The 133,989-nt window shown below is 43.4% G+C and overlaps 1 protein-coding gene across 1 annotated transcript; it reads right to left on the minus strand.

Moving 5' to 3' along the window:
• Positions 1-6,548: 6,548 nt before the first annotated feature.
• SUSD4 (sushi domain containing 4) lies at positions 6,549-86,243 on the minus strand. Its single transcript, XM_054170326.1, has 9 exons — positions 86,088-86,243; positions 85,626-85,781; positions 37,897-38,109; positions 28,632-28,811; positions 24,827-25,015; positions 11,686-11,877; positions 10,643-10,787; positions 8,034-8,416; positions 6,549-6,651 (listed from the first exon to the last, which is right to left on the minus strand). Exons 2-9 carry the CDS (start codon positions 85,744-85,746, stop codon positions 6,623-6,625), a joined length of 1,452 nt encoding a protein of 483 aa, XP_054026301.1. The 5' UTR covers positions 85,747-85,781; positions 86,088-86,243; the 3' UTR covers positions 6,549-6,622.
• Between the last annotated feature and the right edge of the window lie 47,746 nt (positions 86,244-133,989).

The raw sequence follows: 133,989 nt of genomic DNA on the forward strand, positions 1-133,989 counted from the left end.
CAGGGTGCTGTGGTTCTGGGGGTGCTGAGAGAGAGCTGCTGAAAGACTCCTGCTTTGGCAGGAGCAGCATGTGCTCAGCAGTAGATAGATGGAAGTCAGAAACAGATGGAAATAAGGAGTGTTAAAAATAAATCTAGCCTAATTAGGTTAAAAAATAAAAGGATGTGAAGCCAACAGCTCAGCAACTGGTAACTGTTTAGTTCAAGCAGTTATCCTGGGGACAAGCAGTGCATACTGGAGTGCCAGGAAGTGGACAAAGTCATTTGCTGTGCACCCCATGCTCCCTAACTGGATTGTATCAGTACCCATTTTCTGGATGTGTGAGCTCGCCAGTGTCAGAAAGAAGGATCTCTTTAAAACCTCTTCCCTTCAAACACCCTAAAACATTCACTAATTCTTAAAAGTCTGGGCTCCTAGTTTTGTATAGGAGCATTCAGGTGCTCCTGTGAATTCTGGGCCAGTGAAAGATCATGAGCTGACAGGCTCAGAACCAAGGTGTATAGCTACATCGTGCAGGTAGCAATGTGGGCTCCCCTCAGTGCCCTTCTCCAACCATTTTCATGGACCATTTGTCAGCAGAGTGAGGAGCTCCATGTCCCTTCTCATCCTCTCTGCTGAGAATGTAAATTAGGCAAACAAATAAGAGAAGCTTCTTGTGAGGGAGGGGATGTGTCCTGCTGGGCACTGCACTGCAATTAAGCAACTTGTTTTGCTTCCCAGCATGACTGAGGTGGCAGGAGGCAACTGGTACAGCAATATCAGTTACCAAAAATTAAAAGAAAGAAAAAAGACAGTAGAAGGATAAGCAGAGGGGAAACAAAAGGCAGACACAGTACAATGGAAAAAGTGGATCCAAACCCAAGGTCCTAATTGGAAGCAGAAGCAACCTGACCACTGAAAGGCAGACTTGATGGAAAAGAGCCACTGGACCCCCAGAACAGTAAACTTGTCTTCCCTCCCTGCCCTGATCTTTTGGATCCATTGTATAAAGAAAACAGCTGCTTCTGTGCTTACTGGAGAACATGGGGAACTTGCCCATGTCCCTGTGACTTTATTAGAATGTGTCTTTTCTTCCTTCTCCAAGTTTCTGATTAATATATTTTATCAGTGAATCCTGTTTTGCTGGGTGACAAAGCATCCCCATGTAACAGTACTCCCTGCCTCTGCCTTGCTGAGGAAAGCTGCCATAAGAATCCCACTCAGCCTTTTATGCCCAATTGCTGTGTGAGTTATTAGAAATCTGCTTGTGACACCTGGACAGTCAATAGCTTAGTTTAAGACTAAGGTCCTTCCTATTGAATAATGTATCTTTCTGCCCTGGAAATGGTAGGGCTGGAAGAGTTGTAGAATCATAGAATTGTTAGGGTTGGAAGGGACCTCAAGGATCATCTAGTTCCAACCCCCCTGCCATGGGCAGGGACACCTCACACTAGAGCAGGTTGCTCAGAGCCACATTCAGCTTGGCCTTAAAAACCTACAGGGATGAGGCTTCTACCACCTCCCTGGGCAACCTGTCCCAGTGTCTCACCACCCTCATAGTGAAGAACTTCCTCCTAACATCCAATCTGAATCTACCCATTTCTAGTTCAACTCCATTCCCCCCTAGTCCTATCACTACCCAACACCCTAAAATGTCCCTCCCCAGCTTTCTTGTAGCCCCCTTGAGATACTGGGAGGCCACAATAAGGTCTCCTCAGAGCCTTCTCTTCTCCAGACTGAACAGCCCCAACTGTCTCAGTCTGCCCTCATAGGAGAATAGCTCCAGCCCTCTGATCATCCTTGTGGCCCTTCTCTGGACACCTTCCAGTACCTCCAGATCTTTCCTCTAGTAGGGGCTCCAGAACTGGAAGCAGGATGCCAGGTGGGGTCTTACCAGAGTGGAGCAGAAGGGGAGAATCGCCTCCCTCCACCTGCTGGCTACACTTCTCTTGATGCAGCCCAGGATGTGATTGGCTTTCTGGGCTACAAGGATGGGCTTTATGCTGCTATATAATGGTAATGACAAGAGAAGCTTGAGATGTGCTCCTCTCATCTGTGCCAGTCCTCTTCTGCCAGCTGATGTGGTAAGCTGTGCTACGATCTGCAGCACAGCACAGAGGAGCAAACAGCTTTTGGGGCACGGGAAGCACGTTTTGCATAACCATGACAATGGTCTCTGCACTCCAGTGCCTGAGCTGCTGGTTTTGCTTCAAACTTAATAGGTGTCTTCAGATAATTGCTGAGAGAGGATTTATGTCACCTAGTGTGCAGAGAGCGTTAGAAGGGCTGCATTCATTTCACTGCCTAAGACAGACACAAAGAGCACAAAATCCCAAATTTGAATTTGTCACAGAAAACAAATATTCTGAACTCAACACCACCTTAATGCAACAGGGTTTAATTCATAGGATTGAACTGGAGTGCAGCCCACACTACATGAAAAGCTTCTGTAGGTGGGGTAGAGTATTCCTGCCTGTGACTTTGGTGACTGCTGACCAATGTGCCTAGTTTGGCATTAGTCTACGTGGGTGAGCCATGCATTGGCCAAGTTTAGTTCTCAGAAGGCAGGAATTGCACAGAAACGTAATGAGCATGGGGCCCAGAGCTCATTTAGTACCTCTTGCTCCTGTGTTTTCCTGGCTTCTATTTACTTAGAGTGGTCTGTAAAAATCTCTCATGATAGAAGTTTGACAACTCTCTCCTTGCTTATAACCATCCCTGTGCTGAGGGAGTTCCTTCTAATATCTAACCTAATCCTCTCAAGCTACAATTAAGCCTATTATTCTTGTCCTACTTACAGGGACAAATTCCTTTCTTGCAAAATATGCTTCTCAGAGAAAACCAAACTTCTGTGTCCCCTTTGGTCCTCTGTTGTTCCAGCTGAACACTACATGATATTTAATGTCACCTTTGAGGACTGACACTTTCAAATTTCCACTAATTCTCTCTGCCTGGCTTCCCTTCAGCTACTTCACTCTTTTCCTTGAGGTGGAAAAAAAAATTGCTCAACATTTGACACACTGCTCTGAGCTGAGCCCTTACTATTGCTGAGTAGAGCTTGAAGGATTGCTTCATGCATTTTATAAATTCCAGTTCTGTGTAAACATCTTTGTATTGACATTTAACATGTTGACAACAGCCAGGTCCTGTTGACTCAGGTTGTGATTCACTCCCTGCAGAGCTGCTGAGAGAACTTGGATGCCCACTCTTCCCCCCAGCACTCTGCAGGTCAAGCCCTCACTCATAAGTCAGTGTTGAAGGCTGAGACATTGCTCATTTCTCCTCCTTTCTAATTTTTAGAAATATTGGCAGGGTGAAGCCAGTTCTTGGTTTGTTTTGTGTTGTCTTTCCCCCCCACACCCCAGAATTCACAGTATCTACCCTTTCTTCCCACTGCCAAAGGCACAGGGCTTATTCATTTTCACTAATATGCTGCTGCTCCCTCTCCAACAATGTTTTTTTTTTCTGGGCTTGTTTTTATTCACATCCAGTTAGCTCAAATGAAAACATGATGTGCACAAGATGTGCTCATCTTCCCATCTGGTTTCATCTGCACAGTGAACATCCCATCATGATCTTACCAGCTCTCTAGTCTCTTGTGGCCCTAAGTGCATCCACCCTCCTGATGGTGTGGCTCAGGGAGTGCTCGAGGTTGGCCTGAGGTCTTAGGTCAGGGAGCTTACAGGGTTCTCCAGGGTGGCCAGGGCAGGCTGAGGGGGAAGCCCTCAGCCCAGAGCATCAGCTTGAAGGTCGGGGTACAGTTGCCAATTTGGGAGCAGGCAGATCTCTCATGAGAATTCAAGCCCCATGTGGAAAGTAAACAAAAAGCAGCAGTCTTGTCTTTCCCCCCAAATATTCAAGCATGCAAAACCCCCAAACCCCCTTTCAGGAAGCCTTCTATGTCATAAGCAAAAAAGTGGTAAAAACCTCTCTCTTACCTTTGCAAGTTACACTTACTGTGGTGCTATCAAAGGGCTATTGAGCAATGGTAATGCATCAACATTTCCTAGCATTTGCAGTTTTCCCTAGTATTTGCAGTTCTGCACTTTTAAAAATAAAAAGGGCCTAATAAGCCATAAATTTACATTCCTTAACTTACCCTGTCTGGCTCTGTTAGCCAAAATTGACTGCAGTGCCATAAGTCCAGCAGTGTAAATCTGTAAAACAGTAGAGCTCCAAATATTAATCAGGAGCTTTCATAACAGAAATTAATAAATGGAAGTCCAGGAATTTAATAAGGAATGAAATTTCACAAGCTGTTAGCAGATCAGCAAAGACAGATTTCCTGGTGTTTTATAGGGCATCTAAAGTAAATTCAATACTTTTCAATGGCATTATGAAACAAAAATCACTTAGCTGGCTGTAGGGCTTGGGATGTGCTTCAGTTCCAGGCTGCTAGTACAGCACTCTTGTTTGCTAGCATGGCAATCCCCAACTTCAGCTGGTAGTGCAAGCACCTCTGGAAAGGATGGGGGCCTAAAAAGGAAGGGGTAGCAAAGCAAGTACAAGTACACAATAGATTTGGGATAAAGCTGAAGATCTGATTACAGTTGAGACCACTTCAGCAGAAACCAATGTAAATCTTATGTGAGCAGGAATGGTGGATGAGGTTTTCTTTCAATATCAATTGCTGTGTTCTCATCAATCTCACCACAGAGTGAGATTATTTCAATAGTTGCCTCTCTTGCACAGGTTATTGTCCCCATTTGCCTCTTGCTATCCTGTACAGGTGCTGACAGGATGCTACTAAACATTTTCCTGGCTGGTTGTGGCACATCTACCCTTCTACCAGCATGACTCATGAGTGGGACCACTAGATGCTGCCACAGTGCAAACAAATAATCATGGAAAAAAAAACAAAACCAGAAGTTGTAGCAATCCTCTGTTTAGGGTAATAGAGATATTAATGGTTTACTTTGCACATACAATCAGAGCTGAGTCTCTTCACCTTTGGTCTGGATTAGCCCACGTGATGGACTTTAACTTGCAGAATCATAGAATGGTCTGGGCCAGAAGGGACCTCCAAAGGTCATCTAGTCCAACCTTCCTGCAGCCAGCAGGGACATCCCCAACTAGATCAAGTTGCCCAGGGCCTCATCAAATCTCACCTTGAATATCTCCAGAGAAAGGGCCTCAGCCACCTCCCTGGGCAACCTGGTCTAGCTGGTGAGTTTTTCCTTCAAACTCCACCAGTTTTACATCCGCATCATTTACTCAATGGCAAAAATAAGATGAGAAAAATCTACTTGGCCTTCAGTAAGTACATGGAACAGCCAGATTGTTCCTGACTAATAACAGCGAGCCTGTGAACTCCACAGAGGTGACACAGAGGCTTTAGCACAGTGCTCGTGGAGAGGAGGGAAAAGCCTCTACAGAGGCTGTGTACATCTACAGAAGCTGCGCCACCGCTGCACCCATTTCCCGTGCCAACACCACTCTCTCCATTTGTAGCTGGATAAGGAACATAAAGCTGAAAATGTCACAGATCAGGTGTTCTGCTGCCATCTCAGCCTTCAGAAGGGGGCTGGTGAAAGAAGCAAGGAAGGCAAGAACCAGGCCAACTACACACAATCAGATAAGTCAAAAGAACCAAAACTGAACTTTATTATTATTACTTTTTAAAGTATTCTACAATAATGGCTCAGAATACTACCACAAGGTACAGGGACAAGGCAGTGCTCTGGGCTATGACTGTAGATTACTCTAGTAGGTAGATATAGTTGTAAGAGCCTAAGAAAGGTTGAAACAGGGCAGTTCAACCTTTCTTAAGCACCTCTCTCATCATTTTAACATTTTCTAGACCTCTCATATTCTAGCAGGATTTATCAAATGCAATGGAGTCACAGGAGTCTTGCATAAATACAAATATCAATACTTTACCTTGAATATTGTGTATAGGATATAAATTCTGCTTCACCTTTTAAAAAAAAATTCTCCAGATCACTATGTGACCTGGGAGTCTTTCCTTTTCTTTCTCTTTAAGAGTTTTTTTAAATATATATATATATTTATATATATTTGCTATCATACATCAAAGTATATACGAATCCCATCATTTCTGTTGTATTTCCTGCAGACATGGTCTGAAACAAAATCACCAACAACTCAATCAGAAGCTTCCTAGGTACCATAGGAAAGCCAAAGAACCACCCTAGGGTTCTTTCCTCTCTTTTGTGTGTGTGTGTTTCAGTACTAGTATTTTCCCCCCCTCTCCCAACCTTGTAAGGATTCTTCATAAACTAGAGGTCATTTAAAGCAGTCTTTATAAGCCAATTTACATACTTTGACATGCTTTAGTGAGGCAGTTGGTATCAAAATCCAATAGCATTTCTTACAGAACACACAGGACTTTCTGCGATGCAGAGATACATTTCATGTCTAAAAAGCCACAGTTCTCTTTTTCTACATCTGCTCTCATCAAATCCCCAGGATTCATCCATAAAGCCGCTGCCCTTCCCAGTGCTGTCACCGGCATCCCCGCCCTGCATTGAGTTTTCACCCAGTCTGCTGCCGTCGTGGCGGGGAAGATTGCTAAGTAGGAAAACACGCTCCCCAGATCCACAGAGAGTCTTTTCTATCTCTAAATCCTCATGAGGTGTGTCACCCAACAGTGCAATGCGACAAAGGCAGGTCTCTGTGCAGGCTAAGGGTCTTCTTCCATCAAAGGAATCTCTAGGGGAAAAGAGGAAATAACGTTGATTGACTGCAACTTCCCTTTCTATTTTTGCAGAGTATGAGCAGTAGCAGTTCTACAAAACCAGAAATGGGCCTTGCAGAGATCTGAACAAGTATCACCACTTCTGCACCCCCTTACACTCTAATGCCTATGTGAAAATCAACCTTCTAAACCAAGTTAGGCCCACACAACCGAAATGCAAACATCCCTTTCTACTACACTAATCACTGAAACAGGGATGTTTACAGAATCAACAAGGTTGGAAAAGACCTCAGATCATCAAGTCCAACCTGTCACCCAACACCTCATGACAACTAAACCATGGCTCCAAGTGCCACATCCAATCTTTTTTTGAACATCTCCAGGGACGGTGACTCCACCACCTCCCTGGGCAGCACCTTTCAATGGCCAATTACTCTCTCTGGAAAGAACTTTCTTCTCACCTCAAGCCTAATCTTGAGACTCTGCTTGAGACTCTGTCCTCTTGTTCTGTTTGCCTGGGAGAAGAGACCAACCCCCACCTGCCTCCAACATCCTTTCAGGTAGTTGTAAATGGCAATAAGGCCTCCTCTTCTCCAGTCTAAACAACCCCAGCTCCCTCAGCCTCTTTAGTGACATTATCAGAATTTCTTCCTCCTCTCTTTATCTGTGCTGTGAGGTAGAAAGACCTTCTCTACTTCCTCTTATACTGAATTTAGGCCACTGGGCTTCAGCTGTTTGCCTAGTACCTCTTAGAGGCTGTGGAGAGCAGAAGCAGAGCCACTCCTAAATGCCTCCAAGGAGAGCTATCTAGTTTCCTTAACATGCTGAGCAGCACACCATGCAGTTCCATTAGAACTCAGTGAAATCACATCAACGTGTGCTCGTGTTTGATTCAAATGCACACAATCATCTACAGCAATCTCCATCCTCAGATGTGGTCCCACGAGTATATTCCCCTTATGCTCTGACTCCCATGGCTTAATGTCTACGTACCACAGACTGAGCAGTTAGCTGCACAGACAGACATGATGAGTTTGGTAATAAAGGCTGCTAATTTTGGCTGAGTATGCAAACAGCATTGGAGCTCTGTTTCAAGGGGAAAATCCAGTTCTTTGCTGTGAAGGCCATGTGAGGGAGTTGTGAGCATAGGAGTTGAGGAGCAGATGAACAAACTCACACAGGCAAGATGATAGCTGGCTCTGCTGCTGTATGCAGCAGCTGCCACACAGCTTTGTGATCACGGAGTAGTGTGGTTTAAAGAAATGCCCGAATCGAAATATGGATAAAACACTGGGGAAAGTACAAGCAAGTCCTCTGGGTTTGTTCTTGCTCTGACAGTGCAAACAAATGATGGCTTCTGTTCAGGACTCATCTGTTGCCCCCATGCAAGACTCACCATCTGCAATATCGATCTGTGGACTCGTGGATGCAGCCTCTGTGGCAGTGCTCTGGGATATGTCAGTTCGATCTGAACCAGGAAGTGCTGCTGCTTGGCTTGCTGGGGGCGAGTACAAACTTTGGAGCAGTTCAGAGGAGCCTAACCTGCTGTCACAGGTCTCATATTCATTAGGCAGCATGTCTGCAATCCTGGGGCCAGGGTAAGCAGGAGGGTTCTGATCTTCTGTCTGCAAAATATGCCCCTGATCTGTGGTAGCTGAGTATCCAGGTGCCAAGGCGTTCAAGCCGCTGCTTACCGCTTCATCGTAGGAAGGCAGCATGACAGGAACACCATCCACCACCACAAAGTCGGGGTCACCCATGGAGCCCTCCTGGTTGCCTCTACATCAAACACAGAGGAGTTACCACAGAGTAGGAGCATGTCAGAAGTACATCAGAGCAACTGCTGCACTTAAGTAAACATGGCAGCTTCTAGTCATGCAAAATGAAGCTACAGGGTCATTCCCAGTCACAGAAATGTTTGCTTTGTGGGTTTGCAAAACTCTGTTCAGGTCAACAAACTCAGTCTGTTACAAGCAAAAGAGATAAACCAGTAATCATAGAGTCATCAAATTATTTTGGTTGGAGAAGACCTCTCAGATCATTAAGGCCAGCCAGCAACCTAAGACCATGATGGTCATTAAACCATGTCCTGAGATGCCATGTCCACACAATCCTTGAACATCTCCAGGGTCAGTGACTGCACCACCTCCCTGGACAGCCTGTTCCAATGCTGACCACTCTTGCAGTGAGCAATTTTTTCCCAGCATCCAACCTAAGCCTCCTTCAGCATAAATTTAGGCCATTTCCTCTCATTGTCACCTGATACTAGGGAGAACAGACTGAACCCCACCTCACTACAACCTCCTGTCAGGGAGGGCAATTTTGAGAGGGGAAGTCCCATTTGCTGTGCTGTGCAAGGTATGTATTGTGGAGATAAGAGCACAGATGTACTTCACCAATGTAGTGTCTGAACCCCTGGGAAGAGATGTGCTAGAGCACAGAAATGTTTACAGCCCATGAAAACAGGCACTGAGATGACTGCTATTGAATGACAGGGCTTTGGCTGCCAGATTTTTAGCCTCTTTCAGGTCTTGCTTAAAAAGGATGAAGGCTTGCTTAGCCAGTACTAAACTGGTTTCTTTTCTAAGCTAAACATTTCTATTCATCCAGAAGTTCTGTTAAACCCTTAACTAATGGATTTCCAGCCAATTAAATCACAGTATAGTCCTGGCAGGAGGGAAGTGATCCCAGATACCTTTGGGACCTGAAAACATTTGAAAAGGAGAGGACAGAAAGCAATTTCATAGATTCATAGAATGGTTTGGGTAGGAAGGGACCTTAAAGATCTAGTTCCAACATCCCCCTGCCATGGACAGGGGCACTTTCCACTAGAACTGGTTGCTCAAGGCTGCCTCCAGCCTGGCCTTGAATACCTCTAGGGAGGGGGCATCCACAACCTCCCTGTTCCAGTGTCTCACCACCCTCACTCCAAAGAATTTCTTCTTATCCAGTCTAAATCTCTTCTCTTCCAGCTTAAAGCCATTCCCTCTCATCACATCACTACAAGTCCTTGTAAAATGGCTTTCAATAAGCTAGATAAAGACAGGCTATAAAGCTATGCATAGTGCAACACACTACCCCAGAGATCTTCCTAGTTTTATATGTGTATGTATACTAGTCCTCACCTGCTGTATATATGTATACATTACTTATATAATCTGAATAGTTTCACCTACATGTATTTATTTAACAAGTCCTTTTCTGGAGCATTGGAATGGGGGCATGTTAGCTGGCATACAGCTTTTTCACCTCTCCTTTCTGTATGTGGTAGTATAAAGACGTAGGAAAGACCAGGCACAGGAGAGGAGAAATCGCAGTGTCAAGGTCCACAGCAAACTTAGCAGACTGAAAACTAGAAACAAGTCTAAGCCCCAATACAGTACTAGCTTTGCCTAAAACCCAGCATGTCTGCCTTGTTTTTCCAGTTGGAAGGTGATAATAGTAGTAATATGAAGAGTAAGAATAGTAATACCCACCTAATTGTCTTGTGAGGAGTGCTGTGAGAATTAATGACAAATGCCCAGAGCTCATATTAATGGAAGTAAGGGAAGATGTAGGAGATGTTTACAAATTGTGGTGAAAATAATACTCATAGAGGGAAATAATAAACTTTTAATACAAATATGTCCATAGAGGAAAAACCCCAAAACTTTCTTTGCATTACTGAGTCTACAGTATTAAAAAAATTAATTCCCCCCCAGCACCTGAAAATGAGTACTTAAAAATATTGCTAATTGTTTTTACATGCAGAAGCAGCAATTCTCACTAGCAGGGATAGAACTCTTCCCAAAGATCATCTGGGAAATGTTGCCTGTTATCCTACTTGCACAAAAGGCTACTGGGGAGTGCCCTTCCCACACCCGTGGTTCAGAGACTTCCACTCGGAGCAGAAGGAGGTTATCTGCAAGGCTCATGAGCTGCTCCATCTCCTCAGCAAGGATTGCTGAATGTGAAAACTGACTCAAGGCCCTTAATCCTCAATCTTCAAAAGATAACAGTACAAACCTGGGAAGGAAATGTGTCTTAAATTTGGTCTGGAACATCCTGGCTAAGATAACCAGTAGCAGTACTAATAAAACACTGGTAGCAGTGAACGCCACTATTTTCCATGTAGTCAGGAGGGTCTCCTGGGTGTTTGGCCAGGTCTGTTCTGTAACAAAAAGGCAATACAAGAGTTGTGGTTTTATTATTACCATTGTTGTTTGGGATTAATGCTTTAAGACTCGGAAGTGATAGTTAGGGCAAGACATCTTTTGTACATCCATTGTAAAATCACACAATGCCAAAAGCAACCTTAATGTAAAGCTCTGCCATGAGGGCTGGATAGGGATTTTTTTCCCCCCTTCTGTTTTACATGCAATCATGACCTTAGCCTATATACACATAAAAATACCCAGAAGAGCTAACAGTTGAATCATAGAATGATAGAATGTCAGGTTAGAAGGAACCTCAAGGATCATCTGGTCCACCCTTCCTCAGTAAGAGTAGAGTTTAAATGAGATGGCCCAGCACTCAAGCTGAGTCTTAGAACTGTCCAGTGTTGGGGAGTCCCCTAATTGACTTATTTGAGAGATTATTCAAATGCCTAACTGTTCTTGTGGTGAAACTGAAATGGTTTAGGATCGTTTAGGATCTTGAAAGGGTGCTATAATTAATAGCATCTTAAAAGGTATATTCATCACTTAACCATGAAACAGATGAAGTTCACCAGTGATAGGATGAGGGGCAATGGTTTCAAACTAGAGAAGAGTAGATTGAGATTGGATGTTAGGAAGAAGTTCTTTACCATGAGGGTGGTGGAACACTGGCACAGGTTGCCCAGGGAAGTGTTTGAGGCCCCATCCCTGGAGATATGCAAGGTGAAGCTCAACAGGGCAACCTGATCTAGTGGAGGATGCCCCTGCTGACTGCAGAGGGGGTGGGACTAGATGACCATTGGAGTTCTCTTCCAACCCAAACCCTTTTATGATTCATAGACCACTGAATTTGGTCTAAAAATGAGGGCCTCAGAATAAGAGGATCAGACTAATACATTGCTTCTCCCTTACCTGTTTTGACACAGTATACTTGGTAGGAGGGAAACCACTCTCCATACTGGCAGGTGATGTACTTGTAGTCATTGGTGAGGGTGTAACCAGGATCACAGTAGAACTCCACCACCGTCCCATGGTTGTAACGCTCGCAAGGACGTGGGTGGCAGATGTAGTCTCCATGACTCACCATTGGAGGTAGTGGACAAACTTGGGCAAATAAACAAAGAGAAAAGGATAAAGACATTAATTCTAGCAACCCACCACTGGGTAGCTTCATTGTCAAAATACACAGGGCACCCTTCAGACTCCCGTTCAGTTTTGGGTTATACTCAGAGGTATCAGAGCACTGCTGCTGGGAAGTGGTTTTTGGTTCTCATCAACACCAGCAAGTTCTGCTTATTTAAAGGCCTGAGGGACAGGATGTGGCGAGCTTTCCATTCTCTTGGGCAAGGGGAGGTCAAGAGGAAGACAAAAGGGGACTATAAGCTAGAAGATGGTTATATGGGGTTGGAGTGGGACAGTCAAAATAAGAACTGCTCTCCTTATGAAGCATCTCAAATTCAGCTGTAACATCCTATTATTTTTTTTCCTGTTTCATTTACATAATTAAATGATTGTATGCACTCATTAAATTCCTAAATACTCACTTAAAATAATAAGTTGCCATCAACCATGCTGCTAGAAATGCACAGCACACTGTGTTGCTTAAGCACTTAACAATCTGCAGCACTGTAATATTATTAAGTTGAGCTTATAAACTCTACCAGTGTTATTTGTGTTCTGTTATCTCTGAACAGCCCAACTGATCTCAGTGGGACTACTGGTAGAGTGAGGTCTTAAATATAACAGAGGCTGAGCCTGTGTTAATTGAGTGCAGTGGTTTACATAAGGTTAGGTAAATAAGGGAGAATTGCTATGTAAACAGGTGGAACTTTTATTGTGGGCCCTGAAATGAAAGAAAGTCCTCTCACATGGCTGGGCAGATGAACTCAATGGAGAACTGAAGGTGCACTCTCCAGGAAACAGCAGTGGGGAATGCAGCTCACAAGCAGTATTTTTATAACAGAGGAAACCTTTCCACTGAGTAAGCATTAGGCGATTGCTATTTTCTTAAGTGCTTCTTACATAGAGGGAAAAGACACCTACAAAAAGTAATGATGTTTCAAATAGCTACATACTGACCCAAAAAGGGCTTAAATTTCTGGATGGCTTGTTTTATTTCCCTTCAGAGGCAGTAACTAGCTGGCTCAGTGCCCCATCTGCAGGCTGTTGCCTTCACTTCATGCCTCCCCCACGCAGGCAAGACCTGCTGCATTGATTTAAATAATGAAAATGCCATCTCTCGGAAGAAGAATCTTCACAGAAATTACAATTCAGCTGCTTCTCTCTGTGAGTTTTGTTACATGAATAATGCATTTGATGGAAAAAAAAATACACAAGATATTAAATGAATCTTCAAGAGAGACTGATTACGACGTGCAGCAATGTCTATTCCCCAGTCCCTGGAGACAGGGTTTTGTTTGCATTTTCACTGGCAAGGCTTAATAATAACTTGAAATCAGAGCAAGTAATTCACATCAAAATTCACACCCTCAATACTCTCCAAAGTCTCTGGGCCCACAAGAAAGAGGGATGCTTTACTCAAGGTTCAAAATAATTTTCTTAAGACTAGGGCAAAGGTGTCAGAAAGCATCTTCTGTCCATATCCACTGACAGCAGCAATTTTGGCCTGCCATAAGGAAACTTGGTATATTTTTATTAGCTACACTATGAGCATGAGAACAAAGGAAGAGAACAACTTAAGCTTCTTTGCATCAGAGTTTTGCCAAGCTATGGCAGGCTGCAAGAGATGCTGGTTGCTAGAAAGGCTCTGAGCATCTACACAAGTAGAGCACACCCTATCACAAAGAGCAACACTGAGAGAAACAAATTTTTCCTCTCCAACAATATACCTGCTACCTCATCTGTAACCTCTTAATGTCATTAAGAACCAAAGCAGCCTACTGAATTCAAAAGAGCCACAAGGTTCATGGCCCAGCAACATGGGTCATCTCAGGAATGACACATTACCAGGCAGACTGAAAACTGTACACTGTGGGAACAACCCAGACCTGGAGCTGTCAGTCTGCTTACAGATGGTATAAAACCTGAAAACAAAGCATCACTCTGCATGTGGGATATGTCCCCAGTGCTGAAACAGAGTTCCACCTCTTCCACTGACACCCTTGTTACAGTCTAGGCTAACCTAAGCCCACAGAAGTTTTCTAGGAAAGTTTAAATCCTGGCATTCCCAGCCTTACTCATATTTGGAAATGACAGGCCAGGGGCTTCAGGCAAATGCATAAAACTCAGAGAATTGAAAGAACCACAAACTGATTAAAAGAAGTGTGTCTGACAAGTGCATTTTCACTGTCAAAGTCAACAGCAATATGACCACTATGTAATCATAGAAACAAAGGAATTCTCCTTCAGGAAGTTCTCACAGCTTGGGAAAAAAAAAAAAAGCCCTAGGTGTTATTCTTAAGTATGACACCAAACCTTTCCTACCAGCTTTCAGCATCTTTGCTTTATAAGGCTTTTGAGACTTGAATGCACTAATTACAGCATGCAGTAGTGCTTTCTGACAACCAGCATTAAAAGACCACATGTGTGTGTCCTTAAGTTTGGAGCTTGTCAGATGGCTGGGCATAATTGAGGCAGTGTCTGCTGGTGGTTCTGCAGTACATGATCCTGGGTCTCCAGATCTGTCTTTGTAGAGCAACTGGCTGCAGACTGTTACAGTCTCTGGGGAGTTACAGGAATGTTACAGCTCAGCATTCTCGGCTGAAAAGCTGAATCATTCATCATAAAGAAAGAACAAATGTGTTTATATGGTGATCAAATCCCTTCCAGGATGCTCAAGAAGCCTATTACTCAAGGAAGCTGTAAGGGAGGAATTCTTGATTTGAGCTGATGGATTCCCTGCCTGCTTGTAGGAGCTGCTGGACCTAAGGGCTCTCCTCTGAGATCAGCTATGGGCTTTCTGCTCTAACTGATTGTAATGAAAGATTAACACTTTCAGGAAGAGCTTAAAAACTGGGGAACCAAGCCTTTTGTTACAAACCCTGTCACATAATGGCTTGGAGCAAAAGCAATGGCAGGTCTGCTCCACAGTGTGTCCCCTCCAACACTGCCTCTGCAGTGCAACAACTGCATCTCTTGGACTGCTCAGACACTGGAGGAATAAATGTGGTTCACCCAGTAATTTTTCCTACCAATTATGGTCAAGAAGCTTTTTAAACTCTGCCCAGAGGATGCTGCAGTAATTCTGCACTGTTGACACAGGAACTCTAGGAGGGAGAAACAGGGTTTTTTTTGGCATTAGCATATTCACAATTAACCATGGTGGCACAGCATAGAGATGTCACATCCCTTCTTAATACCCACTGACTGAGAGAGAACAGTGGAGTTACAGCTATTTATAATGCTCAAAATTTTCTTGTTAGTCAATCAGTACAGTGGCTAGTCAGTTTAGACTTTGGTTAGAGTAGGTGGGAGGTAATTTATTCAGGTTTTACCCAGCTTTTGTGCATGAGCCAAAAAAACAAAAGCAAAAATGTCTTGAAATTCAGGGCACTTACTTTAAAAACGGGGTAGAAATAAGCAAGAAGCTGATTTTCTGTCTTTGATTTTTTGAATAGTATGTTTTGGGGTTTGATTTGGTTTTGTGGGGGTTTTTTTTGTGTTTTCTTTTCTCTAGCTACTAGCCTGCCTTTCAGTCAGGATATCAGTTGCTCATTTAGGTGGGTCAGCAGAAAGACCCAGTGGAAGGCCAGCCATTTTCTGTTTGACACAGGGGTGGACAGAGCTAGGCCTGATCAAAAATGATGCTTCTTCCAAACACACCACGAATGTCTGTTCATTATGCAAAAGATGTGAAAAGATTGAGATGAAACTTCATGCTGAGAAAGACACAGATAAAAAAAATGCTAATGTACCTCATGAGATAGTGATCAGAGGTGGACTTACTGTCTGCGTTGAGCACAAACAGAAGAGAATAAGAGCTTCTCATACCCTCGCTTGTCAGTCTTCTACATCTATCTTTGAGGTCTCTTCCAACCTTATTGATTCTATGGTATCAGGACACGAATTAACACCAGAAATCTGGACACCTGTCTTCTGGCTACTGCATTCCACCCAAATGTTACAATGTGAGCCATGATTCACTCCATGAGACTGCACCAATATACATCCCCACAGATCTGACTCTCTCCGTCTAGGGCAGCCTGGTCCTAACCTGACTTTACTGCTTGGCTTCTGGGGCCTCAGTAAGGATCTTTCTCCATATATTGCCTTCATACAAACACATGCTTGGGTACAGAGCTTTCAAAGGAAGAAGAAGAGGCATAGGAAATTACTTCTACACTTCAAATGTTTATATATACAAATATATATATATAATTTTCTACTCTCTACTTAGTTGTCAATGTATAGTAATGCTAAAAATTAGTATTGCAATTCAAAACAAAAATTGTCATTACATTTTCAGTACTGTAAGCAGGATAGAAAACCCACCTGTTGGACTCAACCACTCCTATCCACCTTCAAGAAGGAATTAAGAAGTTTGTAAAAGGAAGGAAGTATCAAACCAATTTGCTTTAAAGTAAGTCCTGTTAAAACATCTCACCTAGAACAGCTGCTTAATGAGAATTTCATCCTAATGACACCCTTCAAAAATGTGAGCAGAACAGGAAGCATTACCACAGTAACTTTTCATTTATCCTGACTTAACAATATCCCAATGATACTTTCCTATAACAAATGCTGCTGCTATTATGAAGAAAGATGTAGTGCATATTGTAAGTGCACTGGAACAAGCAAGAATGCCTTTGAGGCCATTGAATTTGTGTTTTGAAAGCGCAGGCATGCTTTGAGGAACTCTTCTGATTCCACATTCGAACAGCAAAACAACTGCACCAATACTAATACCAGAATAGAAAGTTTAGTGGAAACAACTCTTTGAGCAGTAATATATGAAGTAATTCCTAATAAGCCTGAAAGCAGACATAATTTAATGAAGTTACAGGATGATTACTTTGAACTCTGAATTTGCCTGCAAATTTATTTCTTCAAAGCCTACAGCAAGAATTACTAAAGATACTGATTTCTTAAGCCAATCATCTCCAGTTTCTTTTCAGTCTTAGTCTTTCCCAGTTACTTAGCCTTCACAATGCCACTTACATGTTTTCTTCTGAAGGCAGCCAACAGCTAACCAACTTCTGGACCATTCAGCAAGTCTGAACTCACACAGCTAGGAACATACATTGCAGGTCTCACACCTCCGTGCCCTTTGCTCTACCCCTAGACAATCACCTGTGGGTAATTCTCTTATCAGCTACAATAGCCAGGTAAGCCATTCCATGTGCACACAGTGAGAAGTACTTTTCACCTCCTGTGATGTGTGAAATGAATGAAAAATTAAGTTTTTAATGAAAAGCTACTTTCCTGGGCTACCTTTGACAAACACTGCCCTGATGAAAATTTCTATCACTGACACCAGCTGTTTGAGGCTGAATGAAACACTATGAAACTAGTTTCAGCCTGTTTTAGTACTGGTTTAACATTAGCTGACTCCAAAATGGAAAGAGAAGGTGATTTACAATCATTGCTTGTGCACCGAGTTTCCCTGATACTGGAGTTACAAATTACAGAGCCTGGTTTGCAGTTCCAGTCTGCTGAGCTCCTACAGGAGCATCACACCACATTTCACACTCATCCTCAACAACCCTGCTGTTACCAGCACAGCAACCTGTGAAACATTGATCTTAATGCCAAGATCTTTAGTTTCACAAGAGATATGGGATGAAGCAAACCCTGAGTGACCTTTCTCCTGTAAATTGTAACTTCAAAAGCGTGATTTTCATTTAAACTGCAAGAACCTGATGGTGAGTTTGCAGCAACAGAGAGCTAGGAGTTCTTTTAGCAAGAGGCCCATAATTCTCTTTAAGGAGATATTTATAATCATTATTCACATGGGAGTGCTTAGAGCACTGTGGTTTCATTTCAGGTAGATCATTTTAGCTTTCTTCATTTCTTCCTTCTAATTTTGCTGCTTCTGTTTCTCATGAGTGGTTGACTTCATGATCAAAGTGAGAAGCAGATGCTGAGGACTGCAGACACCAAACAAGAAGGAATCAAAGAGGTTCAAAATAAGTCAAGGCCTGGGTATTTGACAGGTGTCACAGGATAACCTAAGACCTGGAAAAGGTCAAGTACAAGTAGAATGCTTACAAGTAGTGATTACAGGTGGAGGAGCTGGTTGAGAAAAACAGATATATAAAAGCACCTGACAGGGATGCCTGAAGAAGGCAGTGCTCACTGTGAGCTGGACATATCAGTGCTTTTACATTATTTCAATCCTCCTTTCTTTAATAGCTTTTCCCTCTTTGTTTATATGCAAGGTTTCAACACCAGCCATCAGGGGGTGATAGGAGAGAAGGAATGCTGGAATAGACAAGCTGTATTCCAGGGCCTAGGTGAATGATGAGGAAGTTGAGCTGTACTATCTGGGAAAAGGAAATGCACAAGGTTCCATTCCCACTGGAGCTGAGGAAAGCCAGCACATGATCTTAGCACTGTCATACTGCAAATCAGCTTACAAGACCAGGAAAGTGTGGAAGAGCGCTGGTTATTTGTTTAGCTAGCAGGTGCCTGCCTAACTGGTGAAACTGCCACCAGTTAAATATTGGGGTTTAGCCCTGGCAGGGAACAAACCTACATTGTGAGTAGACTTCCTCATGCATAGAGTCTGTAGCTACAGTTCCTTCCATTTGTGTGAATGTGCTGTGTAGCCAAATTTAATGAGCATGTCCATAAAGCACAGAGATAGCTGATTTCAAGGTAGACAAAGTAGTGTGCATTTCCTTTTTGAGGAGCCCTTGCCAGATAAAGCTAAAGATTAATATTATAAGACAGCCTTTAGAGAGAAGTTTTGTCTGCTCTCCTCCACCTAATCCTTGGCATCTTTAAAGCACCCTGGATAAAACACTGCATGCATCTGCCAGGTAACATAGAAGTTCAGAGCAGAAATCACAGCTCCATGAAGAAGCTGGGATGTCTGGCTGATTCTGGAAACACTAAGGAGTTCCTGAAAGGCACCGAGGTGATAGAGCAGGTGTAAAACAATGATTTACTGTGACAGGCCTGTGCATCAAGCAGAAACAGAAGACACAAAAGAAACAGATTACAAGTTGTTGTTCTGTTGCTTTCTGGGAAAATTATGAGCAGTGGAGAAGGCATCTATTTCAGTCACAGCCAAGATCAAAGAAGATTTCTGCAATGTAAGAAAGGAGCAGGCTCTCAGAAATACAACAGTATTTATCTTCTTCAAACAGTGTCTTCATCTTGGAGAGTGTTCTCTAAATCCCCCATCTCTCATAACAAGAGCTGTAGAAAGCCACTTTTGGGTATCATTCTGTCTCAAAAAAGTGGTCTCTTCTTTATTCTCCCCCTCTGTTTCACTTTGCAATACACCTGCTGGAGTTAAGAGGCTGGATGATTATTAGGCAGAATGTCCACTGAAGAACATGATCTGCCTGCCTCGTTACTTCATGTCACTGTGCTCTTTCTGAATTCAGTTCTTTTGCATGTCTCCTCAGCCGTGTGGGCAAAGGGATGCAGATGAATTTCAGCATTCTCCAACGGCACAAAAATCCAGATATTCCAAATCACTACGAGCAGCTCCTTCAACTGTTCAGTTCCACACTCCTACAAGGTGGCAGGATTCATAATAATTTCTGCACTCCTGAGTGGTGAACAGATTAGCTGTGTGCAGTGCAGAAACACATAGAATTACTGAATGACTGTGTTTTAACAAGAAAGTTATCCTTCTAAACTTCTTCATCTGACTTGCTTTCTATGACTTAATCACCTCCAGGGCAAAGTGCTGTCAGCTGTTTCATCCTTTGGTCATCAGGCTAAAGGTGTCACAGCCCAAGTAAAGGTGCTTGAAGCATTGCTGGCTGCTGCAGTTTGAGTATTTACTGCTGGCTGTTGTTCTTGAGTTGCAGAAAGCATTGCTGTAGGCAGTGAATATACCCTGAAATGCCACTCTAAGTCAGAGCTGTTAAAACCAAGGCTATCAATATGTCCTGAGTTTTTAACTCAGTTAACTTGGATGACCTCTTTGACAGTCGAGCAGTATTTCATTTATTCTCTCCCCTTCCTGCAAGCAGAGTAGGTGTAAACATAGACCAGTGCCCTGGTATCTGCCTCTCTTAATTTCTTAATACCACAGGGTTTCACAACCACCTTGTATTGCTGCCCTTGGTTCCCTCTACAGGATTTGTATCTGTTGGAGATCTGCTGCATCAACACTAACTTCCCTGAGGATACAAATCAGTCTGTCATGGTGGAATTTATGTAAAGCCTTCTCAATGTCAACAGAGACACACAGGGAGAAATCCATTTGTACCAGTGTACAATATCTCAGGCTTAGGGTTGCTTACTTTATTTTGACACCTGAACATAAACTGATTACAGGCTGACTTGTACCTTTTTTTTTTTTCTCAGTATGTGGCTCTATGCTCCATCAGGAATTAAAAATGTTTTAAGGACATAGGTTATAAAATGTCTCAGTGTCAATCCCTGTCTCTGGCACTGGCAATTGTTATATAAGAATGAAGATTTTTGAAGCTTTCCTTCAAAATATCCTAAGTGATGTTGGTTAGAAAGTTAAAGCTACTTTGTTTGGGAATGTTAAGCAGCTGTGGCATTTCATGTGCAGTATTACCCTCCTCCAGTGCTCCTTCATGCTCTTTACTTTCTGGGTTCCATGTCAGAATTACCAGACCCTGAGGGCCTGTTCTCAGGTTTATGAGAATGATTTTCAAGCTCTGTCCTGTATTCTTTTTGGAGGGGGTTCCTTTGCACTTCTTGTGGCTTTGTGGTGCAATTCGTTTAACTCCTTCATTTTCCTACCTTAATTCCATCATTTCTATAATTTTCATGATCTTTTTTGCTTATTATTTTATTTTTTTCACCTATTCTCACAGTGAGGTAGGTTTATATACCAGAGTCTGGAAATGCCTTCAGTTTTCTTCTTTTTTTCCCCGCTCCTTTCTACTCATTGATTCTCCCCTTTGAAGTCTATTCCTCATGTTTGCTTCATTTCATTTTGAGTCTACCTACAAAAATGTGAAGTATTTTCTCTTTTACATTCCTCCAGGCTTCACCTCGAGCTTCACCTCGGCGAGAGGCATGCAGAAATGAGGTTTTGATATTGCAATACATCTGATTTCCTCAGGGACCAGCTTTTCTGTTCAGCTGGGCTGACGCTGCAAACAGATATTCCAGGTAAGAGGACCAAGTCTGTTGTTTGTAAATTCAATCAACCTGCTTTCCCTTTTACTCTTAAACACAAAATTGGGAATTCCTAATTACACTCTCCATACAACTGCTTTTACTTGAGCATTAACACCATAATCAAATTCCTCTCTTTGCCTGCTTTCCCCCCAGTCCTTCATAAGAGCTATTCCTTACATCTTCTTGGAAGTCTTCCAAAAGGACATGAAAGATTAAACCACAAAGTCCAGATGGCAAAGTGTGTAATCATATGCAGATGACATTCCCAAAGTACAGGCTTTTTTGTTGTTTGGTTGGGCTTAATTTCTCCAGATCCTGTGTCTTTATTCACCTTAAAGTATCATATCATAAACATTTCCTAGTTCTATACATTTCATTTCACAGAGTTTCCTCACCAGTAGGTTTTCAAGTGTTTGTTCTCCTCCAGCCTTCTTGGAAGCCTTCTGATTTTACAATTAATGTTTATCACTCATGTGGTAATCTTCATTTTAAGGGGTTTCCACCCATCATTTGCATATCTAATTTTGCAGAAGGCAGTCACTCACTCCCATTAATTTCTACAGATGGATGGTTAACCCCAAACCAATAATTTAAAAATCATATTATTATTACTACAAATAGCAATAAAAATAACATTCCTTAAACCTTTGTATATCCTTGGAAGCATCTAGTGAGTTTCAGTACAAAACAAAGTGTGTAAAGTTTCTGCATAATTATGGAATTCCCCTAGGAAAAAACCCAAGGACATTAAGGAAGTCAGAGATTCAATTTTAGGACTCAAAAGAGAAGAAAATTCAGTGTTAAGATGCTTCATCTTGTCCCCTAAGTGAGTGTAAAATTTTCTAGCACTGGTAAAACAACACAATTTCCTCTAACGTGATTCCCAGATATAGCTGAACCACTTCAGCTGAAGCTTCCCAAGCGATTCAGCTTGAGGCAGGCACTCAAAAATAAATCCAAATGTTTTAAATTTGGCAAAGGTACAGGCATTTAAGAAGATCTCATACCAGTAAATACTCAGTGATCTAAGCTAGAAGCACCCTCATTTGTCCAAGCTCTAACAACTTTCCTGATCAGATGCGAACAGCTGTTTCTGAGAAGCCACGGCGTAACTGCAGTGTTGGCTGCACTTCAGTACCAGATAACACAGTTTTTATGCAGTGCTGTGATAAAGCAGCAACAGTGATTATAATTATCAGAAAAATCTTCTTCCCTCTCAGCAAAAATTAGCCTCTTAGCAGAGCTGGTTAAAGCGCTGTGCTTGGGGCTGTTGGGAATAAGACTGGACTGAGCATTACAAAGCATTCTGTAATGGTGGGGACTGAGTGGTCCCCAGTGTAGCTCTTTACTTAGATGGAGCTACAAACCCTTCATTTAGAATTTATTTGGCCTAACAAAAAGGGAAGAATTCATGAGATTGACATGTAGCAGTTGGGCCAGGTGATCCTTGGGGTCCCTTCCAACCTGGCATTCTGTGATTCATTTGTGTGATCCCACACACAGTTAAGACTCCTTCTGTGATGGCTTCAACACCATGTATGAAACCAAGAAAGCTGTAAGCAGCGTTGTTTATTGCAGAAGAAAAGCTCTGAAATGGTTTATGATAGCTTCCTAAGAAACCATTTGCTTTTAATCATTACCACACCTAAAATACTGAGCAGGAAATGCCATCAGAATAAATTTTGAACCAATCATGGAAATAAATAAATGGACTGAGTTTGTAAGTGACAGATTTCCTCTGTGAAGAAAATACTGCTTGGTGAGATTATACCTCGCACCTAGAAGGAATGCTGAAAAATGAGCTTGACATTGGTATGCAAGGTGCAGAATGAAAAATATGCAGGGAGGGAGTTTTGTCTGCTAATTAAGAGTAGTGGATTGTAACAAGATTCCTGGAGATTAACACGCCTTGCATAAATCACTTGAACAAACACCTTCAAAGAAGGACATCTCAGGTTGGTTTACCCTGTCTGGATTTAATTTTGAAGTTCACTGAATACCAGCTGAAGCAACACTACAAGAGAGTTGTTGGAGTGACTTTTTTAGGGATGCTGCTCTCTCTTCTGCCCCAGCAGAAGCAGGGGCAGCCACAAAGCTGAGGAGAATCTGCTCTTTCAAGGGTTATGCTCTTAGACTTCAGTCTCCATTGGTTCACTCAACATATGCATGGATGTCCACCAACATGAAATTACCACTTAAGGAGAGTAATCAGAAAGCAATTAAAATGGTGGATGGATCTAAATCAAAACTCAGGCCTCCTAGATAGCCTTGGCCCAGCATCTGGTAGATCACAGATCATCATTGTTGACCAGGGATGATACATTTTGGCATGTTATTTGACATGTAGAACTGTCAGGGCAGCAGTTCTTCTCTCATGTTCTACATTACCAAAGGTGGGGAAAAAACCAGAAGAGCCTCTCCATGGCTTTGTAATACAAGCAATACACAATGAGCACTTGTTTTTGGGGGGGAATTGTGATTGGAGCTGGAATGCTCACCTGTGTTAAGTGAGGGTAAACCACAATTTCTCCTGCTGGGGTTTCTGTATGTTAATGTTTTTATCTTCCTAAATGGAGACCTGACATTTTTTATCAAAGCAGTTATACTTAGGTTACTCCTAACATAGCTCTTCTGATTTTTAATGTATTTGATGTACTTGCCACACTACAAACAACACACAAAACCCTTCCAAAAATGACTTCAAGAGCAACAGAGTTGGTTTGGGATTAAACTTTTATGTGTATTAACTGATAAAACAAATTATATATATATAAAAAAATAATCTTGTTATGTCATTCTGAACTTGCAGAGGCACTTTTTAATGTTGGAATTTAAATTGTCAGTTACAAATAAGGATAATTTTCTTAGTTTTGTGCAGTATATCGCTTTGTTGGTGCTGTTGGCAAATTCTTGCACTTCCAGAATGCTTAGCATTTAGCTCAGTGACGTAAGTCTCACATATGAATTCCTATAATTGCTTTTAGCTAAATTCTACAGATAGATAGCTTCCTCACAGGCTTGAAATAGAGCAAAAATATACTCCTTGTAAGGGAATGGAATGCAGAGGCTGTAGTTGGATTCTGATGACTTCCAAGATGCAGTATGAAGATGGAGGAAGGCAATTCGTAAGGTTTTGACAGTACATGGAGCAATCTACTCAGTCTGTTTTATATATGTGGGATGCAACTATAAATGCACTACAATGTCCTCCATTCCAGTACTGCAGCTACAGTCACAGATTATCCCTTTCAGCTCGGTGTGATTTACCTGCTTCACACTGAATGGTTTTTATGTTCCTCATCAATAAATTAGCTCAGTCATTGTAGCTGCAAATCTTTCTTTAAGGTGAACTACTACAAGAGACAACAAATATTCAAGCATGCAGCATTGTGTGGCACTGAATAATGTCTGCAGCTGGCACAGCCCAAGTTAAGAGTTTTACAGAGCATCTTTCAGTTTATCATAGCAATCTGTCCATATCTACAGAAAGCTATCCATATCTATAGAAACTCTGGCCATCAGCACACAAATAGGAATTCCATAACTTCCTCAGCATTCTTATTGGAAAGTCTGCATAGAATTTACATTTTAAGGGCAAAGCAATCATTGTTAAGATCTTCCCTACTTGCACTCTGGGTGTTGAGAGAGCAAACATTAGTTAGGGAGCACCATGTGCAGCCACACATGGATAGGCTCTGTGTGGCCTACAGAAACATTACCAATAGTGGAACCATGGTCGTGGCCCTGAGTTAAAATCATATATAGCATGCTGATTTTGCAACATTAAAAGATAAATAAACAATGAGACATTTACCTTCCACATCAAGGCACCTAGGTGGGCTATCTGACCAGATAAGGTTATACATGCACTCAAGGAACTCTGCCCCTTCTAGTTTATATCCAGGAAAGCATTGATAATACACCACTGTTCCTACAGGGAAGGAGGACTCGAACTCAGATATGTTAATGTAACTATGAGGAAGAACCAATGGCCTCAGGCAACCTGCAAATTAAGCAGAGGAAGGTATCTTTTATTACAAAGTGCTTATCTCAGCCATCTTCACACATCTCAGTTATCATTCCTAACTTGAGGAGTACAATGGTTTTTATCTTCTCTACTATGAACGGCATGTCTGCGTGATCTCCCTCAGATATGTAATGCCTCATTATCCTGCTTCAAACCCTGCTATTGTTTAGCCCACACACTTTGCCAGCGTGGGATTCACTCTCAGCAAATGCAGGCAAGGTTTACTGCAAATGACAGTATTTTGTTTCACAAACATTGCCTGGCTTAGCAGATGGCAATTTATTTTGAGGTGGAATCTCCAATAAATACAGATTATCATTTATACAAACCATGAGTTTTGTTCTTAACATTGACAGGCATATAAGCCACCTTTTAATATTCAATGTCCTCTGGTGACCAGGTGCACATAACTGTAAAAGATTTGCAGGCAAAATTAATGATTTTGAGATTTCAGTTTGAGAACGTCTAAAGGGACATGACTTCCTATAAGCAGTCCCATGATAAACACTGAACGAGGTTTCAGATTAGGTTAGCAAAAAGTTACTGTTCCTTTTATCATCAGAAATTGTACATGTAGTCAAGAGACTCTGTTCTGTGCCTGGAATTACTTCTGAGGGATTTGTACCATGGAAGGTACTGAGTGGTGACAGTTAAATGGTCACCAACCATATCTGTTCATGAAAGAACAGTGAATTAGGTAGATGATACGACTCTATAACATGTCAGTCACATCCATTCACAGGCTGTTTTGAGCTGGCATTTAGGCAGGAGTTTATGCCAGAGAAAAAACCCAAATCCTCATGGCTTTAGAAATGACTCTCTGGGTAATAATACTGTTGATTTTTAAATCTGCAGTCATGTGGAGGAAAGATGATTAGTATCAGGGAATTAAAAATAATGTTTTTAAGTTATGAGTCTAATAGGAGCTGCATCGTGGCAATCCATGAATAGGTCTCTTGCCACTACTAGGAATTTGTGAAGGATGTTCATCAAAGTCTTATAATTTTAAGCCTAAGGGGGAAACTAATACCAGTTTGAGAACTTCTTGTAAGATACTGGCATCTAGAAGAAAAAGTCTCACAGCTCTTCAGGTGGTTATTTCCTTGCAGTGGCCTTTTGGAGGAGAGGGCCAAAACCAAAAGAAAACAACAGAAAAAGCTTTTTCCAGCACACTGTGCTGCCTATCAAATCAATGGTGTGGATAGCTGTTTGGCTAACTGGTTACCCCCCTGCTCAAATAAGGCTCCAAGCAGCCTATCTGCCCATACAAGGGGTACCCCTGGTCACGTATACCCCACACATAACACACCAGTTCCTGCAAACTAAGCAGCCTGCTGAGCAGCACAAAATAAGCACCCTCCAGTGGGACAGAAAGAGCACAAACTGCCCAAACAAGACCAAGCTTATACTTCCCTGAACTGTATCAGGGAAAATTTTGTCTGCTGGCTCAAACTTTTAACACTCATTGGGTTCCTTATAATGCAGGATAGAGATTCACTTGTATTTGCATGACAGCCCAGTGTCTGTGAAAACCCCTAGACCTCCAAACATCTCAAGCTTCTCCAACACTTCATTTTGATGATTTTTTTGCCAAGTAATTCAGATAATTTCAGATCAGTAATTATCATTATTATCTCATGGCAAAAATAGTCTGAGGTTAGATTCTTCTACATTCTACAATCCTTTCCCACTGTTCTGACAGGCAAAAAGGCATCTTAGTGTCATAAGACTCCTCTGCCTGTTGTAATCAAAGGGCCATAGAAATGTAATTGACAGCCAGCCTAATGCAAGTAGACAAGTGCCTTTGATGTTATTAGTCCTTGGCACAGCAAAATAAAATTCTGAAGGAAATTTTGGAATAGGTTTATAGAATTGGGCAAAATGTGGCAGATACTTGAATCCGAATTGCCTGTTCTCTACCTGTGTGATAGTTGCAGCACTTGGCTCTTGTGCAATTGATTTCTTATCTTTTATTAGCCCTGCTTTTCTCTTGGAAAGCAGTTAAACATTGAGCTGCAGCTATAGATTGTGTTTCCTAGTATAAATACAACAAGAGAAGAAAGTAACAAACCAAGGGGTACTTGGGGTACTTCTGCTTCCCCAGTTAATACTGGCTGTCATAAAATGTCCATCCAGATCTTTAGCCTGCAAGTTAATCTTTTAAGTGTTCCTCTCACCTAGCTGCAAAAGTCTTAGATCAAACTTGATGGGGCCCTGAGCAACCTGCTCTAGTTGGAGATGTCCCTGTTTGCTGCAAGGGGTTTGAATACGATGACCTTTGAGGGTCCCTTCCAACCCCATGCACTGATACCTTAATTACTTGTGAGGTGCACCCACTCTCAAAAATGTGCTGTATACTTCAAACTGCCATCCATGATGCCATTGCTGATAAACTACCTAGTGCCCACTGTTTAATGGGCTTCTGAGAATTCCCCTCTTCTGTTTGGCCTACTCTGGTACAATGCCTGTGTCTAAAACACTGAGCTAGCCCTTCTAGTGTGCCTAAATTTCTGCATGTCTGTTCCATAGTCTAAGACAAGACCTTGAGGGATAGTTTGATGTGCTCCAGACTGAGGGTCTTAACTATGAGGGCCCATACAAACTAAGCTCCAGTCATTTCTGGGGCTGGTGCCTATCAATCTCATCAGTGTGCAGCGGAAACACCCTGACGTACACATCTAACCCTGCCACTGTCACTCCCAAGAGTGTCCTAGCTCCCCTGACAGCCTGCCCCAATGCTGACAGCGTAGTTAAGTGCCTATAGAGAACTTCCAGCTTTAGGAGATGACAGATGCATTTGAGGGAAGTTGATACTAATCCAGTCTTCTCCTTAGCACAGACAGTTAAAACCTCTCGATGCTGTTCAGCTGGTCAAGTTTGTTACCAAGACATGAACTGGTTAAAACCAATCCAGTGGTACTAACACAGGCATGTTAGAAATTCAAAGGGTTATTGAGTTTCACTTCACTAAAGCTAGCTTACCCTCAAGACATTTCTCACAGTCTGAGTGAAACATGCTGCTACTACTATTAGCTCTACAACTAGTGGCTTTTCTGGCTGAAATCATTCCTGTGCACACCCTGAATGTTCAGTCAATAACTATGGGTTTAATGGACTGTGAACCTGATCAACAGCTCTGCTGGAAACTCTGAGAGAGAGACTACCTTCTCTCCTCTCCCACTGCCCACTGCACAAGGCAAAGAAAGGTAAATTGCAGTTAGAAGTTTAAATCCTTCCAGAAATTAACTGGTGCAAAGATGCCAGTTGCTTATCAGGTCTTTTGCTGAACTTCTGACCGATTTAACCCTGATTTTTTCTGCAAGATTTAATTAATTTGAGTCAGTTTTTAGACTAGCAAACAAGAAAAAGGCAATATTCAATGTTTAAAGTAGCATTTTAAGTATGGGTATGTTCAGAAAAGTGGGATCTTCTCTCCTGCAGTGAGCAACTGGGAAGAGAAATCACAGACAATCTTAGCAGCACTACTCAAATACGGTACAGATGACTAACATCCTCACAATGCTGGAAAAAGATTGGCAAGCTACCACGAGGTGCATGAGCTATAAAAACAGGACGTGCTGGTGTACTAAACCTTGACAAATGGGCAGATTATCCCATGTTCCATCGTCTTGACATATTGAAACCATGTTGTCTAAGTCAGGGTAACGGATCTGGAATCCTTCATGACAGCTGATTATTAATTTATCGCCAGTCCTGTATGTCTTGTTATGAATCTCTGCATCTTCAACATGTGGAACAAGGCAATCTGTGACTTCATGAAAACAAGACAACAAAAGTAACTTAATTAAAAAACCAACCCAAAACATGGCTAGATGCTCAATAATCAAGCTCTTAAGCAAAAATTATCAGCTAATGGACGTGCTCTCCTTTAAACCATTTGGACAATACATGCATTTCAGTAAGCATGCCCTTCCTGTAGCTAACCATCAGTAACAAAGTTTATAGCACTTCAGTAGAAGCTGATGTCCTACAACAATGGAGCATTCCCCCAGACTTTTATAAACAAACAAAATGAAGGGTGTTTAGGAAGACCAGGTTTAATTTTGTCCTTCCAGTCAAATTACACCATGCGGTCTGGCTCTCCCAAAGTCCCTTCTGAAGGCAGACTCTTTGACAGCACTAAGGACAGGACAAAAGAAAAGATAAAGTACAGATATGACACGAGGAATACAGAAATAACCCTGCAGTTTTAGCAGAGAGACAGATGAAAATCAGGTACATTTACAAGGGTTTATCCAGCTCTTTCCCACAGAGTTTGTCATGATAACATCTTTACTTTAATTGAGAATTTCTTCACTTTAATCTCATTGATTCTGTTTTAAATCAGAGAAAATTATGTGCCTGAATCCACATGCCTTTAGAGGGTGTGATTTTTAAGGCCCTGAATGCTTGTAGAAGACTCTCAGCAAGGGAAATGACTGCAAACCTCTGGTGATATTCAGGCATAGTCTCTGTTACCTGTCTGCGATAGATGTATTAGACAGGCTTATATTTCACTGCATAAACCAGTGCCAAAGACACCAAAATGTAAAACAAACCCCAGAAGACTGAAAAATGAAAGATGTGGAAAGTGAGAGGAAAGGGTGAGGCAGGGTAAAAATCCCTCTGCTAATACTGAATAATTAAGAGACCAGCCAAGACTATATGAAGGAATAGTTCAGGTGACTCTAAAGTTCATCCTCCTCATAATGCACAGTGAGATTTAACAGAAGAGAGGAAAAGATTAAATATTGGGAAAATATAATCAAAAAAATATCTCTTTGTCTGCCAGCAGTCAATCCAAGACAGAGATGATAATAAAAGTTTCCAGGCATCAAAACCTACAAAGTATTAAAACCAAAACCCAAAAGCCAATACAGTAAAAATGCAAGGCTGTTTTATGTTGTTTGTTGCTTGTTTGGGGTTTTTTTTCCCCAACACAAGAGACAATTATCTGCATTTTAAAATGCAATATTTATCAAAAAAAAAAAGAGAGAAGCTTCAGAAGTCCCTGGAGACTTCTGCCATTTTCATGGGTAATTCTCTCTAAAGAGGAAGCAGCAGCTCCGAATTTGTGTTTAGCAATTAACTGACAGCATGCACAGAGTAAAGTGGTAGCAACAGCTTGCTTGTTTGCATAGAAGTCCAACTAGGAGGAAGATAAACTGCCATTCAGCATAGCACACACTAACTACTAAGAGCAAGTGCATTTCATAATGTATTTATTTATTTAGGCAAACTAGAGGATCTATTACTCCAAGACTCCATCACTAAATCTTATTAATATGGAGAGTGTTGCTTCCCCAGTGGAAATGTACTTTCCTTTGTACTTTGCTATTATAGAGATGTTTTCTAAAAGACATGGTGCTTGGCTGTGGTACTTTTAGTATGGGTTCTGAACACATTATTAGTCAGGCACTCAGAACCTGCAGCAAGACATTCTACCAGAATGTATTCATTTATAAATGCCTGACTCTGCGAGGGTGTGTACTCTAACAGAAGGCTGTAAAATGCTCTGGGCTGAGGCTGCAGACATCACCTTCAAAGACTGCAGTTTTCTCTCGTTGGCAAGTTAATCAGCACAGGAGACAGAAGAGGATACCCCATAAGAAATGTCTGACATTAAGCCTTGAATGCTGTCATGAAGAGATTGCCCTGGGCATCCTGGAGGATGGGATGAGATAGATGGGGATCCTGCTCCGGGGCCATACACGAGGAGGTCAGAGATGGATGTCGGAAGATAATGTCAATGAACAGCTCACTCTCTCGGCATAGCAGCTGTCTGTTGCTATACAAATGAAAGAGGTGTGTGTACATACACAGCAGTGAAAGATGAAATTTCACTTTCAAAGCAAGGGAGATTGATTCTGTAACAATGACCTATTTCAGCAACTTCATCCCCCTTATTCCAAGTAATAGCTACAGATCGAATCATTCTAATCGTCTAGATGGTGGCAGAGAACGGTGATAAGTTGCTCACTGTATCATCCTTTGCCTGAGACATCCTAGCTGACTTTGATAACAGGGTCTATTACAAGCCCCAGATAAATGTGAGACCAATAGACCACAATATTACATCTCTTTTTTCCAGATGCCTTGAAAGGAAACGCTTCCCCACCAGCTGAATTTGTATTGTTTAGCACTTAGGCATAAATTGCAGCAGCCACCTTGCTGCAGACAACTGTATTAGCTGGCATGAATTCCACTTGGAAAAGCTGTAAGTGACTGGATTTAAAATGTCCTGTCCTAGAACATAAACTGCTTTATTCTAAGTATTTTGCAGCAAATCCACGGAAGCTGCTAAACTGTTTAAGGGAATACAGGATCTTTAACAAGCCAGGAACAGCAGTGGGTATGACTTACACTCCCTCCTGGCAGTTTTATGTGATCTCCTTATGTCCACCCTGTGAAGGTTAAAATGGGACAGCCAAAAGAATGCTCTCATTAGGAATACATTTCTTATCTTACAAAGACACAAAGAGATGGGATGCAGCCAGCAGGCCCAACAGCCTCCCACGTGCAAGGGCTCATCTTGACCTGTACAACTCTTGCTCTCTACAAGTAGCTGAAAGGAGGTGTTTGCCTCTTCCCTCAAGTAACTAATGACAGGACAAGAAGCAATGGCCTCAAGCTGTACCCAGGGAAGCTTAGGTTGGATAACAGTGAAAAGAGTGGTCAGGCATTGGAACAGGCTGCCCAGGGAGGTGGTGAAGTCACTGTCCCTGGAGGTGTTCAAGAAAGGATTGGATGTGGCACTTGGAGCCATGGTTTAGTTGTCAGGAGGTATTAGATATTAGGTAATAGGTTGGACTTGATGATCTCTGAGGTCTTTTCCAACTTTGTTGATTCTATGATTCTATGAATGAAAGGACAGCTCACCTAGACCTTGCCCTCTTAAAAGCAAACATTTAAGATCAGTATTGTCTGGGTTCTTTTACTAGAGCTAAATCCACAGCACTGTGTTAGTAGGATAGTTCTGTGGATGACAAACACTATTTCAGTGCATATTAAATAACTCTTTCTTTATTGTCCTTGCTTGTATTACAACTTTGCCCAAGATCTGTGGCCATTGTGCTGAGCACAGATTAAAAACATCTTTGGTGATGTGCTTGTACCCAAGCTTAAGAAGCAGCAAACAATGGGCAAGGGATGTAACAGATGAAGAAATAAAAATATTTCAGTCACTTCAGATCCAGGGACAAAGGCAAAGAGAAATGAGGGCTAAATATCCTCAGGAAACCTGTAGCCAAACTTTGTACTAGTCCACTACTTTCACTGTAGGTTCATCATCCCTCTCAGTGGCAGAATGAGGCACTAAAGACATCAAGAAGTTGTCTGTCTGTAGAAGCACTGGGAGAGAAGGGCACAGTTCTTCACTTGGTTGCCATCTCCATGCAGGCTGTAAATTTAGATTCAATCTCATAGGAAAGAGGTAGCATTTGTTCCAAGTAGGGCAACAGACTCAGCAGCCACATTATCACAGTAGGAGAAGATTAAATTAAAGTGTGAACAACATGACATATTGCTCTTAAAGAGTAAATACAAGATTCAGCCTTAGAGCTTTGGTATTTATGTGCTTAACTGTATTAAAATTGATGTAAGTTCCAGTCACAACATGCTGTAGATCAACCTGAGACTGCAACTCCAAGCACACAGACTTTTGACAGGGCATTCATTGGGCACCTAGTCATGCAACTTCGTTCTCATACCGACACTTAACATCTCCTGCCTCTTAACAAGAAATGACAGACCTATAAAATCAAATTGATTGGATGAAGAGCTCCAGGCCAACGTATTAGTGTGGAGATCAATTACATTCTGAAGCAGGTTGCTTTACTTCCTTAGGTAAATGGCATTCGTTTGTAATTAGAGATCATTCTAGTAAACACATGATGACAATTAAACATGCAGAACACACAGACATGAAATTGTATTTCATCATCCTTAGTTGAATCCAAGCTCCTGAGATTAACTTAAAATGATCTTCAAAGTGCTGAGTGTTTTCACTGTTCAAGCTGGCTCTACCTGACACCTGCACAGCCCGGGATGAGAGGTGTGTACGGCACACATAGCACACTTGGCAGTCTGCCCCTGCCTTCAATGGGGAAAAGCAATATAACTTTTATTTGGCCATGTGATGGCTAATGATGGATGGCTAAACATAACTTGGCACTCCTCCAGTAGCTGCTACAAATTTAAAATGTCTTTTTATGTATAATTACAGAATTTCTGCAATGAGGAGTTTTATGTCTGTCATTAGACAGCTGAGAATGGCAAATTCTGTTATAATTCCTCCTTAGCTGTTCTCCAGATGGGCCAGGTTCCTACACAGCCCACCTCCCTGTCATGTTGCTCTCAATGAAGGCCACAAAGATGACCAGAGGACTGGAGCACCTGCCCTATGGTGCCAGATTTGGGGCTGTTCAGCCTGGAGATGAGAAGGCTCCAGGGAGACCTTTCAGCGGCCTTCCAGTACTTGAAGGGGAACTTCAGGAAAGCTGGGGAGGGACCTTTTACAAGGGCTTGTAGTGATAGGGTAAAGGGAATGGATTGAAGCTGGAAGAGGGCAAATTTAGACCAGATATTAGGAAAAAATTATTTACAGTAAGGGTCCTGAGACACTGGAACAGGGAGATTGTGGATGCCCCCTCCCTAGAGGTGTTCAAGGCCAGGCTAGACAAGGCCTTGAGCAACCTGATCTAGTGGAAGGTGTCTCTGGCCATGGCAGGGGTGGGTGGGACTAGATGATCTTTAGGGTCCTTTCCAACCCAAACCATTCTATGATTCCACTCCCAATACACAAAATGGTGCCTCTAAAAAGCACCTGGACAAATAGTTCTCATGGATTGCCACTGAACCTTTGCTTAGTGTTTCTTCAGAATCAGTGGCTGTATTGTATATTTGAAAGAAGGTTCTGTCAGGTTTGGGGGTTTTTTTGGTTACCCATTGCTAAGCCCTAGGAGGGTTTTAATAATACCTGAGGTTCTATTACACAGTTAGCCAGGAAAAGACTTAAGCACTTGCTTCACTAAATCAGAGCCCTACCCTTCAGTCCTAATAATAAAAAGCATTTTTTGGTGAATGCCTGATTTTGAGAACAGAACTTTAACAAGACTAATCACATAATTACAGTTATGCTGGAGCTTAAGTGCTTTACTTGATCAGAGCACTGGCCAGCAATCCTTTTTAAGTGTTCTGTGCTGTAAAGTAATGATTATCTCTTAAGCCACTGTTATCACACCATCCATCACACTCTCATCTTCCAATTTCTTTCTCTTTTGAAAACACCTGGCTCGAGAGTTGATGACACTGACATCAGCAGCAGGTTGGCTGTTGATGGCTTTGTGACCTACTGATTTCCACTGGAGTGGGGGGCCTGGGAAAAGGTTTGTATTATTTGGCAAAACATGGCAATGCTTGTTTTGACAGCTACAGTGGATGATATAGGCACTCTTTCAAAGATGCTCATCAAAATTCCTAGAAGCTACCTGCAGCAGTCAAGTGTTGTAGGTTAGGGATTAATTGTAAAACCACAGAGATAAAAGTCCTCCAGAGGACTAGAAAATCCCAAGAGGGAGGCGCACACAGGTAATTTGTTATTCTATTCCCTTTTCCTGTAGCTCCCTATATAAGGAGCAGACTTTCCAGTCAGCTCTCTCTCTCACACACACAGAATCACAGAATTTTAGGGGCTGGAAGGCACCTTGAAAGATCATCCAGTCCAAACCCCCTGCCAGAGCAGGGTCACCTACACCAGATTACACAGGAACACATCCAGGCAAGTTTTGAATATCTCCTGAGAGGGAGACTCCACAACCTCCCTGGGCAGCCTGTTCCAGGGCCCTGTCACCCTCACAGGGAAAAAAAATTGCCACATATTTATGTGAAACCTCCTATGCCTCAACTTCTACCCATTGCCCCTTGTCCTGTCATTGGGCATCACCCAGCAGAGCCTGGCTCCATCCTCTCAGGACTCACCCTTCACATATTTATAAACATTGATGGGGTCACAATCACAGAGTTATTGAGGCTGGAAAAGACCTCTGAGATGATCAAGTCCAGCCTATGAGCTAAGACGAGGACATCAGCTAAACCATGCCACCAAGTGCCACATCTAACATGTTCTTAAAGACCTCCAGTGATGGCAACCCCACCACCTCCCTGGGCAGTCTGTTCCAGCTGTCTCTCCAGACATGTGGCTTTGGCTTTGGCCTGGAGCATGAGGGAGGTGTGGCTGGCTGGAGAATATTTATTTCTGCACCATTGAGGCCTATCTCAGGGCTTCATTGAGGCAAACCTGAGACCTAGCAGAGGCTTGGCAGAAGCCTAACTGGGGCCTAGCATGGGGAAGGCTAAGCCGGGGCCGATTCTGAATGTACATATGTCCCTTGACTTTGGTGCCCTTTGTATTTTGTTTGCTTTTGTAAAGAGTATTTCTGTGTGAGTGGTTTTATTTACTCCTTTGGGGTAAAATAAATTCATAGAATCATAGAATCAACAAGGTTGGAAAAGACCTCAAAGATCATCAAGTCCAACCTGTCACCCAACACCTCATGACTACTAAACCTTGGCTTCAAGTTCCACATCCAATCCCCTCTTGAACACCTCCAAGGACGGTGACTCCACCACCTCCCTGGGCAGCACATTCCAATGGGCATCACTCTCTCTGTATAGAACTTCTTCCTAACCTCCAGCCTAAACCTCTCCTGGCACAGCTTGAGAATGTGTCCTCTTGTTCTGGTGCTGGTTGCCTGGGAGAAGAGACCAAGCCCTACCTGGCTACTACCTCCCTTCAGGTAGTTGTAGAGAGCCACAAGGTCTCCCCTGAGCCTCTTCTTCTCCAGGCTAAACAATCCCAGTTCCCTCAGCCCCTCCTCATAGGGCTTGTGCTCGAGGCCTCTCCCCAGCCTCATTGCCCTTCTCTGTCCTCAGTCCAGAGCTGTTTTAGCTCAAACCAAGAAAACAGTTTTCCCAAGCATGATAGCTTTTTCTGGCAGTGCAAATGCCCAGGTCAGACACATGCTGCTGTCACTCTGCAAGTGTTTTTCTCTTAAATAACCATGAGATGAGAGACAGGGGCATTTATTAAAGGTGGCTGGAACAGGAGAGGGCAGGATTTGCAAACATTCTTTATTTTTAAAGGCATCGGGTTGCTTCTTCAAGGCTGACCCATGCCAATTATGGCCAGGTGTCATTGGCCCCCATTGCCTTTACATTGTATGCATCAGCTGTCATTTCAGTGCATACCATGAGACAGCTCACAACTGTGCCCCTCACAGCTCTGTGTCCTGTGGCCTCTTGTGTCCAGGAGTCCACATTTTACAAGGACCAGCTCACAACTGTGCCCCTCACAGCTCTGTGTCCTGTGGCCTCACGTGTCCAGGAGTCCACATTTTACAAAGACCTCTCCTGCCAACAGGGCAGCTACCTGGAAGACTACAGACTATTTACCAGTTGCTTCTGGCTATTCTCTCCAATATTTCATGCAATGCTTTTACACAGACCACTGTTTAGGGTTCTTCCCTCACATGTATGTCCTGAGTGTGGTCCTCCCAGTCCTTGCTTGCTCTTGTTAACTTCACACCCCCTGTCTTCAGTATTCAGTATTCAGTATCACTAAGGTTGGAAGAGACCTCAAAGATCATCGAGTCCAACCTGTCACCACAGACCTCATGGCACAGGATTCTAATGCCCACCCACTCATCAGCTCAAACAAGTACCTGCAGTTTTCACACATGCTGAGTGATGCATGATCCTATGTGGTAAGTGGTTAAGACCCAAATAAGTCTTCAGCTACTTTTGAATGAAGATCATATATTTATCTGATGTTAAATGATGGAAGGTGTCCTGAAAGAATTTATATTGCTCTACCTTGAAGACAATAATGCAGTGGTGAATGACTTCAGTGGAGAAATGACAAGACTAAAATGTACATGCTTGGTTTAGCTCACACCTTTCTTGTCTGTTGATTTTAGTAGCTCTCTTGACCAAAAATAAATCAACAAAAAGAACAAGGGATGTCTTTAACGTGCTTCATGAAATAAATTGTGCTGCCTGGATGTATTTTGACCAAAATTTGCACTTAGGGTATGGGCAACATGATCTAGGTGAAACTTGCTTTAGCAGGGGGGTTGAACTGGATGAACTCCAGAGGTCTCTTCCAACACATGCCATTCTGTGATTCCATCTGATTCTATGCCATTCAGATTAACCTTGCCTTTATCTAACTCCTAGAAGATGAGAGTAATTTAATGTCCTGATTATTTAAAACCCAATCCAATGTTTAAATATAAAAGCAAGAAACTGATTTGTGCCATTACAGACTGAATTATCTCAAAGCAAACTTCTGCTGTGACTTTACACTCGTGCAGTCCATGCATATTTGATTTTCCTACTTGAACCATGCACATGGCATCAAATATAATTATTTTAAACTACCATTTAACAGAAACAGAAGCCTTGGAGTTTCATTATATTTTTCCTAGTAAAATACTGTAGAAAGGAGCATTAAGAAGGCAATATTAATACATAGTTACAAATGGTTTACATATGCTAGGAGTTGGGGGGTTTTCTCTCTCCATCAGTTTGTAACTAGTTGAAAGGAGAAATGCATTATCTTTTTTTCTTCAGATTTATGTCCCTTCCAACACAAGCTTCCATGCATACACACAACCTCTCACAATATACATGTAACTGACAAATGGGAGTTATGGATGGGAAAGTAAAGCACATGTCGAAAAAGACACAGTGAAACGGGCTCCAGTCTTTTGTGTTTTGTGCTGAGAAACACAGATTATGGTACACAGACAAGTGAGAAAAGCTGACACTGGTGAAGTGCTTTAAGAAAACTGACTTACCTTCTTGTAGGCACACAGGTTTATCACTTGGTTTCCAGCTCAGGGAGCCATTAAAGTGTCTCACACAAAGTTTTTTTGAAGTACCGTTAAGCCTGTATCCTTCTTGGCAGTGAAAGCGGACTACCACACTTTCAAAGAAAACACCTGCACTGGGTGTCTTGTATCCATGTTCAGGAGCTCCAGGATCAGCACAAGCATGTAAGTCATCAAACCCTGTACCAGACAAAGATACAATCAAACTTTGTTCACTTACGCTCATGCAGCTGCATTTGTACTTCTTCGAGTTGTTTAACCTCCATGGGGGCCTCTTACCTTCCATTAATATACCACTAGCAACACTACTTGGGTACCAGGTATGCCAGAGATGGGACAGGACCAACCCTCAGATACAGCAGAGGTACTCAAGTGACAGAAGTACTCCTATCTTGCTGTGCAGCTGCTGAGGAAGTCAACCACACTCCTCAGCAGCTGACCTGGATAAAAATAAAGCACTTGACCCAACCTACCAGTGGGGATTGTGCAGTAATGTATCTGTAATTACTCTTGGGGACTATGGGATTTTGGAGGTCTGGTGCAGTCACTGGAAAAAATAATGTGTGAGAAGCAGAGAGGAAGAGGAAATAAAAGGGCATGAAACCTATCTGCCATCCAAAGACATAATAACTAAACCAGAAGTTGAGATTCTGCAGTTGTATTAGGTGCTAGGAGATTTCAAGCTGGGAAGGATCCATACCATAGGGAAGAGGGGCACAGTGATGTTGGATGTATGTGAATCCCCTCCCACACTGCCTTGGTAGCTCTACCAAATTCTTAAAGAACTGATATGAGAGTGCTGTATGACTGCAGTGATGCCAGAAGGGACTTTGTGGAGCCTTTTACTTCCACAAAATAAAACTGTAAAACAACAAACGAAACCCCAACAGTTGCAATCATAAAATGGAACTGTTTATCACTTCATCAGGATAATTTCAATGGCATTTGCATAAACTGAAGCTTTTCCCTTTTTTTTTTTTCCCCTGCAAAGCAACAGAGGTTTAGTGCAGCACTGAACAAGTACTGCATACTGAAAAAGCAAACAGCTTTGCAACAGGAACAGCAGGGGGGCAATTAATGCCAGTGGGAGGGATGCCTGGAAAAGTTGCAAATCATCCTATTGTAGCTTTAATGTTTGCTTTTTAAAGACTGGTATCAGGGAGACCCAGCTACTTTCTGCCTCAGAAGGATGGAGTGCTTCCGTGGTACAGTCAGAGAGAAGGAAAATACTACAGGAGAAGACTTCTCAAAACAAATCTCCATTTCCTGAGGCCAAATCGTTCCCTCCACCAAAGGGCTCAAAGTGACGCTGTGGCAGCCAAATGGGGAGAACTGAGGGTGGTAAAAGGCTCTTGCATTTGAACAATGAATTTCTCCCTTCAGTGCCCTGTCTGAAGGCTTGCCAGTGAAGAAAAGCAGCACACACCAAACCACTGTGCTGCATGCCCAATTGCCTGCCCCTGCTAGCAGAATAGGAAACACCGTGGGGGTCACCAGAGAGGACTGCATTTTCCTGACTCCACACAGAGCTGATTTTATGTTGAGTCCAGGTCACTGCTCTGGACTGCTCCTCCAAGCTACAACTTCCAGAAGCTGACCTGATGGCCAGAACCCAGCCAAATAGCTATGTGCTGTGCATGCCAGAGAGAGCCATCACCTGCACCCAGCCTCTGCCTCTCTGCAGTGCTCCAATTCCCAGGCCACTGACCTAAAGCAATTGCACTAGTGTCCCCTCTCTTTGCACTGCTGAGTGTCCTCTCTTGGCACAAGAGCAGCAGGGCATCTACTCTTATCATCTACTCCTCCACCCAAGGAAGTCTGTTTTGAGAACTGAAGTGTCAGTGCTTCAAGTCAAACAGATCTCTGCATTTCACCCCTGCTCATCTCTGCTCACTCATCTCAAGATGTCCAGTGCAAATTGGCCAAGATGCTCCAGCAACTGCCAACATGATGAACAAGGAGTAGTACAATCATCATGTTCATTGGATTACATATTGTAGGCCATACTTAGTAATAAAGAAGGGCTGACCATTTTTACTGGAGATTCAAAAGAAGCTTTGTTATGCTTCAGGCAGCAAATCCATATCCTTCAGTGAAGCCAGTGATGATCTTATTTGTTTTCCATTAAGCCAAGGGATAACATGACATTTAGTTCAATTGTGCTACTTTGATAATCTCAGAATTTGCAGTCAGGCAAGGAATATTATAACCCACCTTGGAATATGTGTCCTTTCTTACTAGCTGCATCAGGGAAAAGTACACAACTGCCTACTACTGTGCCTCTGCAACAACAGGAAAAAAATGGAAAGGTGCTGAGGTCACAAACAATTTGCCTGGTGAGAAAAAGAACAACAACAAAACAAGTAAGCCAAGCTCATTTCTCAGTTTTCATTATGTCAAGTATGCAAAGTTAAGAGATTTTGGGGTTGTCAGCACAAAACCCAACACAGAAGGCAAAACATTCTTCTTGTTTTTTTCCACTGGTGACCCTACTGCCACTTTTCTGGTGACCTTTCACAAAGAAAGATTTTCATTCCTCCTAGGGTTTGTGTTTTTTTGCAGTAAGTTGGTCTCTTAGGTTCTTCTTCTTGAGCACAGTTTGTGAGCAGACCAATCTGTCCTCAAGGGAAATTCCCAAGAAGGAACTGGAACACAAATGGAAAAATTTAATTATGTATCCTCTAGTTTCTACAAAGCCAGCAGCCAGCTGTTATTCAGCTACTGAGCAAGAGATGACACAAGGAATCAGCACAGGATCACTGCTTGTTCCTGAAGCTAGGAAGGAGGAAAAGCCCCAGGGAATAGCCAGTTAGGAGGATTACATGTGCAGTATGGTAGCTTCTCATGGTATGATCATGAAGGCAAAGCAAACAAAATCTCAGCTCCATCTTTTCTCCACAGATATCAACAGTACCTACGGCCCAAATTATAGTCCTACTAAGATTAGTAGAAGCCACTTGTACAGCAAGCTCCTTTTAGAAGATGTGTATGGTCCAGGCACAAAGCAGTGAGGCCAGTGCTCTGCCATCTCTTCCTGTGAGAAAGAGGCAAGGACACTTTCAAGGGGGGTATAGTGAAGGTGGCCACGCACTCAGAGGGCATTGCAGGTGTTTCTACGTGGTCTTTACTGTCTAGAGAAGCCAGGAATTGCTCTGATTTTCTTCACAACAGTTGCTTCTCTCTTGCACAAGAGGTGTGCTGAGTATTTCAACAGCTTATGTAGTCCAGAGCTAAGTCTACCAGCATAAAATGTCTGGTAACAGTATTCAAGAAGAAACACCTCTAAGAACTGGCATTCTCCTCTTGTCCTTAATGATAGCAGGCCAGGTCCATTTGCATAATAAGCTTTTTCCATGTGATCTCATCTAGTTAAGCTTCACCCTATCAGAAATGAGTAAATGCAGCTTGGTAAATTAGGTATTTATTTTTTCTCATGCAATCTTTAGTTTCTTTCCTTTTTTGAAGCCAAGCATTTAAAAGCAGCTCCTCAAAGCATTTTTATAATGGCAGGAGTAGTCTCACATTAGAGATAGGACATCTTTTGCTTTGGTCCCTTTAGAACTAGATGGAACCAATCAAAACATTTCTCAGTCAAAGCCATAAGATAAGACCCTGGAAAGGGCCACAGAAGTTACATAAATAGGAAAGCAAATAACAGAAAGGTTCTAACAGAAAGGTGTTATCCTGCAAGAAAAGAGTGTGTCAGATAAGATTAAAAAAAATAGTAACTTAGAACTAAACCAGATTCTGTTTCTGTGTAAAACTATCAAGGAGTCTTTGGGGGAAAAGAAAGAAACCTTACTTTGACTACTGGAGTTTCTCTCTTACAAAGAGGGATGGGGGAATCATCAGCTAGTAAAACCTACACAACACACTTGTGAAAGCAGTAAATTTTCATGTTGTCTACATAATAAAAAAATCAGCAGAGCCACCAGCCATCATCATAATCAATACTGCAGCACTAGCAACAACTTTATGGGATGCTACTGTGTGGCTTTAAATCTCTCAAATAAAGACCACACAATTACTGTTGAAACTGACAGTTCAATAACTGAAGGACTTTAATGCTTAGTCTTTGGTTGCAGGCTTTCTGCATCATGGCACCTTTAAGGGATGTTGTTTATAAATAGAGTGAACAATAAGACCTTCTGTTAAGGTTGGTGAGGCCGTCCTCAGCAGTAAAACATGCAGCTGATAAAGCATATCTTTTGGTTGTGGTAGTTAAGATATTTCTTCTGTAGAAACAACAGCAGATTATGAGAAAATATAAATGCTCTTAACCTGGATAAAATCTAAACAGTTTATATGGGTTCCTATTTTACCTAAACTACTTGGGATTGTCAGTCAGATAAACATGATGACAGTTCATCAGAAGACTGAAAAATAAGCAATGGCCTCTCTGGGGTGGAAAATAAAGCACTGTATTTCTTTGAACTGGACTGTAGTTCTAGAATCCTGTGTTATATGTACTCTAATATATAGTGATTCATCTCATCCCCAATGAAAAGCTTGAAATACTGGAAGCCAGGGGGAAATGACATTGGTGATGACAAGAAGTCATGATAGCCATGACTAAACTTCAGACATGCCTTGGAAAAAAAAGCTGGAGGAAGAATCTCTCAGCTCTTCCTCTCCATTTCTCCACATCTTTTTCTCAGTTTCCTCTTTTGTTTTCCTGATTTCCCTCTTCTATTACCTCCATATCTTACAGCTCCCCATAAATTTGTGGTGCTGGCAAGGTGATTTCTAATCTAGACTTGATGGACTTCTCTGCCTCTATAGCTGCATTTGAGTGACACACTGCTGATGCATACTACTCAGAAATGGCTGCACTCATTCTTGAACACAGACATCACATTCCAATTTGTTACATCCTCACAGTGAAGGAAGAGTGGCCTATGATGTGTAATGATATTAAAGACACAGAGCATTTTCAGTATTTTTCTTCAGTATGATGGAGAATGGGCTTCTACAGCAACACCTGCATCTGGGGTCATTAAATCAGCAAGTCCTTTCTATCTCAGTCAGGAGTAGGGGCTTTGCAGCTTGTGGCAGGACCAAACTGCCAGCATGCACATTTCAGAAGGAGTCTGTAAACACTGCAGGAGCAGGTTATCTTAGGCCAGCTCTCAGTAAAAAAGTCATATTAGGCAGAATATAAAGCAGAAGGGCCAGAAGTGCAAGAGCGCTGAGGGCTTGCTTGTCTCATACAAAGGAAAAGTCATTTTCTTCCCTTGAAGAGTTTCTGCCCTTTTTTTTCTGTGAAAGCCACACAGGCACAACATTTTGTGCCACTGGCTGTTTATACCTTCTTGCTGTTGATGATGTTAATTGAACTACCCACATAGCCCTGTAACAAGAAAAGGAAGGATGTGCTCCAATTAGCATCTAGCCTTGGCAGTGAAATGAAATTATAAACCTGTGATTTCATTAGTGAAATGCCTGCTAAAATCTAAACTCTCTTTAATCCCTTAAGGGTCACTAATGCTTAAGCTTCCCTGAGACTTCAGCAGCTTTGGAAAAACCCTGCCCTGTTTAAGATGTGAATCACAACCTCCCTTGCTACCCTTGCAGAACATACTCTCAGCTCCCAGCGCTGCTGAATATCCCTCCTCACTCAGCTAAGCCTTATCCAGGGCAGCCTAACAAGCCACTGAAAGAAAGGAAGAAGTTCAAATTACTTTGTAGGAGAAACAGAACAGCAAGTAAGACCTCCAGGGGCTGGGTACTTAGCTTAAGCCACAAGCTGATCTATAAAATCAGGAACACCATTAAGCTTCATTCTTCTTCATATAACCCAAGAGTGTCATAGCAGAAAAGTGGGAAAATCACTGTGCAGTACAGTTCATGAGCACTAAAACCACCCATCTGCAATAAAAAATGAAAATGCAAGCCCTGCATAAAGGGCAACAGGCTCCAAGAGAGACAGTGATCATTCAAAAGGCTGAAACACTGCCTCATTTGCAATTCCCTAGTTTTCTTATCTTTCCATTCCACTTCATGTCCCCTTCTTCCCCAACCCTCGCCTCCCACATGTGTTCTCCATCCTCCTTCACCCCACTTCTTATCCCCCTCCACCCCTAACTAAATCACCACCTACCCATGCACCCTCTATTAAGACCTTCATGCTCCCAAATGTTGCCCACCACCACATTCACCACCTTGCTTTCTCCTCTTCTCAGTGCTCTTAGAAAAGAGCTGTCACTCAGAGAAGCTTCTAAGAGCAATGGCCAGTTCAGCCTTCAAATCCTTACTCAAGGGTGACAAGTCCCTGAGCACTTTTGTACTAAATCAAGCTGACATCTCCCTAGAAAGCCGAAGGATTGATGCTCCCCCCAGAAGGGATACAGGGAACACGAGGAGCCGTGGGCAGGACAAAGTGCCCATGGAGGAAAAAAATGGGCCTTCCAGCAGCTATGCTGAGGCTGCTTCTGCCTGGGAACATCACCAAGGAGAAAGGAGGAAATGCTGTAGCGTCAGCAGGGCAGGTTCAAGGGCCCTGCATAGAAGATTGCAGATGTAATAACAGCATCTTTATTTCAGGGGTCGTGCCTCCAATTAGTTACTCCAATTACTGTTCAGCACTCAGGGATGACCACCTCAGCTGGTGCTTGACCAGTGTCACACAGCAGGGAACAAGCTGAATTTTCTACCCATGGAGGCAGTCACCATTTTTAATTCTGAATGTGATCTTTGACACGGGATTCTTTTATTGCCTTGACATTGAGCTGATGCATGAGGAAAAGCCACTTAGAAATTGCTGGAAAAGGAAGATGGTTTCGACTACAATCAGCAGAGGACTGCAGTAAACACACAGCAAACTAAAAGGATGCATTAGTTTCTTCTCAAAAATTATTTCCTCCTAATTAACATCTTAAACAGCACAGGCCTGTCCCTTTAATCATAACTTCTCTACAATTAATACAGCCATGTCATCTCTGTAAATAAGCCATTTAATTTCTAGTGCAGGAAGCACTTGTTGCTTCCAGCCTTTTGTAACCCAACAAGTCTGGCTGCATAATTTATGAGCCTTATGAAATGTCATATGCTGCTGCATGATCCCCTGAACCTGCCAGCACTTAGGAAGGGAAACAAAAGGCAGAAAGTAAATCTGCTGGTGGCTCTGCTGACAGAGCTCCTTTCTGCTGTGGTTTTATTGCAGAAAGTTACCATGGCTATCCTGGGGCACGAGTCAGGGGGAATGAAAGCTAATTCATCACATGAGAAAATTCCACAACCTCCTCCCAGCTCCCAATCATTTTAACTGGATATTTAGTTTGCAAAGACAGACATAGAAAATGCCTTTGCATGCTGAAGACTAAACAGGCCAGTTCAGCATCAGGCAGAAATATACCTAAAAACCTGAAGCCAAAGGCTGTCCTGCTTTCTGCAAATATAAGCTGAATATTTTCTTCATTTTCATTTATTCATCTAGTTCAGCTGAATAGGATAGGATAGGATAGGATAGGATAGGATAGGATAGGATAGGATAGGATAGGATAGGGTAGAGCAGAGCAGAGCAGAGCAGAGCAGAGCAGAGCAGAATAGAATAGAATAGAATAGAATAGAATAGAATAGAATAGAATAGAATAGAATAGAATAGAATAGAATAGAATAGACAAGGTTGGAAGAGACCTTTGAGATCATTGAATCCAACCCAACACTATTTAGTGCCTTAGGTCACTAAACAGGATTAATAACAATGCAGAAAGCTATGAATCACAGGATCACAGGGTGTCAGGGGTTGGAAGGGATCCAAAGAGATCATCAAGTCCAATTCCCCTGCCAGAGCAGGACCATACAATCTAGCTCAGGTCATAGAGCAGCACATCCAGATGGGCCTTGAAAGTCTCCAGAGAAGAAAACTCCACAACCTCTCTGGGCAGCCTGTTCCAGTGCTCTGTGACCCTTACAGTAAAGAAGTTCCCCCTTGCATTGAGGTGGAACCTCCTGTGCTGCAATTTACATCCATTGCTCCTTGTCCTATCCCAGGGAGCAAGTGAGCAGAGCCTGCCCCCTGCCTCCTGACCCCCAGCCCTCAGGTATTTATAAACATTTATTAAATCCCCTTTCAGTCTTCCCTTTTCCAGACTAAAAAGCCCCAGGTCCCTCAGCCTCTCCTCATCAGGCAGTGCTCCAGTCCCCTAATCATCCTCACTGCCCTCTGCTGGACCCTCTCCAGCAGATTCCTGTCCCTCTTAAACTGGGGAGCCCCAAACTGAATGCAATACTCAAGATAAGGTCTCACTAGGGCAGAGTAGAAGGGGAGGAGAACCTCCCTTGATCTGCTGGACACATTCTTCTTAATACACTCCAGGATCCCATTGGCCTTCTTGGCCAGCAGGGCACACTGTGGCAAAATTAGGCTGGAGGTGAGAAGAAAGTTCTTCACTGAGAGAGTCATTTGTCATTGGAATGTGCTGCCCGGGGAGGTGGTGGAGTCACCATCCCTGGAGGTGTTCAAGAAGGGATTGGACGTGGCACTTGGTGCCATGGTCTAGTCATGAGGTCTGTGGTGACAGGTTGGACTTGATGATCTTTGAGGTCTCTGCCAACCTTGCTGATAAAAGTGACACAAAAGTGTCAAACAAAATAAGCCAAACTCTACTCCCATCGTTTCAAGAATGTTGTGGGCCTGCTGTGTTTGTAAAAAGCAGTATCCAAGTATTGTTGTTTATCTGCCTTGTGTTTTTAACACTCTGGGGGAAAAAAATATTAATTACTGTTGCCATGAGTTAATTTAAACATTTTTAGTCTAGACAGGCATCCCTTAGGAAATACAGGGGGGGGGGGGAAAGGCATAAAAAATGAATCATGAGCTAGTTACTATAGTAATATTTCTTCTAGGCCAATGGCATGTAGCATTATTCATCATAGCAAATCCAAAGTAATGAAATGTCACACTGCTCAGCAAAGATCCTCATTTTTATAAGATGCAGGAATCAAATACTCAGAGGTATGAGTTGGGGGGTTGATATTTATGCTCTAATCAACTACAGCCTTCCCCAGATGAGGCTGTATTTTTATTGCACACCACGGCACGGTAATCCAAAATTTTTCTTTCTGCTTTTCAGCTGTGCTATAGAAATTGATTTTATAGCTTGCCAAGAACAGGCAGAATTGGATATCAGGACAATCAGGATTAATGTGTGAATATTACAACATTAAACTTTTAAACAAAGTGCACACTAGAGAAGATTGAGGAACAAGGGATTTAAAAAGCTGGAAAAGCAGGAAAGCAGACAGAGAGAGTTTCCAGTTTTTGCACTTGAAACCTTACCACAAATCCTCTGATGCTTCTGGATACTCTTGACAGCTCTTTATGCCCCACAGTGATTTTGCTCTCTATGCACCTATCCATGTGACCTTTCCTCTTAGAGGAGCACCTCATCACAGACATCCATTTTTCATTCCCCATTTCTCTGCATATGTTTTGCTTGCTGGTACTTATTGGGTTAGTCTTGCTAAGCTGGGAAATTATTTACCTACAGGTCTAGAATATGTCAAGGAAGATGAGGTGGTCTTGCTGGTTCACCGTTCATTTACATGACTGCCATTGTGCTTGGCACATTTCCTTCGGATCACCCTGCAACTGCAAAGCACTTCCACTCAAGTAAAGATGTCAGGAAACAAGCAGATAATACTCACTGAAAAAAAAAACCCACCACCCTGACTGATTATGGTCCTATTCTCAACTCAAAGAGAACTTCTGGTTTCCTTCTATACAGAAAAGTGACTTCATGTCCCTGTATTCTGCTTTCACGTCCCTGTATCCTGCTAGTACTGTTAGCACCCTCACAGTTTTCAGTATGTTGTTTCTTTTCATGGGAATGCATTTACTGAAGAAAAGTGAAACAAAGTTAGATGTTACTTTCAAAGACTGAGATAAACCCACAAAACTGCACAGAAAAGTAGGAATCCAGATGGGCACTGATAATGAAGCAGAGTCATCACACCAAAATCCCTTCTACTGAAATTGCTACTTTAAAATGCTCTGTCTTGTGAGTTACTCTGGTCAGACTGGAAAAATCAGCAGTAGGTTAAGAAGATGCTGAAGCATATTTTTTCCTTTCTTTTTGATTCACAGAATCACAAACTGACAAGGTCAGAAGTGACCTTTGAGATCCTGAAGTCCAGCTGCTCACCCAGAGCTCACAATCTCACCACTACCACTACATCGTAACTGTGTTCAATTTAATTCCTCAATAGAGGGTAAAAACTCCTTTAAAATTTGTTCTGTTTAAACAGCTGGTCAGGAGTTGGGCTGTAGCAGCAGATAATCCAGCTGCAGGGATATCTCCACTAAAAATCCTGATGTGCCTATTTTCCTGGTGCAGTCCTACCTGAGGACCTCCCAATGGCTGGAAAGCGATGGCAATCTTGCACACAGCATCAAAACAAGCAACTCAAGGAATACAGTCACAGAGGAGCTAGTAAGCAAGACAGAAAGATTTGTGATTAAAATGTTATGCCACTGCAGAACCATCATATTTGACCCCCTAAAAATAATTTCCAAAGAAATGTCAATACCACATTTCACTGTCACAATCTCAGCTTTTTGTGGCATCCTCAAGAGACCATTGGTGTGTAAAGTCCCCTCTGGTCCAGTATTTCCCCTTTCAACATAATCTGTTTCCTCTCTAGCCAGTTTCCTATCAATTCTGCAATTAATCCAAATCTTCACACATACTTTCCCAGGTGGCAATTTACTCAAGTCACAATAGACAGGGATCTGCTCCATTTCCCTTCCCTGGGAAACCAGCTGTCATCTCAGGAGATTCAACAGATTAGCCTGAAAAAAACCCACATGTCTTTAATATATCTATGCTTCATTTTATATCGTAGCTTCAAGATGTCTGATGTCCCTACTTTAAAGAAAGTCCAAAATCTTGTGAATTATTTAAGTGAGACAACCACATCCCTGATTGCCCAGACCATACAGACCATAGGGTCTTACTTTTCTTTTTTCCTTTCTCTCTTTTTTTCTTTCCTTTTTTTTGGGGGGTGGTGGTGGTGGTGGTTGTGTTTTGGTTATTTTTTTCCTTTCTTTAATCAGTGAGTATTACTGACAGTGTGCTAAGGCATGTCTGGAAGTCACTCCCCCTCAATTAGGGATATCACAGCGAACTTACGCAGAAGGGAAGGAAGCTGAGGACAGAAGAGAAAGTGAAGAAAATGGAGCAGGAGCAGCAGAAGTGATTTGGCAAAGGTTCAGAGATGGTGACACACAGAAATATGTTATAGTGAACATCCAGAAATATGCTACCCTGGCAGTTGACTGACAGCTGTTTGGATGGTGATACCACTAGAAGAGAGAAGGAGGTGGGAACAGAAGCAGCAGCTCAGCAGGGTTCCCAGTAGGCTAAACCAGGGAGCTGGAGAGGGACAAAAGGAAAGAGAGGGTAAAAATCTTCAGTCACAGGAAGCAGAGCTAAGAGGATGGGCAGTGTTTGAAACAAGAACAGGGAATCAGTGCCAGGAAGATGCTTGACAGGACAGTTCTAGAGGCTGGCAGTAGATTATTAGAGCCCTCCCAAGGGTTAATGGTCTATCCTTCTGCGTTTTCGGGGGGTTTCTGCTGACACCTCTAAAAAATACAGACTTCATAATGTACTCTGCATTGACAACGCTGAAGTTGAGACTGTCAGATGAAATCTAATGCACTTCAGACAATATATACACGTCACTATTAGTGAGCTGAAAGATTGAGAGTTATGGCATTCATGTGCACAGACAATGGGTGATGCTGAGCTACCTGATGCTCACAATATTTTCATGAAAGCCAATCTGAAATTCACATGTATTGGTTAAATTTAAAGACTGTGAGCTCTTGTTCTTCAGAAAGGATTCACATCCCTACCTATCATGAAAATAGATTCCCATAATTTTGGAGGACTAGAGGAAGAATGAAGTGTTATTAAATTTTTATGGCACTGTAAGTTGATTAGCTGGAAGCTAGGAAAGGTCTGGAACTAGCAAAGTGATAGTTCTTTGTTCTTGTTGAAGGGACAAGGGCTTTAACCACATAAACAAGCAATTTATTTCAAGCTTATTTTTCTTAAGAGATACTAATATGAGGATTTCTGCAGATTCTCTGTTCCCTGAGTGTTAAATGGTTCTTTTCAGCACAACAGTTGCAGCAAACCTAGTTAAAATAAAAAGTAGGCAGCAGAGAGATCCATACATATGCTTTGTGAGAAACAGGCAGCATATCCACATTTATACGTGTGCCAGTCCCCTGGGATGTCATAATTGTGTTTGTTCTTATAATAACTTTAGGCTCCAGTGATCAGAATAAAACTGCTATGCTTAAAGCTAATGCTTCATCCTTAGTTCACCTCAGCACCCTGAATTATGTAGAAAGCAGACTTAAATAAATGCAGGAGTCTGGCTCCCTCCTTGCACCATAGACTCCAGCCACGCACGTAATGGGTTGCCTGATTTAATTCAGGGGCTCTCTTTTCAAATCTTACTTGGTTTCTACCAAAACTGGCTCAGCCATTTCTTTTTTTATAACTGCAGAGATTTGGAGCCTGCCTTCTAGTGAACTGCAGTCTCCACTGATACAAGAAACACATCAAGCTGCCTGACTTGCAAGAGCAGTTGGGTTATTTAGACAATTATGTTCTTCCTGATTATTATATCTACACTTTACATCTACAGCCTCTCTCTATAAATATAGCCCAAAATACTGAGATAGCTCAGCAGCTCAGTAAACAGACATGGCCTTTCAGTAGCTGTTATGACTGCAGCATGCCAGTGCTAATCTTGTGATTATAAATTATTTTTTGCTCCTATAACCACACTACAGATTACCCTGTAATGAAGACAGGCATATATATTACTTGTGTACACAAGGAGCACTGAGACAAACAGAAGCAGGACATAAAGAGCACAAGCTAATGATCTGAGGGTGAGCAGAAAGTCAACCCCCAGTTAGCTACCATGTGCCCACTATGCCTTAATACATTGAGGCTAAAACTGAGCAGATGCTTGGATATACTGTCACTTGCAGTTTCTGACCACCTTCGAAAGATTTTTTGTCATAACCTGACACCATCTTGAAACTCTTTTGACACCAGAGATGAACGGCTTTAGCAAGGCCTTGCTAGATTAGGTAAGACTAACAGCCTGGTTTGGTTATGCACGGAATTCATGGGTATGTTTTGCTCCCAATAACTCAAAAATTGAGCTTCATAATAAAAGTCTGAACCTGGCTGTTGATAATGTTGGTGGAAGAAGGGCATTGATAGGGTCCTTTGCCCAGTTCCTGACCATTACATTGTCTTGTCCTTTGCTCTTCAGCATTACCAGTTTTAGAATCATAGATCACAAAGTCATTGAGGTTGGAAAAGACCTCTAAGATCATCAAGTCCAAACATCAACCCAATACCTCCACGTCCACTAAACCATGTCCTGATGCTTTCTTAACACCTGCAGGGGTGGTGACTCCTGTTCCAATTCCTGACCACTCTTCCAGTAAAGAAATTTTTCCTGATATCCAATCTCAACCTCCCCTGGCACAGCTTGAGGACATTTTCTTTCATCCTATCACTAGTTACTTGCAAGTAAGAGCAATGAAGTCAACCTTCTGTTCTCCAGACTGAACAACCCTAGCTCCCACAGCCACTCCTCATAAAACCTGTTCATGACATTCTGAGAGCAAAACCAACCCTTTCTTTCCTTATGTTCTCTATCCTTACCTAACTTTCTTCTGTGGCTCTCTGGGGTGCCACTTAAAAAACCCATCACTTAAAATCTTTTCTTCCTTCCCAATCTGCCTCATGGGAGTCACCCATCAAGGCTTGGCATCTCATGTTTGGTGATAAGTCTGCCTTTCCAGAACTGCCTTGAATGCAATGTTTCCTCATTAATCCCAGTAACATCTCTGCTCTCATGTAAGTCTCTGCCAGGAAGCAGACAGCATTGATAGGATTTAATGGCACTGATTGGCCTTGCCTGGAAACCCCGCTTACACCCTCTGCCTATGACCCAGGAGCTCCAAGTAGCTCAGCTCTAAGCTCCCATAGCCATGGCTATGCTGTAGGTGTGCTTATCTCTGGCCCTGTCTTCTGGGTGGACCTTGGGCCTGTGCTGTAGCCCTGTCTCCTGCTGCTTTGTCTGGGTGGGCCCTTGACTTGGTTCATCCTCTGACTGTGCCCAAGGCTGTTGATGGAGCCCAATAGCAGCATCCATCTCTGCTGAGACACTGAGACTATGCCCTGGTCAGTGAGGGCACAGCCCCATTTCCCTGCACTCCTTTCCCTCCCTTTCCCTCTCCTTGTGACCTTCAAGCCCCTCATCCTGTTTTTCCTCACCACACATCCCTATTCTTGGTTCTTTCTGTGCCCTGCTTTCTCTCTACATTCTCCTCAGGATATGCTTTTGGATGTATTGTTCTTCCTCAGGCTTTAAATTATCTTTTGTGAAACTTCTCTATCTCCCATTTTTTTTGTCCAGTTGTCTTTTATACCCCTTACTCAGCCCCGCACTTATTTCATTTATCTTTTGCCAGGCACAGCTGCTCTCCACTTTGAGGGCTGCTCTCCATGAGGCCTTTGAGTTTAGGCTGTGAAACCCAAAGGTAAGAAAGTGTCTTGCCACGCTTGGTGGTCTCTTACAGAGTGTGCCCTAACTGGGCCTGAAATTTTTCATCTTTTAGTTACATTTTTTGCATTCCTGGATAAATCCCATAGGAACCTTCTGGAATATCTTCACCTGTGATTAATTCCCTGCAACTATGTTGTCATACCTGAAATCAGAGAGACTGCCATTGATCTGATCCGATCTTATTGTGAAGAAATACCTGTTCCCAGTATAAAAAGAAGCATCTCCGCTGCCAATTCCTGATTCAAGTCATTTCATAGCTCACATGCTGCTCAACAAAGATGCATCAATCATTACACATCAGGCAGGACTGACCTCCACAGGTAGTTACAAGTTCCCACACTGAGATATCGCTACATGGTGCAAAGTGCATGGCTTGACCTAAAGATCTTTCCCGCTCACAAAGCGCACCTGTCCTCCATGTCTTTAGACATATTGCTCTCATAAAATTCAGCACTCTGTGCCTCTTATCAGCATCATCTGACACCAGCCCTGGATGTAGGAGTGATAACTTTGTATTGCTTTGTTAAAATTAAATCAAAGGCTAAAAGATATATGTAGAATAGTGTAAAGGGATAAATGCCAACCTCACGTTTAGTAGCTGTCTTAACGTGAGACAGGGAAGTTCCTCTTTAGACAGGATATTACTCAGCCATTGAAGAAGGACCAGTGTCATTTATTATCCCTTGTCAAAGCTTGAATGTCACAAGGAAAGGGAAAGGGAGGGAAAGGAGTGCAGGGAAATGGGGCTGTGCCCTCACTGACCAGGGCATAGTCTCAGTGTCTCAGCAGAGATGGATGCTGCCTTTCAGTGGAGCACCTTGAATGCTTTGCTATGGCAGGATTAGGCTTGACTCAGTAAACACAATGCTGTGTACCCTGTGTGCCACTCAAAAGCAGCTGTTATGAAGGGCAGAACCTACACATACCCTGGGCTTCTGCTTCAGCTGAAACAGAAGGTTGAAGGCTTCTTCTAGGGACAGACAGTGTGTGCTTGCAGCCCAGAAGGCAAATAGCATCCTGGGCTGCATCAAAAGAAGCATGGCCAGCAGATCCAGAGAGGTGATTCTGTCATTTTGCTCTGCTTTGGTGAGACCTCACCTGGAGTACTTCATCCAGCTCTGGAGTCCTCAATACAGGAAGGACATGGACCTGATGGAGAGGGTCCAGAGGAGGGCCACAAAAATGATCAGGGAATTGGTACACCTCTGCTACGAGGACAGACTGAAAGAGCTGGGGTTGTTCAGCCTGGAGAAGACAAGACTCTGGTGTGATCTAATAATGACTTTCCAGTACCAAAAGGGGGCCTAGAGGAAGGAGAGAGACTGTTTACAAAGACCTTTAATGATAGGATGAGGGGCAATGTTTTAAAGAGAAAAGTAGATTTAGACTGGATGTTAGGAACAAGTTCTTTACCATGAGGGTAGTGGAACACTGGAACAGGTTGTCTATGGAAGTAGTTGAGGGTCCATCCCTGGAGATATTCAAGGGGATGCTCAACATGGCTCTGGGCAATCTGATCTAGCTGAGGATGCCCCTACTTATGCAGAGGGAGTTGGACTAGATGACCTTTGGTGGTCGTTCCAACCCAAACCATATGATGATTCTATGACTTCACCCTGTTTCCAGACTACCTAACTCACTTAAACTTTATCAGCTGTTCTACACATCATGGTGGAAGTACAAGGGGAGGTACTCCAAACCAGGATGAATTCAGCATTTTTTCTAAATGTATGTTATGAGTAATCAGGTAAACATAACCTGATGCCAAAACCCCCAGGTTTAGGACACTTATTTCTGAAATACACCATACCCAAACGAGGGAGGAAATTGCTTTAGTGTGATTTATACATAGAATAGAACCAGTAATGAGAAGTGATATGCTTTTTGGTAATGACATTGCACATTACATTTTCTCTATGGGGAGTAAGTTTGTGAGGTATTTTAATCTGTCTCAGACTACAGACTTCAGCAAAACTGCGACATCCTCATATTACAGGTTAAGGGCTAGCCATTGTAGCATAGAGTGGAACTCCTCCTGGGGTGGTGGAAAGTCCATCCCAAAGGGGGAGGCACAGGATAATGTAACATATTATTCACAGAATCAATAAGGTTGGAAGAGACCTCAAAGATCATCAAGTCCAACCTGTCACCACAGACCTCATGACTAGACCATGGCACCAAGTGCCACGTCCAATCCCCTCTAGAACACCTCCAGGGATGGTGACTCCACCACCTCCCTGGGCAGCACATTCCAATGGCTAATGACTCTCTCTGGGAAAAACTTTCTCCTCACCTCCAGCCTAAACCTCCCCTGGTGCAGCTTGGGACTGTGTCCTCTTGTTCTGGTGCTGGTTGCCTGGGAGAAGAGACTAACCCCCACCTGGCTACAACCTCCCTTCAGGTAGTTGTAGAGAGAAATAAGGTCTCCCCTGAGCCTCCTCTTCTCCAGGCTAAACAACCCCAACTCCCTCAGCCTCTCCTCACAGGGCTGTGCTCAAGGCCTCTCCCCAGCCTCGTTGCCCTTCTCTGGACACACTCAAGAGTTTCAATGTCCTTCTTAAACTGAAGGACCCAGAACTGGACACAGTACTCAAGGTGTGGCCTAACCAGGGGCACAATGACTTCCCTGCTCCTGCATATTCCTTTTCCTTCATATTCTCTATTTAAGAGGCAGACCTTCTGGTCAGTGCTCTTTTGCCTCCTGCTTTTGCTTTCAGCTGGTTGGGAGGGAGGCTTCTTGCTGGCTAGGAGCTGTGGGCCATGGGGTGGGGCCTAGTCCATTGCCGACTCTGGTTTTGTATATATATATATATATACCTTTTATATACATTAATACCTTTTGCATTTTGTTTACTTTTGCAAATACTACTGTCATTAACTTCCATTTCTGTGCAAGTGTTTTTATTTACTCCTTTGGGGCAAATCTACATTCTGTCCAGAGCTGGAAGCTCAAACCAGGACACCTCACAAGAATCAGGACTGTCTATAAATCCAGTAACAGAATACAATCTTCTCCTCATTTTGACTTGCATTGTAGACAGTAGGCTTCTTCAAACTTCAAACTTTCACAAACCAGTGGAGGTTTGCCAAATAAATAACCCAGTGGGTCACTTAAAGGGATTTTGCTGTAAATGATGACTGCTACATTCATGGGCATCTTTCAGCTCCAGAGAGACAGAATGTGAAGAATGGGGACTACACCTTCCAGCCTGAAACCTTTCAAGTATTTGTTCATGAGCCAGAGAAAATGGAGAACTGGACAGCATAAGCTCTCTGTATACAACCAGGAGTGGCACAGCTTAAAACTAGTCCTTGTTTTGCCAACTGAGGGAGATGTCAGTCCTAGTTCCTAGGCTGGCAGAGGCTGCCTGGAGCCTTCTTTAAGCTCATGTTAAGCTATTGTGGCTTACCTAGGTTGTGTGTGGCAGCTGAGCTGAGCCAACAGGCTCTCACACTCTTTGCCCATGAGATGAATGCATTAGCTCTAACTTCTTGCATCCAGACTATTTGCCAGATGGATTCCTAACAAACAGCAGAACTGTGCTGATGAATTATTTTACATATGCTTGGAAAGTCTGGGGGAAAATTAACATAAAAAAAGTAATTAATGGGAACTCAGTGATGTGGGTTTTGAGTGCAACAGACTCCATCATTATTTCTCAAATCCTCTGTGCATAACAATTCTAGTGGTAAAAAAAAAAACAAAACACAAAAAAGAAGAAAATAAAGAAAATCACAAGAAAATAAAAGCAAAGTCAAAATTCAAAGTATTTTACCATGCTAAGTGAGATAGCAGGTCTAATTATTTAGATAATAAAAAAGAGAGGCTGTGTTTTCACACAGTAGATTTCATATCCTGTTCCTATTTGAGCACACTGTTCAATAGCAACGGTGTACAAATGTGTTAATTTAAAGCTCATATTGTGCTGCAAATCCTTCAGCTCTCTTTGCAAGAAATCACCTTCTCCCTCCTCAGTGTGGATCTACATTGCTGCTCCTCTACAACACCTGTGGTGTTCCCATTTCTGTAATTGTTATTATTAATACTATTTTTTCTTGCAGTTAGGGGTTTCAATCTTGCAGGGGACTCTGCAATTTCCATCTCTTTTTGAGAAAAGCAAGAGCAAAATTAAGTTAATGTAGCCACCAGAGGGAGTCTCTGATATCTTGATAGAGAAGAAAGAGATATTGAAACTGACAGAAAAATTAATGAAAATAATTATAGTTGAGAAATTGAGTTCAGAGAAGGAGAAGCTTTGATCTTAAGAGAAAATTCTATTTTGGTGTAAGGTTTTTATATAAAGATGCACTTTATGGCATAACTGGCTCCTTTCAATATAGAAAGCATGCAGGAGGAGAACAAGAATCAGACTGGGATGAGAACAACTTTGATTAAGAGTTGCCTCATCTGAAAATGCTGCAGCTCTTCAGTGGCAGTGAGTAGCTAGAAGCAATTCAGATTACTCAAGAGAGCTCGTATTTTTCAACCAGATATTAACATATAACTACACTAAGGTAATAGAACAGTGTAAGATTTTCTAGACATAAGCTTTTAAATGAATTTTGCAAAAGAAAACATATACCTTGTATCCTGGGCATGAAGCCTGCATGAATATCGATTTTATATGCATCACATCTGCCTTGCCTCGTGGATGAATGAAAGCAGAGTTGTCCAGAAAAGGCAGCAGAGCTTTCTCAGGCCTCTCAACATCCTGCACAATCCCTGTTATGTTCCCTAGACAGCTGACCTTCAAAATGTCATTAAAAATATGAAGTATTATAAATGGCTGAAACATAGAAGCATCTGTGTTTTATACCCTATTCCTTCTGTGGCTCTTCAGAATAAATCTGCCTTAAAGCATATATTTGTGAAAGGATGAAAAACGATACATTATGCTTGTATCTGGTATCTGCAACAGCACATTTATTGAAATATTCATCACTTGTTCTAGTCCCTGAACTACTTCTGAATGGCTTAGGCTGCTTTAGAGAAGATGCCTACAACACAAAGCCCTTGAATGTTGTTATTCTTAAGTATCATCCTTTTAACCGAGAGATTTTGCCACGGGGGCTTTGCTTTACAACGCCAACAGCCTATGTTTCAGTTTACTTAAGCTGGAACTGGGACATTTCTCTTCCTACTAATGGAGGAAAACGTTGCCAATCAAATATCAGACCAATTGCTAGATGACATATGGTACTTACCATATTCTCTTCTCTTGTATGCTGGGAGACTTTGGATTTTTATTTTCCATAACTGAAGTAAATGTCCTACTGGAAGCCACACTGGTTGCAATGATCATTTGGAGCTATCTTTTGTTCACATATCTGAAATAACTCTACACAGTCAGCCTAGGCTAAAGTAAGTGACAATCTTAAGAAAGATCACAATTAATGGGCTCACATATAAGAGGACCAGAAGAACACCCATATGAGCAAGCCTAACTTCAGTTTTTTGTAACCCAAGGGTTTTTGCAGCCCAAAGTCTTTAACTGAGGATGAGTTTAAGAAGGCAAACTCATGTTTTCCTTCATGTGGTTCCATTCCAAGCAATATTCCTCTGGACAAAAGAGTAGCTCCTGCCTCAGCCTCAACTGCAACTACTCCTTTCCGTAGATTACAAAGGGGAGGCTACACCTCTCTCCTGCAATCTGAAGCTCCAAATGTGTAGGCTAAGCAGGATGACATGTAGCATAGGAATGCTGAGATGCTTTCACAAGCACCCAAATGCCTTTTGAGCATTTGCAAGCTCTAATAATTAATTTGAGCCAGAATTAACACATTGCCCACTATGAGGTATTTCAAAAATCTTGTTCTGATATTTCCTGAAATCCAAACCAATAAAGCCAGAGACTGAAAACAAACCAAAAACCCCACAACCCCCCAAACAAACAAACAAACCCCCCAACCAAAACAAAAACCAATTAATACAGCTAAACAGTTACAAAGCTATAAGGCACCAAACCCAAGGGTTCCCACTGAAGCAACTTTAGCTACAAGAATCCCTACCAACTCTACTTTCTCCACAACAGCACAGCCACTCTCAGCTACACAGCTGCTCATCACACCTAATATAATCACAGTTATATAACCAGCTCCAGCACAAGGCACTTGATATAAGTGTTGATGTCATGGTGATTTTTAAAAACAACATTTCTATTAACATTCTGTCTCTGGCTTTCCCAGCTGGCTGACTGCAGACTATTTCCCAAGATGTTCCAGTTCCTCCCTGCAGAGCTTTCTCCTGTATCTTAATAATAATTCATAACATTTCTATTGCACCTTTTGCTTTCACTCCCACTGAACATACTCAGCTGTGACTTTCAGAGCAGGAGTGATACTGCTGTAGCTGTGATTGTCTTCACCAAGACAACATTTGTAAGGGAAGTAAATATATTTTGCTGGATCAATTAAGATAATCATAAAAATTGGACCCTTTTAAAGCCACAAAAGGCCTTCCTCATGAAGTCCACTGTATTGCTTCTACTACAGTTATAAATTAGAAAATGTCCATTTAATGGCACACTGGCCAGAAGATTCAATTGATTGGCAACATAACCTAACAAGGTTGCAGGAGCTAAAAATTTACAAAGGTTTTATATTTAGAATTTGGAGCAAAATCTAATCAAACTAGAAACATATTTTCAAAACCACCTTTCCTTTCCCTCTTATCATTAGTTTCCCTCACTGACCTCTTCCACCTCTTGATACATATATGCATCAATGAGTAACTATCTTTTTATGCTGAAAATTAAGAGACCAAGAGATGCATGTCAGAACAAAGAAAACAATGTAGAGCAATCTAACACAAAGGCAATAGAGGAGAAAATGAGATAAAATCACTTTGCAGATTCGTCCTAGCATTTCACCCCCTCCTCAGTTTCAGGAAAAAGTACAGCAAGGAATTAGTCTCCATCTAGTAGCAAACACATGAGGTCAAAATTCAGTGAGCAAATGTCAGGGAAAATAGTCTAAAAAAACATTACAAGGAGTTTCCTTTTGGCATGTTTGTAGAGTGATAGAAAGAAACATAGAATCACAGAATGGTAGGGTTTGGAAGGGACCTCAAGATCACCAAGTCCCACCCCCCTGACAAAGAGGATCACCCAGGGCAGGTAAAATATTTACTAGAGGAGGACTGTAGATTTTTTCTGTGGCCCCAGCAGCACCACTCCGCCCCCAACTAGTTAACTTCTACAACCAAGTACATTTCAGCTTCCAGTATCTCATCCAAAACTGGCATCTCTGCTGCGATTGTGAACGGTCACGAGGAGACCACGATGGGTCACGATGGGTGCAGACACCTGCGCAACTGAAAAACCCATTTCACTTTTGTGAGGTCTCTTAATGTCTATTTAAATGACAGCATTCTTTTGTCACTGTTGAACTAAGGTCACTGAATCAGGAGCTTAAAATACAGCTGTTTCTTTGTCCCTCTCTTCAGATTCAAGGTTTCAAGGCCATCTACAGCTTTTATGCAAGCAAACATAAAATGCTGCCAACAGAGCAGCCATTTTATTGCACATTCAGAATCAGATGTGGGATGAAATGTCTCAAAATTGATATGTATATCTCCACAAAATTAGTGATTTTGCATCTTACTTCTAAAAACCACTCAATTAATTTCTGTGTTTCATATTCTTCCCACATGTGTGAGAGCTTTGATCCCATCTGAGAGATGTAGGAAAAATACATCCAGCACTGACTGTTAAACAACACCTAACTATAATAGCCAGCATATTCCAATAAAAGCCAGTTCCTTTGACCTTCTGTATCTTTGTTTTAACCAAGCTGGGAACACTCCTGTGAAGCCATCTGTTCCTATAATGAAAACAGCAACACAAGGACATTGAAGAATGTGAGCTGTGCCTTAGCAGTTTGGTCCTGCTTGAGCCAAGGCAGCATACGGTCATGTGGCGTGTTCATAAAGACACCAGTGCCACCAACTCTTCCTATTATCATCTGAGGACAGTAGCTAGACAGTTGAAAACAACTATGTCAGTCATAATAACAATACCAGTGGTGACAACAGCAATAGCAGATTGCAACAGCACTGCTGTGCATAATGTCTTTATAGACCTTTATTTTCTAATGGTCATTCTCTTCGCTTGCATTGCCCTGTAGAGCTTTAACTCTGTTTTCAAAGAGTTGCTAAATTGTTTCACAGTGATCAAGTATTACATTCTTGAACACCCTTGAACATAAGAAGTTTCATCTAAACATGAGGAGGAACCTCTTTAATGTAAGGGTGATGGAGCAAAGAAACAGGATGCCCAGACAGGTGGTGGAGTCTCCATCTCTGGAAACATTCAAAACCTGCCTGGACATGTTCCTGTTATATATTCTCTAGATGAACCTGCCTTGGCAGGGGGGCGGACTTGATGATCTCCAGAGGTCACTGCTGACCCCTACCATTCTGTGATTCTGTGGTTCCACGATTCTGCAATACTTTGATTCATTCTGACCTAAAGTTAGAGGAGATATGAAAGAAAAGGGAGGAAAGGATGATCAGAGGCCACCAGAATCACTTCTCTTAGGCCATATTATCAGCCTGGAATCATTCAGGCTCTTGAACATGGAACAAAAATGTCCACATGCATACACACATAAATCTTGGTGGATACATTTAAAAGATTTAAGTAGCAGCTCTCCGCTCTTCAGCTGCTTCTTTATATTAGGAACACACCTCAGCCTTGCACCCAGCTTGACACAAGTCCATGTGCTTTGGACATGACCTGTGCATCCTGTTTCACAGCTATATAATGGAGTATGTCACACACACTTCCCACATCCTCAACAGGACTGAAAGGCAAGCCTGACAGAGAGGCTTCCTCTGATGTATGCTGTTGTGTCATATATCACAGAATAAAAGAACTGCTGGGTTTGAAAGGGACCTTCTGATCATCTAGTCCAATGTCACAGCTCAAGAAGACTTGGCTAGAGCAGGCTGCCTAGTATTGCATGCAGTCAGGTTTTTAATATCTCCACAGATGGAGTTTCTGCCACCTCTCTGGGCAACTAGTGCCTGGTTATCCAAAGTGAGTGTTTCCTGATGTTCAGAGGGAACCTCCTGTGATTCAGTTTGTGCCCAATGACTCTTGTGTTGCCTCTGGGCGCCACTGAAAAGAGCCTGACTCTGCCTTCTTTGCTGTATCTTCATAAGGTTATTTTTATACATCAGTAGGGCCTCCACTGAGCCTTCTCTTTTATAGGCCAAACAGTTTCAGCTTCTTTTCACATGCAGCATGCCCCAGCCTCAGTCTCTTCTTAATGGGGCTCAGGATGCTGTTGGCCGCCTTTGCTGCAAGGGCACGTTGCTGGCTCCTGGTCAGCTTGTTGTCTAACAGGACTCTGCAGAGCTGCTTTCCATCAGTCAGTCCCAAATGTCAGCCCCTATTATTAGGATTTTTAAGTACCTGAAAAAGAACTCTCCTTTAAGATGTGTGCTTGCATCACACCAGACTTGGATGCACATGCACAAACAACAACAACAAAAGGTACTTTAGACTAGGCCAGGTGGTGGCATTTTTTACAGCTGACTCTGAGTCATTTAAAGAATTTGCTGTATTCTGAAGATTGCTTTCAATCAAAGGCCAGTGGCAGGTAGTCTGTTACAGTCTATGTGTCTTCTGGGTTCCTTACTTGATACCCCTATGGCTTCTGCAATGACAAATACTTCTTCCACTGTTAAGTCACTTAGGACTTGAAGTCATAAAGCACATGACGTCTTTCTCATCTTCTGGCTCAACCATCATATCACTCTATAGATGGGGGCAGAAAAGGAAGCTACAGGGTTTATAACTAAGGGAAAGAAAAACACATTTCCAGTGACTCACTGTGCCACATTTATTTCAGGGCCCCGAATCAAACTGATCTTCCAAATCTCAGAGTGAGGAAGTTCCACCCTCTCCTGCAACCACCCCTTTATGACCACATGTCTCAGTGTTCCTAGGACTGAGAAGCAAAAAGACAAGACCTATAACTGCAACAGATATGGGTGACAAAAGGGGTCAGAATTTCACCTCTTCTGCAGAGCTACCCTGCATGGAATATGACTGTGATCTCAAAAAGTATTGTTACTGAATGAAACAAAAGACTTATGTCATGGTGGCAATTATTCTCAATAAGCACAAGTGGGAAAAGCTACAAGAAAAAGCTGAGCTAAGCTGCACTATTGCTTAATGTGGTACAGAGGGAAGGGGGAATGTATATGGCTAGTGATTGCTTTTTTGACTTATTTTGCACAGAAAGCTCTAGCATTGGATATGTTTACAGACAAGACAGATGCACAAGGGCAAAGTGAGGTTAAAAATATGAAAGGCAAAGTGTATGGTTCACTCTACTTCTGCAGTCCTATCTTTATGCAAAATTCTACTGAAAATCAGTCAGATTATTCTTTGGTTGGAAAATGAATACAGGAGTGATTACCAGTGACCTCAATGCATCTCTAAGGACTGTGCCTCATATAAGGACAAATTGGAATCTACAAGTGATCAGATCCTCCTTCTAGGAGATTTAGAACATGGTGATATAGAGGTTAGACTTCAAGAAGCACTCAAAACAAAGAATAGCTGAAGTCTTAAGTTTAGAGGATGTTTCTGAAGAAGAATAGGCTTCATTTCAGATATTTCACAATTTAAATCTGTAATGTCTTGTAAACTCCAGACCAGAACTACAAAGCACAACTTTCCAGAGTCAGAAACAGAAGAGAAAGAAACCAGATGTGTGAAAGATAAAACCAAAACATTTCATAAAATACATACAGGGCACTAAGGAAACAGACAGGAGCCAGCTCCACTAATTTCTTCAGCCTACAGAGACACATGCCCAAAGGACAGAACTATCATCTTCTACATAGCTATTCTGTACCATTATAAATTTGAAACAGTCAGATCTTTTGCCTAAGGAGACTTCCCAGCTGGCAATGCTAACACATCACTGAAAAATCATATACCCATTTTGAAACTGAATAGAAACACAATTTGGTGACAATTTCTTGAGCTATTTATTCCTCTAGATTTCAAATACAAAACCACAGCTTTCCACACTTGAAATAAACTCATCCTGCAGGTGGGATGCAGGTGGAGTTCTCACCACTATGTCCCAGTGATAAGTTGAACAGAGCCTGCTTCTGCATGACAAGTCCAACACACATTGGAATCGCAGTGACAGCTCATCTAAGATAGGCTATTTCAAACAGCAGCTTTTTGATGTGGTCATACAAACTGTAGAAAAAGACAAACCCAGCATCATGGCTACTGAGTCCAAGGGTACCTGAAGGCACAAGCAGTGTCTGAAGAAGGCATGTGGTAAGGCCACAGAAGAGACAGTATCTGTGAACAGGAGTGGTGACCACTTCAGAATGAGAGGAATACTCCACACATACAGAAGACACACTCACGCAAGCTTTGAGGAAGGGAGAGGTGTTCATCCTGAATAATCAGTCTAAGGAACTGCTACCTGCTCTGGTAGAGTGGATAAAAGATCCATGCTTAAATAAATATAACTTGTTTGATTTAAGAAATCACTGCCTCCAGCAAGGGCTTGAGTATATATTTACATGAAGAACAAGTAGGTGGAATATTATATCCCACTCTGTTCCAGAAGTAACTTGCATGAAAACCCCACAAAATCGACCCTGGAGCAATGTTAAGATTATTTCAATGCCTGCTAAAAACCTGCAATTTTGCTGTTAAACTTGACACTTGGAGCAAGATTCACTAATGGTCTACCAAGAGATGAATCCCAGCATATGGTGCATGTGGTTTTGGTAGCAACGGATACATGACCTCTCCCAGAAATGAGGGTAGAAGTTCTCCATTCAAAGTCAGGACCCAGAGGACAAAAATGAGAGTCAGGAGCTGGGCTCAAAAGCAAGAGGACAACATTAAGAACCATTACTGTTAAAAGATCAAGACAATATAGGCACTGCTCTTGCTTAGCAAACACCAATGTCTATAAGCATTTTTTTCAGAGAGAGTAAGCAGAAATTCTTTACAGTGAAGGTGGAACAGGTTGCCCAGGGATATCCCCTCCCTAGAGGTGTTCAAGGCCAGGTTGGACGAGGCCTTGAGCAACCTGGTCTAGTTGGTGTCCCATAGGTGTCCCTGCCCATGGCAGGGGAGCCAGAACTAGATGCTCTTTAAGGTCCTTTCCAACCCAAACCATTCTACAAATCTATGAACTGAGTGGTGTGGCTGAAGAGAACGTGGCTAAGGAGATCAGACTGTGTAGCTCTGATGTGTAGCTCCAGTTCTATAAGTTTTTCCATTTGGAAGCCTTCTTGTCTTAATTAATTCAGCTTGTAGCATATGGAGCTTTATCTACTGACAAACAACCTTTTCAAGCCTGTTGTGGTTCAGGCTCAGCTGCAGTTGAGCCCCACGAGGCCGCTCACACAACTGCCCCTTCTCCTTCCCCACAGCAGGATAGCAAGGAGAAACTGGGAGCAAAATACAACACTGTGCGGGCTGAGATAACATGGATTTAACAGAACAGTACAAAGAACAAATGAAAGACTGAAATAACAACATTAGTAAAGAAGTAATACACTAAAAAAGCAATATAAAACACAGAATCACAGAATATATATGGTTGAAAGAGACCTCAAAGATCATCCAGTTCAACCTTCAACCTAGCACTGAAGGGTCAACACTAAACCATGGCCCTGAGCGCCAGGTCCACACACTGCCCTGGGCAGGCCTATCCAATGTTTGGGAACCCCCTCTGTGAAGAAATACTTCCTAACATTCAGCCTGAACCTCCCCTGGTGCAGCTTGAAACCATTTCCTCTGGTCCTGTGTCACCTGACACCAAGGAGAAGAGGCTGGGCCCTTCCTCACTCCAACCTCTCCTCAGCTAGTTGTAGAGAGCAATGAGGTCTCCCCTCAGCCTCCTCTTCTCCAGACTGAACAACCCCAGCTCCCTCAGATGCTCCTCACAGGCCATGTGTTCCAGGCCCTTCACCAGCCTCATTGTTCTTCTCTGGACACGCTCCAGCACCTCAATGTCCTTTTAGTAGTGAGAGGTCTTCCAACAGAAACAATTCTATGATTCTAAATTTGATATTTTAAAATGCTTTCAATGTCTCTAGATTATCTCTAGAAGTATGATCCTCTAAGGAAAGTATGGAAACTGAATTCCTCTGCTTAATTGTGCCATTTTACTTCTGATGCAATTCAAAGCATAACTTTGTTGGTTTCCACCAAAACAGGTAGCATTAAGGCAACACATCAAACAGGCCATAGTAGCAGCCTTGTGTGACAAGTGGCTGCTAAAGGTAAAACTTTCAGGGACAGAGAACAATTCATTCTCTTTGCCTGCTCAATACTGGCTTTTCCTTCAAAGTCAATAGCAATTATCAGAAATTAGTGTCAAGTGGCCTGGGGTTATGAGACAGATAGGTATCCTGTAAGAGTACATGCAGTAACAGAAGGCCTTCAGGTAAAGCAACTTCATATTTGGAGGCAGCAAGTGATGACCTATTGAAGGAGGAAGGATCTGTGATCAAGTACAAATCCCTGTTGTGCTCAGTACCCTTGAATATACAACCATCTCCACTTTCAGTTCTTTTATAAATCAGCTTTTCAACCCCCTGCTCCCATTACTGGCTTCATCACTTTTCATTCTCTATTACACATGTATAAAGAACAGGGTTATTGTGTACAAGTATATTTTTCCCTCAAGCAATGCATAAAGGAGTGGGCGTTCACCTATGTCTAAGACTTATATGTGAGCATTCATCCACATGAACATTTCTAGTTTGTCAGTGGCTGGGTCTGTGTGCAAGTAATCAGAAGACAGGTTGAGACACAAGAAGGAAACCTGTGCCATCTGCAAATTTGAATCAATCATGTGCTGTCAACAGAGATTTAGCTCACAAAGAGCTTGAGCCTTCAAAAATGTTATTGCCTTAAAGGCCATGCTGTTAAAAACGAATAAATAAATACAAGTGGAGCCATTTCTCACCACAGCATTACACCCTGTATTTAAATGTTAAACACAGGAAGAAACATGAACAAAAATCATAGCTGCCCAACAATATTAGCATCCAGGCCTGTAACTCAATGACCACTGCTAAAATCAGCCTCATAAGTCAGAGGCACTATCTGGGTTTCTTTCCTGCCTGGTCGGGGTTGTTTTTTTTTTGCATCTAAGCAATGCATTGCAGTTGACACAATTTCTTTTCTCTGAAAAGCAGAGAGAACAGAAGTCTTCTGAGCTTTGCTTCCCTGCCTTCTCAGGGGATCTGAGAGAGCAGAGAGAACAGATGGGCGAAGTAGCATGTGCAAGAGTATTTCTGAATCCAGCAAGTCACTCAGCAGAAGACCTAGAAGGAACACTTCAGCTGCCACATTTCCTAAGGTATCAGATAACATTTTTGGTGATGGTTTTGATTGGTTTTGGTATTATTATTTTTTTTATCACAACCACTTAATATATTAAGCCTAAAATGAGAATATCAGTGGGCTTCTTGGCATTCACATCATTCTGTTAGTCCAAGAAAAGTATCTGTCCACTGGGTCACAATTTGTCACCTTGCAGAAAAGGGCTTGGATTATGGTGTGACTCCAGAGCTGCCCAATTCTGCTAATAGAAACCACTACAATTAGCATGGGGAAAGTACAGCAGAGCTCTGTTGCCATCATGGCACTTTATTTCCTGAGTCTGGGTGGCTCCTTGGAAGAAAAAGGATTTACATCCTAGCAGCATTTAACACCCACGGGCCCTGACAGATTTAGCAAGAGGTGCAGTGATTCAGTACACAGAGGATGGATTAAAAATAGTGACGTTGTGGCTCAATTGCCTCCACCGTGTCTCTAAACACTGATAACCTCAAAGCAGCCACCTAGGATACTTGAAAACTACCAGTGCAATTGCCATTGCATGTCCACAAGCAAAGGTGCATCCCCTGGACATGAACACAACAAGGCCAAGAGAACGACAGCCTAGCAGAAAAGACTGTGTGGGTAGCTACAGAACAAAACCAGTATTACCTATTCCATGCTTTACAGCTTTAAAAGGAGTCACTCAAAAAAAGCTAGGAGAAAAAAAAGGCACAGCAAAAGCTCAGTGGCATCACTGTGCCCAAGGATATTGTATAATGGATATAGAACTAGCTCAAATATACAGTGAGCCTGAGCCTGCTTCCACTATCCACAATCAGTATGTTTGTTCTGGGATTAAACAAACATCCATAATCAATACTGAAGGAATGCTGGACTGTCTCTCATATACTTGATCAAGAAATAATTCATCCCTGTGCGAAGCTTACCCTTGTAAGTCTGCCAAGGTCAGTGTCACTTTAGGTTATCAGCTGCTAGAAGTGCTGGCTAAGTTAAAACTGCCTAGAGCAAGCTTTAAACTTACACACCCGACTTCTTTGACAAAATGTCTGTATCTTACTGCATCTGAGTTTGCAATCCCCTGATAATGCAAGGCACATTCTTCCCCTGTATTCCTTATTCCCTACCCTAACTTCCCTTTTTGGCTGGGATAAATTTTCCCTATGTGGCAGAGCAAGGCTTGATTACAGAGAACTTATTAGTATCATTCAGCTAAGGCTCACTATCATATGTCTTTCTTAAGAAATAGTTCAGATTAGATTTAAATACTGCTAAGTTGGTATTTTGTTTTTCCCAAGAAAGGGTTTTCATATGTGCAGTTTCTCATTGTGATTTAAAGACAAAATAACATTAAATCTTTTCTTCAACTTAGTGTAATCTCTTTATCAAATATGCTGCATCACCATTATGAGCTGCAGTCCAAGACTTAACCCCTGTGTAACCTGATTGTAGAGTTTTGCTTTGGTCTCATACTCTTAGCAAGTATCTCAGAGGCAGTAGTACCTCTCTGGTCTGACCTGTACCTTCACAGGGCCTTTGTTTCACTTCAGACTTTAAGTTTACTTCGGTGCCTAAGCCAGTTGTAAAGCAGTTCTTAACCTCCAAAGTCACTTAACTCCTTTTTTAAGATGCAAGTATGTTTCTTTCTTGTGAAGCTGACAGTAACACCCTTCACCTTTACTTAGAAACTCAGTGCTTGTGTGCCACAGGGGATTTTACTGACCAGTTTATTTCCCAGGTAACCCTGGCAGGAGCACAGGGGCCACACAACCTCCTAAACTTTGCAGCACTCAACAAGACTAGGAGAAAAAAAGCTTTCAGAAATCATTGCAGCTTTCCAAACTGCAACTGATCTGGAACTGGAGTGTGTCCAGAGAAAGGCAACAAAGCTGGTGGAGGGTCTGGAGAACAGATAGCACAAGGAGCGACTGAGGGAACTGGAGTTGCTTAGTGTGGAGGAGGCTGAGGGGAGACCTCATTGCTCCCTGCAACTCCCTGAAAAGAGACTGGAGTGAGGTGGGGGTCAGACTTTTCTCCCAAGTAACTAGTGATAGAACAAGATGAAATGGCCTCAAGTTGTGCCAGGGGAGATTTAGGTTGGGTATTAGGAAACATTTCTTTACTGAAAGTGGTCAGACATTGGAACAGGCTGCCCAGAAAGGTGGTGGAGTCACTATCCCTGGAGCTGTTAAAAAAAGAACTGTAGTCATTGCTCTTTCAGACATGGTTTAGTGACCATGGGGGTGGGGGGCTGACAGCTGGACATGATGATCTTTGAGGTCTTTTCCAACCTTAATGATTCTATAGGAAAACGTGATTCTTCCTTTATTGTATCACTACTGGCAAACATTTCACTACTGACAAACATTTCACCCCTGGAAAGTATCTTTTAAATAAAATAATCAGCATTCTGCAGGTAAATGGAGAAAATGTTTTGACTAGCACAAACCCAATCCAAAGACTTCTGTGTTGCTGTTTCAGTTAAATCAGTCACCTTTTTTTGCTTCAGCTTTTTCTAACAATACTTCAAGTTGCAAAGTCTCTCTCCTTAGAAATACTAAGCAAGAATGTGTACCTTACAAGGAGAGCAGAGAGCTATTCTCTCTTCAGAAGTCAGCCTATTATGAAAAGAAACTCACAGATGCATACCATCTTGCAGAAGTCTGATTAAAAACAGAAGCATGAAGACTGAACCTCTCAGCAATATCAGATTATTCAACAAAAGACACAGCTGGGTATGGAAAGATGAACCTTTGCTCCACTGTCTCCCCTTCAGAGCTAAAAATAATAGTGAGTCATGCCAATAGCAGTGTTTCTATTTAGCTTTACAAATTCAAGTCATTAGACTTATATATATGGAATTATTCCATTCCTAGCAGAGACCATGAACTGACAGCAAGGATATCAACACTCAGGAACTGGGTACTGACCACTCTTTGATTTCAAAACTCAGTAAGATAGTCCAGGACTAAACAAAATGGAAACAGTTGAGCTCGGTAAGGAAGTCAAAACTGCAATTGCCATTACAAGTAGGAAGAAAACAAGAAGCTATACATAAACCTCTGGATGGTACATCCCTCAATCTCTCTTTTTCCCCATCTAGTGCTTTAAATTTTTACCCCCTGCCTTTTATTTGCTATTTCAAATCAAGGAAAATGGTTAGCATTTGTTTGTGAAGAATTTTTTTAACAGCTATCTGATCTAGATCGATAAGACAAGATGATCTGTAGAAGGCTGCACAGGGGCAAAATTACTAAATAAACATATTAAACACTTCCTAAGTGCCTTGTAGCTTCCCAGAGTACCTCTCAGAGAAGGCATCAGTCCACCTGCTCATTTTATTTTCAGAGAAGTACTTTTGAAAATAGGTCAGAGGAGAAAATAAGTATGGACTGACAAAGCTGTAAGAGAGTAAGTATGAGAGAGCTTCAGATGCTGAAAGGACAGGCTGTATATCTAACCAGAATGACCAGCAGCATCTTCTGTTCTAGAAAGATGACATTTTCTTCATTCCTGAATGTATACTGAGGTGGGGCATGGTTTTGGAGCTGTTTCATAAAGCCAAACCTCTTCATCTCATACAACATACACTCCCCCCACCTCCTTCATTCCCAAGGTCAAGTGTAGGAGATAGAGGATCCAAATTTGTTCTTGCAGGAAATTTGGCTGAGCTGTGGCTATCAGAGCTGTCATGGCATAGTGGACTGCCTCAGAGTGAGAGAGAAAATTCACAGGAGACATGGACAGCTGATGAACAGGAAAATCCCTACATCATCCTACTCCCAAAGACATTTGGATCAAGGAAATAACAGCAAATGGCATTTCCAAGGTTACAAAGAGCAGTATTTTGTTAACATTCACAGCAAGCTGCCAATCTCATTGGCTCCTGAAACACTGCTGCAGCTCCCCACACTGCTTTGGTTTTGCTCTTCAGAAATCTTGTGATAGCATAATCACTTCACTGCAAAGACAGAAAGAAATCTGCATGTGGAAAAGAATTTAGTCTAACAATGCATGTATAGATGCACTATCGAAGGACTTTTTCCTCTCCATCATAATGACCAAAGAATTAAACTGAGATTAAGTATGGCCAAAAGTGACCATGAACAGCAAAGGCAACTGCAACAGGGAGGTGTTTTGAGATCAGGTTTGTAACTCTGTCCTCTGAAAATCTGCATTTTTAAATCACAGCTTTAAACAGGGCGGAATGGCAAATGTAATGAATCACTTACCTACAACACTAATGCACTGTGCAAAAATCTCTTTATTGGACATAATCCTGACCTGCTTTAAATGAGTGCCCCCTAATTATGGTTTTGGGTTTTTTTAAAACATTCTAATAATGCTAACATCCTTTAAAAAAAAAAGAAAGTTTAAACCTCAGTACTTTTCAGTCTGCCTTATCAAGTTAGATCCCCACAAACTCGGCCTGGCTGACACATGAAGTTTCTAAACTGCATAGATTTGCTTACCTGTTGGAAGAACCAAGAAAACTCTACCATACAATCACAGAATCATTAAGGCTGGAAAAGACCTTTAAGATCATCAAGTTCAGCCATAACCCAGCTGCCATAGCCAATGAATTATATCACGGAGCACCACATCCACATGCTTCTTGAACACCTCCAGGGACGGTGACTCCACCACCTCCCTGGGCAGCCTGTTCCAATGCCTGACCACTCAATAAAGACATTTTTCCTAATATCCAGTCAAAACCTCCCCTGACACAACGTAAGCCCATTTACTCTCATCATTCACTAGTTACTTGGGAGAAGAGACCAACGCCAGCCTCATTACAATGTCCTTTGTGGTAGTTGTAGTGAGCAATGTGGTCTCCCCTCAACCTGCTCTTCTCCAGACTAAACAACCCTGGTTCCCTCAGCCACTGCTTGTATGACCCGCCCTCCAAACCCCAGAGCTAAAAAATGCACCTGTTAGCAAGATCCACACCTCCTATCACATGAATGCTGCTGCAAAAAAAGGCATCTTTCACCCTGTTTGACAAAAATTTCTCTCCCCACAGTGAATGCAATTTATCTGATTGACTGCTCTTTGAAATGAGGAATGAAGTCTGTCTCTGTGATGCTACAACATAGGAAATAAAAATGAAACAGAATCTAAATATACCAAACACTGCTCTGCTCTCCGTCTCTCACATGAGTCCAGTATAATTCTTGTGCACAAACAGAAACATTAGAGAAAATGCTCATCCATTTTGCAGTGTAAAAAGCAGCCTTGTAAACGTTAAGAACAGGCATAAGAACCTTGAAATGACTGTCAATGAGAGTAGTGCCTTTTTTTACAACTCTGCTGCTGGGTTTGTTTTTTAGTTGCTTATTCTAAATGAGCATACATGCATCCATCAATCCATCCATTCAGCTATAGAGTCATAGACTCTCAGAATTGTTTCAGTTAGGAAAGACCTCTAAGATCATTGAGTCCATTCATCAACCTAAGGCCACAATAGTAATTAAACTACATTCTGAAGTGCCATGTCCATGCATTTCTTGAACACCTCCAGGGATGGTGACTTCACCACCACCCTGGGCAGCCTGTTCCAATGCCTGACCATTCTTTTGGTAAAGAAGTTTTTCCTCATATTCAATCTAAACCTCCCCTGGCACAATTTCAGCCCATTTCCTCTTGTTCTGTCATCCAATACTAGGGAGAAGACACCAAGCTCTACCTCCCTCCAACCTCCTTTTGGGGAGTTGTGGAAAGCAATGAGTTCTCCCCTCAGCCTTCTATTCTCCAGTTTCCTCATCCAGTCTTCATAATACTTGTGCTCCAGACCTTTTTACAACTTTGCTGCCCTTCTCTGGACATCCATCTATCTACCTATCTACCTATCTACCTATCTACCTATCTATCTATCTATCTATCTATCTATCTATCACCTTTCTCTGGATATATATCTGTCTATCCATCCATCCATCCACCCATGAATCTATACATAAGAATAATGCCTGCTGAAGTGCATTAGTGCATGGGCGCATACAAAGACAGCTATGTACCCCTCTTCCATCCTTCCTTTATAACCAGATAGTCCACGTGCCGCCTTCTGCAGTTTCTTCCAGTGCACCTCTTACAGCCAGTGTGCAGTGATGTGTCCCATCACAACTCACTTTCAAAAACACCACGAGTATAATAGAGTTTAGCTTCATCTACACCCATTTTGCAATAGTCTGTGTATTTTGTTTGGTGAATATTTTCACTGGGATATTCCCTTTGTAATAAAATATCCTAGCTTCTGCAAACAAGCTTCATGTTGACAAAATCCATCCTGGACTGTACCTTTCTTGTGCTGGTCTCAGGTCTCAGAGAAGTGAGCAAAAAAAAGGGAGTGCAAAAAAAGAGAGCATCTCCTTGTGCAAGTCAGCAACAGGAAGAACTGCCTGGGATGATTATCTCAGAAGCTAAGGAGGGGTGGAGTGGGAGCTAGTGATGCAGTTGCAGCAATGTGGTGCTGCCCCAGAATGGCTGTGACTGTACTTTTCAGGGAGAATCATGATCCCCCTGGAGAGGAGAGAAGGATGTTCTACATTTTACAAGAGCAAGACAAATGTCTGTGTCTTCTCATTTTTACTACTGCTGTTGATAAACACAATTTTATCCTAATTCCTTCAAGATTACTGCAAAGCTGGTAATTGCAATCAAGCTATTTTATAAGTCCAATTTACAGGAGACCAAATTATTTATTATTTATTTTCAGTTCTAAGTGGATCATTTGTGTTTTCTCTGCATAATAAGATGTGTACACAATATCCCTTAAAATGTCAGCTCAGTGGAGAAAAATGACTGCCAGTCTTGTTAAGTACCCGTGGCTTTCAGAACACAAATCATCACTACACAAACATGGGAATAGCATGGTAGGCTTGCACAGACTGTTAGTGTTCACAGAATCACAGAATCACCAAGGTTGGAAGAGACCTCAAAGATCATCAAGTCCAACCTGTCACCACGGACCTCTTGACTAAACCGTGGCACCAAGTGCCACATCCAATCCCCTCTTGAACACCTCCAGGGATGGTGACTCCACCGCCTCCCTGGTGTGGTGGGTTGAAATTACCCCCCAGCTGATTTGGAGAAAAGTACCCCCAAAATAAAATTGCCAGACCAGTTCAGTTGATGGAAGCAAATGAAGCTGCACTTACAAGCAAGCTAAAATCTAGAAATATGCAATGCAATGACTATGTACAAAATGTACAACATTTACATGTATTTACAATTCATAAACAACACAAGAACCCCCCTGGACAAAACAAGGGGGTTACCAATAGTTTCCCCTCTCCACTGCCTTCCCCCCTGTACAAGGGGAAAGAGGAAAGAGAAGAGAAAAGCAGAGAGTAGCTTGTTAGTACTTAGCCACAACAAGAACACAGCCAAGGTCAGCAACAGCCAAGCAAAAGCTGCCAGCTAGTATGAGCTAGAACAAAGAGCCAAGAAAGAGAAAAAGCTAGTTCATACAACTAACTTTATGTTAGTTATCAGACCAATGGGATTATTTAGACCTTATCATTATATTCCCTTTACCTCCAATGGCAATTTATTTACATTCTACCACTTTTTACTCAAGATATGTGGGAAATTTCCTAGGCATCAGCCTAAACCTGCCATAATTAGACACAGATAAAAAGACATGCTCTGTGCCATAAAGTTCTTACAGCTAAAAGATTTACTCAAGCAAGCAAGCCTGTCATCTTCAATCCCCCCACCATCACACTCCTCCTCTTGATAATTCAGCTCTTAGCATTGCTTTAAATCTCTCCAACTTCCATTTTAGCCTGAAGAAGCACCTCCTCCCCACCCACCCTCTAATACCCCCCACCTCTCCCTGTGCCACTCCAGACTGCTGGATAACACAACCTTTCTGCTTACCCACCACCAGCACTCCTTTTACTGCAAATGGTAACTCAAGCAACACCTGTGAGTATCTGCCTCTAAAAATTGCACTTCAAGTTGTGTGTGTGCAAACACACATGGAAGTCTTAAGCTATTGACAGGCTTTTGTGTAGACCTAATGTATTACCACAGGGCTATTCAGTATACACAACTTCACTCAGTCTGCAGAAATAAAATACAAATTCACTGGGGTGCAATTTAGTGTGGCAATAACCATACTGTTTACATCACCATCAAGTACAGGGAGTTGGTCTGATATCCCCAAGGAGACCTGACTGTGTAAATAAGCATCTTTTATAGGAGGGCTCTGAGAATTTATTCCTGATTCTTTTCACTTGTGACTAGGGAAAATCCTTGCAAGCCCTTCCAAACTAGCAAGGCAAAGCTGACCTTTTCGATAGCTGCTGGTAAGATACCTGATCTTGTGTTATATGCAAACTTAGCTGTGACCTTAACCTTTAGTCTGGAGAAGAGGAGGCTTTCATCAGAAGTCCCTGAAAGGAGGTTGGAGTGAGGTGGGGGTTGGTTTCTTCTCCCTAGTATCAGGTGATAGAAGAAGAGGAAATGGCCTGAAATTGTGCCAGGGGAGGTTTAAATTAGGAAAAATATCTTTGCTGCAAGAGTGATCAGGCATTGGAATAGGTTGCCCAGGGAGGTGGTGGAGTCACCATTCTTGGAGCTGTTCGAGAAACATGTGGATGCGGTGCTTTGGGACATGGTTTAATGACCATGGTGGTCTTAGGTCGACTTGATGATCTTAGAGGTCTTTCCCAACCAAAATAATTCTATGATTCTAAAATAGAAAAATATTCAGTTCCACCATGAAGGATCACAACAGCTCCTTTTAAGCTGGTAGCAACCTACAGGACAGCTGGAGCTAAACCTTCACTCACAGACTGTTAACTAACATCTAACTTTCCAGAGACACTTGCAGGGCCAATGCAGTCAGGATTCTTCCCACCCTGACCCAGTGATGTGGTAGCAGCAGTCAGGATGGTTAAAGACACAGCACTGGTGGAGACATTGGAGGAGAGGCTAAGAGCCCTGGGGCTCTGGAGAAGACTGAGAGGGGATTTAATAAGTCTTCATAGATATCTGAGGGCTGGGGGTCAAGAGGGAGGGGACAGGCTCTCCTCAGTGGCACCCTGTGATAGGACAAGGGGTAATGGATGTAAACTACAGCACAGGAGGTTCCACCTCAACATGAGGAGGAACTTCTTCACTGTGAGGATCACAGAGCACTGGAACAGGCTCCCCAGAGAGGCTGTGGAGCCTCCTTCTCTGGAGACTTTCAAGACTCATCTGGATGCATTTCTGTGTGACCTATACTAGATTCTGTGGTCCTGCTCTGGCGGGGGAGTTGGACTTGATGATCTTCAGAGGTCCCTTCCAACCCTTAACATCCTGTGATCCTATTATTTGAACAGTGGTGGAAGTTAATGCTTGGGAAGCCCCCAACAGTCATAAATGATCTGAGAATCCAGCAAGGAAGATCCAAATATAGTTGTTCAGAAAAAAAATATATAAATTAATGGTTAAGAGACTGAAGCACTGGGATAGATACTCAGGAAGTTTGTAGAGTATCCAGCATAAAGTTTTGAAGGATAACTTCCCTAAAGTGTGTGTGGGGATCCTGTTCTGAGCAGGAGAATAAACTACAGGTGCTTCTGAGGCCTTTCCCAGTCCTATTTCTGGACTCTGTTCTTAAGTCTGTTGTTCCATCTCCAGGAAGATGGAGACGAATTTTTCATGCCATTTGTTTTTTTAGTGTATGCCTTCCTTCACTGGTGCTAATGACAGAAATGAGAACAGGATGTCACGTTTACAGGCTTCCACTGCTGAGCATCTTCTCCTCCCTCCCAGCACATATGGGAGCTTTTCTCCTGAATGTGTATGGCGCTCTCCAGTCTCTTGACAGATCAACAACTATGCATGCTGCTGCCTTTCTGCAGTACCAAAAGAGAAGATCTGAAGGCTTTGCATTTTCAAAGACAGCCTCTTCTTTTCAGCTTATTCTCTAGATCTCCAGAATGGGAGTCCAGTGATACAATGATTCCCCTGGTTCATGTGCATGCCATATCCTGCTTTTTTCTTTAGCAGTGTACAAGAGAGTTTATTTTTAGGATACCTTCTCAAGATACCCTTGATAACCCAACTTCTACATAATCTAACCCTTAGTAACCTAACCTATTTTCTTCTTAAGTCTATTGTAAGCCCTGTCTCCTCTTTTCAGTTTCCAAGCAAAGTTGTTCTTTCAGATTTCATAAATTTTTAGTAAGTGCAGAATTTGGCTTCACACAGAAACTCTGCTGCACCATTAGCCCTTGTATGCTTCCCAGCTCTGCGTGGCTTCACCACCTGCAGTAAGCAAAAGAAACAGCGAGGGACAAGGCACTGTACCTGTTTAATCCATCCTTTACATTACACCTCACAGAATTTTTTCAGTTGGGAAAGAACTCAAAGATCATCAAGTCCAACTGCCAACCTAAGACCACCATGGCCATTAAACCGCACCCCAAAGTTCCATGTCCACACATTTCTTGAACACCTCCAGGGATGGTGACTCCACCACCTCCCCATTCCAATGCAAGCAACCAGCTGTAAACAGAACTCATTTTTACATTAGAGTATTACACATCCACTGACTTTCAGTGGTGCATGCTAGGAAGACAAGAAACAACAGGTTCAAGCTTGAATATAGAAGATTTCACTGCAACATGAGGAGAAACGTCTTTACAGTGAGGGTGACAGACCACTGGAACAGGCTGCCCTGGGAGGCTGTGGAGTCTCCTTCTCTGGAGACTTTCAAAACCCACCTGGATGCATTCCTGTGCAGACTACCCTTAAGTGATCCTGCTTTGGCAGGGGAATTGGACTCCATGATCTCTTGAGGTGCCTTCCAGCCTCTAATGTACTGTGATACTCTGATACTTCTAACCTGCCGTGGGCAGTATATAAGGGCCATGACACTCATGCCACAGGCTGTATGGAGCTACCTGGTCATGCAATGCTCTCCTCTCAAACTTCTCAAGTATGTTATGCTTTCTTAAAGTTGCTTTTTCTTATAAAATCTAACCACCAACCACATGACAAGCATTGCAATGGGTTGCCCAAAGGTGATGGAGTCTCTGTCCCTGGAGGTTTTCAAGAAATGTGTAGACGTGGCACTTCCCATGGTGGTCTCAGCTTGAAGGTCTGACTTAATGATCTTACTGGTCTTTTTCCAACTGAAACAATGTTGTGATTCTATAGCTGAGCAAGGCAGAAATAGCATTCCTGTTAATATGTGCTTTGCACCATGAGAAACTGCATGATGCTGGTGTTCAGTGCTCAACCCTTACTTGTAACATTTTATTTTTCATTAGTCAGAAGATGGTTTTAGCACCTGGACAAATGCCGTGTGCCATCTCAGACATAAAGGAGTCAGGCAAATAAAACCCCACTGGAAAAAACTCCCTTTGTGATTTGCTTAAGTAGCAATTGATATCAACAGAAAATCCAGTGCTCATTTTAGTTAGAAGACTTTCACAGCCAAAAAAAGTCCTAGTACAAAGGCAGTATCATGGATTAGGAAGTTCCTAAAGTTCTATTTACAGAAGAAAATGCTGGATGGAGACCTAGATCTCTTCCCAGTCTAAGGCAAGATCTGTTTCTTAGGTGAAACATGGCTTTAAGTCATTTAACCTTTCTACAGTAATTTTCCTACACACAAAGGGACATAACAGAACTGTGCTTGGTGCCATGGTTTAGTTGATTAGATGGTGTTGGATGATGGGTTGGACGTGATGAGGGTCTGTTCCAACCTGGTTTATTCTATTCTATTCTATTCTATTCTATTCCATTCCATTCCATTCTCCTTTATAAAGTGTTTTGAAATCTGTGGATGAGAAGGGCTGTATTAGAAGGAAAAAAAGTCCCATTTTTATCCCTATTGTTACTATTGCACAAGCAAAAACGTTTGCCAAATTATATGTTGATTGGTGTTTCTTTTTCTTCTAATGTGATATGTTTAGCTAAAGTAAGTAGTGGCCCTTGCAGAAAAGCCCCATATATTACTTTCCAAAGTTGATCATACTGGGGAAAAAACAAAACAAAACCCCCAAACAAACCAAAACCCAAAATAAAACCAACCAACACAAAAAAAAATAATCCAAAACCAAAACCACCAAGGTTTGTTTAGTAGAGAAATGTTCCAAACAAAGCATATTTAATATAGAAATGCTCCTCATGAATTCTGCAGCTTCTCTAGACAGCAACAACATGGTGTAATCCCTTAATAATGAAGAGAAGAACAACCCAGGATGGACGCTACGCAATTTAAAAGTCAATAGATTCAGGGGTCACCTATCATGAGCATGAAAACTCATCCAACACATTTACAATTACCTGAAGGGTGAGTGACAAGAAGAAGTTGTTAGTCTCCTTTCAGTGGTGCCCTGTGATAGGACAAGGGGCAATGGGTACAAACTGAAACAGAGGAAGTTCCACCTCAACATGAGGAAAAACTTCTCTGCTGTAAGGGTGCCAAAGCACTGGAACAGGCTGCTCAAAGAGGTCATGGATTCTCCTTCTCTACAGACTTTCAAGGCCTGTCTGTATGTGCTCCTGTGTGACCTGCCCTAGGTGATCCTGCTTTGGCAGAGGAGTTGGACTTAATGATCTGCAGAGGTCCCTTTTAACCCCTACCATTCTATGATGCTATGACTCCCAATAGGAGCTCAGTGTGCACGGATGGCACCAACAACCACTTCTGCTGTTTTCAGTACAAGGACAAAGAAACACCCCAATTTGGATAAATCCCATCAGCAGCCCAGCTGTTCAGGAAAAGTCACCAGAGCCCCCTCTGAAAAGCAACTGACCAGACTTGGTGGGGACAAAAAGAAATGGGTTACAATAGCCAGAAAGGAAGTGTGGACATTAAAAGCTGCTGCCGTAAACTGCTCTGCTGTGAAATCCAGTAGATGTACAGCCTGTAATTGGTTTCATAATGCCATGCTTGTGCCTCGTTGAAGCAAGTAGCTGAGAAGATATAAAACTAAGTGAGGAGATGTTGGTTTCACAGTTAAATTGCTGAATTTGGCAAGATACTGGCACCTTCCATCCCTTGAATACGTTAGCAAAGCAAATTTTCACACTTAGTGAATCAAATTCTACACACTACACCACTTTATCCCTCAAGCTCATCTTCTTACTAAGTTATGTTCACCACTAAGCACAGCACAGGTTTTCATTCACATTTGCACTACTAATACTAATTTGGGTCACACTTTGTTGTCCTTTGCATGCCTAAAACCTGCCTGGCTGCGCTCCTGTGTGATCTGGCATAGGTTCCTGTGTGATCTGGTATAGGTGATCCTGCTCTGGCAGGGGGGTTGGACTAGATGATCCTTCAAGGTCCCTTCCAGCCCTAACATTCTGTGAAAACCTCACTGAAATGCACAGCACAAGTGCAAGTTTTTTTTTTACTTCTAATAATGTGTATTTTGTTTAAATAAACAAAAAGAAAAGGAATTGTAATCAGAGGTAGAAGGATTTTTCTTTCCTTTTTTTTTTTTTAATGGAGTACCTGAGCATCACTGTAGAAAAAAATCCATAAGAAGCTGTAAAAGTTAAAGAAAAGAGTACATATTCCTAATTCTGGTAAGAAAATGAATTATTAATCCACAATCCACCCCACAGCAGCAGCAAAAGTCGTTAAAGAACCTTCTACTCAAGTAAACTTTAGCTTGCACTTTGTAAAAATCCCCTAATTTCTCACCCCTGTAATATTTCATTTGGGTTGTTCTCAAACTACCTAATAACATGGCTATGAATTACATCACTTATCTGCTGATGAGAAAATCAAGCAAAGCATAATTAATTCATTCTTCTAAAGCTGTAATCATCCCTAATACAGAGATCAAAGATAGTCTACTCTAATCCCAGGAGTAAGGGAACAAACCAGAGAAGCAAAGTTAACCTCAGTTTCCAAATCCCATGGTAAATCAGGGATAAAACTCCTTCTTTCAGGATGCTAAGAAACTGATTTAAGATTAATATGTCAATTAGATCCACCTCTTGCAAGGCTGTGGGCAGAAGGATGTGCCACCAAGACAAACGAGGAGCTGTCTTCTGCCACTTGCAGGCAGAATGGCTGCAAAATGGTACTTCACTGCTAATTCAAGGATGTAGAGAGAGGAGGGAAGCTTGTATGAGGGTTGAGAATAAGATCGTGTCACAGTGGGGAAAAATCAGCTGCTGTCAAAATACTGAGCTTCTCCAGGAAGATGGAGGTTAAAAACAATCCTTCAAAACAACTGATGATTTCATCAAATATACAGAGGACTCAAAGCAGACACGCTGAGAAGGAGTGAGTAAAATACATTAACTGCAGACTTAGTGAGAGGGTATCAGAAAACATTCTGATTGTTGATTTTTTTCCAGACAGCATTTTTTATCATCTGAAAAGTGTATGCAAGGCAGCTGGGGGGAATCTTTGGCTGGCTTCTCTTGTCAAAAACAACTTCAGGTGGGTCTGCATCAGCAGCACCCACAAAAATTTGAGTGGTACAAGGAAACAAGACTACTATTCTCAGAAACCTGAAGGATGTGGGTTTGATAGCCACCACATCCAAAGGCAGAAGTTAGATATCATAACCAAGACTCCAACCAAATGCAATAAAATCACAAAGCAGTAACAATTCAGCTTTGGTCTATTAAAAAACCCCACACAATTCTGCATGGTATCACTAATATTCAATATAATGTTTGAAGGCTTCACAGTGTGACAGTTTTCTGCACCATCATGCGTGAGGTACAGTACTTCCCATCTTAAAAGCATCCAACAATGTGAAGGGACATTGGCTGCAGGACATGAAAATAGGGAAAGTCAATAAAGGGACTGCAATGCCACCCCCCCCCCCCCAAAAAAAAAAAAAAATTAAAAATAAATAATAAATTAAATAAAAGGAGGGATATGAGATGGGAACATCTGGCCAGGTAGCAGCCCTGGATGAGCCAGCCTGGGAGCTACAGGGATTCAGAAGCTGGATATAAACCATGTCATATAAAAAAGGCAAAAGTACTCAGGATGTCTGAAGAGGGCCAGAGCTTCTAATGCACAGACAGCTATCCCTCATGTCTGTTCAGCACTGATGAGGCTGCTGGGCAGTGCATTCCACAGGGACATGGCCCCATGGGAGCAAGCTCATGGTATGAATGACCAGTGATCCAGTCTCGGGAAAAGCTTGGAGAAACTGTGGCCATACAGTCTGAAGGAACTGGAATCCCCATTTATGCAGCAGAAGACCAAAGAGGTGGAGCAGAACGTGAAAGACAGCCAGAAAGCTGAGGAGCAGCAGCTCTGCTGAATGTCTGCTATAAACAAGATGAGAACTAGCAGGCTTAAACAGCAGCAAGGGTGCTTCAGGTTAGACCTTAGGAAAAACTTGCTAGAGTACAGGTTGATGAAGCACTCGCAGAGGGTGCTTAAAGAAGAGGTGGAGACCTTTTAAGAAGAAGATTAAATAAACATCCTGCAAGAAGAACATGATTACACCTGACCCTGCTTGAAAACAAGAGGTAAGACAACGTGACAGCCTATGATCCTGTCCAAGCCTACAGAGATGCACACTGCAAAGCTGAGCCTCTCCATGGGGCCGTGCAGATGACACTGTGGAAGAACAAGGCTCAAACAACCGAGCTAGGATGATAAAGCAGACATGCACCCAGATGTCTGGCTACAATGACAAAATTCTAAGGCCACATAACAAACCTCAAAACCAGAAGCTTACTGAACTTTTTTTTCTCTCAGTCTCCTTTTAGATTCCCCCTCCCCCCTCCCCCCCATCCTAATATAATTCCAGGCATTTGAAATATAGGTATAAAAACATATTCTTACAGCTATCATCTCCATACTAGCAATGCCTTACAGATGACTTACAATGCCTTAAAAGGACCAAATAACTTCTCATCAGCTTCATCCACTTGTGAATTTCATTTTTCCTCCTGCTAGCTTTCCCAGCCTGCTCCTACTTTCTTTTCTTTCTTTCTTGCACTATGACATGATAGCAAAAAGCAAGATAAACAAAGATGATTATGTGAAAGCCACAAGCTGATGCACGAGAGATCTGGTATCAGCAGAGTTAAATACATCAGGGAGGAATGAGGTGTATTGATAGCTGAAAGGTTTGTTCATTTGAGTTCACTTCTACAGCAAATTTTCTGCTAGATCCACTTTTGGGAAAGTCTGAATGTAATAAACAGAGTTATTCTCTGTAGGGTTATTGACAAGGAAAAAAAAAAGGAGTTATAAGTAGTATTGATTTGGGGTGAAATGGTAGAATGTGACAATCAATACAGCTTAGTCAGATATAAAATAGAAGGAGTCACACAAGTCATGACAGGATTATTACAGCAGCCAAATCCTGCTATCAGCTCAGGAAAGGGAGGAAGCTATAAATGGGACCCAAAATGTAAGCCAGGGATTGCTTTATTGAAAAAACAACCCTAAACTATTCATTTTAATTTCCCAGTTATGTGAGAGAGTTTTTATTTCAGCATATTGTCACTACTATTTTTCTAAAGCTTTTGAAACAAATTCCTTCCACCTCCATAGTATTTTCATTAACTGCCATCAAAGCTCTTTTCAAATCTCTGAGAGAAGTATGATTATCTTTATTTAACAGATAATGAGAAGACAGAGAGGGATTTGGGCTACATTTTCCGAAGCAGTCAGTAATGCTGGGTGCCTTCTGTCTGGATACATGAATCCAGAAAATGAGGAGAGTCCTACAGAAATAACATGTTTATAGGTCCCAGGAAAACACAACTTTGGTCAGTAACAATGGCTACTTACAAGTTCTCAAACTCTAGGTCACAGGTTGGGGAGTCAAGATCTGAGGCTTCACAGAAAGCAAGCTTGATCAGATACTCCAGAGTCTTAAAACAGGAGGGATTCTAATTTACAGTCTTCTGCTATAATTACAGAGCTCATGATTTTTACTACTTGAATGACTCCAGGTGGAAAAAAAAACCCCCACCCAACACAACAACCATCCATTCTACCTCATGAAAGACCTGTACATTCAGCAGTATTTATATAGTGCCTAACTTCCAAGCACAACCCCACTGGAAAATAATAGCGATAGTAAAGTAAGAACCGCCATGAATATTTTTCACTGATTATTTTACCCACGCAGCAGCACTCAGTGTGCTGCCTTTTCCTACACTCTGGACTAAAAAGGAAAAAAAAAATTAATAATAATAATAAAAATTTGTGAGGGATCCTGAAATGCCTTACAAATGGAATTAGAATTAGTTATAGTGCCAAGGTGAAAGGCAGCAGTATGAATAACGATCAACATCACAGACGATGTTATTGCAGGCTGTGATGAAAACTACTACATTCAAGGGAGAAATAAACCATATTTTGAAGTACCTCTTGCACTAATCAGCTAAATAAGTGCCAACAATCACACTGCAGGACACAGCCTCTGGGAGAGGTGGGGATAGGGGGCTTGGAATAGTCTCAATTTTTATGAATCAAGCCATAAGAAGAAGGGTAAAGAAGGACAGGAGCTCACACAAGTCCAATGGCAAGGAAAGCACAAGACAGGCAGAATGGCATCACCATGCTGAAAGCAAGCTGGGCAGGAAACCAAGGGCAACACAGTTGTAGATACAAAAAAATCCCCCATTGATTTCTGAAGAGGGATTCCTAGCGACTGCAACAGTTTAAAAGCTTGGAATCAAATTTTGCATTCACGGGATTTCTGTTGGAAAATGGCATTATCATCACCTCCACACAGAAAATTAGGACTGAATCATGTCAAGAGGAGGACGGACCAGATGATCTTCTGAGGTCCTTTTCAGCCGTGTCGCTCTAAGTCTCTATTCACAGATAGAAAACACATCTGGATTGGAGCTGCTGGAGCTTAGGCATTCAAGTTAGAAAATTTTGGCATCTTTGGTGCGAGCAAAAGCCCAGGCAATTTTTAGATTAGACTCTGTCTGCCATTAGTGATGCGATTCCATCATAAAATGGCTTATTCCCCCAACATAAATATCTAATACTATGCCGGAATAGAAATGTGAAGCTGCTCTGATTATCAGAGCTAAGTTCATTTTTACAGCAAAGCAGTTTACTCTAAGACTTTTCCAGCAATCCAAGCCTAATTATGGGATCAATTTAAAGCAATTTTGTGATTAAATGTACCTGCTGAAAATATCTCACAGGCTCAATAATTTAAAATGGTAGTGTGAAAATGTAATTAAAATTAAAAAGGAGGAAAAAAAATATAACAAAACCCCCAAATCTGGCTGTGTCGCTCCTCCACGAGGAGAGTGCTGAAGGACGTTGCGTTTTCAGACCCAAATCCCGACTGCGTCCCCCCGAAATTCCTGCTGCCCCCAGCTGCATGGGGCTTTTGCACGAAGAGTCATCTGCGAGGTGTCCGAGCGGATCGCGGGGGGGAGGCGGAGGAGAAGGCTGCTTCTTTTTTTTTCTGCTTTTTTTTTTTTCCCCAATGAAAAACATGACGCTCTTTCAAAATCACGCTGCACTTACACAGAGCTACTGCTGCCTAGCAGGGGCCGGGGTAAGGCTCCCTTCTCCTAGGGGTCCCCGCGAGAGGTACCAGAGGCTGCGGACAGGGGTGGGCAGAGGTGTGGGGGGGACACTCTCAGGATCGAGCGGCTCTTCGCTCCCCTCGGAGGGTGCCGGGCGCAGGGGAGGAAGTTTTCCCGCTATCCCCCCACCCCGCCCCAAACCCCTTCCCGGGACCGGAGCTGCGGGGGCGGCAGGGAAAGGGGCGGCTCAGGCGGAGGAAGGAGGGCAGGGGCCGGGGCCCCCTCACTCACCGCCCGCCACCGGCCCCGGGCCGAGGCTCAAAGCCAGCTGCAGCCACAGCGCCGCGGCCAGCGCCCGCCGCTGCGCCGCCGGGAGGGCACCGCCGCCGCTCGCCTGCTTCCCATGACACATCTTCTGCCCGCCAAAGGCATCCGGTTCGTCGCCGCCTGTAACGAGAGAGCCGGCTCCGCCTCGCCGCTGCCCGGGGCTCCGCAGGTCGCCCCCGCCGCTCCCGCAACCCGCCGCGCGGCTGCCCCCGCACCGCCCTCCTCCGCACCGCCCGCACCGCCGCCCTCCCTGCCCCGCAACCCCCTCCGCTACCTGCGGGGGTTCCCCCCCTCCAGCGCCGACGGGCACCTCCGCGGCTGCTACCGCTGCCGCCGCCTCCGCCGCTGCGGCTCGGCAAGCTGCCGGGGCCGGGCGGGCGGGCGCGCACACGCATCGCGGCACACGCAGGCACATGCGGCCCTTACCTGGGGAGGGGGGCAGCGGGGAGCCGCAGCGCGCACCTGTCCGCGCCCGCCCGGCCGCGGCCGCGCAGCCGAGCCGAGAGCCGCCGCGGGGAGCCCTGCGCTGCGGGACCGCCGGCGCCCAGCGGCAGCGCGGGCAGCCCCGCCACCGCGCACACGCATGGCAGCCGCGGGCAAGGCTGCGGCGCCCCGCCGCGCTCGGCAAGGCTCGGCACGGCGTCCCGCCGGGTAGGCATCCCGAGGAGGGGGGCTGCCGGCAGGGAACCCGAGCGGAGGGAGCGGGGAGCACCCCTGGAGCGGTGCCCAGACACTTCCAAAAGCAGAGGAACGCGAAGTTAAGGTTTTTTTACTCCTGGGAGTTTCGGGCAGTTCGCACTTCAAAAGGGTGAGCAGCTCTGAGGCAGCATATTGAAGATGCCCTGTGCTTCAGCAGACGGGCAGAACAGTGGGTATGAGGTGTGGGTTGTGTCAGTGCTGATCACAGAATCATTTAGGTTGGAAAAGACCTTCAGAATCAAGTCCAACTCTCTCTGCCAAGTCGACCACCGAGCTATATCGCCAAGCACCACATCTACATGGCTTTTAAACACCTCCAGGGATGGTGACTCAACCACCTCCCTAGGCGGCCTATGCCAATGCCTGACAACCCTTTCAGTGAAAATTCTTTATGTCCAGCCTAAACCTCACCTGGTGCAGCTTGAGGCCATTCCCTCTTGTTCTATCACTACTTAGGAGAATAGACCAACACCCCAGAGTGCCAGTGCTGCATCATCCCCGGGTGGTGGGAGTGAGAAGGTATCTTATGGAACACTCTGTCCCATCAGCTGTCTTTGGAGAAAGGCAGTATGCTCTGGCCTGCCAGCTGAAGCAGTTGGCCTGTTAGGAGCAGCACTCAGCTGGACTTAATCCATCTGTGAAATTCACTGCCTGGAACCACTGAATTGGAGACACCGTCTGGTGGCCTAAGCCACTGTGACACAGCTCCATGATTTCTGGTGCTAGTTGTACTGCACTGGGAAATACCCTCAACTGGGCATTGCAACCCTTCGCTTGCTCAGAGGTCATGCAGGGGGTCCTCTTGCTGAGGAGGTTGCGAAGATGGTTAAGATATGAAGCACACTCCTGGGGTACAGGAAGGGGAAGAAACTGGAACAAGAGAAGGTGCATTTGTAACAAAACATACTTGGACTCAATGCAAACTCGTACCCAAAAGATACATGGACTTCTGATAATGGCATGTGAAAACAGAACATCTGGATGCATCAAAGCTGGGGTTGCTTTCAAGTGTCTCAGACTCCTGATTCTGTCCCCTCTGTGTTAAAATTGCAGGCTATTGAAGAGGGACTTCAGCTCAAATCAGTACATCATGTACCAGTTCAAAGAGCAGCGTGAGGAATATAGTTCTTTCTCTCTTTACTCTCCCCGGGAGAAAATGGGCATCTTGTAGTGAAATACAGGTCTTCCATTAAGAAAGGAAAACCAAGTGGCAAATTTTCAGCTAAGAGAGTATTCAACCTCTGAGATACCTTTGCTGCTCCTTTTAAAGAGGAAATTTGGAAAATAACAGAGCCTTTTCACCCAAGCATCATTTCCTTACCAGGTCAGTTTTCACCTCCTCAGCCAGTCTAGAGAGAGAGTTCAGGTCAGTAACAGCTCTCCTAAGCTGAGCAAATACCACACAGGCACAATTACATGATAGACATGGTTCCCCTGAGGCAGTAAACTGCTGGCTACTACAAGTGGCAGGACAGAGCACTAATGCAGCAATTCACAGAATCACAGAATGGTAGGGGTTGGAAGGGTCCTCTGGACATCATTGACTCCAACTTCCCTGCCAAGGCAGATTATTATTCCTGGTCTCTCTCTGTATTGGCCCGATGTCCGGATGAAGTTTGAGGACAAGTGGTGTCCCTCAGGGATCTGTACTGGGACCATCTTCATCAATTATATAGACAGTGGGATACCTCAAAAGAAGCATGGCCAGCAAGTTGAGGGGAGTGCCTCTGCTGTTCTGCTCCACTGTGGTGAAACCTCGTTTGGATTACTGTGTCCAGCTCTGGAGCCCACAGAAAAAGAAGGACATGAACCTGTTGTGGTGGGTCCAATGGAGGGCCAGAGAAATGATCAGAGGGCTGGAGCACCTGTTCTGTGAAGAAAGGCTGAGAGAGCTGGAGCTTTGTAACCTGGATGAGAGAAGGATCCAGGGAGGCCAGGGGGTCTATAAGAAACAAGGGGACAGATGTTCTAGGAGGACCTGTTGCAACAGGACAAGGGGCAAGGGTTTTAAAACTAAAGCAGGGGAGATTTAGGCTAGATAAAAGGAAGACATTTTTTACAATGTGGCACAGGTTGCCCAGAGAGGTGGTGGATGCTCCATCCCTGGAAACAATGAAAGTCATGTTGGACAGGGCTCCAAGCAGTCAGATCTAATTGAAGATGTCCCTGCTTACTTCAGGGCTGTTGGACTAGGAGAGATGTCAAAGGTCCATTCCAACCCAAACCACTCTATGATGCTATGATCTGCAGTAGTAGGATCTTTATTTTTATGTCACTGTTTTAATAGCTTTGATTTCTGAAATCAAAATAGCACAAGATAACATCCCCAGCATGCTAGCTTGTTCCTGTTTTGCACCCATTAAAATGCAAAGTCTGCCTTCGACATGGATTGGGGCATTACTGTCAGGTGTACAGCAGCCTTCCAAGGAGGAAGAGAAGAATGAAGTAACATCTGTCAGTGTTGATAGACACTACTTGACCCTTGGTTCTGCTCCTACCCACATGTGTGTGCAGCCCTGCAGCTTACACTGTTCAGCTTGAGGAAGGACAACCAAGTGCTCTGGTCAGTCATCGGCCATCCCAGATAAGTGGGAGGACCACTCCAAACAGCACCAGAAAATCTATGCTCACTTGTACAGCAGCTCTTCTTCCCACTCCTAATGAGTTGTAAAAAATCACCTCTTGCCAAGTAGCTCATAGGTGTAGGATGCAAGATGGTGGCAGCAGCCAAAGGGCTGGAGGTGCTGTCCCCCAGTGGACAAAGGAGTTTGGTGGGCATCCCTGTCAGCCGAAAGCAGAGTAGGTCTGCTGCCCAGGAAAGCTCAGATGAGTGAGGAGCTGCAAGAGGTAGAGGAGGATGGAGTCAGGGCATGGAGTCACTGTCCCTGGAGGTGTTCAAGAAATGTGTGGACATGGCACTCTGGTTTAATGTCCATGGTGATCTTAGGTTGGACTCTGTGATCTTAAAGGTCTCTTCCAGACAGAATAATTCCATGTTTCTATGATTCTATGATGGAGCCTGCATCAAGCCTGCCCACAGAGAGGCAGAGGAGAAGGGGCTACTCTGCTTCAGTTTGGACTTTTCTGGAAGGGGTAGATTACCTGAAGGGCTACAGCATCTCAGTGACCAAACCTGACATACACAATCAATTTTGGTGCATCCTCCCGAGCCAAAGTGGGGCCAGAGCAGTGTTAATGGGCTGTACCTGAAGCTCTGAGCTGCTGTTGCACAGTACAGACTGTAAATTACAGAAGGATTTGTCCCTCAGCAGCCTTCCCCAGTGCTTCACAAGCACAGATTTTGTGATTTTATTTTACTTTGTCTTCCCTTCCCACACTTGGTCACCCCTCCACTATTTATTCTAAGCCTGTTTACAGCTAAGCCTCAAACCTGTAGGGACTAACTCTGACTTGTCTCCAGTGGGGATAACCCCTAACCAGTGCTGGCACAGAGCAGGTGGAAACAAGGCAGAGTGATGATGTGACTTTTTTCCTTTTTTCTCTGTACATCCTCATGGAACTGCCTCCATCTCCCTGCACTGCCTCTGCAACTAAAAATGCCTCTTGTGAGCAGCCATCCTCCAGAATGAAGATTAAAAAGTGCCAGCACTCATCCCTACCCACCAGAAGCAGGTTCCTGTTGTTCAGCAAGTAAACACTGAGGCAGTGCTGCCGGTAGCAGGGGGAGATCACCATGGGTGCTGCCATGTGGTGAGAGGCATTTCTGGCTGGCTGCAGCCTCATTGGAGGGTGAGGGCTTCAACTCCCCTCCAGCTGGTGCACACACCAGGCTCCTGGCTGCTTCTAGCAAGTGTAGGGTGGGCATCTCAGCTAGATTCTGGCTGGTCTCCTCCTGGAGCTTGATAATCTTCATGAGTAAAGCATTCTGCCTGTATTTGAAGTTGCAGAGTTTTATTTTTATCTTGCCATACAAACATGTCTAATTAATTATCTTATTTTTATCTTTCCACACACATTTATTTGATTATCTTGTTCTGAGATACATGCTGGATAAAAGGCTGGGTTGAAAACTGCAGCTAAATGCATCCAACCCAAAAAGTAGTCTCAGACTCCAAGCCAAGTGAAAGAGCAATAATGCTGACTCTGCTCTGGACTGGAGAATGTGAAGACTGTGCCCACCTTACAGAGCATTTGGCCCTGAATCTTTAATACAGTATAATAATTTTCTCTGTGTGTGAAGGTGTGAGAAGTGCCATCCAAGCACCCAAGGCAACATGAAAACCTGCGCCATCACTGGCTTGAGTGGTGCTCTTGCAGTGTGAAACTGATGGTTGTTGGTGCTGTACCACAGGAAAGTGCTTGAGAATGCTCAAGGATGAAGAGCCAGGACAAAAGAGGTACAAGAGGAGCCAGACTTGGTATAGTCTCATTCACACTAGGAATAGTGTGGCCAGCAGGAACAGGGAAGTCATTGTGCCCCTGTACTCAGCACTTGAGTCCTGTCTCCAGTTCTGGGCTCCTCAGTTTGAGAAGGACATTGAGATACTTGAACTTGTCCAGAGAAGGGCAACAAGGCTGGGGAGAGATCTCAAGCACAAGCCCTACATGGAGAGGCTGAGGGAGCTGAGGTTGCTTAGCCTGGTGAAGAGGAGGCTCAGGGGAGACCTTATTGCTCTCTACAACTACCTGAAAGGATGTTGCATCCAAGTGGGGATTGGTCTCTTCTCCCAGGCAACCAGCACCAGAACAAGAGGACACAGTCACAAGCTGCACCAGGGGAAGTTTAGGCTGGAGGTGAGGAGAAAATTCTTCCCAGGAAGAAATGGAATGTGCTGCCCAGGGAGGTGTTGGATTCTTGGTGCCGTGGGTTAGTTGTTTGGGTGGTGTTGGATTGGTTGATGGGTTGGATGCGATGATCTTGAAGGTCTCTTCCAACCTGGTTTATTCTATGTATTCTATGTATGTATTCACTGTCCCTGGAGGTGTTCAAAAAAGGATTGGATGTGGCACTTGAAGCCATGGTTTAGTTGTCATGAGGTGTTAGGTATTAGGTAAGAGATTGGACTTGATGATCCCTGAGGTCTTTTCCAACCTGGTTGGTTCTATGATTCTAGGGTTAGGTTTTACTGTTAATATTCAGGAGGGAATGAGTTCCTAAACATTTTCCAATCATCAAGTGTGCTCTGAACCCTACCAGAGCATGCCTGGAGACCCTTCTCTTCACCATGAGGTTGCCTTTGCTTGACTCAGCAAAAGGCTACACCCAACACCATTCTGTGTAGATTTGTATTGGGAAACCTGGATTTCATCATTTCATCCCTGTCTAAAAAGGCCAACTTTCTCACCTGTGACTGCCAGAAGAAGGTGATTGCCATCCACTCAGTAATTGCAGGGATTGCAGAAAAGCAATTATTCTAAACAGAATACTTTGAGGTGATTGCTTAGAAGAGAGGCTTGCCTCATAAGTGTGCTTTCAAGAACAGGTATGCAATTAGGAGGATAATTATTTTGATAAATTCTGAACCACTCACTAGCAATTATGATGGCTCAAGAAAAGCAGCCCTAAAATTGTTGAGTCCTGATTCTGCAGATGTTAAGTGCTGGCTGCTTTCAGCTCCTACTGAATTCAAATGGGAGTTGAAGGCATTCAGTTTCTGACAATGTCAGGATTTAGGAAGAGGCTTTCCCTGCACTAAACATAATCACTGCTCTTTGGAAGGAGGAGCACCCTGAAGAAAATGACAGCAATATGAGAGGAGAATTCTTTTTCCTTCACTGAACCATTAGCACTGACAGCCATAAAACCACATCTGGGACCAATACACAAACATTAATAACCAGCCATCAGTGTAGTTTTACCAATTAGTGCTAATTACATTTCATTAGAAACACTGGCAGCATAGGGAGGGTGGAGTTTGAACTACTTTCTTGTTTCCTACTGACCTACATAAGTAATGAAAAGTTTTAATTAACAGAGAACTATATTTTTATTTCCATCAACATAGTTCAGAGGAGATTGCAGAGAGGGGAGAAAAAATACCTGGATAACTGGAGAGCTCACCTATGCCACACTTACTGGGAGATCTGTGGCTCAGCTGAACAGATGAAGAGTTTTTTTACTTCTCTGATTCTAGCCAAGCTGTGCTTGCCACTAGTCCTGTGATTCCATTTGCCCCTCACTTTCCATTAGATAGTAATTTCCAGCAGAAGAATGCAAAGAGAAATAATTCCAGGACCAATTTAAATTCGTCATGAGTGCTTTTCTTTTCATCCCTCTGGACAAGAAGAGGCTAGCAAACACAAAGCACAATATGCAGTGTTCTATTTGCAGCACTGTTCTAAGCATGAATGGTACTCATCACCCTTAAGTATAAACTCACAATTAATTTTTCTATGCCTACAGCACACTTGACACAGTCAGTTTTCTTTGTATTATGATACGTGAAGTTATACATAAGAGGACCCTGTGTCTTTCACTTCCAGCTCACAAATTCATTGCTCACTGAAGGTTGATCTGTGTAAATTAAGGTCCTTGACCCCATCAGGTTTCCCACTGCTGAAGTTCCCAAATCACACTTTCCATCCCTTTTCAGGAGTCTGGCAGAGGGAACCAAGAGCAGAACGGGAAGGCACACATCTGACTGCCACCACACCTTTGGGGTGGGCAGCCCAGCCATTACGTGGTGGACCAGAAGCTGGACATGAGCCAGCAACGGGCACTTGCAGCCCAGAAGGCAAATCACATCCTGGGCTGCATCAAAAGAAGTGTGGCCAGCAGAGGTCATTCTGCCACTCTGCTTTGCTCTGCTGAGACCTCACCTGGAGTACTGTGGCTGGCTCTGGGGCCCCCAGTACAAGAAGGACATGGACCTGATGGAGTGGGTCCACAGAAGTGCTACAAAAAATCAGACGGCTGGAGGACCTCACAAGGACAGGCTGCAAGAGTTGGGACTGTTGAGCATGAGGAAAAGAAGGCTCCAGGGAGACCTTATAGCTGCATTTCATTTTTGAAGGGAACCTTACAGGAGGACTGGAGACGAGCTGTTTAGAAGGGCATATAGCTATAGGGTGAGGGGCAATGGTTTTAAGCTGGAGCAGGGTAGGTTTAGGTCAAGCATAAGGAGGAAGTTCTTTACAATGAGAATGGTGAAATACTGGAACATATTGGGACAGAGATGTGGTTGAGGCCCCATCCCTGGGGTCCTGAGAAACCTGGTCTTGTTGGAGATGTTCCCACTACATGCTGGGGGGTTGGCCAAGAGAACTTCAAGGGTCCCTTCCAACCCACTGTATTCTGTGGTTCTGTGATACGTAGGAAACCACACAAGGACAGCAAGACACAAATTTCTTCCTTCCTACTGCTGCCTAAACTTAGAGCTACAGGCAGCTCCTCTAAAGGGTACTTGAATTCACAACTGCAAGCCCCAGCCCCCTGATCAGCTGTAATTTAAGTCAAAGTCCCTTCAATATTTCTTAGCAAAAATTCCCAGGGTTTGGGGGTGTGTTTCAGGGTATGAGCTCATCCTCAGCAGCATGGATCTTGTGCTTGCCTAGCAAGTGCTGTTCCTCCATGTGCCAGAATGATATACCTGTGTAAACTAGCAAGATGCTTTTAATAAGAAGAGTCTCTTTCAAACCAGAAGGGATGCGCCCTCCCTTGTCCAAACAGCAGCTGAGCTCTCCACTCAGGTGCAGAAGAAATCTGCTTCCACAGCCCAGGGGGACTCAGGTCCTTGTGTCTCATGATTCCACAGGGTTAGTGTAGACAGAGTGTGTTTGCCTAGAAGCATTTAATTAACCATGTAGAAAAGTAATGTGTGCTACCTTTTTCCTCACATAAAGAGCAGCTTTATCTATTCCTTTAGGACACAAAAAAAGAAGGAGGAATCAGAGTGGAGTTCCCGTGAGAGGGGAGAAGAATGAAAGATCTGAAGCAGATAGAATCATAGAACTGTTGAGGTTGGAAGAGACCTTTGAGAGCATCACCTCCAAGCACTTGTGCAGAGCTCACAATCCCACAGCTACTGCTAAAACAAAGATGTGTGCACACACGTTCTTTGAAGGGTTATGACAAGAATAAAGCTGCTTTTTGAGCCCACTTCCAGTGCACACACCTGTACCTTTGTAATCTTAAAAGCAAAGTAACCCAAAAGAAAGCCAAAACACCACCATTTTGTAGCACTATAGGATGGCTTTGTAGATTGTTGGGCCCTAATCAAATGCCATGCAAAACCTTAACTTCATAACACAAGATCAAATATGAATTCAGCAAGAATCGATTTCCATGCATCTTCTGTATCCATATCTACACATTTTTGTCTTTCTTGATAGAGATGCAGCAGTTTACATCCATTTTGCAGTAAAGCCATGCAAAAGCCACAAAAGGATGGTTGTGTCATTGTTGCTACACTAGGGTTCTTCTACATCTGTCCTCATCAAGCTGCAAAACCTTCAGGAAAATCCACAATGTAAAGCAACACCCATATAGCATGACTTAGTGCAGCCAGAAGAAAGGGGCTAGAAAAGGGACCTCAATGATCATCTGGTCCAACATTTCTAGGTAGTAGCATAGGTGAAATGAGATGGCCCAGCACCCTGTCAAGCTGAGCCTTAAACAGTCCAGTGTAGGGGAATCCAGTACTTCCCTTGGGAGATGATTCCCAGTGTCTAATGTGATCCCCATCCACAAGAGAGGCTAGATGGAGGAACCTTCAAACTCCAGGCCTGTCAGCCTGACCTCAGTGCCAGGAAAAATTATGGAGCAGATCATCGTTGGGGGCAATCACTGTGCACCTGAAGGATGGCCAAGGGATCAGCCCAGCCAGCATGGATGTAGGAAGGGCAGGTCCTGCCTGCCCAAACTGATCTCCTTCTATGACCAGGTGACTGCCTGGTGGATGTGGGGAAGGCTGTGGATGTAGTCTGCCTGGACTTCAGCAAGGCCTTTGATACCGTGGCTTAGACAGCAGCACTCTGCGCTGGGTTAGGAACTGGCTGGAGGGCCAAGCCCAGAGAGCGGTGGTGAAAGGTGCCACAGCCAGCTGGCGGCCATGTTCCCCAGGGATCAGCGGTGGGCCCCGTCCTCTTCAATATCTTTATTGATCATCTGGACAAGGGCATTGAGTCCAACATCAGTAAATTTGCAGATGACACCAAGCTGGGGGCAGGTATTGATCTGTTAGAGGGTAGGAGAGCTCTGCAGAGGGACCTTGACAGGCTGGACAGATGGGCAGAGTCCAACGGCATGAGACTCAACACATCCAAGTGCCGGGTTCTGCACACTGGCCACAGCAACCCCATGCAGTGCTGCAGGCTGGGGTTGGAGTGGCTGGAGAGCGGCCAGGCAGAAAGGGACCTGGGGGTACTGGTTGACAGCTGGCTGAACATGAGCAAGCAGTGTGCCCAGGTGGCCAAGAAGGCCAATGGCATCCTGGCCAGTATCAGGAACAGTGTGGCCAGCAGGAGAAGGGAAGTCGTTGTGCCCCTGTACTCAGCACTGGTTAGGCCGCACCTCGAGTCCTGTGTCCAGTTCCGGGCCTCTCAGTTTAAGGACATTGAGACTCTTGAACGTGTCCAGAGAAGGGCAACGAGGCTGGGGAGAGGCCTCGAGCACAGCCCTGTGAAGAGAGGCTGAGGGAGCCTGGAGAAGAGGAGGCTCAGGGGAGCCCTTATTGCTGTCTACAACTACCTGAAGGGAGGTTGTAGCCAGGAGGGGCTTGGTCTCTCCTCCCAGGCAACCAGCACCAGAACAAGAGGACACAGTCTCAAGCTGCGTGAGGGGAAGTTTAGGCCGGAGGTGAGGAGAAAGTTTTTCCCAGAGAGAGTCATTAGCCATTGGAATGTGCTGCCCAGGGAGGTGGTGGAGTCACCATCCTTGGAGGTGTTCAAGAGGGGATTGGATGTGGGACTTGGTGCCATGGTTCAGCAGTCATGAGGTGTTGGGTGACAGGTTGGACTTGATGATCCCTGAGGTCTTTTCCGACCTTATTGATTCTATGATTCATGGGGAAAAATTTTCTTTTGGGACTCAATCAGAATCTCCCCAGGAATGACTTCCACCTACTGCCCCTTGTCTTTCCCATGGGACTCCTTGTAAAAGGGGAGTCTTCATCCTCCGAGTAGCCACCCTTTATGTAGTGGTACATGGTAATAAGGTTTGCCCTAAGCCTTCTCTTCTCAAGTTTGAACAAACACAGTTCCTTATATGGCAGGGCTTCCAGTCCTTTGATCATTCTTGTGGCCCTTCTCTGTATATTTCCCAGCCTGACCACATCATCTCTAATTTCCATGTGCATTTTCTACTGTTTTCTTTTTGCATGTAGTCACAAAAATAACTTGATTTTGCTATAGCAACATTACTACAGTGTTGTGCCAATTGTATCAGCTGCTCATTTCTCTCTCGGCAGTTCAGGTTCATTCAGGTTTCTCCTTGCATGTGATGCTTCTTTTTTTTATTATTAGTTTCTTTTTGATGCTGCATTTTTGTAGTTGAATATCTGTCAGCTCTTGTCAGGTGAGATGATAGCAAATCTCAAACTGTCTAGAAAAAACATGATCACCCTTACTGCATACTGTTGCCACCCTGAAATTCATAGCAACAAGAGGATTAGCTTGGATGGAAGGGAAGGCTACACTAGATTAGGCTGGATTAGTTATTCTCCTTCAGAAAAAAAAAACCCAACCACATCCTCAACAAATCCAAACAAAAAGAACATCAGCAGTTCTAAAAGCAAGGTGAAGAGTGTGGAGGGGGCATAGCAAGAACGACAGGTTAAGTCCATGTGTGACTTGATGGGAGTGCCTCCCCTCTGTAGTCCCTGAAATGAAATCTGTAGGTGGAGAGTCACTGGGTAGCTGAAGGCAGGAGAGGAGGGTGAGAAAGAAGGGCAGCGTTGGAACTGGGGTGAGTTTCTCTGTAACAATCTGTTTGGGAATGGAAGGCAGGAAAGAGCAAGGCCTCTCTAGCCTGTAGGAGGAGAGAGCAGCATGGCAACAGCATGGACTGGAAAAGCCTCCGAAATCATGCTGTCTTCCTCTGCACAAGGTCTAGTGCACCCTCCAGGGACAACAGCTCCCCAGAGCAGGGTCTGAAAACCCACTTAGCTACAAAGAAGAAAGTGTTCTGTCTTTTTTTCTGAGTAAGATGACTTTCAGGTGTTTGAATCCCTATGGGAGTTGTCTGGTTCTTCATGCTTGCTAATGAAAAGCAGATCCATTCAGGTCTAGTCTTCATCAACAGGTTAATTGACATCACATTAATTATTCCTTTTTATTAAGTTTAATGCCATTTAAAAGCTTTGCCCTCCTTTGTAATTAGGTGCTAAGGTTATATTATTTATATGAGGCAATTGCTTGCTTTGAAGTGTAGAGCAAACTGAAACATAAACTAATTTCTCTGGTGTAGCATTGCCAACACATTTTTGGTGCATCAAGCGTCAGGTATTGTATCCATGAATGGACCAATGTATGGTGGTGATGACGGTGAGAAGTTCAGATGACAGGCTTTCAAAACCTAATACTAATTACATCTTCACCTGATCAGATCAGTGTGTCTCTGGCTATTACATTTCTCTCAGCTGCCCAACTGTATTCTGTATGCTGAAGCATTTTAGTGTTTGATCAATCTAAGTTTTCAAAACCACATCCAGTTTTCTTGAGGCAGTTTGTTCATTCAGCTACTCTCCATGTTAAAATAAGATTCCCAACTATCCAACTAATAGTTGCCAACTTCAGCTCCCAAACAACGACCTTTCAGAGCCTCTTCATGTCTGGACTTCAGATTCCCTTTATAACTGTGCTTCTTCCCATGAAAATGCTCTGATACCACTTCATGATATTCTCCAAGGTAAGCTCAGCAGAGCAAGCTCTCTACATTTTTCAGTCCAAGAGTATTAAACAGGAGCTTGTTTGAGCACCTTCAGGACCACCTGAGGAGGGGCAGGACTCCCAGATGACAGAGGTACACCAGGCTGCCTGGTCCTAGCTGCCAGTGCCAGTAGTCCATGTGACCTGGACCTGCTCAAGTCACCACTCTGCTGTAAGGGAAATAGTCTGCTGGGCAGAGACAGCCTAAGGTGAGCTTGCTGCTGTCCTGCAAGCAACAAGGAGATGGGGGCATTTGAGTCCCCATCTTTGCTAGCCACTGCCATTGGCTCAGCTCTGCTGAGTTGCTGTGCAAGGAAGACAGAAGCCTGTTCTGCATTCAAAAAGGCTTTCCTCAGTCCTGCTAGAAAAAGACATGGAGAATTGTCCTCTTCTTTGGAAAGGTGGCACCTTCTCTTCTTTGGAACAACCAACTTCAGTCTTGCTTTCACTGTTGAGAAGCTCACAGTAGCCTATGACCCTTTTCAAAGGGATTTCTCTGTGCTGGGTGATGACAGCCTACAACCCCAATGCTGGCTTTGTAGGGAGCTACCACTGTTCTGCACAGCAGTATCTCTCTACAAATTTCCTAACAAAAAGCCCAAACTGCCTTGTGCCCAGCCAGAAAGGAAATGAAATAATTCACTGTCATGTCTTTTTTGTCCCTTCCTCATTCCCCATGCATCACAAATTCTCATTTATAACTGATTGTTACATGTTACCCATTTTTACTGATTGTACATCACTGCTTATTCCCAATCTTTGCTTTCATTTCTTTCCCAGAGTCTGGATGGCCTTTCAGGCAATGCTGTCATATTTCTTGGTGCTGGAGCCACAGCTTTTTGGCTAGTTAATGAGCTCTTCCTGAAAGAGCTCACAGTTCTTCACTACATTTGCTCCTTCTGACTTCCCCCCCCCCCCCCCCCCCCCCCACTATCAGTCTCACCTATTTTTCTTCATCTTTGGGAAACTAGTCCTTCTGAAGCACTAAAAATGTGCAAAAGTCTGACCTCTTTTTGCCCAGTTTGAATATTAACAAGCAATAAATATCAGTTCTTGGCTGACCACTTAGCTTTACCTGTCACAGAAGGGTGCAGAAGAGATTTTGATACAGCTTAGGAAGTTACCCTTGGAACTTTTAGGGGGGCAAAAATGCCTTAAAAAGAGTCTCACAGGATATTTCTGCTCTTTCCATAGGCAGTGCTTGTGAAGAAAAGAGGAGCTGATTTGAATCCAGGAGTTCTTGTTCAGTCCATCACAGCCAGGTCAGAAATTATTTTCCTAACAGCTGAGACCGTTTGGGCAACAGGCTGTATTTCATCTCATGATTTATTTATGAATGTGAGGATAAAGATTATTTATGACTGCAAATAGGGGATAAATGGTAAAATTTTACCTGCACAGGAAATCGAATGGCAAACCATCAGCCTGCATTTTAGTCACAAGCTTCCTTCCTGATATATTATTTAGCAAACAGAACATTATCTCATTCTATGTGGTCTTTGCCCCAAAGAGTTTTCTGCCTCATTTGGGCACCAAAGATTCTTCAGCGGAGGAAAGCATAATGAAGTAATTAGTTTTGAAATAAACAGACATCATTCCAGATTAGAGAGGATGCACTTTAATTAAGGCATCATCCAGAAACCTTCATCTGCAAGGCACATATTCTGTACCAGTGACAGCAAAGTTGTTATGTGACTGTGGTGGGTTGATAGCAGACCAATGGGATTATTTAAGCCTTATCATTATTTTCCCTTTTACATCCAATGGTAATTTAGTTACATTCTTCCACATTTTGCTCAAGACCTGTGGAAAAATTTTCCTGGGCACAGCCTAGAAGTGCCACAACGAAGGACTTCACTGAGAGCAGAAACTGGTCCTCTTAGGTTATTAAAGTGAAATCATTTTACCTGTGCCTAGGTCATAGGTCCATCAACGAAACACAAAGGATAATGAGTTAAAAAACCATACATTGTTTAATCCTCCTTACAATACAATGAGTGCACTTCCCTGAGTTTTGATTTTGCTGTGAACTGAAACCATTTAGGTGAACCACAGCCCATGCAGTGCTACAGGCTGGGGTCAGAGTGGCTGGAGAGTGGCCAGGAAGAAAGGGACCTGGGGGTACTGGTTGACGGTAGGGTGAACATGAGCCAGCAGTGTGCCCAGGTGGCCAAGAAGGCCAATGGCATCCTGGCCAGTATCAGGAACAGCGTGGCCAGCAGGAGTAGGGAAGTCATTGTGCCTCTGTACACCGCACTGGTTAGGCCACACCTTGAGTCCTGTGTCCAGTTCTGGGACCCTCAGTTTAAGAAGGACATTGAGACACTTGAACGTGTCCAGTGAAGGGCAACAAAGCTGGTGAGGGCTTTGGAGCACAAGCCTTATGAGGAGAGGCTGAAGGAGCTGGGGGTGCTTACCCTGGAGAAGAGGAGGCTCAGGGGAGACCTTATTGCTCTCTACAACTACCTGAAGGGAGGTTGTAGCCAGGTGGGGGCTGGTCTCTTCTCCCAGGCAACCAGCACCAAAATATTGTAACTCCTGTATATTTTGTACATATTCATTGCATTCCATTGTAGATTGTAGCTTTGCCTGTAAATACAGCTTCCATTTGCTTCCAGCTGGGCTGATCTGGCAAAGTTAATGTTGGGGGGGGGGAAATTTTTAACCAACCACACACAGTTAAAAAAGCTTTAAGGATAAACCAGATCAAACAGCATTTTGATTAGTAGAAATATATTTATGGGAATTGCCTCCCCAAATTCAGTGTGGTGGGAACAGATGGGCTGTGGATTTTTGCCTGAATCTATGGCTGTTTTGCGGTGCTTCAGATGTTTCTGAGGCACAGGTGTTTCTAGGCAACATTTACTGAATTCCTGGAGGAAAAATATCTGCACAGGAAAAGGAAAACTAAAATTTGCCTGACCCAGCATCTGTACTGAGTTAGTTTGTTGTCTAGTCCTTTAGTTATTCAAGGCCAAATAAACAGAAGTGAAGAGAGCAGGTCTTATGAGGAGCTGCTGAGGGAACTGGGATTGTTTAGCCTGGAGAAGAGGAGGCTGAGGGGAGACCTCATTGCTCTCTAGAACGCCCTGAAGTGAGGTTGGAGTGAGATGGGGGTTGGTCTCTTCTTCCTAATATCAGGTGATAGAACAAGAGGAAACAGGCTGCCCAGGGAGGTGGTGGAGTCACCATCTCTGGAGGTGTTCAAGAACTGTGTGGACACGGCACCTGGGGACAAGGTTTAACGGCCAAGGTGGTGTTAGATTGACAAGGTGGTGTTAGATGGACTTGATGACCTTGGAGGTCTTTTCCAACCAAACCAATTCTGATTCTGTGAATTACAATTATTTATCTGGGCTTTGGGTCAAGATTTTCATTCATTATCTACAAAACCAGTGAGAGAGAGACTGAGCAAAGCCTGAGAAATATGTAAAGGAGCACTGAAAATAAGTTGCTCATCAAATACTGATAATCATTCAGCTGTCTCCATAAGCAGGCCCTGGACATGGAATACAAATGCAGCTAAATATATGCATTACATTAAAATCCTGGGTTTATATATATTTTATTCTGCAAACTCCCTTGCATATCTGACAAATATATGTTAGGGAGCAGGGCTCTCTACAGATTTAATCACAGTGTCTGGTCCCAGGTTAGCTTGAAGAAAAAAGAGAGAAGTCACCTTGCATAATTCATTAGAAATGTAAGTTAGACAGAACAATTGATTCAGAAATGTACATGACACCCTTTTTTTTTTTTTCATTGCCTATTCTTTATCTCTCTGCCAGAAAGCTCTTCTATCTCAGCTTCTTACAAGATTGTTAAATTACTACTCAGAAGAACAAACCTTTCAGAAGATTTAGGGGTTTTACCTCCTGGATTATGTACCATGGTGATTTAGTGCTAACATGCTGCAGTGCTGACTGGGGCAATTTCATTCACAAGAATTTATGGGCTACTCAGAAAGTACCCTAAATGATTATAATTATCTGATGAGTTGTTGTGAGAGCAAAGGGACTGGGGATCCACCTGTGTGCCTCAAGCCCCCACTCATCCAAAGCATCTCATCTCTCTGCCTCCTTCAGCAGCTTCAGAGCTGCAATTGTTCCAGCCTTTGATGATGATGCCTCACAAAATCTGCAATGGGCTCATGCACATAAAAACAGCAAGCATAAAATAAGAAATAACTGGCTAATTATGCTGGTTGGGAGAGGCTTTCTCTTGCTGTTACCTTCAGAAGCCTGTCTATTCTCACTGCTATCCAAGCAAAAGCAGGTTTGCTATGGCAGTTTTGGGCATCTGCTGTAAACCAAGATCACAAGTCCTTTGTAACTCATGGAGACTCTGCTTTTGACCTCAGTAGAAATGACCTCAAGTTGCACCAGGGGAGTTTTAAGGTGGATATTAGAGGAAACATCTTCACTGAAAGAGTTCTCAAACACTGGAACAGGCTCCCAGGGAGGTGGTCAATCCCCATCCCTAGAAGTGCTTAAAAGACACAGAAATGAGGTGCTAAGGGACATGGTTGAGCACCAGACCTGGTGGAGTTAGAGAATGGTTGGACTCAATGATTGCAAAGTATTTTTTCAACTTAAGCAGGCCTATGATTTTATGAATCTATGATCATTATTGAAACTTTCAGCCTCTCTGCTTGCTCCTGTTTGTTCTCACAGAGGCCATGTTGATGCTTTTGCCTCCTATGCCTGATCACAGGTGAGTACACATAGCTCTGTCACATACAGAAAAGTCCTGGCTGAGAATGTACAGTTTACAGTTTCACCTTAGAGGTGCTCTGCTTTGACTACCAAGGTAAGGCATAAAGTCTTAGAATTGTTTTGGTTAGAAAAAACCTCCAAGATCACTGAGTCCAACTATCAGTCTAAGACCACCATGGTCATTAAACCATGTCCCAAAATGCAATGCCCACACATTTTTTGAACACTTCCAGGAACTCCACCACTTCCCTGAGCAAGCTGTTGCAATGCCTGACAGCTCTTTCAGTACAGACCTTTTTCCTAATATCCAGTCTAAAACTACCCTGGCACAATTTCAGGCCTGTTTCTTTCTACTAGGGAGAAGACACTGACCCCCACCTCATTACAACCCCCTTTCATGTAGCTGTAGAGAGCAGTACAGTCTCCCCTCAGGCTCCATTTCTCCAGGCTCAACAATCCCAGTTCCCTCTGTCTCCTCTTAAAAGAATTGTTCTCCAGACTCTTCACCAGCTTCATTTTCCATCTCTGAACTAATCTCAGCAGCTCAATGTCTTTCTTGTAGTGAGGGGACCAAAACTGAGGTGCAGCCTCACAAACAAAAGGGTATGACAACAAAACAGGGAGTACAATGGGGCAAAATTCTGTTTTCTCACCCTGGGATCACTCTCTGGAGCTATGTGACTGAAGTAAGTGATTTACACTCAAGTAGATTAGACCAGATTTAGTTCCTAAGCTGTCACACATATCTGCCTTTTATCATTGTCATGTTTGTGCTAGACTGTTTAAAAGTGCTGAGGAATGAAAGCTCTGCTTAACACTGCCCACAGATCTGTAATTTCAGCTGTACAACAGCGAGGTTGTAGCTGCTGCTGAATTTGGCCTTCACTTTGGTTCTTTGAGAAAATGTGTTCAGAGCCCTGGCATTTTCCTAAGCAGCATATAAAGTTCTGCTCACTCAACATTAGCACTAGTTTCTCTACAACTCTTATCAAGAAATATCATGAGTGACTTTAAAGAAGGAGAAGTAAAAGGTTGCTTCTGATCTTCCTAATAACAGAACAAATCAGGAACCTTCAAATAAGTGGCTCCCCTTCAGCTACCATTCAGCTAACTCCTGAAATGGGAACTAGTCACTAATTACACACTGCTGATGGGAAGGAGAATGATCTCACACACTTGCACGTTGCTTCTAGCAATTCTGGAGGTGTTCAAAAACCATGTAGACATGACACTTTGAGACATCATTTAGTGGGCATCATGGTGCTGGGTTGACAGTTGCACTTGATTATCATGGAATCAGATGGGTTGGAAGGGACCTCTAAAGGTTATCTAGTCCAACCCACCTGCATTGAGCAGGGATATCCTCAACTAGATCAGGTTGCCCAGACCCCTGTTGAGCCTCACCTTGAACACCACCAGGGATGGAGCCTCAACCACCTCTCTGGGAAACCTGCTTCAGTGCTCAACCACCCTCATTGTAAAGAACTTTTTCCTAACAGCCAATGTAAATGTACTCTTCTCTAATTTCAAACCACTGCCCCTCATCCTATCACAGCAAGCCTTCATAAACAGTCCCTCTCCAGCCTTTTTGCAGACTTCCTTCAGGTATGGATTAGGTCTTCCCTGAGCCTTCCCTTCTCCAGGCTGAACGACCCCAGCTCCCTCAGTTGCTCCAGCCCACTGATCATCCTCGTGGCCCTTCTCTGGACATGCTCCAGCACCAGCACCAGTTCTACATTCATCTTAAATAAAGATTTGTTTAAAACTTTACAAGCTGTCACAACCAGTAGCACTAAAAAGCTTAAAGAAGAAAGCATTACAAAGAAATCATACCTCACATCCATATACATTATGCCTCTGACACTTATTCACTGGCACTTATTCAAACAACTTCTGAAAAATCTACTCCACATTCTACTGTGAATCCCAGCACAAAGGGTAAAAAAGTTGCTCCATATATATCTCAGCAATCACATCTAGTGGGGCTTGAAGAGAATCAGGTACATTCTAGATATCTTGGACAGAACAGCCAAAATGTAAATCTACAGAGAGTCATTAGATGTTTTGTCTGTAGTAAATCTCATACTCCCTAGTGCTGAGACCTTGCTCTTCCCTGTAGATAACATCTTGGAGATTTGCTGGCCTGGGAGCTAAGTCTCCATTTTCTTGTGGTGTGCATCACTCCTTCCACTGCCATGAGGATATTTGCTCTGTACATGGATGTTTTACTGTGTTGTAAATCTGCACAGCTCAATACTCAGATCATCTATTTCCTTTCCAAACCTGTATGGATGAGTTATATAGCAGAGCACAAATCTTTTTGTCTTTGAGCAGAGTAAACTTGGAATGCCACAGTGGCGTGGTGAAATGGATTTGTTGTTATAACAGCAATGTTGTTTGTTGCAACTGCTTTAATGGAAAGATAACTGGATGAGCTTGCATCTTATTAATTCCTTTTCATCATGGAAAACCACAGTGTATCAATTGATAATGAATTTTATTTTGCCTTTATATAATGAGCCTGAGTTTTCTGTTGCTGAATCCCTAAACAGCAGAGGAACTGAACTGGCCATGATGAGGCGTAACAATTCAATAGTTGAGCAGGAATAAATCTAATTATCCCCTGGCCCTTGCCAGAGATCAAGTCTTTCTGGGCAAAGGTTGTTCAGTATGACAAAATGATGGCATAAATCTCATCCATCCTAGCTAGTCACTCTCTTATGGACCAAGCTGTGCTCCCAAACTCCAGTTCACACATTTGCCTTGTGCATTTTCAAAGTAACTAGATGCAAACTGAACAGGTATCCTTTCTGCATTATGGCATTATGCAAATTACATCTGTTTTAGCCAAGAAATTTGCAGCCATGAAGAATCATACTCTTAAAACTATCAAATTAGTGTGATTGCAGCTTCAAGAGCCATGTAGCTAACATGCAAGGTAAATTACAACAGTGAAGCAGTTCGCTGTAAACCCTCATGCCTCCTTGTTCATCACCAGGCCTGGCATGCAGCCTGGCACTTATAGCAGGACTGATGTACTTGCAAAGGCTTCCTTATGGGTCTGGACAATTCTGCAAGCAAAACTCTGAAAGAATTTCTGACCTTGACAAAATTCAGACCCTGTGGTTGATGTGTCTGGAAGATGTGGCGTAAGAGGGAGATTTGAATAGAATCTGGGAATAGAATCAAGTAAACTACCCTCTGAACCTCTCCTTATTATGTTGGTCTACTCAAGAAGACAAGGGAGTCTTAGGGCTCATCCCTCAGCTCAGCAGCCTGACTATTGCTTCTATGATGTTAAAGAACAGAGTGGAGGACCAGGAGCTGTGTAAAATGTTCTGTGTACTTAGAGAGCTCTGTGGAGTACATCTTTGCAGTCTTGCTTGGGCAGGGCTGAATCCACTCTACTTATGCTCTAATGCAGCATGGAGACATGGTGTTATCTCTCCGCAAAATGTAATGACACAGGCCTGCTTCCTTAACCCAGGCTTCCAGACAGGTCTGAAGCCCAGACAAGCTACCTCACACCCACAAGAACAAACAGATACATTCTGGCCACAACAAAAATGCCACCTCCCTCTGTACAAGAATACTGAGCCAACTCAATTGTTTACCTCAGAAGCTAATAGTAGTTTCCTGGGCATCTGGGGTTTCACTAGGAGTCTAACTCAAAAAGTAGCCAAGAACTGCTCTACACTTGGACATGGAATAGCAAGAGCTCATGATAAAACAACACAAATATCTTCAGGAGAGGAGCTGAAGGTGTGGCTTACTGACTTTGTCTGTAAAATGCTTATAATCAAGATAGGCAGGCATATGGAAAGAGCAGAATATTAGCAAGATCATCACTGAAACCTAATGGCTTCATGAAGCTCAGCACAGAAGAGCATTTTTTGTGCCTGAAATTTTAAGTGACACAAAATAGAATGAAAAAAAAACAAAAACAAAAAAGAGGGAAAAATATTTAAAATGTCCTCCTGCTTAGCCATCCTCTCCAATTTCTCTCTGTTTAACATTAATTAGTTGAGCAACTTCCTGTGGGTGTCCTGAAATGAATAAGGCTTGAGAACAGCTTTGGAGACTCTGAGCAATTCGCACTGGGGGACCATCCAACTATCCTGATGTGGTTTGATGGGGGTCTGAGAAGTTGTTGAGAGAAAAACAGATCCACAGCATTCCAAATCTGAAGTAGATTGCTGAAATCTAATTAGAAAAATGTCCCAGCTCAGGAAAAAAAAGGATCTTTCCCAACATTCCAGCAATTTCCTATGATACCTGTGATGCTTGCCATAGTACATAGATTGCTATGCCTTGATCCTAAAGGTTGCTGACCATTCATTACATTTCATCCTACACCCATCTTTTGAAGGATGTCTCCTCAGCTTGCCATCTGGAAGGTTAATAACAGACAGATTTGCAGGCTGTGCTGCAACACTCAGATCCAAAGATGGATTTCACATGCTTCTGATTGCAGCAGCTGTTCAGATCTGCATTTTGGGATGGTTTGCAGAGAAAGGGCACCTTCTGAAAGCCTGGGTTCAATGTCAAGGCTTTAACAGAGACTTATTCCAGTGTTGGAGCTGTTAATGTTGACAGCTCTAATGCTGGGCATGGAAATAATAACCAAGAGTAACATGAAAGGATAACATGGCCATCTGAGAGGTGGAGAGAGAGTCTGAGTCTCCTGAATGGACACCACCTGGAGCTGCTTGGGCACGCAAACATCTTCAGCTGGTATTTGTTAACCATCTTCCCTTACATGATGTTGAGTCTCAGGTTTGAATTCAGGTACAGGTAGCAGCAGGTTACAGCATCTTTTTTAGTATCTGAGAGAGAAATATTAAGAAAATCTTTCTGAACAATGAACTTCTATAGCTTCTCTTTGGAGTGTTTGGGGGAAGATGCTGGTCATACACTCACAGCTATGACACTGCAAGTACATAACCCCTGGGGTGGCATTCATAAGCATGCTTAACTCAAACTCCTTTTTTGGCCTTAGCTCTGTGTTTTTTAAAGAACATCCCACTTCATGATATCTTTTAGCATTACATAATTTCTGTTTGCTTGTGCCTGGCATTTGTAAAGGTCTCAGGAACAACAAATTCTGTGCTTTAGTATCGGTGTGTAGCTTTGGCCTCCTCTTACAATCTCAACTAATGTAACCATTCTTTGCATCCAAGCCATTGCCTAAGAGCTGGAGGGGAGCACAATGGCATATAACCCAGGGATTCTGTTCATACATGGAAAATGAAGTTGCATTCTGCACCCTATAACTCATCTAAGTCTGTAGTCTCTCTTACCACATACAGCCCTTCAACCACTGAAGGGCGAAGATCAAGCTGAACTGCCTCACACGCATGGAGTCTTGTTTCCTGGTAATGTGCTGCAGCCCATATTACACAAAAGCAGCATCCAGAACTCTAGGCAGAGTCCACTGGAGAGGAAGGATTTGCAGCTGGAGAAAAGGCTGTTCCTTGGTACAATAATCTGGCACTGTTTAGCATTTTAATCTAGTTCTGTTTGGGAAGACATCTCATCATGGAGAACATCTCATTTTATCAGCTATGGACAGCAGCTGTTGCACAGGGACTGGAGGTCTTTAGGTGATCAGCTGCACTGGGAATAATTTGAAGAGATGAGAGTTAATTAGTTCAGGGTAAACCAAGAAGGAATCTGATTAGCCAGAGTACTAAAAGCCAATTACTTGCAGAGCACAGCTAAATGGCTTTACAAAGCTAAGAAAAGAGAGCATCTGATAGTTTCTTCAACACATGGGCTCTGATCACTGAAGAAATGACCTCTTCTTGCACTCACCCTGAAAAATTTAGTTCTGGCTGAGGCTTTGCATTTAAAGAAAACAAATAATCTCTTCAAGGGCTTGTAAGATGCCCAGCTAACTCATGAGTGGGCTTTAACATGGAGAAAAATTCCCTGCCACAGAGTCATAGAGTTATAGGATTGTTTGGTCAGAAGTGACCTTTGAGATCATCAAGCCCAACCATTATCTAACTCTACAGAGTCTGGTGCTAAGCCATGCCCCTTGCAGTGAAGAAGTTTTTTCTAATGTCCACCCTAAACCTCCTCTGGTGCAACTTAAGGCCATTTCCTCTCCTCCTGTCACTCGTTCCTTGGGAGACTGACACTCATCTCAAAGCAATCTCCTTTCAGGTAGTTGTAGAGAGCCATGAAGTCTCTCCTCAGCCCAGTTCCTTCAGCCACTTCCTCATAAGAGCTGTTCTCTAGACCCTTCACCAGTTTTGTTGACCTTTTTTGGACATGCTCCAGCAACTCAATGTCTTTCTTTTAGTGAGGGGCCCAAAACTGAACCCACTATTCAAGGTGGTCTTAGCCCATAGCTGAAAACACCAAGGAGTTCATTACTGGACATTCAAACACATTCAGTAGGTTGCATAACGTTTATATAAAATCAACAAGATGCTCAAGGCAGGCAAGGCTAAGAATATGAGCAAGAAGTGGACCATCTGTGGGCTGGTGTGTGGCTGCCTCCGTGGCTGCCAACACTCAACTCCAGCTGGACCTGTCAGCTCCTTTCTTGTAAGCATGCTGCCAATGCAAATTGACAGGAATCCCCAGCATTCAAGCCTCAGTATGTATTCCCTCATGCAATGCTAATTGTTCACAACAGGACAGATACTGCAGGAGAGGATGTTTGACTAATTGCCTATCAAATTGCACCCAAGCCAAAAAGCCGCTCACAGAAGAGGCAGTAGGTAATTTCAGCTGGGGTGAAATGGCACCGTGTGAATGCATGAACTCAGCCACTTAGGTTCTGTTTAAATTCTCACTGTAAATATTCAGCAGAATCTGCAAGGCTGTGAGCTGGTGCTCCTCCATGTGAATGTGAATTGCATCCCTAGCATGCACGGAACTGTGCCTTGTATAATGCATGAGATGAGCCACACGGGGTCACACCAAAGGTTTGTTTAGCTCAGCTTCTTGTCTCCGAGCCTGAACAGTGGAAGATGTGCAGGCAAAAAGCATAAGAAATGGGATAAGCATAGCATGATCCTTCCCCTTCTGTACCCTCTACCTAGCTCTGGCCAGCCTGATCTAGTGTGGGGTGTCCCTGCCCATGGCAGGGGGGTTGGAACTAGATGATCCTTGTGGTCCCTTCCAACCCTGATTGATACTATGATACTATGATACTGACAGGCACTAGTTCAGGGATTTTTGGAAGCTGTTCCCATTTCCCAAAGCTTAATGGCTTGTGAGAGACCTTTCTCCCCTCATTCTAACTGCTTCTTCAGCCCATTCATAGTTGCGATACCCAAAACATCCCGTGGCAAGGAGGATCACAATTTAATTCTGTATTGTGTGCAGATGTTCTTCCTTTCCTTTATTGTGATTAATAATTTCATGTGTTGCCCGTTAATTACTGTGTCATAAGAGCTAACAATCCTTCCTCAGCAATTTTTTTCCCAATTTTCACTTCCTCCTGCAGACTGCTGTGTATTACTTGGAGAAAATTAAACCTTGAAATGAGTCATCTCAAAAATTAAGGTTGTAAGAGATCACATCTATTTGTTAACTTCCAGCTGTATCTTTATCCTGGGCCTGTTCTGAATTCCAGGTACAAAAGATGGTCTCTCTGTAGTGTTCAGGCTTTGAATACAAATTACAGCATGAACCTGCCTCCAGCATTATTATCCATTGGGCTACTGGGATTTAGAAACTCTTTGTGCATGTCTGGTTACTATGGCCATTCTCAAAGTCTGTTATTTCTATGCTTTGTACCAGATCTGTAAGTACAAGACTATGCTTTGGATTGCCTTCAAAAGCTACAGCATTTCAATTAAAATCTCTCCATGTTCAGACACAGAAGTTTCAGCAGGCCCCTGGATGAGAAGACCAAAAAGAACCCAACCCCCTTGGATCTGACAGAAAGAGGAAAAACAACCCTGTCTCCCCTTCCTTGCATCTTTACAATATAGCATTGCCTATGAAGGTCTCCTTTTGCAGTTCCTCCACCCATCGCTGGCTTCTCTATCTTATTCAAAGACTTGGATATATCTAGTCTCATTTTATTCCATGTACTCATCTCCTAATAGCATACCAGATGCATACTTCTGATTGCTTGCCAAAGGCAACAGTTATTTTTAATTTCTCAAGGGAAAGCCATCTTCATACATCATTTCTATACTCTCATTCCAGTGACTGTCTCCCTTGCTTCCTGCTTTAGAAGACCCTCATATGAAATGCATGGTGGGTAGGAAATGACAGAAAACCAGAGCACCTGTATTTTGTATTCACCTGGCACTGGCTCGAGCAGCTGTGCAAGAGCAGAAGCCTGGAGTTTGGAGGTCCTCAGTTTTCACAGGATCACAGAATCATAGGGGTTGGAAGGGACATCCAGAGATCATCGAGTGCAACCCCCACTGCCAAAGCATGGCAGGCCACACAGGAACGCATCCAGGTGGGTTTTGAAAGTCTCCAGACAAGGAGAATCTACAGCTTCTGAGCAGCCTGTTCCAGTGCTTTGTCACCCTCACACTAAAGAAGTGTCTCCTCGTGTTGTGGTGGAACCTTCTGTGTCTTTCAGCACCCTCATAGATAGCTTTTTTTTTAGTCTCTTTTCCATAGTTGTCCCCTTTGCCATGTCTGCATTTGTAAATTCTCAAAGCCCAGAGTGGTTGTGGATGTCCCCTCCCTGGAGGTGTTTAAGGCCAAATTGTATGAGGCAACCAAGCCTACCTGAGAGGCATCCCTGCCTATGGCAGGTGGTTTGGCATATATAATCTCTGAGATCCCTTCCAACATAAGCAATTCTATGATTCTATGATTCCAGGGCAAGAAAGGAGTGGTATTTACAGTGCTTTGTTTCTTATGTCCAAGGTGTGGGACAACTAACAGGCAAGCACACTTTGACAATAGTACCTGGGATGCATCAAGAAAAGTGTGTCCAGCAGGTCTAGGGAAGTTCTTCTACCTCTCTGCTCTGCCCTGGTGAGACCACACCTGGAATACTGCGTCCAGTTTTGGGCTCCCCAGCTCAAGAAAGACAGAGAGCTGCTGCAGAGAATCCAAGGTAGAGCCATGGGGATGATTAGGGGAATTGAGCATCTCCCCTGTGAAGAGAGATTGAGATCCCCAAGGCTGTTTAGTCTTGAGAAGACTGAGAGGGGATCTCATCAATGTGTATAAATATCTGAGGGGTGGGTGTCAAGTGGAAGGGGCCAAGCTCTTTTTGGTGGTGCACAGTAATAAGACAAGGAACAACAGGTTCAAACTTGAACAGAAGATTTCACCTCAACATGAGAAGACATTTCTTTCCAGTGAGGGTGACAGAGCACTGGAATAGGCTGCCCAGGGAGCTTGTGGAGTCTCCTTCTCTGGACACACTCAAAATCCATCTGGATGCATTCCTCTGCAGACTACCCAAAGTGATCCTGCTTTGGCAGGGGGGGTGGACTCAATGATCTCTGGAGGTCCCTTCCAACCTCTAATATACTGTGATACTGTGACAGTAGTTCACTTCCAGTGTGGGACATTGCCATTTTCATCCAGGGGAAAGAACCTGGTGCAGTTCCTGAGAGCTCAGGGTTGTTTTTTTAAGTACTTTTAAAAATTAACATTCCTATAGAAAGCAGACTGCTCAGCTGAGTAATTCCATTACCAATGGAATGAAGTCTTCCTGTTGCAGTCCTGTGTGATCAGCAGGGGATGGCTTATTTCAAGGGAGTAGTTACAATGCTGAGTGTGGAAGTTTGGTTTATATTATTGCCAAGAGTGAGGGGATTCCAAAGAAACTACATGGAAAAAAAGTATCCAAGAATGTTGTCTCCAGGGGACATCAAGCTGCAAATGATGATGGCTGCATAAGGATGCTTAACCCTTCCTAGCCACTCTGCCATGCCTGCAGTTTGCTGTTGCTCTGATGTCATGGTGCTGCCCTTAGGGAGACACCCAAAACTCAAAAGGATATCATCCTGGGCCACCTGTTTTAGGTGAGCCTGCTTGAGCAGAGGTTTGGGACCAAAGGACCTCCACAGGTCCACCCTCTACCCACCCTTCTGTGTGATATTCCACTTTGTTTTCCTTCCTAAAGCACCTCCAGCTTAGCTCTTCAGCCAGTTTTCAGCGCACCTCTTTGTCTACTCAGCCAGCCCAAGCTTCTTCTGCTTCTTCATGTGACTATTCTGGCAAACAGTGCAGAAAGCCATTCTCTAGTCTTGCTGGACAAAGCCCACTCCAGTTCCCTCAACTCCTTGGCCAGTCATTTCACCATAGAATGGAAAGCAGAGCTTGCCTTGGTGCATCTGCTGACTTCTAATTCCTTCATGTCCTTTATGTTTACAGGATATTCAGCACCTCCACAAACGTAAGGGCCCTTTTTCTTATTGACTAGGATCACAAGTTCAGGCTACCTGGTCATATTTAAACTGCTAGGGAATGCTGGTGTGCTTGGCCTTTATATAGGGGAGAATTTTTTCAAGCCTCTCCCAGAATGTGACTGCAAACACTCTGGCAAACATTTATCAGCATATGTGGGTTCTGTCCTCAGTAACCTGAACAAGAGAGGAGAAGCAGCAGACACATACAGAGCAGGCATTGCTGAACGAAGTGAAGCTGAGCTTGGATTATCAAGAGCCTCTTCCTACATACTAAAGGGTACTGACATGAACCAGCACATGTGAGCTCTCAGACACATTGTACCTCATATTGCTGCAGCGTCCTTCACTTGAATCACCCTAAAGAGGCAAGTACAACTGCAACAGAAATCTTAGATTAGCCTTTGTAGCCATTTTAAACCTGAGTTCACCTTGCTTGTGAAAGCATAATTCCTGAAGCTATGTTCACAGCAGCCACTATGATAATGTTCATCCAGAGTGGTTTTTTTTCTTGTGGTGCCACCCATATTTTTCAGAAAGGAAAGAGACATACAGGAGGAGCCTTGCACAGTTTCAGAGTTGGTGGGTGTGGGGGAAATAGCAAAAGTACAGAAACAATGTGAAAATGTGGTCTTGTCTAAGCAGGAGAGACTTGACTGACAATGATATTGCAGGTGTTTATACCAAGTCTGAAATGAAAACACAGTGTCAAGGCTATTTATGTTATCTCTTCTTTTATTTCTTATTATTGTCAGCAATGTGGCTTGAAAACAGAATTACTCTGACCTTCAATATTGTGCCATACTTCTGATACACCACGGTTTATATTTTCCTTGGGGATTTTAGACTCTGGTTAATATTCTATATACTTCCTCATCTCTTCTTTCACCTTCTCAATTTAACTGCCATTTATTTATGATACAACCTACCTCTGAGCAGCCAGGATATCTCCTCTGAGCAAGACTCCCAAAGTGAATTCCACTGAGGTTTAGAAGCAGATTTCTTCCTTAGTGTAGCTGTGGCAGCCTCTCTTTATTATTTGAAGATCCAGATACAACCAAAGAATCGTAGAATTGTTTGGATTGGAAGGGACACTAAAGATCATCTAGTTCCAAGCCCAATCAGTATTTTCAGACAAGCTCCCAAACCCTGACAGGTTGCATGCACAAAACCATTAAAAGCCTCCTCCACCTGCCTGATGTTTAGCTTAGGGGTAGCTTGAATGAGTCTCTTACATGAGGCTCTGCCACATGCCACAGTTCTCGCTAGCATAACAGCACTTCCCAGGGAATACATGGGTCTAGCTATCACTGGTGCACATAACAGTCTGATACAGAGTGGGGAAAGAATATCCATTTTGCTGAAGACAGCCAAAGATTCAGGCATCAAGTGTGAGGTGCTTTGAGTGCCTGTGAGGCACTTTGAGGTGCCCTGTTGAGGCACTGCATCATGCCACTGGTGACAGTCAGGAGTCCACGGGGGTGTACATCTTATTCTCAGAACAATCATAAGCCCCTGGAGATTTGAATAGAAACTACAGATCCAAGCTGCAGAACTGAAAAAGTTTCTGCTTGCTTGGGTAGACCTGTCTCAACTGAGGATGATACAGCAAAAATACTATATGAAAAAAGACAAAAGCACCTCAAAACTATGTGGCCCAGGGAGGAGAAGAAAAAGGCCATCCATAATGCTGCAGACAAGACCTCTGTGTCTGTGTGGAGTGGCTGAGGAAAAAAAACAACACAACCAAACATACCTCTTAAATTAGTCCCTTGGCAAATGTGTGGCTCTTGTTCAGTCCTGCTGAACAGGACATGAAGTATAAGTCTGGACCCTGTAGTTCCTCAATTCACCCTGTGAAGGAGCTGTTCGGTGGACATCCCAAACACATCTTAGCAGCAAGAGAGAGGACGAGGCTCACAGTCACAGCATCTCTCGGTTTCAGATTTTCATCCTGATGCAGAAAGCATGTAGGATTCCATGAGCCAAAATACAAGTTAGAGCAGCTCCTAGCCCCAGTTTGGATTGTCCAGGTGTCCTGGTTTAAGGCTGGACAGATCCTCTATCACCTTGAGAAGGACAAAAGAATGACACCCACACAAATGGACTGCAAAGTTTAAATGGAAAAGCAATTGGTGTTTTACAGAAACTACAAAGCATAGTGGCAAAGAATCCCAAAGCATACAGAGTTCCTTACACCACACCCAAAGGTCTCCCAACACTTCCCTTCTCCCCACCTGAGGGTCTACCCAAAAACCCCCAGGGCTCTTTCTTCCCCCCTCCACTGCTAGGCTAGTCTCAGGCTGGCCAGGTCTGAGACTGTTCCCCCTCTTCTCCTCCTGGCATTTTGTTGATTAGATGGTGTTGGATGATAGGTTGGACTTGATGATCTCGAAGGTCTTTTCCAACCTGGTTAATTCTATTCTATTCTATTCTATTCTATTCTATTCTATTCTATTCTATTCTATTCCATTCCATTCCATTCCATTCCATTCCATTCCATTCCATTCCAATCCATTCCAAAGAGGTCTTAAGATACTCTCCCACTGTTACTTGATAGGGAGCATCTCCCACAGGACCAAAGAGAGAAGAAAGAGGAAGAGAATGACTTCACAGATGGATTTATAGGGTGCAGGATTTATGGGTAGAAATACACTGTTCCCTGTGTTCACCTTACTGGGTTGGACACTCAGGAGGTGTAGCTTATGTGGCAGTAACAGGAGGCACCATGCCTAAACTGCCACACCAGGCCTCCCACAAACTCAAAGACCAACGTGATACAAGTGTTGCAAAGTTTGTTGATTTGTGTAACTTCAGGGCTTTGGCAAATAAATAAATAAATCTCTTTCCCCTGCCTTGAAGTCAAAGCAGGGTTTATTGCAGTGCAGGCTTAGCCACCCGTGCAATGCCTCTGTAGATGTGTCCCTTCACTGTGACGGCCCAGAGGCGAAATAAGTTTGATGTGACCTTGTATGGAGAAAGCTGGTGTTATTAAAAAGAAACCCAAAGCAAACACTTCCTTTTGCCAATACTTCCTTGTCATGGGACATCATACATCTCTCTATTGTGTCTGTGTAAGAAAGAGCTTTCATACTTGGTCTAGGCAATAAAAGACGGCAAATTAATTCCGATGGTAAATTTTGCCTTCCATGTGCAATCTTTGCTCTCATCAACTGCTGTACTGCCCTGTTCACATTAATCATAACCAGATTCCTTCTGGGGACACAATGAAATCTATTTCCTTCAACTAAATCTATAATTCAGTCTTGTTACCATCGACCTTGAATTCAGATTAAATTTTTTAAAACATCTAATAGCAGTTCCAAATTAGATCATTAGGCTCAGGTACCTTAAAGAGATGAGTGTTTCACTGGGGGGAAGAAAAAGGTCAAGTAAACAGCTGATAAGAGAGGAATTCTCCTAAACCTAAGCTGGTGAAGGGCCTTGAACACGTTATGAGAAATGGCTGAGGGAAGTGGGATTGTTTAGTCTTCAGAAGAGGAGGCTGAGGGGAGACATCATTGCCCCCTACAACTACTAGGAGTTAGGAGTGAGGTGGCAGTCAGTGTCTTCTCACATGCAACAAGTGACAGGACAACAAGAAACAGCCTCAAGTTGTGCCAAGGGAGGTTCAGGTTGGATACTGGCACAATTTCTTCTCAGAAAGTGTTATCAGGCATTGGAACAGGCTGCCCAGGGGTCAGCTCCAAGGTGGAGTCACCATCCCTGGATGCATTTAAAACACACGTGGATATGGTGCTTAAGGACATGGATTAGTGGTAATAGCTTAGCAGTAGTGGTGGGATTGTGAGCTCTAGGCAAGCAGTTGGGCTTGATGATCTTGAAGGTCTCTGCCAACCTGAACAGTTCTATGATTCTCTGATTCTGTACTATAAGTGATAAAATACAGTTAAATGGGGCAATGGTTCCATTTCCTAGAGAGAAAATCCCCCTGGCATCATGTGGTAGAAAAGAGGGAAAAGCCTGAAATTGTGCCAGGGGAGGTTTAGATTGGATATCAGGAAAAATTTCCTTCCTGAAAGAAATTGCCAGAAAGGTGGTGGAATCACCGTCCCTGGAGGTATTCAGGAAACATGTGGGCATGGCACTTTGGGACATGGTTTAATGGCCATGGTGGTCTTCAGTTGATGGTTGGACTGGATGGTCTTAGAAATCTTTTCCAAAGGAAAGAATTCTATGATTCTGTGAAAACGGGCAGAGGATGAGGAAGGATGAAGGAGGTCGCATGCCTTCGGCTTGGAAGTCTCTGAAGGCTGGACCTTTCATGGACCAAGAAGATCTCTAAGGAGAATATTTAACTAGATTATTGAAACTAGTTCCAAACCTGAAAATTGTCCAGTTGGTAGCATGCCAGGCCATAAACTGGCAGAGATTTTTTTCCTGGCCCAAAGGAATTACCTAAATATCCCTACTTCTCCTTTATTCCAAATCAAGGTTTGAAGGCCAAGACTGAATCAACTAATTGATATTCCCATCCTGCTTCAGCGCTACTCTGAGACTAAAAATGCACTAGCCCAGTACAGAGGCTCTTGCTGACAAAACAACAGCCATTTGGAAGAAATGTTTCTTAAGTAGCTATCAGAGAGGCAGGTCAAAATCTCCCTCTGCTCTGCTACCTGCCCACTACTCCAGCCCTCTTCTCAGCAGCTTGTCAGAGTCATTCACATCACTGGGCTATCAAAATCGACAGGTTACTTTATCAACCAGCAGACTCTGGGCTTATCAAAATGTTTGAGGAAGCTGCTTAGGAGCATAGTTGCATGTGGGAAAGCTGAGCCACAAGCTCCAGGCTTGTACTTGGATTGCTGTCCTTTAAGCCTTGAGATAAACTGTCGTAGCTGAGGTGAGTGTAACAGCAGCCTCAATGGGAAGGGTGCACAGCTGCAGGATGGCAGCATGCCAGTGCAAAATCAGAAGGGAAAAAAATCTCTGGTTTTCTCTGCTCAGTGAGTCTAATTCATCAAAATTCCAGGAGGTCAGAGAGGTGCAGAGAGTAGATAACACAGAGGGACACTCAGCATCAGTTAGTGGGCAAGTATACACCGCTTTATCTCTAAAATGTTTGTATTCCATTCCTGACAATGCCATGCAAGATAAGCAAGGAGTCAACCAGATCTGGTCTTATTAAGATGTGATATAATTAATTTTAAATGACTTATTTAGTGAAATTGTGATGATCAGTGTTGTATTATCTCTCCAGATGACAGGGTTATTAGCTTCAGGCTGCCTGAGGGCAGGAAGTAGGACTGAACTGTAGTTAAATAACAGGCATGTACTTGCCACTTGCAACGCATTCATACATCCTCCCTGTTTGCTCCTCATCGTGTCCCCTGGCCATCCCTCCTTTTACTTGTTTGACCTCTGATGTGTATTAAAAAACTACTGACAATCAAAGGTCAATATGGGCACTTACTACAGGTTGTGAACAAGATGAATCAGAATTTAATTCCAGTATGGTATTGAGTATCAGCAGCAGCTTCAGCTCAGCCCATGACAAACACAGTATGAAATAGAAGCACTTTTCTCAAACACTACCTGATTTTCTCTCCCACCCTCCCAGGTTTCATTAAAATTACCCAGCTGAACTTTATCTTGCAGTGTTCAGGTCACATACAGAAAACCTTTATCAAATAAGAGGGGAAAAAAAGAAAAAAGAAAAAGAAAGAAAAAGCTCCAAACCAACCCAAGATAAAAACAGACTAAGGAATGAATATAATAAGAACATGAAATGTCAGCCTTGGGGCGTTGCAAAAGCACAGAAAGAGATTCAAATCAGCAATAAAAAAGATTCTGTTTATTCTTCAGAATATAAAAATTTTTCACAGTGACATTCAGCTCTTACAAAAAACAATACTTCAACCCTGAGAGTTTCATCTAATGATGCTCCTGGCTAGTCCCTCACCCTCAATTTAGGATTTTCTAGTGGATCATCTGTCTCCATGCCCTATGATTCCTTGCCCCACAGGATGACAGGTCTTTCCAAGAAGGACCTTGGCTGCCATGGCTCTCAGACTCTGGCTCCCTGCCATGGTGTGTAGAGCTGGAGGACTCAGCCAGGGGGCTGGCACTGGCCACACAGCAGGCAAGAGAACATGAGAGCTCAGTCCTTGCATCAGGCTTGTCCTTGTTTTGAGCCATGAGTCTCCAGAGAAGGAGGCTCCACAACCTCTCTGGGCAGCCTGTCCCAGTGCTCTGTCACACTCACTGTAAAGAAGTTTCTCCTCATGTTGAGGTGAAACCTTCTGTGTTCAAGTTTGTATCCATTGTTCCTTGTCTTATTACTGCGCACCACTGAAAAGAGATTGGCCCCTTCCATTTGACACCTGCCCCTCAGATAGACATCGATCAGATCCCTTCTCAGGTCTTCTCTTCTCCAGGCTAAACAGCCCCAGGTCTCAGTCTCTCTTCATAGGGGAGATACTCAGTCTCAGCAATCATCCTCATGGCTCTTTGTTGGACCCTCTCCAGCAGGTCCCTGTCTCTCTGGAATTGGGGATCCCAGAACTCGACACAGTATTCCAGGTGTGGTCTCACCAGGGCAGAGTAGAGGGGGAGAAGAACCTCCCTACATCTGCTGGACACACTTTTCTTGATGCATCCCAGGCTCTCTTGGCCACAGGGGCACATTGCTGTCCCATGGAGAACTTGCTGTCTGCTAGGACTCCAAGGTCTTTCTCTGTGGAGCTGCTTTCCAGAAGGGCAACCCCTTGTCTGTGCTGGTGCCTGCTACTATACCTCCCCAGATGCAGGACCCTGCACTTGTCCTTAGTGAACTTCATGAGGTTTACCTTCACCCAGCTCTCCAGCCTGTCCAGATCTCATTGGGTGGCAGCACAGCCTAACCTCTCCATCGTTTACTCAGCTTTTGCTCGTGTTTCTTAAAAACATGAACCAAAACCTTTACAAAAAGAGAAAGGTTTCTCAGCAAAGGAACTTTCAAAATGGGCTTGACATTTCTGTAAGGGTCTTTTGCCTTGATTCTCCTCTATTGCAGCTTGTCCTGAACTCCAAGGAAGCCCATATCTGTCCAGTGCCCCTATGCACCAGACAGTCAAAAGCACCCAGCAGCACATTACAGCAGAGCCCAAGGGGACCTGAAGTTTTCCACTGCTTGTGAGCAGTTGAGAAAATAAAAGCCCTCTGTGGTAGTTTTAGGCTATGCCTTTAAAATATTTCACAGATCTTGAACAGAAAGTAGTAAAATGTAAATAAACCTCTGTTGGGTGTAAAGAGGAAAAGAATGATAGTTCTAAACAATCCCACTGGAGAGTTATCTGCCATAGGAATTCTTCTCACTTCCTCAGGCTGGGAGATACTAACTGCTTCTGCTTGACCTTGGCTGCATTGCTTTGGCTCAGTCTAACAAAATATCTCTCTGTTCCTTTCTCTTGTCCTTTTTATGTACAAGGGGGGTAAGGGTGGGCAGGGAGGGAGAAGCTATTAGCTTCCCCTGGTCTTTTGACCAGGGAGATCCTTGTGCTGTTTATCAGTTGTATATACCTTTAGCTACTATATGTTTTGTACATATTCATTGCATTTCATTATAGATTATAGTTTTGCTTGTAAATACAGCTTCCATTTGCTTCCAACTGAGCTGGTCTGGCAAATTTAAGGGGGTGGGGGTGGGAATTTTCAAGCCACAACACCCTGCTTTAAAATTTCCAGGCCCTGCCAAAAGGAGCTGGCATGTTATCATTTCAGTAGTCCTACCATGCACAAGTACTCACTGGATCTCTGCAGTTCAATAGTTGTTACTAACTGATGTGATGATACTACCTCCTTCACCAGAGTATGAACTGGTGATATCCCCTTGATTCTTTCCCATGTTGTGAGTCATGAACCTCATAGTTCAACTCATATCCAAAACTTAATCATCATGATTATTTTTAGAGCTAGCCACAGGCACTGGCATATGTGAGTATATTTGACAAGGATGTTTTGAGGATTAAAGCAGCCTCCTAATCTGAACTGGAAAGAATGAACTGTTTTATTAGCTGATCTGACCTCTACTTGTATTAGAGTCAAGCTTGTGACTTCAGTGATAACCCATGGTTTATTGCCTTATATTCCTGTTCCTCCTATAAACCCTGAGATGCATGGTCCAGATTTTATTTCCCTTCTGTGCCACCAGACAAATTGTGTGCTGAGTTCAAACATTAACACTTTGTAAATTCACTTAAAGCAAAGAAGTCAAGCTGAAAACAAGCAAGCAAACAAACAAAAACCCCAACAAACCCCCCACCCAAACAAACAAACAAAAAACCCAACCCCACAAAAATCACAGCTCTTTTTGTGTAACAGAACCCATATTCATCTTGATGGCCTAGGACATCTACTCAGCTTGGTGGGTGTCACTGAGAAAGTTAACAGCTCTTTTACTTGGAAACTGAGCATGTAACTTCATGTGGATGTTGTGGGTGACAGCAGACATAGGGTTCTGCCAGCCTGCATGCAGAGGAACTCTTAATTTTCAGAAGAGGACTTGCAGAGCTGGCATGATGTTGTAATCTACAACAGCTAGATTTGCACAGTTTTGAATGTCTTAGAAAGTACACTGTTAAACTGAGATAAATGTTGTCATGTCTGAGGTCTTGCACTGTAGCATTGCTATTTCATCAATTTCTTGAAGAGAATACTCAACTGGGCAATTCTGATTTAAGCTCCTGAATTCAAGGAGTTGTAGCCTAAGGCAGAGCTTAATTTAGGAGTTTTTAAAAGAAGGCTTAACCAACTATGAGACTTAAAGTCCAAGGAGAAAGGTGAATTCTCTGTGTGTTACCTTCAGGAACATCTTCATTCACAGCCTGTCCTTGTAAGAGAGGTGCTTCAGCCCTCTGAGCATTTTCGTGCCCCTCCTCTGGACCTGATCCAGCAGGTCAATGTCCTTCTTGTGTTGGGGGCCCCAGAGTTGGACACTGTACTGCAGGTGAGGGCTCTCCAAAGCAGAATAGAGGGCCACAATCACCTCTCTCAATCTGCTGGCCATCCTTCTTTTGATGCAGCCCAGGATGTGATTTGCTTTCTGGGCTGCAAGTGAACATTCTTGTCTCATGTCCAGATTCTGGTCCACCAGTACCCCCAAGTCCATTTTTGCACGGCTGCTCTCCATCTCATCAGTCCCCTGCCTGTATTGATATTGAGGATTGCCACAACTCAGGTGCAGAACCTTGCCTTTCACCTTACTGAACCTCATGAGATTCTCTTTCGCTCACTTCTCTAATCACACAGGTGATTTATGACACAGTGGAGGGTGCAGCCCACATCTCCCAGGTCCCATAATAGCAACTGCATAACCACCCTTTGCTTTCACAGCCTGCCATGCTCCATTTGTGCTGTTAGAAAGCACAGTGGTGGGAAAGCCACCAGCAGAAGTACATTGCAGAGGGCAAGTAGTAAGATGGATCCTGAGGCTCAGGCGTCCCTGGCTGCTATTTTATGCTGGTTCTAATCAGGCTCTGCTGAAAGGCAATTTTTGGATTTCATTGTTTGTGCAGTGCTCATGGATGCGGCACCTGGTACATGTCTCATCCAATTTGAAAGCAAATCTGTCTCACAGGTCTTGGTTGCTGGAATGGCTGACAGGGAAAAGCAGGCTGGAGTCCTGTGTTGATGTGAAAAGGGCTAGATGAAAAAGACACGTTACAGCTTACAGAGCTACATCACTAAGGAGCACATTTGCAGGCAGGACTATATGTTCCTCTGGGTGTCCAGGTGCTATCCCTTTGGGGACTGATTTCTATCAGACTAGCTATTTAAAATTCTAGTTGGTTCTGATCTAGCTGGGAGTGTCCCAGCTTGCTGCAGGGAGGCTTGACCAGATGACCTCCAGAGGTCCCTTCCAACCCAGTGCATGCTATGATTCTGTGATTATTCAACCCCACAAGGAATTTTCTAGAGTTCTTAGAAAAGAGGAATTATGAGGGGATGCTTTCAGGTGATCCAGGAACTACAATCACCAGGTCGAGGGAGATTTTCTTCCCCCTCTACTCTGCCCTGGTGAGGCCTCATCAGGAGTATTGCATCCAGTTCCAAGCTCTCCACTTGATGAAAGACAAAGAGAAAGTCCAGTGGAGAGCCACTATGATGATTAGGGAACTGGAATATCTACCTTATGAGGAAAGGCTGGGGCTTTATGAGAGAGCTGGGGCTGTTTAGCCTGGAGGAGGCTGAGGGGGTATCTCCTTAATACTTATCAACATCTAAAGGGTTGATGTCTGGAGAACAGGAGACTCTTCTCAGTAGTGCCCAGTCACAGGACAAGGGGCAATGGACACAAACTAGGAGACAAGAGGTTTTGTGTAAACATAAGGAAACAAAACCCTTTACTTTCAGAGTGGCAGAACACTGGAACAGGCTGCCCAGAAAGGTGGTGGAGTATCCTTCTCTGGAGGCATTCAAAACCTTCCTGGGTGTGTTCCTGTGTGGTTTACACTGGGTGAGCCTGCTCTAGAAGGGGAATTGGACTAGATGTCTGATTTTCACTTCCAACCCCCACCACCATTCTGTGATTCCCATCAGATCCTGAAATCAGAAACATGGGTTGTCCCCACACTGCATTTCCCAAGGGAGCCCTAGGTATCTAGAGAGGTTTTTCACAATTGGCAGAGACCAGGATTATGTGACATGTTTTTAGTATGTGTCCTAGTCCCCTCAATCCCACACACTGTAAGTTATTTTTATAGGAAAAGACAACTGCACTTCAAGAGGGTGTCCTCTGTTTCAGTGCAATGGTTACTGGTCAATCATTTGAGCCAATTCAATGACTGTGCTTTGCAAATACCTTTCACAGTCTCCATTGCCTTATAAATCTGTAAGTAAGAATAAATATATAACTTACCACTCAGCTGCACTTCTGCAGGATGCAATAAAAGCAGCAAAGGAAGGAGGAGGTAAAGTGAAATGCTCCTGAGAGGGCACACGTTCCTTCTGCTCTGTGGCATGTCAACTCCTCTCTGCTCAGCAAAGCAGAAGCTGACATCAGGCTCCTGGCTATACAGAGGGGTGAAGAGCAAAACATCGATGGTAACTGCACAGCAAATGACTACAAGTCTACTTGGTATAAAGTGAAGCAAACACTGAAAAGTCATCTGTGGTCCATCCAGTGGGCTACACTGTCTCAAAGTGCCCAAGATTAAGTGTTTCAGAGTAGCCACGCAGATGGAAGGGTATTTTAAACTTCACAGCAGATTTGCACTCCCTCTCTAATATTAGAGGTCAGCTCAAAGCCTGAAATCGTGGTTCAGACTCTTCCAAAAAATGTTTTATCCCAAATTGCTAAACCACTCATGACAGTGTTTTATCCATACAGATGTCTGATCCCTTTGCTCATTTTGCCAAATATCACAGACCAACAACATCCAGTGACAGTGAGCCCTGCATTTTAATTAACCTTTTGTAAAATAGATTTCCTTTGATCAGGTTTTGAAGTATTGCTTCAATATGATATTGAACATCTTCTCCTGGAGTGAAGCAAGTGGGATTTTTGGGGGGGAGGAGAGCTGCTGGTAAACTAGAGAGTCATGTTTTATAGAACTTGAAAACAAAGGAGCTAAAGAGGTATCGAATCTACCAAGCACTGTGATGAAATTTGTGGTTGGTTTCAGCAAAATATGGGGATGAGGAAAAATGCAGCTACTGCCCATTAGTGGTGGAAACCCAGAGACACCAACACTGTGTTCAGGCACGTTGGTGCCATTGCAAAACACAAAACACTCTTCAGATGTTTAACCTCCATCCTGTGTGCAGCTGAGTGAAACAAAAAGAACACTACTGCCTGGCAGGTGTATTGGGCAGCGTTACAGAATCACAGAATCACCAAGGCTGGAGGACACCTCAAAGATCATCAAGTCCAACCTGTCACCACAGACCCCATGACTAAACCATGGCACCAAGTGCCACATCCAATCTCCATTGGGATGCCTGTTCCTTCAAAACCAGATTTTGGTGCACCTGTAGTTACTCTTACATGGTTTTATTCCATACCTCCCTATGTCTATGCCAGTTACAATGGCAGGTTCAATGGCAGTATCTAAGGGTATGGGTACCTCATTTCTGCCAGTATCATGTGAAAATAGAAGAGATCTTATTAATGTTTACAAATATCTGAAAGGTGTGCATCAAGAAGAAAGGGCCAGTTTCTTTTCCATGGTGCCCTGTGATAGGACAAAGGGCAATGGATACAAACTGGAAGTTCCACCTGAGCATGAGGAACATCTTCTTTATTGTAAGGGTGACAGAGCACTGGAACAGGCTGCCCAAAGAGGTTGTGGAGTCTCCATCTCTAGAGACTTTCAAGGCCTGTCTGGACATGTTCCTCTGTGACCTGCCCTAGGTGATCCTGCTTTGGCAGGGCAGTTGGACTTTATGACCTCCAGAGGTACTTTCCAACCCCTATCATTCTATGATTCTATGAAAATGGTTAATTTGGGGGTTGATGGTGGTCCTTGTTTTAGGAGCATGCCATCTGTTTATAAGGACTTAGTTACTCACCCAATTAGATGGCACTCAAGAACACATAGTCTAGCTCCTGGGTGTTGTAGGACCAATAAAACTGTAGATGTGCACAGCAAAAAGCTTCCTCTGGCTTGTGTTTATAGGAGCTCTTAACCAAACCCTTACATCAAGCAGTGTCTCTACAGTAGTCCTAGTGATTGCAATGGCACTACTCAAGTAGTAACTCAGTGTGAATAAGGGTATCCATCTGGTCCTTAGAGATGTAGCTGCATCAGTTGAAGGATCTGTCAAGCGTTCCCCAAACAGTCTGTGCACATAGACATACAGGCCAGCACAAAATGAGGCCAGGGAGTCTGCTGCTAGAGTGACAGCCAGAAGAATCTGAGCAATAGATAAAGACTCTGTTACAATCCAAGAGGGGTTCCCCAGTGTAATCAGGAAGTGCACTGCTATGTGATTAAGAAAATTAATTAGAAGTAAATGTTTAGGGAGTGGAGGTTGAAGATGCGTTGCAGCTCTGTCTTGTCTAGCCCTGTGGTACTTTAAAGATCTGCTGGTGGTATAACTGATTTTACAGTCTCTCTGAATGAGCTGTAGTCACAGACTCCTCTATTGACCACTTCAGTGGCATGGGGCATTATTTACTACGTACCTGAGAATACCTCAGCCTGCTAAAATCGACAGCGAAACGTTGCTGATCCCTTTTTGCTCAGGACACTGAACCTCGTTGCTTCAGACAGGTCCATTCATCTTCTGAGTTGTGATTAAGCTGTCTCCATCCACCCATGCAATGATCTTGAGTTCAGGAGTGGAAGCATTTCTTCATCAAGCACCTCCAAGCCAATTAGCACTATATTACCAGCAAATTTTAAATGACATGAAGGAAACCTAATCAACAGTATTTTACTTACACTTTTTTTCCCTCCCCAGGAATCCCAAACTGGAAGTGTCCATTCAGAGTAAAACAAAGTTGAAACAAACAAACCAACCCCAAAAAAAAAATCACACTCCTGGGATTTGATTGAATTTCATCTGTTCTATGTGTAGGGATTTAGGGAGGCAATATGCTGATTGACAAATGTAATGATCTTTCAAGACATGCTCATGTGTAAGATGTTCCCAACACCTTCCTGGTCTTAAAAAAAAAATAATCAAACATCCCTACTGACAATAGAACATCACTTTTACATAGCTCCACAGAGTGGTGATAGGATATCAGGTACTGAAGAACAACATTGGACAGAATAACTGGAATAGTGTTGGACAGAGTTGGTTCAAGGAACGAGAACAAGAGGACACAGTCTCAAGTTGCACCAGGGGAAGTTTAGACTCGAGGTGAGGAGAAAGTTCTTCACAGAGAGAGTTGTTAGCCATTGGAATGTGCTGCCCAGGGAGGTGGTGGAGGCACCATCCCTGGAGATGTTCAAGAGGGAATTGGACGTGGCACTTGGTGCCATGGTCTAGTAGTCATGAGGTGTTGGGTGACAGGTTGGACTTGATGATCTTTGAGGTCTTTTCCAACTTTATTGATTCTATGATTCTAAGGGGTCACTGGGATCCCCTAGCATGCAGAACTCATAGATATTTGCCACTGAGTCATCTGTATTGAGCTCCTACACATGAGCAGCAGTTCTTTTGGGGGTCAGATTGCAGGCTACACTTCACCATGGAGATCTACCCCTTAGAGTGCTCCATCTCACCCAGACTTTCTGTATTTCTGGCATGTGAACATTTGAATTTATTTCGTATAGTGCCATAACTTCCAGAGGGGGAACAGAGAGGCACCTTCTCTTTCATCTCACCTCTGGGCTAGGCAGTAGAGCCCCTCCTGACACAGTATCTAAAGAGAAGAGAGCTTGAAGCAATGCTTCTCACATCTATCTTAGAGAAGTGCTTAAACCATTACACCACCATCTATGGGGGATGTGGAACAGTGAAAGTACAGGAAAACAACTCTTCCATAGACAGACTGAAGCAGTGCTGTCACTGTGTTTCAAAATGAACTGGGTCCTCCTGAGATGCTTTAGGCATTCTCAGACATGCCTCTTGGACTGAGCCTCTCAGAGGATTCTTTTCTAGACAATCATATAGTATGTGGAATCTGGCTAGCCTTCAGTCTGAGCTAGATGATAAAACCTGAAAACTGGCAAAACTTCAATATTTCTGCACACAGGTTTCAGGGACCTCAGCAGCTCTGGTACAAAACCTGCAGCACTTCTGGGTGGAGGTAGCCAGCAGCTGGACATAGGCAAGTCTGAGCCAGTGTAGCTTTGGAGTCGGGGTCTAAATGCAGTCGAGGCACAGCTTAAATGAATGCCCCAAGGAAACCCTAGAAGTAACTAATGAAGAAAACTGAACCTTAGCCTCCTAACTGAGAAGGCTGCACTTAACCTTTCTGCTAGCTTGACAGATTGTGCAGGAAATCCCTGGTGGGACCCACATCATTTTTAAAGCCATAATACTCTTCTGATTAATCATGTTACTGGTGCCACCATACAATGTAAGGCATCAACTGTGAAATTCATTTTCTTTTCTCTCCCCATGAAGCTCGTTCATTGTTTGTGCTCCACTCAGCTTGGACTGGAGTAAAATTTGGTTAGATAATGTCTTGTGGGAAGCTTTCATGCAACAGACCAGCACATCTGAAACTCAAGCATTATCAGCATGTATAACAGCACAGACACACAAAAAATCCCAACCCCAAACTGAGATGAGTTCAAATTAAATTAACAAGTTGAAGGCTGGCACTCTCTGCTGGAATCAACTTCATTGTTATTATGTTCACATCTGCTGCTTCAGACAGCTCCTTCTCTCAGGATTTTGTCTTAAGGTGCTTTACAAATTAGAGGTCAGGGTGGTACTATATAATTTTCTCATTTTTCCTTTAGTCTCCTTCTGTTTGATTAATTCCATGCTGACTCTTTCTGAAAGGGGAAATATTTTCCTACTTTGCTGTATTCGTAGTGACCATCTTTCAGGCAAGACTTCTCCAGGAGAAGATGCCACCCAAGGCAGAGTATCTTTCACATGACAAAACTTTCATGCTGAAACAGCCCCCAGGGGGAGGATCATAGAATGATAAAGTTGTTTCAGTTGGAAACGACCTCTAAGATCATCAAGTCTGACTGACAGACAAACACCACCACAGTCATTAAACCATGTCCCATAGTGCCAAGTCTTGAACAGCTCAAGGGACAGTGGCTCTACCACTTCCCTGGGGAACCTATTCCAATGCCTGACCACTCTTTCAGTAAGGAATTTTTTTCTGATATGCTATATAAATCTCTCCCAGCACAACTCCAGGCCATTTCCTTTCATTCTATCACCTGATACTTGAGAGAAGAGGCCAACACCCACCTCAATCCCACCTCCTTTCAGGGAGCTGTAGAGAGCAATGAGGTCTTCCTTCAGCCTCCTCTTCTCCAGACTAAACAATCTGAGTTCACTCAGCTTGTTCTCATAAGACCTGTTCTCCAGACCTTCGTCCACTGGCTTTGTTGCCCTTCTCTGGACACTCTACAGCAACTTGATGTCTTTCTTACAGTGAGGGGCGCAAGGGATATCCCATGGGATGCCGCAACACTGGTCACCACCAGCAATCAGTCCTGTGTTTGACAAGGACTGCATTTCCTGAGCTCAAACTGCCTGCAGATTAATGAGCAAGTATGATGAGCTTTTAAGCCAAAGCAAGACACAATTTGCAATAAATTGTGTTGGTCACAAAGTCCCTTTAAAGTCCCAAGAGACCATACCTGCTTCAGCATGTGTGCTGGGTAAATTTACACAGCAGCCTAAGAGTGTGATTAGCACCTGAGAATACACACACAGTTTTACAAACACATAGAGCTAAGCTGGCTTAGTGCTTGTGCCAGGTATCTTACTGATATCAATTATCACATAAGCCTATTTAAATAAAGGGAAAGTTATTCTTTTCCACTCAAGCCTACAGGGATGACCTTCTCATTCTCTACAACTACCTCAAAGGAGACTGCAGTGAGGTGGGGGTCTGTTTCTTCTCCGTAGTAACAAACAGCAGGACAAGAGGAAATGGCCTCCAGTTGCAGCAGGGGAGGTTTAGGTCAGATATTAGAAGAAAATTCTTCACTGAAAGGTTTCTCAAACACTGAAATAGAGTCCCCAGGGAGGTGGTTGGATCCCCATCCCTGAAAGTGTCCCTGGTGGCACTGAGGGACATTGTTTAGCGCCAGAGCTGGTAGAGGTAGATAATGGTTGGACTCAATCTTAGAGCTCTTTTCCAACCAAAATGATTCTATGATTCTATGATTCGATTCTATGACATACAACATTAACGTTTGTGTATCAGGAGAGCTGGCTAGTTAGGTAGTTAGGGAGTGCAGAGAAAACAAGACACAGAAATGGAAAATCTCTGGAAAGTCCAAATCCTGTGCTTTCTGTAGCTAAACTGTGGCAAAAAGATTCCATTCATTATTAAAAGCAGCACTGATAATTTTGTAATCAAAGCAATGTCACACTACCCTGTCTACTCTTTTTCCCTTAAAAGCTTCAGCAGACCTAGCAGTAGCCTGGCTTCTTTCAGAGATGTGAAAGACAAGGAGAGCTAAGGGTACCTAGTAACAAACCAGTTTCTTTGCTTTTGTGTCTAAATACAGACTCTCACTTGTGTGAAGGTCAGTTGCTTGTTTACTCTTCATGGTCTGCAATACCACTGCCAGAGCAGAGATATTTGTGGTGGGAAGTTCAGTACTGTCCCCATGGAGCTACACATAGAAAACACCCACTTACACTGAAATGTGTTGAATGTGCTTATGTGTTTTTAGACACAATGAAGGCATGTGTTTGGAAGGATTTGTGGTGCTTTCTACATGGGTAGCAGTTTTCTTGGGGACGCTGTCCAGCATGTACTTGTGTTATATGAGCTACTTGTATGTGGCACTGCACTTGGGTGATGTTCCTTTTGACACCTTCTCCAGCTTACTCACAGGCCTCCTTCAGGTACTGGAAGGGCACTATAAGGTCTCCCCAGGCTGAACAGCCCCAACTCTCTCAGCCTGTCCCCATAGGGGAGGTGCTCCAGCTCTCTGATCATCTTTGTGGCCCTCCTCTGAACCCCCCTCAACAGTTTGATGCCCTTCTTGTGTTGAAGGCCCCAGAACTGGAGGCAATACTCCAGGTGGGGTCTCAAGAGCAGAGTTGAAGGGCAGAATCACCTTGCTTGTCCTGCTGGTCACACTTCTTATGATGTGACCCAAAATATGGTTGGCTGTTTATTCACCTTCTTCCTGGTTGTTACCCCAGAGGTTCTTTAGTCCAGTTCCCAGATTCGTTCCTACCAATTATTTTCTGCTTCATTCTCTTTCTCTTCCAACGCAACCCTCCCTAAGAACCACACCAGCCAAGCCCTCCCACCCACACAGGCAGCTGATGCCACACTGGATGGAGGGGCTGCACTTCAGGTAAGAGCTGCATCAAAGATATCAAGGATTTCAAGGACTGAGGAAGGAGTTAACGAGTGGCCAACAGTAACAAGTGAAGTAATTTGCTCTATCTGCTCTACGTGCCAGTTATATCGAGAGAGACAGACACCATGGCAACAAAGCTTGTCAGGCAGTAGCAGGGCACTACTTGAAGATTAACTATCGCTGGGGACATCATTAGTGGTGAGGAAACTTAAAAAGCTTTGGAATTTGGGTTCTTTCTTGCACCTAGAATCTCACTGGCTTTTGTGGACTTTATTGGAATCTCAATCTCTAAGCTTAGGCTGGGATAACAATGACAGCAGGCTGGGATTTTTGGATGCGTTGTGAATAAGATGGAAAGAAAAATGATGCAGTATTTCAGAGCTTTCAGGCCTGCCAGGTTGTCTGAATTGTATGGAAATGAAGAACTAAAACAAAGCATTGAGTCAGGTTCAGTAGGATTGTCTGAAGTAAAGAATTAAAAGCAGTTTGCAAAGGACTGCTCCTTCTGTGCTACGCTGTGGATCTGATCATTATCCTGCAATGACGGAAAGGAGAGATCTCCCTCTAAATCTCCCGTTCTGGGAGAACGAGCAGGTGGCTGATAATTGCATGTATGAGGCTGATCCTTTGTATCCTCCTAGCTAACATCCCAAATCTCCATGACTCTCTTTGCACCTCATGCAGCTATTTACTCTGGCTCATAGCTGGTGTTAGGTGCTGGTGTGGTATGATTTAAACCCATGGGAAGTTCCTCTGTAGGCACCCGCAAAACAATTAGTGCATAAGGAGTTTGGAACTATGAACAGGGTCTAATGTGAATCACATTTGACAGGAGCAATGTACAGAGTTCAGGTTTTCAGTTCATGGGGCTGCAGTGCAGGTGAAAATATTTCTAGGGGAAAATAGAGAAAGGGAAGATCTGGAAAGCCATTGCAGAGCTTCCATGGGGGTCTCTTGCCCTACCTTATTTATAAGGTGCTGAGAATGTCACACAGCACATAGTGACAGGGAATGCATCACAAATTCATGAACCATTGTGATTTCCCTACATTATAACTGCCCACAACTGAGCTACTCAAATCTTATGGGACCTGCAGTGCTTCACAGCTCCAAAAATGAAGCAGAGCCAACACACAAGGTGTCAGAGTGCAGAGTCCCAAGCCCTGGCTCAGTCCACAATACCCCACTGCTTCCACGGGAGCTGCTGCAGGTGTTTTAGTCAAAAGGCATTTTAGCCTCATCAGGACTAACTGGGAGAACTGACAAGTGCAGACATAAGGACAGCTTGCAGCATAAGGAAGGAAAATAAGGTGGACATTAATCATCTTTTTGCAGATGCCTCAAGTGAAAATGAGAAGTGCATTCAATTCCATGAAAAGCCTTATTTTTGAGCTGTTGTTCTCTGAGACCTGATAGTCAAGTACTGTGCTCAAAGAAAAAAATTCAAGAGGAGGTGGCTCCTCTGGAGCTGCCTGCTTCCCAAAGATAAAGGAAGATGGAGTGCAGCACTCTGCCCATCCAGTACAGGAGGGTGAAAGTCATTGAGATAACCATGAGAATTGTTGTGGTGGAGACATCTCACTTGATGTAAAGGGAAAAGAAGTGGGAGCATGCAATAGATTTCTGCATATATTTGAGTTCTCCTAGTCTTGTGGAGAGAGGCCTCACTGTGATCATAATTGGAATGAACTCATGAATAGCACATGTGAGCAGAAAGCAAATCTGAAGCTGCAAGCTGTTAGCTCTCCCTGCTGCATGGTAAGGAAACATGTTGCATACTCAAGATACAGGGCAGGGAAGGACACATTCATCTTACTGAACAGGCAGAGCATTCACTAGAACATTCTCAACATTTTGGAGACTTCAGCTTGCCCCAGCTAGCTCTGTCTTCCAGGCAGGTAGAGGTGCATGGAGGTCTGTTGTTGGTCAGCAGTCAAATATCTACTGTGAGAAACTGATGCAATCTAAAACAACTGCATGAATGTCATGACCAGTGGTAGACACACAGCAACATCAGAGGAAAGCCCATGGCTATTTTAATCCTGCAACCTGGACTAAGCATTTATTTCTCTTTTACTGGAAGAGGACCTCTAAATGAGAGCAGTAAATACAATCTATTAGAAAGTCAGAACTGTACACTGGAACAGGTTATACATCCCATTTAGACAGACTGCCGTAGCTAAGGCAAAGAAATGTTGGGAGATGTCAAATGGAGGCTTGGGGTTTGTCACAAAGCATTCTGAGTTCTGAGGAAGCAAATGAAAGCTTTCATTCTGCTTATAGAAAGAGCTTAGCAACAAGCAGCTGTGGAGAAAGGCCCATCTTATAGCACTGAAGGGAGAGCAGGATGGAGCCTTGTCCCCACATCTGCCTTGGGGACACAAATCTCTGCCTACACTCTTTCTGCTCCCAGGGAGAAGCATCAAAGACACATCATCTTGTCAGATCATTACTACAAGCTCCAGCAATATTTTCCAATTGCTAAAAGAGACTGCTGCATTATCTTGTCTGCATTGCTCTGACCCCTTGTAATCCTGTGAAATTAAAGGCACAGATATTTTTTTTCCAAGGAAAAAGGGTTTACAAGATCTTAGGAAGGCATAGCACTGTTAGACAGTGACTATTAGCTTCAGTTTCCTTTTTAAATCATGATCTACACTAGCATGTCTCACACACACTCATGCTCCTAGACCCCTACACATCCGTTTTATGTTCTTGCCTTCACGCTTGCCTTTGTGAGCTTCTGTGGTCCAGTCACTCACCTCCTAAAACTTCAGACTCTATCTTTGGACACTGAAATACAGGTATGGACAAGCATTCATAA

Source organism: Dryobates pubescens, chromosome 2 (genome assembly GCF_014839835.1).
Source record: "Dryobates pubescens isolate bDryPub1 chromosome 2, bDryPub1.pri, whole genome shotgun sequence".
Classification (NCBI taxonomy): Eukaryota; Metazoa; Chordata; class Aves; order Piciformes; family Picidae; genus Dryobates; species Dryobates pubescens.

Coding starts and splice junctions, on each gene's coding strand:
- SUSD4 (XM_054170326.1), bottom strand. CDS start 85,746: ATGTGTCATGGGAAGCAGGCGAGCGGCGGCGGTGCCCTCCCGGCGGCG. Junction 38,110..85,625: donor CCCGGGGCCGGTGGCGGGCG/GTGAGTGAGGGG, acceptor TGTCTGGTACAG/GGTTTGATGACTTACATGCT. Junction 6,652..8,033: donor ACAGATCGATATTGCAGATG/GTGAGTCTTGCA, acceptor CTTTTCCCCTAG/AGATTCCTTTGATGGAAGAA.